Source organism: Triturus cristatus, chromosome 4_2 (genome assembly GCF_964204655.1).
Source record: "Triturus cristatus chromosome 4_2, aTriCri1.1, whole genome shotgun sequence".
Taxonomy (NCBI): domain Eukaryota; kingdom Metazoa; phylum Chordata; class Amphibia; order Caudata; family Salamandridae; genus Triturus; species Triturus cristatus.
In genome coordinates, this window is record NC_140586.1 from 959,892,565 (window position 1) to 960,014,460 (window position 121,896).

Sequence of the window (121,896 nt, forward strand, 5' to 3'; positions counted from 1 at the left end):
GAAAGACATCCATCCTCCTGGGAGTGGGACACTGCTGTCAGTGATGTGTTGTTATAGCACTATCATCATAGTCCAAAGTTAGGGATGCCTCCATACCACCATGTAGGTGTGGTCATCTGATAATGATGTATACCCCCCCATATGTCTTACCACTGCTGGGAGTCCTCTGCACCCACCCCTCATATTGCAGGCCACTGCTGGGAGTCCTCTGCACCCACCCCTCATATGTCGGGACACTGCTGGGAGTCCTCTGCACCCACCCCTCATATTGCAGGCCAATGCTGGGAGTCATATGCACCCACCCCTATATGTGTGGCCAATGCTGGTATTGATCTGCAGCCACCCCCATATGGCTGGCCACTGCTGGGAATCCTCTGCACCCACACACGCACCCCCTTGGAGCAGTACACTGCTGGCCTGGACCTACACACACCAATATGAAGGTAACATGCAGGGCCAGTCCGTAAGCCCACATTACTGGCATGTGTACGCCTCGTATCCCAAATGTACGCATTCATTGCGTGTGTACGCTACGTTTCACTGTTGTACTGGTGCCGTAGGGGTACATGTGAAACGCACCGTACACCCGCAATCATTGCGTGTGTACGCTTCATTTCACTGTTGTACTGGTGCCGAAGGGGTACGTGTGAAACGCACCGTACAACTAGTGCCGTAGGGGTACATGTGAAACGCACCGTACCCACGCATTCATTGCGTGTGTACGGTCCGTATCACAGTTCTAATGGTGCCGTTGGGGTACGTGTGAAACGCACCGTACCCACGCATTCAATGCGTGTGTACGATCTGTATCACTGTTCTACTGGTGCCGTAGGGGTACGTGTGGAATGCACCGTACCCATGCATTCATTGCGTGTGTACGGTCCGTATCACTGTTCTACTGGTGTCGTAGGGGTACGTGTGGAACGCACCGTACCCACGCATTCATTGCGTGTGCACGGTCCGTATCACAGTTCTACTGGTGCCGTAGGGGTACGAGCGGAACGCACCGTACCCACGCATTCATTGTGTGTGTACGGTCCGTATCACAGTTCTACTGGTGTCCTACCTGTACGTGTGAAACGCACCATACCCCCCCATTCATTGCGTGTGTATCACAGTTCTACTGGTGCCTACGGGTACGTGTGCAACGCACCGTACACGTCCACTTCCGTTGTTGCGGTACGCAGGGGTTGCTGGACACGCCCCCCCCAAGTGACCAGACCCTGGTGGTAATGTATGGCCTCCATATTATAGGTTTGGCTTTGGGTATGGGGTATGTTTCCTGCCCCTCAGCCCCCACCCTGGCCCCTGGGTGTTGTTCTCACCTTCTGCGGCATGTGCGTCGGGTCCGGTGCACCAGGTCGTAGGCCAAGAGGACCGGGATGACACGTACGACGGGGTTCATGGCGTGTACGTCGCGTACCGGGGCTCCGTTTGTAGGATTCTGCTTTCACGGCTGTTTTTCACTCCCATAAACAAAGAGACGTACATAGTGCCGTAGGGACGAATCGTACTTGCTGGGCCGTAAATCGCTGCTTAAATACGTCCGGACGTCGCGTACAAGCTGTTCCGGATCAGAATCGTTGTTTTTTTTTTTGCCATATGGTCTTTTGTACGGTTCGTACGGAAAAAGGCTTTCTGTGCGAATCGTACTTCCTAGGTTGTAAGAACAGTTTACTGGGTACGAGTCGTATGGAGAAACCGCTCCGTACAACGATTCGTACAGCCTTTTTTCAGGATCTGAATCGGCCCCTATATGTGAGCAACTTAAACACCTATATTACTCTTAACACAATTTGGAAAATAGATTCAATGTATCTCAAAATCTCAGTTCACATCACAGAGATAGTGTTTTTAATACTCTGACAGCACTGCTCAAATGAATAACATTATAAGCATTTGCGGCGTCTAAAACCTTCAATTGCCAATAAGGATGTTGCATTTGTTTCAATGCATTCAAGATGAATCCAACGACCGCATTCATCACAAAAAGGCTGTTGGAAAAGGAAATAAATAAATAAATGTTACTTCCTTTAAATTGTATGCTGGTCAATATCTTATAGCTATGCTAACCTTTGGAAAATTTTGGAGTTTGTAAACAATATCCTGGGAACCGGACCAAACTTTAAAAGGAAACCAACATTTTTTTAATGATATGTGATGCAACTTTCTCTGATAATCACTAGGTTCATCAAAACAAGTTCCACAGTGGTATTGTGGTTTCCTAAAAACATGGTCAATGCATGCTTTGTTTCACATTGACGCTGCACCTCTCCAAGTTTCCATTAAGTAGAAAACCTGGTTCTGAGAGCATTGGTATTAAGAAGGGTCCCTTTTAACAACAGCTTGCATTGTGCCACTATAATGGTAGTCTGGAATCAACTCACACGAACTCCCAATAGCGGAGGCATAAAATGATGCAAGCAAAATTAAAGATTTAAAAGGATCAGGAAAAATACCTTCTTTACTCTGTGCACAAATACTGCACGGAAATATTGTTAAATCAGCCGTACAACATGCCTTATATCACATAAGGCAGGGATCATTACAGTCCAGTGCATAACATATTAACATTTGCAGATCTGACAATGCACTGTACAGTTAAATTACTGACAGTACAAGTGAACATTGAAATAGTACTGGCACTATTAACTTTCCCAGGGTCATGATGCTTTCACAGAAACCTATGATGTTTGGTCCTAAACAGCTTGTATTGATTAATCCATGCAGACACCTGTATTGTATTCAATCATATTTTCACACAGACTGCATGGTAAAGGTGTACCCTGATAACCTTGTAATTAACAGTGTGTTGACTGTTCAGTCTTGATCAGACTGTCACCACAGACAAGTTTGACACCCGCCGCTTGTGAGAACCTGCTCTCACTCAAGGCAGACACTAAACATGCTCAGGCCAGAGATGATTGTTACCTGTTCAAAACATGATGGGTACACAATCGGCTTATTAAAGCTAGGGGCTATGAAAGGCTCCCAGTGGAGATTTTCTCTCACTCTAATAGTACACCCACACATCCCTAATACACTGAAGTCTGTCTGGGAGGTGGTAACACCTCCATGTAACATGAAACCTATTGTCAGGCCTTCCTCTGCTCGAGCTTGGCTCAGCAGCAGGAGAGCAAACTCGTGTCTGGGGCTAGCGGCATGCAATTTGTGATGCCCATGTTCGAGAAAGCTGGTACCGGGTATACCGGTGTTTCAGATAAGTCACTTGAGGAGGGTGGAATCATACCTCCCCTGCCAGATACTGGTGGGGATGTATGATTCCAAGTTGATTGACATCAAAAATGACATGTTTCTGAACAACGGTTTTTAAATAAGCTTTTACCGCAAGGTTACTATACAGTAACATATATTGGGTTAGCTGCATCTCAGACAACCACGTAAAATAGCTTTTCAAAGATATAGCCTCTCACACAAAACACAGCAACCCTGCCATCAACACTGATAAGGCCTGCATTAGGGGTGGCTGATCGGATTATATGTGGACTTATTTCGAATATATATAGTAAACATATATATAATACAGGGATGCATGCACAACCTTACACAGGCTGCAGTAGCAGACCTGTGGTGTCATTTTGGATGGCTTTCCAGGGGTGGCATAATACATGCTTCACCCCCTGTGAGCCCTCTGGGGTACCTATGCCCTGGGTACATGGGGTACCATATACTAGGGACTGATAAGGGTACCCCAGAATCCAATCTCGAGTGTAAATAAAGTACATGCAATCCTTTTAGAGGAGAAAGCAGATAGACTGGGGTCCTGAATACCAGGATCGCAGTCAGTTTAAGTCGAAAGCAGTGATACATAATCAAAAAGTGGGCTTAACTAAAACAAGAAGATCCGACTCTCCTACATTAATATGTTTAAGTACCTTGGTGTGGATGTATTCCACTCGCTCGATGACTTAAAGGGGGGAAATCTGGGCAGAGCGCTGCGTTAGTCGCGTGTCCACTTTTGGCGTATGTTGAAATTGCCCATGATGTCCCAGGTCTCCCTGATTAAAATTGTCATGCTCCTGTGCTTATTGTACTTCTCTGTCAACCAATCTGTACTCATGCCCAGCAGTAGGTTTCGCTCACTCAACAACTTGCAACGGGACATCAAGTGTGGGGAGACGTCTGCCCTAGGGTGTCTTTTATAACGTTGCTACGCCCCCCATCTGAAGGAGTCCGGGGAGTCCCAAATTTTTAAGAATATATATTGACTGTTCGAATTGCAATAGCTGGCACAATGTATAGAGTGTGAACAAGGATGGCAAGTTTTTGTAATATCTGAATTTTATCACTAAATTAATAGTGATAAAATTGATGATGCCAGCAACACCCACCCATTAATGCTCCTTGCTACAGTGCACTGCTTCCATGCCTGGATGCGATTCCAAGGCAGCGGCCGGCATCAAGATAAGTACACACCTATGTTGCCCCTTGTGGGTTTGCCACAAGTTGCTCCACATTCAGTTTTTAAGACTGAGCAACTGTCCCACTGGACATAGGCTGTGCTTGCTAACGTAGGGGACTGCTTTCTTGATTAATCCATAGTCACCATTGACGTGCTTCGAGAAGACTGGGTTTTAACCCCGGGTCAGTCCCTGTTTCACGAGGCTTTGGCGCATACATTCCTTTCTTTTGTAAAGGGAGTGGAGCAAGTCTATGGTTGTGATGCTGAGATCAGAATGTGGAAGTTCAAACAGAAAAATATGAGCTTTGATGAAGAAAACACGGTGAGGTACATTCGAGCATCAATATAAAATTTCCATTTATTTTCTTTCCAAGCGATGTGAATGTGAGGATCACTGTGTACACTCACTAGACTATTTGAAAATTAAGCGTTGAAACAGGTTATAGTAATCTTTTAGTCAGAAGCGAAGAAACTTGAAACTCTGCTATACAGTGGGAGTGGATGGGGTGCACCAGACTCATTCTGCATTGGCGAAACAGAGAATTACGCGTCTGCAGTTGTATGTACTCTACAAATACTAATTCTATACTATCTTTCAGATCACCAAACTTGAGGGACGCACTATCTCCCGGCACATGGTTGGAGACACACCCGTGGCACAAAGGTGAGCTGTGAAGATTTTCTCCAGTCTCAACACTCCCTCTCCATCTCTTCCTTTCTCTCTCTCACGCTTTCTCTTTTTCTCTTCTCATTCTTTATTTCTCTTTTCCTCTCTCTCACTTTTCATCTCTCTCTCTTCCTCTCTCTCACACTGTTTCTCTCTTTATCTCTCTCTTCCTTTCTCTTGTTCCAGCGGACCTTTCCAACAACCTTCAATACTCATCCCACTTAGACCAGGAGCAACTTACTTTTACTCATCGGTGGGGCCCATAACACCGCGAGTCACACATACACACTCACACTTTCACACTACTCCTGAAATGAGGGGAAAAATGAAGGCAAGCTGCTGGATTTTAGCGGGGTACCTATCTTCTACACTATATACATTATATACATTCAAAATTTCAGTAACATGTTATTCTGTCAATGGGAAACAATACATCAAGGTACTCCGCTATTTGGTCAATGGACCAGCTAGTAGAAGTCAGTTGATAGAGATTAAGTCCAGCTCAATCACAAATGCTCCCGTAGCTTTAACATTCGTTTGTCATGACATTTATTACCCTTAAAGATAAAACAGACTCGAGTTTACATTTTGAATAATTTATAAGTTTCATTTGAGAAAGGAAAATTAGTAAAATTCTATTTAGGTAAGTACAAATCTTAGCATTTAGTTTAGTACATGTTAAAGAGAAATGAAAATTAGAAAAGCCTATTACCCATCGGTCATAAGCGAATGACAGACTCGCACAGGTTCCCAACGGTCTGTCTACTCTCCTCAATGCCTCCCTTCTAGCATAAAAACTCTGCAATCGATCATCGTCTCTGCTCCATCAAAAGTTAAAGTCCAAAAATATTTTAAAGTCTCTAGCACCATAAAATTGTCAAAACTGGCAGCATGTCGTGGTGCTAAAATGATTGGAGCCAGCGTGCCTTTTTGTCCCCCTCAAGCAGGGACTTTATATGCCCTTTTTACTAACTATCTAAATTAAAATTGAATCTTTTAGGGTCCATAGTTCTCTTTGATTGGTCCATTTAGAGGGGTGGTCATGATCACCTCATCTGTCCATTGTTCAATCCGGTTTACATTTTCGCACTGTCATCCACCACTTTCCCATCGCATTTAATTTTGATTCTTACTTTGTCTACGTTCCTTTGCAACATTGTCCAATGTTAATTTCCTCGTTTCCTTTCTCACGGTTTTAGATGCAGGCATCCTTTGGCAGTCGTTCCAGTCCTAGGCCAAGCTGACCTTGACATCTCTCACTCTGTGCACAGACCATTCTTTCGCATCTCTGACTCAATACGCATGCGTGGAGGCCATCTTTTCCAAGTGCTGCCAATGATGCAATGAACAGCTGTTCCCTGACCAGGCCGCGCAGGCCTCGATGGGAACTAATGCAAAGATAAACATAACAGAAATTAGTTCAAGAATTTTAGCCCTTCTGTTTTACCTCCCACCATTCTAATTTTCCCAGTTAGTTGTTACCTAGTGAAGCAAAAAAAAGCATCCCTTACTTACCCATTTCTTATGTTATTTGCCACAAAAGATTTTCTACTTAAGCACAGATACACACGTTTTTCATTAAATGCATGTTATTATAGCTATATATTAGTAAGACTTGTTTACATTCGTTAGTATATTATTTTTGCAAATAGCAATTAGTTTCCCACGTGTAGTGTAAAACCTAAGGTGCACTTTTGTTAGTGTTTCATGCTTCACTCAGTTAATATGATTAAAGTTATGAGAGATTAACTTTACGAGGGGTACACAAAAAATTTCGTCTCTTCCTCGCTCCATCACTCTCACACTGTTTCTCATGTTGTATTCTTCTATCTCTTCCTCTCTCAATCTCCCTCTCTCTTCCTCTCTTTCACTCTCTCTCCCACTCTCTCTCTCTCTTCCTCTCTCTCTCTCTTCCTCTCACTCTTTCGCTCTTCCTCTCTCACTCTTTCTCTCTCTCTCTTCCACTCTCTCTTTCTCTCTTCCTCTCTCACACGATTCTCTCTTTCTCTCTTCCTTGTATCTCACTCTTTCTCTCTCTTTCCCTGTCTTCCTCTCTCTCACACTGTTTCTCTCTTCCTTGTACCTCACTCTTTCTCTCTTCCTCTCTCTCACTCTTTCTCTCTCTGTCTTCCTCTCTCTCACACGGTTTCTCTTTCTCGCTTCCTTGTATCTTACTCTTTCTCTCTCTCACTCTTTCTCTCTTTATCTTTCAGATCAGTAAACTTGAGGGCTGCACTATCTCCCGGCACATGGTTGGAGACACACCGGTGGCACAAAAGTGAGCTGCAAAGATTTTCTCCAGTCTCAACACTCCCTCTCCATCTCTTCCTTTCTCTCTCTCACACTTTCTCTTTATCTCTCTCTTACTGTCTCTCACACTGTTTCTCTCGTTATCTTCTCTGTCTCACTCTTTCTCTGGCTGGCTTCCTCTCTCTCACTCTTTCTCTCTTCCTCTCGCACTCTTTCTCTCTTCCTCTCTCTCGTTCTCTCTTCCTCTCTCTCTTTCTCTCCCTCTCTTCCTCTCTCTCACTCTCTTCTTCTCTCACATGGATTCTCTCTTTCTCGTATCCCACTCTTTCTCTCTCTTTCCCTGTCTTCCTCTCTCTCACACTGTTTCTCTCTTCCTTGTAGCTCACTGTTTCTCCCTTCCTCTCTCTCACTCTTTCTCTCTGTCTTCCTCTCTCACACTGTTTCTCTTCCTCTCTTCCTTGTATCTTACGCTTTCCCTCTCTCACTCTTTCTCTCTCTCTTATTCTCTCTCTCTCTTTTTCTCTTTCTCTCTTCCTCTCTCAATCATTTTCTCTCTCTTCCTCTCTCTCACTCTTTCCCTCTTCCTCTCTCACACTGATTCTCTCTTTCTCGTATGTCACTCTTTCTCTCTCTTTCCCTGTCTTCTTTCACACTATTTCTCTCGTTAACTTCTTCTCTGTCTCACTCTTTCTCTCTTTGGCTGGCTTCCTCTCTCTCACTCTTTCTCTCTTCCTCTCTCACTCTCTCTCTCTTCCTCTCTCTTCCTCTCTCTCTCTCTCTTCCTCTCTCTCTCTCTCTTCCTCTCTCTCTCTTCCTCTCTCACTCTTTCTCTTCCTCTCTCACTCTTTCTCTTCCTCTCTCTCTCTTCCCCTCTCTCACTCTTTCTCTCTCTTCCTCTCTCACACTGATTCTCTCTTTCTCTCTTCCTCGTATCTCACTTTTTCTCTCTCTTTCCCTGTCTTCCTCTCTTTCACACTGTTTCTCTCTTCCTTGTACCTCACTGTTTCTCTCTTCCTCTCTCTCACTCTCTCTCTCTCTCTCTCTTCCTCTCTCTCACTCTTTCTCTCTCTCTTCCTCTCTCTCACTCTTTCCCTCTCTCTTCCTCTCTCACTTTCTCTCTCACACTGATTCTCTCTTTCTCTCTTCCTCTCATCTCACTCTTTCTCTCCCTTTCCCTGTCTTCCTCTCTCTCACACTGTTTCTCTCTTCCTTGTAGCTCACTCTGCTGCAGCGTGAGACCGGGAAGGATGGGGAATAACAGGTACCAATACCCTCCCTGCGTCGCAGATCCGACGTTACACTAGCTCATTCACACACGCATTCATTGGTGGGGCCCATAACACCAACCCTCACACGTCTCTCTCACTGAGTCTGCACACACAGGAGGGATGAGAAATTCACGCGCTGGACATGTGGGGGGTACCTTATTACCTATAGGAAAATATTTACATTAAATACATTATTTGCATCTGCATCTGTAGAATCCTAGCTTTAACATCAAGGCACTCCACCCACTTGGTCGATGGACCAATTAGTTGGATTGGTTGATGGTGATTGTCAAGACCAGCTTAACCTCACTACAACAATATATTGAATTGCATAATTAATTGACTCTAAAAAGAATCACGAACACCTGAAATCGTTTAAAAGATTTTATGTAATTACTTTGCATAAAGGAAATTATCATTTATTTTCTCACTATTAATTTTCACTTGAGCATTGACATTTATTCAGGACATAAATCAAGAAACTGTTTAATAAAAGTCCTGAAGAGAAAATGTAGGTTTGCATTCATTTCGTTATTCTCAAAATGGTTAAAAATCAATCCTTGGTCATGTAACTGACAGAGGGTTCCAAAATGAAGGATCAGTGAACCATAGTTAAAAACATGCATTTCATTCTAAAGATTTACTACACTAAAACCTTCCTACCCAGCACTAAAACCCCAACTTACTTAATTAACCCTTGACCTCCTCGACGACTTCTCTGACCCAGGCTAGTGTCCCGCAACAATCTCGAACCTATAGGGGTCATCAGTGCACAGTCTGGCATAATTCCAAGCTCCCAGCATCTCTCCAAAGCAGCTTTCTCCTCCGCCTTCTCTGAATACTATACCCCAATTTTGAGCTGATATTTATACTGTGTTTGCTGGCTCTCTACCCTCAAATGTTTCAACTCATGCTGTTTCTCTTGCTCTGATTGGTCATGACAATGCAGTTCTCAGCTCTCGGATGTCCGTGAATAACAATGTAGTTCTCCGCTCCCAGGATGTCCGTGAATAACTTTATGTTTGACAAGCTGATAGATACAAATTCGACTATCCCACAGTTCAGTAGCATGCATTCAAAGGTTCATTGGCAGGGATTGAACTGTTCAGTGTCAGGGATTCAGCTGTTTCCACGTGGTCATTCTTTGGCAGGCATTCAACTGTTTCTCTTTGGCAGGCGTTCAGCTGTTCTCGTGCTATCATTCTGGCTCTCAGCCACTACCATAGTCAGCTGGAGTTTCAAAGTTCAGTGGAGCACAGTGCATGCACGAGGTTCCTCCAGCCAGATGATGCAAGCATTCTCTATTGCGCAGAACCGGGAAAAACGAAGCCATCTTGAAACTGGCCACCAGCCAAACTAAGATAAACACACACAAAGAAATTGTGAATACACAGAAAATAAGTGTTTCTGTCCCCCCACCCACCAGGGCTAATATTTATCCCCTAAAAACTGTTACCTAGCGGAAAAGCATCACTCTGCAAGCCATTAAAATGAAGCAAAAGCAGCATGCAATGCACAATGTACACTACAACATAGACATGCACCATCACACTACTTAAATGTGCAAAATAGATTAAACATGCCTAAAGACGCTATTGACATCTTCAGCGACCAGGTAATAGAGGATTTGAAAGAGTTGAATCGATCTATTACCTTCAAGAACAAGCATAGAAGCTATGCTGAGAGGCAGTACTCAAATCTTAACCGTAAAATCAGTGATCATGGGAACATAATAGTGAACAAGGCTGACAAAGGGAGAAACGTAGTATTATGGCCTAGAGATGTTTACATAAAAGAGGCGGAGAGGCATCTAAATGACCCCTTATGTTACAGGAAAGCTTCCTTCCAAGAAATTAATCGAGTGAAAGATCTGATTCATAAGGAGTTGGGACAATGGAAGAGGGAGGGGTTGATCAGCAAAAATGAATATAGTTTTTTTTTTTTAAAAGGATCATCCCAACCTTCTACTTCATACCGAAAGTGCACAAATGTATATCACCTGTACCGGGGCGTCCCATCATCTCCGCCCAGAATGGACTTCTTGAATCGATGTCTAAATATGTTGACTTTTTTCTTCGTGAATATGTGGAAGTCCTTCCATCCTACATCAAAGACACCGGTCATTTCCTAACTAAGTTGAGAGAAGTTCCTTGGAACTCTGAGTACGATTTTATTGTAATGGACATTTCCTCCCTATACACATCTATAAACCACCATGATGGATTGAATGCAATACAACACTTTTTATCTGACAGGAGTGTGAGGTTCAATCAACATAACAAAATGTTACTGAAAATGACTGAGATGTGCTTGTGCAATAATTTTTTCCTTTTCAATAATGATGTGTATCAGCAATTGAGGGGTGTGGCTATGGGGGCATGCTTCTCCCCCAGCTATGCGTGTTTACACGTAGGCTGGTGGGAGAGGCATGTCCTCTGTCACACCCATGGGGAAGGAGCTGCTACAGGTGTCATCCAGTGGTGGCGTTTCTTAGACGATGTTTTTATAATATGGCATGGGTCTAGGGAAACTGCTCAGAAGTTTGTTGATGACATTAATGTGAACACACTTAATCTGGAATTTACTGCAACCATCAGTAATGAAAGAGTCGAGTTTCTTGATGTTGAAATTTATGTTAAAGAGAATACTATACATACTAAACTACAAAGGAAAGGGACGGCTGGAAACTCGATTTTACATGCCTCCAGTGCCCATCCCCGTCACCTCATTAAAAGCATCCCCTTTGGGGAGTTTTTAAGGATTCAGAGAATTTGCAGCAGCGAAAGTGATCTAAAGGAATGTTTAGACGTATCTGTACAAAGATTTTTGACCCGTGGTTACAAACTGATTGATTTACAGACTGCCATGACTAAAATGCAGAATACAGTAAAGGAACTAACCCAGACAACTAACATTGTAAGTGTAAAATCAGTGGGAACTAGTCTCCCTACTAAAGAGGACACTGCAGTCAGGTTAATTACCACTTACAGTTGTCAACAGAAACAAGTTAGAAACATTCTTAATAAAAACTGGCCAATTTTAAGAACAGACATCACGCTAGCTCCAATATTAAGTGAATTGCCAGCTATCACTTTTAGAAGGGCACCCTCTATGAGGGATGCCCTTGTGAGGACCAGTCCAGAAATAGTGAAATCTTCTAATTGGCTCTCTAATAGATCTGGTTTCTATAAATGCAGTTCCTGCAGGGCCTGTAAGCTTGGAATAAATACTCAAGAATACCCTGACGCATTCTCTCAAACATTATGTAAAATTAAGGGGCTGTTTACATGCACAACTGACCATGCTGTTTATGTATTACAATGCACATGTCATCTACAGTATGTTGGGAGCACTAAGCTCCAGGTTTTTAATCGCATTTTGCAGCATCTTCGTGCTATAGTGAATTTAGATTCTAGCTACCCCGTAGCGCGTCATTTCAAATTAGTACATGACAACAATTGGAAAGATGTTAGCTACTACGTGATAGACGCAGTCCCCTGGTCAAAAAGAGGAGGTGACAGGGAAAGAAAGTTACGGCAGCTAGAGAGTCAATACATCCTACTATTAGACACGAAGATTCCCAATGGCCTCAATATGGGAGAGGATCTATACAATTTTTTATAGGATCATCTCTTCCCTAAATCAGTTTGTTGGGGTGTTGGTTGACCATTCGATGTATGATTAACATTCACATACATGTATGACACAGAGATTTGGAACCAACAGATGTATGAGTTGAAGCCCGCGCTTCGTTTAATTAGGCCCCCAGGTGGGTCAGGTTCGGGGGCATGCAGAAATAAAATTGCGGGGGCCCAGGGGGACCCCCGCAGCCCCGGGGACTGCCACCCCCGGGGCTTTGATAAAATATTTGTGGGGGGCACATGGCCCCCCGCAGCCCCGGGGACCGCCACCCACCGGGGCTTGTTTTTTAAAGGTTTGGGGGGTCTGTAAGGCCACCCGCAATCCCGGGGACCGCCACCCCCGGGGCTTTCATTAATTATTTGTGGGGGGGGCACACTGCCCCCCCCGCAGCCCCGGGGACTGCCACCCCCGGGGCTTCTTTCTTTTAAAATAAATATACCTGCGTGGGGGGGCTAGAGCTTCCCCACGCGCCCCAGGGACCGCCACCTCCCCGGGGCACTATAATGCAAATTTGGGGGTCAGTTACAGACCCCCGAGCCCCGGCGCACCACCACCTCCCCGGAGCTGTGCATTGGTTGGGAGGGGGGCCGCGTGGCCCCCCTCCTGGAGCCCTTCATGGCCCTGGGGACCGCCACCCCCCAGGGCCGGCTCCGGCAGTGTCCCCGGGAAACCTGCTCTCTCTTCCAAAATCCAAACCAGATTGCTTTTCCACACGGGGAGCTGCATGTGAGTAGCTCCCCATGTGGAAAAGCAATGCCAGCTCCCGCAGGAGGTGGGGAGCCGGTAGGGACCGTGGGGGGCATTGGGGCTCCCCCCACGGTCCCCAACGAAGTGGCCAGGCCCCGGGGGATGGGGTCACCAGGGCCAGAAGTGGCCCGGGAGGGGGGCCACGTGGCCACCCTCCCCATAATAAAAATATTTGAAAAAACAAAGGCAGGCCCCGGAGGATGGGGTTCCCGGGCCATAAATGGCCTAAGGAGGGGGGCCACGCAGCCCCCCTCCAAAGAAATAATAAAAAAACAAAAAAACTGGCCATGCCCCGGGGGATGGGGTCCCCGGGGCCGAATATGGCCTCGGGAGGGGGCCACACGCCCCCTTCCATTTAAAAAAAAAAAATAGGGGTCAGGTTCTGGATGATGGGGTCCCCAGGGCCCATAAAATAGGTAAGGAAGAGGGGCCACACAGCCCCCCCTTCTTAAAAAAATTAAAAAGACGCAATCGTGCCGGAGGCCCCGCCCCCTCCAGAAACACTCTGCAAACGCGCCCTGTGGCGCGTTTTAAGTTGGGGAATTAATTCCCCTTCAATACTGGGGGTCCCTGGGGGCCAACTAGCCCACCAGGTACCTTCTGTGCCACAGGGCTTTGCAGAGAGGTGGTCCAGGCCACGCCCCTTTTTACACCTCACTGCATCGCAGCTCTGTGGCGTTTACTGGAGGTACCTAGTGGGCTAGTTGGACCCCAGGGACCCTCAGGATTCAAGGGGACTTAATCTCCCAACTTAAAATGAGCCACAGGGCGCGTTTGCACAGTGGTGAAGGGAGGGGGCGGGGCCTGAGGTGACATGTGTGCAAACACGCCCTGTTGGGCATTTAAAGTTGGGGAATTAATTCCCTTTCAATCCTGAGGATCCCTGGGGGCCAACTAGCCCACCAGGTGCTTCCAGTAAGCTCCACTGCGCTGCGTTGCAGAGAGGTGGTCCAGGCCACAGCCCTTTTTTACACCTTTCTGCAAAGCAGCTCTGTGGGCTAGTTGGACCCCAGGGACCCTCAGGATTGAAGGGAACTTAATCCCCCAACCTAAAATGTGCCACGGGGCACATTTGCACAGTGGTGAAGGGAGGGGGGGGGGCCCATGTGCAAACACACCCTGTGGCACATTTTAACTTGGGTAATTAATTCCTCTTCAATCCTGAGGGTCCCTGGGGGCCAGCTAGCCCACCAGGTACCTCCAGTAAGCGCCACTGCGCTGCGTTGCAGAGGTGGGCCAGGCCACGCCCCTTTTTACACCTCTCTGCAACGCATCTCTGTGGCGCTTACAGGAGGTACCTGGTGGGCTAGTTTGACCCTAGGGACCCTCAGGATTCAAGGGGACTTTATCCCCAAACTTAAAACACTCCAGGGGGCGCGTTTGCAGCGTGGTGGAGAGAGGGGGCATGGCCTTTGTCTACCTCTCACGATTCCCACTGCGTGGGGCTTTCTGGAGGTAAAAGGTAGGCTAGTTGGCCCTTAAAGGACCCCCAGCAGTGAAGGGGATTTCAATCCCCATCCAAGAGCGAGCCATGGAGCGCGTTTGTAGAGTGGTGGGTAAAGTGGGTGTGACCTGGTACGAGTACTTACCAGTGCTGCTGTGTGGGACTGACTGGAGGTAATAGTTTGGGAAATTGGCCCCCAAGGATGTCCTTGGGGGCCAACCACCCCTCTTGTTTCTTCCAGTAAGTCCCACAGAGTGGGATTGCTAAGACGTCTTCGGAGGCCATGGCCCCCTTTCCTACCACTCTTCAAACGTGCCTCGTGGCAGACTACGAGATGGGGGATGAAGTCCAGTTTAGTCCTGAGGGAGTTTGGAGGCCAAGAATCCCTCCTGGTACCTCCTGTAAGTCCTACGCAGCGGAATTCCTGAGCGTTGGTTGGACGCCCAGCACCCTTTCTCCACCACTCTGCAAACATGACTACTAGTTAAAGTAGCATACTTCAACTTAGAGGTAGTTTTAATCCCCCTGCCCTATTATGTACTAGGGCCTTACAGAGGAGGTCATGTTAATCACAGGGGTACCCGACCGCATAGTGTTCCCTAGTGTATGTAGGTGTTTTCACTGTATTCTAAGTGTCTTTTAGCATAACACTGGCTCTAGGCCTGGTTAGTCAGAGTCAGTTACCACCAGTACCCATCTGAAAAAGTTGAGGGTACAGGATGATTTTGCAACAAGGCCTCTTTCTGCTCCTCTGTTGATTCTTTCTGCACGTCTTTCTTCCTGCAATTTTCTTCATCTTTGTGGACTTCTGTTGCTTCTTCTTTCTTCACATGTCCTATCTCTGTAGGCATAGTTAGAAACTAGCATTTAAAAAACCTTTGAAATTCACTTAAAAAAACATAGGTTTCAGGCACGTTATAGTTGGAAATTAGCATTTAAAAAACCTTAGAAATTCACAGAAAAAACCATAGGTTTCAGGGGTGTTATAGTTAGTTGGACATTTCACTCGTACAAAACCATAGAAATTCCCCCGTTATAGTTAGTTCAGCTAACTATAACTTGCGCCCCCGCAATGCACTGCTGATGACGTCACATATTACATCACTTGTGACATCACTGATGACATCTCATATGACATCACTGACAACATCACTGATGACATCATCCATTTGATAATTTGATGCATCTTCTCACACCCTAATATAACCTTATATACACCAACTCTAAATTACAGGCTGCCATTCTCAAAACCATAGACACTCCAACATCAATAACTACATACCCACTCACTGATTCTAAAGTTTACACACACATCCACTCACTCATCCATACAGTCACTCATTCTTATGGTCACTCAGTACAGGACTATCATATGCACTCATACACCTATATAGACACTCACACACCGCCACTCATCCATAGAGGTACTCACACCTAGTCAGTCATTCAAATAATTAATCACACTGATATTTACTCACCTATACAGTTATACAAACACCAGCTCAACTACTCATGCAAATACTAGCACATTCTTACGCTCTTATACAATCACTGATACAAGCACACACTCATCCATACAGCCACTCTCACAATCACACACTCTCACTTATAGCCATTTAAATACTCCAACACACATATATACTGCCTTTCACATATGTAGTTACTCACACATGTACCACTGAGATTTACATTCACTCATTAACACACCCATACACACACTCACCCATCCATACAGTCCATCACAGATGCATTCTTGAAACCATGCACCCAGTGAATCACCCACTCACACATCTATGCACAGTCACGCACACCCCACCCACAAAAACACTCAGGCACCCATACAGATACTCAGACAACCAATCAATAACCCAAATAGACACTCATGTAGCTATTCGCAAACCCATGCAGCCGCTTACACACCAACAGACAGACGGTTACAGACATTCACACAGTTTAGTCACTAACCCATGCATTCAGTAGGATACGTTTAATCACTCACTTATAGAGTCAGTTACGCACCTACTAAATCATCCATTCAGACACTTATACACCCACTCATTCTTCAATACGCCTTTCCCTATATATATTAAACATATTTAAACTTTACAGAAACACACAGTCACTGGATGATGTCATCAGTGATGTCATTTGAGATGTCATCAGTGATGTCATCAGTGATGTCACTGACCATGTCATGAGTGATGTAATATGTGACGTCATCAGCAGTGCATTGCGGGGGCGCGAGTTATAGTTAGCTGAACTAACTAGAACGGGGGAATTTCGATGGTTTTGTACGAGTGAAATGTCCAACTAACTATAACCTTCCCTAAAACCTATGGTTTTTTCAGTGAATTTCTAAGGTCTTTTAAATGCTAATTTCTAACTATATCGTGCCTGAAACCTATGGTTTTTTAGGTGAATATATATATATATACTCCTACTATGCTTGCCCTAACCTGAGTGTCTAGGGTGCATGTATGTGTCCTGCCAAGAATATTACATGATCCAAATCCATTACCTAAAGGGAAAGAATCCAGGCCCCCGTCGTGGTCATTAATTCGACATCCCTCAGTGCGAGAACTGCAAAAAGCTGAGCTGAGAAGTCAGCATGTAATAACATCACACTGACTGCAAAGTGCTCCTCTCGGCCATTAGGGAAATGCAGGTTTATTTATAACAGAAAGCATCCTTGCCCGTTCCAAGGCACAATGATAGGGTTATTGCGAAGTTGGTTTGTAAGCAAGTATAGTTTCATGGACGCTAATCCACTTTGTCATGTACATAAATGTGTGTCAAAAGTCATTGTGTGAAAATGGAGGCAATTTTTCAAACAGACCTCATGACTGTGTAAAATGGAAGTGTTTTCCTCTAGCCCTAACCAGGACACATGACAATAGCATCATTAAATGTATAATGCCCTATCTGAGTTTGGTGAACAGGATACTCACAGACGTGGCTGATGTCCTGTCCCCTGTATTACAAGTCCATTATAGTCTATAGCACTTGTCATGCAGTGGAAACCAAATTTGACAGGCTAGCTAAACTCTAAATAAGGCCTTTGGTTTTTTATGACCAATCCTTTGAAATTTAGTGCTCCAAATACATTTGGAGATAAAAGGTCAACCTTGTTTTCATAAAAGGGGGATGGAAATTGCAAGTGTAACACAGGCATAGTGGTTGTGGTACATTAACACTTTACCTGTTGAACTGTCCTCCACCACTGTAGAAAGAGGGACGACCTCCTATCAATATTTTGTATATTTGGCAATACAACTGAGATTCATTGTGTATTCAATTGTATTGTGAAGATGATGGTTAAATATTTCAGTTGAGGCGGATGCCATATTAAATCGATGCCCTTTAACATGTGTGCAGTAAAATACATATTCGGATAAAACAATTTCGTTTTTATTAAGTGTGAAGGCACAAACTGAAACTCTGGCATACAAAACAATGAGTTTCAAGACGTTCGGAATTACAGTGATAATATTAATAATAAGCAATAAAAATGTCATCAGTGTCTCATTCAATAACCCCAATGATTATACCTTAATTAACATAAGATTTATGGATGCAACAATGAAAGACTTAAGCGGCTAGTGAGGATGCAAGAGGGGCCAATAGACAACATCACTTAGTAACCCTGAAGAAATTTAGCGTCAGTAGAACATCCATTCATCTTGCTGTAGGTGCAATACAGCACATTAACAGTAGTTGGAAAAGCTGTGTCAAGCTGAAACAAATTGCTTTACAAAAATGCATAATTAAAATTTTCTACATCCAGTGGCAAAATACTTCTAGATGACGAAGAGGAACCAGTCCAGACTTATATGTGACAAATGGGTCTAGTGCAGTGTTTCTAAAACTGTGGCTCAGGTTGTGGAGTCTGAACCGATTCTTGGGTGTTGCGAAAGTTCTAGTCTATATGTAAGTCATATTTAAAATGATTAGCCCAGGTTGTACACTAATGTGAAAGGGCAGAACAATGTCCCTAAGTAAAGTTTTTAAACAAACCTTACAATAATTCCCAAGCAAAACTCTGGGTGAACCTTCCAGTATTTGTTGCTGCAGTTTTTTTTTATAACTTTGTGGAAATATGGATTTTCCTGGTCAGTTATGTCCCCTATCTTGGACCCCAACGGTTCTATGTGCATGTCGCAAGTACATGTATGCTCCCTCCAGTTCCAGTTTTTATGACGCAAACACATGTGCGTCCACCGTCAACATGTCCTCTGTCAGATCCGCCATAAGTGGGCTGGATATTCCATTCCTAAATATGAAAGGCCACCGGCTTTATATGGTTCACTTATGCCATTTTACAGTCCAGGCAAGTAGGCCCTGATCCTGCCATCGAAACTCCTTTTGCCTTCTGCCTCTGAAAGCTCCAGTCTGAGCCTGCATCTGTGACCATGAACTTTGTCTCATTCTCTGCGCAGCTCACGAAGCCTGACATCAGCCTATTCTCTGCCAAGAGCTGTATTTCACCTTCGAATTATCTGCTTCCCCCTCAGCCGATGCATTCCTGCCTAGTAGCTTAAGTAAACATTCCTCCAGTTACCAAGCAAAAAGGCCCATCTTCTCTGCCCTCATGCAAGTAATTCATAGCCCTGTCACCATGGAATATTCCTACCCCCTCGCATTCAGTGTAGACACCCAGACGCTTGTACACGCACGCACAGTCAGTATAGAATAGATTCTGTCCGAGAGTCCTTCTTTTGTGGATAACATAGTTCTTTAAACATAGGATGTAGATATGATTTGGGATTAGGTTGACTTGACCCCCCAGACTTCTTGTCTCCACACGTAGAGCTAAATGTCAAGTCCTCGTCACCCCCTAGTTATACGTCAATTACACGTCAGACTGCTGCGCGCGCATCAATGCCAAGTATTATCTTATAGATCCACCTATGTATTACATCATAGCCAATCACGTTCCTTTTTACTCATTATTACACCCATTTTTGGCAACGCACACTAAACGTCAATGTCCTTATCAATTGTTACGCCTACTGTATTCACTTCATTATGATGTATGTATTATAAAAGTCACTGCTTGTCAATAAAGTATGTACTTCACTTCCTGAACTCCCGTGGTGATGGAACTTGAAGCATCCGATTATAATCGCTTATTGGAATAAAGCCCATTCTGAAACTCTAATATCACGGATTCTGCCTCTCATTTCATTGAGCTATTTTACTATGTTCCTGTATCAAATTCAGTCCCGGTAAAGGAGAAATATTTACCACATGATGGCGCCCGAACAGGGACACTTTCTCATCTCACGCGCCGGCGGTGCGTTGCAGGCCCGGTCTCCTGCCACAGCTGGACGGACAATAACGCGTACCAGCAGGATTTCCTGTATCTCCCTCCGGTCAAGCGGGGGCGACTGAGACTGCAATCAACACCCAGACGAGGCGGTGAGAAGTGCGAAGTATCCCGACCAGAGCCTAGCTGAGAGAGCAAGATCCGAGGTATACAGAGACCCACCAGTCCGACGTCAAGCCCAGTGTCCGACGAGTCGAGTCGAGTCCAGTCCAATCCGAGTCAAGTTCAAGTTACTGAGGCCTTCCGTTTCCGAAGCTACCCGGTGAGTACCATTGCTGGGGAGGCATTTCTGACGTGCACATAGGTTGTGCCGGTCAAGACGGGTTTGGGTACACAAATCCGGTCTGCACTGTTTTAGCAGTGTATCTGTACTGTTTAGCAGTATATCAAGAATTCCGAAGTGTCTAGTTATTGTCTAGTTATTGTCGAGAATTAAGCTTGGTGATTAGTCATGCAGACGATCATCATTGTTGTTCCAGTTAAAGGTTTAATGTTAAATGTTTGAAGTGTTTAAGTATATCGTGGTATGAATGACTGTTCATTATCGTGTTTATTGTATTGAGTCTGTTCAAATTCAAGTATCAGGTCAAAATCAAGTATAAGGTCAGTCCTCAAATATGCCGCTCTTTTCGAAATTAAGACAGATCACTACCAGAAAAGGGGTTCTCGAAGAAGCCGTCCCTATTCCTCCTAGGGACACTCCAGGGCATTTTATGTATCATAAACATGGATTAGACGCCATATTATTTCTTGATCTGTGGGTAGACTATACCAAAGGATTACCAGAAAGTCAGAGGTGGCCCACAGCGGGGACCTGGGATGCAGAGTGCATCATGAAAGTCGAGGAAGAGTTATGGAAAAGGAAAGTCAGACAGTCACAGAAAGACGCCGTTGAATTATGGCGTAAAGAATCACATAGACGAACAGAAAAAGCACGTAGACAGGAGGAGAAGAGTAAAGAGAGTTCCAATAAAATTCGAGAGAATCTATTAATTGAGGAAGGTATCCGAGTGAAATCAGAACAAGTAGACAGACAAAGAAATACCCTTATGAATGGTATGTATCCCCTTCTGGCCGAAGGATTACCTAAGGCTACTCCGGAAACGCCAAAAGACTTGCCAACCCCATTGTTCCCAATAAAGGTACATCCTAAGGGGCATCCTAGAACCGCAGAAGATGTTTTTCTTTCCTCTTATTTAGATGACGCAGCTCCCGAGTATGCCAATTCCGCCCCACGTAGACCGCCCACCAGGGAGGTTCAACGCCAAGATCCAGTACCCGTATCCCTGCAGCAACAAATCGAGTCACAAGTTTCGGCAAGCACATCTGTTTCTGTATCCGTTCCTACAGCTACTTCTATGGCTGTGTCCACACCTGTAGTTGCTGTGTCACGTTCAACGAATCCTTTTACACCCGACGCCCCAGATGGAGCCGCGGGAGGAGCTACCAATGTCTTTTCTACACCACCCAGAATAAATAAGCTTACTTTTCAAGAGTCAGCGCATTCACGTACACCCAAACTCCTTAGTGCCCGTGCGCTTAAGGAACTCCTTATAGATTGTAGATATGACCCGGTGCCTGGAAAAGAGGACGAAATGACCCTAGCATCATTGCGTATCAGACGAGCCGCAGTGTATTTAGCGAAGTTACCAGGAATGACTGCGCATCTAGATAATCTATATCATTTTGTCCAAACAGGACGAGATCCAGAATGTATTTACAGAGCTATGGAATACCAGAAAGTAGAGATACAGGGGGAACTGTTACGTTTCCTCATAAATTGTGTGATCAGAAATCAAGACCGACCGGGGGTAGACCCGGAAGCCATGAGAATTCTTACAAGATGGAGCCAGAATATATCAGAAGGGAGACATGATAAACAAAATTGTATAATAGCCATGTGCCGAAAGATCCGTAAAGAAATAGAACGCCTACACGAAGAGAGATTAGAGACAGACGAGTTCGAACAAAACGAGGAAGAAGGGCCAGGACTGCTCACAGGACAGTCAGACACCATAGCCTATGTAGGAAGAGGAAGATCCTGTAATAGGAATCAGACTAGATATCATACTGACTCAATACATTCGACGTGTCCAGATAATAGCAGGAATTTCCAAATACCTATAATTAATATAAGGTCTAACGAGCATGCGTTCCAAACCGCCGACAAACTACTCCAAGAACGAAGGGGTTATCATTTCCTCGATTCTATGGATGAACAAGATTTAGCCAGGGCAGCTGTCCATTGGGCGGACAGTCCCGGAAAATATAGTGATGATACAGTAGTACGCGCATTTTTGAATCTTACCCCAGATGAACAAAGGTTAGCTGGGATTTATATGATCCAACAACTCATTATACTATATCGGAGTCAGCATTCGGACCCTGGTCCCTTGCCTGACATACTGACTGACTTACTTATGAATAAATGGAGAGGTCCAGGTACTGAATTAATTAAAGAAATTCTAGAATCAAGAAAGCAGTGTATTCTTTTCGTATGTTCAGAACATGTTCCATTGTCCGCCAAGGAAAGAACTACGTACCACATAGATAGACAGAATCCCTTACGAGAAGTGCACCCAATAAAGGGTGAGGACAATGAGTTTAAACGCGTATTTGTATATACGCCTATATCGAAAATAGAATTATTAGAAATGAAGAAAGTAGTACCCAGTCATGACAAGGACCCGGCGGGGTTTCACCGAGAAATTAAAGATATGTTACTCATGGGAGAGTATACCTACCCCGACATTATGACAATATTAAAGGTGTTGATGCCTGCTGGCATTTATGAGAAACTCAAAGAAAAAGAGTGGGAGGTAGGTGATCAAAAGATAGAATGGTCAGCATTAGAAGCAGAAGAAAGAGCCCGAGGTCCAGGTTCGGGGCTTGGGGACAAAACTAAGGCATTACCAGGACTACTAGTACAGGTACTGCCACGATTATTAACTACGAAAAAGGAAGATTGGGGTACAATTTCAGCCTGTAAACAGAAGCAAGATGAAGACACTAGTGATTACTATGCCCGTTTTGAAAAATGTTTTGGTATAAATAGTGGCATAAAAGCAAGTAGCGAATCATACCCACATCTGTTTGTAACAAAATTAGTAGAAAATGCCCTGCCTCCAGTAAAGAATAGAGTATTAAAATTCGAGAGTACCTGGCAAGGTAACACTCCAACACAAATGTTACAAATGTTACAGTACCACCACAATAGAATTAAAGAGGAACAAGAACATGAACACAGACGCATGAAAGACACAAAACTGAAAATGCTAGTTTCCCAGACAGTCCCAGCCGAAGGACATAAAAAGGGTATGACACATTCCGATTCAGCAGGACCTGTAAAAGGGACATGCAATTATTGTAAAAAGCCAGGCCATTACGTACACGATTGTCCAGTTCTAAAACATAATATCGCCATAGGTAAAACACAAGAAAGATCACGGCCACTAAGACAAGACCAGAGTGAACAAGGAGCTATACAGCATGTCCAGGCAATGCCAGCCGCACAACAGCCAATACAGTTTGTGCCAGCTGCACCCCCATTGCCTGTTGCTGCCACACAGACAACAACACGACAAATGTATCAGACCGCACAGTATGAATATCCCGAGTATCAGCGTTACGCATGAACTAGCCTAGGGAGGGAAGTTGACTTACCCCTTATCGAGATTCCTGTAGATCAAGAAGGACCTTATGTACATAGTAAATTATTAGGTCAAGATAGAAAATTTTTACTCGATACAGGGGCAAGTCGAACAACTATAAAACGTAGTGAAGTTCCAGGGGCACCCCTCTCAGGCTCACAGAATATTTCCCTGGGTTTTTCAGGCAAACCTATTGTTAATGAAGTGTCACAGCCTCTGCCACTCACGATAGGACCTCTGACCCGAACTACAGATTTACTGCTTACTAAATCATGTCCAGAAAACCTATTAGGAATAAAAACGTTAAAAGCCCTAGGAGCTATAATATGTTGTTCTCCGGAAGGAGTAAGATTGTTTTTACGTGATTTTAAAGGTCACTATGTATCTAGAGACATGGATCCCCGATTACAGACTTTACCTACACGTCTATGGGCACAAGGCCCTACTGATGTTGGTTGCATGAATATTACACCATATCGAGTCACACTAAAGGCAGGAGTGGTGCTACCACGAATGCGACAATACAAGTTACCACCAGATGCTGTAGTGGCTTTACTACAAATCATTGACGAGCTCATTGCCCAAGGAGTAGTTGTGGAAACAGACTCCAATATATGTAATTCACCGATAATACCGATTCTTAAACGAACAGATCCGAAGGCCCCGCCAGTATATCGATTGGTTATTGACCTGCGCGAATTAAACAAATGCATTGTGCCACAATTCCCTGTGGTCCCAGATATCTCGTCATTACTGACAGCTATTGATTCCGAAGCGACATTCTTTACTGTAATCGATCTCAAGAATGCCTTTTTCAGCGTCCCAATAGATCCGGAAAGCCAATATTTGTTCGGATTTAGTTTAAATGGACGTAGCTTTAAATTCTCACGCGCACCTCAAGGATTTACAGAAAGCCCCAGCATCTATAGCCAAGCATTGAAACGAGAACTTGACAGTATCCACATGCCAGTTAACACGGCTCTGTTTCAATACGTCGATGATCTGCTGATCACCGCAAGAAGTGAACCTGAATGTGAGAAAGCATCACTGACAGTTTTACAATTTCTAGCCGAAAAAGGGCACAAGGTGTCCCCCTCTAAGCTGCAATTCTGTGCCCAGCGAGTTGTTTATCTTGGACACTCGCTGGACAAGGAGGGAAGGCAGCTTACACCCGACCGTATTCAGTTGATAGCTAACATGCCAATACCTAAGACACAAAAGGAGGTGCGGGCTTTCATAGGCCTCACTTCATATTGTAGACAGTGGATCCCGCAATATGCATTCCTAGCAAAACCACTCATTCAGTTGACAACCCAGGAGGCAGCCACATCGACTGTTCTCCCTTGGACTCAGGAACATACACAAGCTTTTGAAAGCCTAAAGAAAGCTTTATGTCAAGCACCAGTTTTAGCAACGCCATGTTACAGAAAACAGTTTACACTCTTTGTTACAGAACGCGAAGGTACTGCCTTGTCAGTACTCACACAGGAACAAGCAGGAGCACACAAACCATGTGCTTATTTTTCTAGTACATTAGATCCAGTAGCTCAGGCTTTGCCTGCGTGCCTGAAATCAGTAGCAGCGACAGCTTTAGCAATCAGACAAAGCGATGCCATAGTGTTAGGACATCCATTGACAGTTCAAGTACCACACGCAGTAGAGGTTCTTGTAAATAGAACACAAACACAACACTTGACCGTAGCACGACTTACAGGGTATGAACTTACATTGTTTCAGCCACATATAGAAATAAGACGCTGTAACACATTGAATCCTGCCACACTTTTGCCAGTAATCGGAACAGACCCACTAATCCATGACTGTATTGAAGTCATTACTGTAACGACAAAACCCAGACAAGACTTGACCGATGTTCCATTGTCAGATCCAGACCTGACATTTTATGTCGATGGTTCATGCATGAGAACAAGTATAGGAGAGTTAGTAGCCGCTTATGCAGTCACAACCGATACTGAAGTTATTGAAACTAATCGTATAAATACTTTGTCAGCTCAAGCCGCAGAGCTCATCGCTCTGACACAAGCCTGTATTCAAGCCACGGATAAAAAAGTCAACATATACACTGATTCACGTTATGCATTCGGAGTTGTACATGACTTCGGCGTGCTGTGGCGAGAGAGAGGTTATTTAACTTCCCACGGTGCCCACATTCAGCACGGACCCCTCATTCATGCATTATTAGATGCAATACATCTACCCACTGCAATATCAATTATGAAATGTAAAGCCCATACAAAAGTTACTGATACCATTTCCCAAGGCAATGATCTAGCCGACAGAACAGCTAAACTGACTGCTCAAACTCAAACCCCCGATATGACAAAGACAATAGTCCCGACACCGACACATTGTATGACAGTTAAAGATCCTACTCTTGACGTAATTGACATACAGACACATGCTACACCAGACGAAATAAAGGAATGGACTGAATTAGGAGGGATCCAAACGGACCAAGGATGGATGATGAAGGAAAAGTCTGTATGGTTCCTTCCTGATTCAATGGTCCAAGCCATAATTAACACTATACATAGTCCAGCACATCTAGGAGAGAAAGCTATGCTAGACAGCATTCAACACATTTGGTTCAATAAGCATTTACGAGCAGCAGCCAAACAAAAGGTCCGTACCTGTATGATCTGTTGCCAGTTCAACCCAGGAAAAAGTGTTCCCGTAGAACAGGGTGGATTTCAGCCTCCTGATCACCCTTTTGAAGTCCTACAGATGGATTATATCCAGATGGAACGATGTCGAGGATTCAAATATGTTCTCGTAGTTGTTTGCGCTCTGTCCCGTTGGACAGAGGCGTACCCGGTTTCAGATTACACTGCCCCGACTACTGCCAAACAGTTGGTTCGAGAATTCTTCCCACGATACGGTTTACCACGTGTTGTCTACTCAGATAACGGCCAGCCGTTCTCATCCGAATTAATGAAACACGTTTCACTTCTGTTAGGTTATCAGTGGAAATTCCACTGTGTCCGACACCCCGAGGCAGCAGGTCTCGTAGAAAGACATAACCAGACACTGAAAATCAGACTGTCCAAAATATGCAGAGAGAAAGGTGTCGACTGGATAGTAGCATTACCAGTTGCACTCTTTTACATGAGAATGGTAGCACACTCTAGAACAGGGCTATCCCCGTATGAAGTGATCTTCGGTAGACCACCGAATATGTGGGGGACGCCCATACCACGCAAAATAACTGATATTGACTGTAATATGCTGACAGATTACTTGGCTTCCTTGATGTCTGCACTACAATCTTCTCGTTCACAGGTAGCTGCAGCTTTTCCCGACAACACTGAGGCGAAACCCCATGACGTTGTTCCGGGTAATCTTGTCTTTGTGAGAAATTTCGACAGGAAAAATCAACTGGAGCCCAGGTGGAAAGCACCCAAGTTGGTCCTGTTGACCACAAGAACAGCCGTGAAGATCGAGGGACGCAAAGGTTGGATTCATTCAAGTCACATAAAAAAATTTCATGGACTACCTTCAGATATAGACACTGTGCCCTGCACTCCCTCACAGACTGATTCAAAACTTCCTTTGGTGGAAAAAACTGAAAGCGAACTTTACAAAGTTAAGTTAAGGCCTAGGACGTCGAGCAATTTGATTGTTTAAGTCCTCTCCAAGGTGAAGCGGTTGAATTGTCTCTGACATGTATCCCCTGGACCTAAGTAGAGGAAATACCGGAAAAATGTTGAAACGACAGGCGTATTGTAAATCACTGCGTAGCCACTGCATAGTGACATTATTAATCTTGTTTTTATTGAGTCTTTTAATAACTATTACAAGTATGTTGTTGCACATATATTACCCTATTTCTAGACATGTTTATAATGTTACTGCTGAACATTCTTTTAGTGACTTACCTCCGCATGAATTGTCTTATAGACTTGCGCTGCGCAATAACACTTTCATTAGTATGTTACACCATTCCCATCAGACTAGTAACGCCACCAATTGTTGGGTGTGTGGCCGACTCCCTCCCTATCAGAATTATGAAGGAGTCCTGCCATTCTTTCCGCATCCATTTACACATAATGGCTCTTGTGGAGCATGGTTTAGTTTGATTAATTCCCTAGATTCGAATTCCGCAGTTTATCAAGACAATTGGGTATGGGGAAACCTGAACCTAGTTTTACTCAAAGTCTGCCACCCTGACAAGGAGGGTCGCCCCAAAAGAACAGGAACTGATCTAGAAAATGAAGTATATGGATTAGGTAATTTTACACCTAATCTCATGATTTTAAATGTCGTATCCGAAGTTGAGCTAGTCTTACCCACCATGTCAGTATTCCCAGCGAAGGGTGAACTGTGTGTAAGAAAGGTTGGTTCTATACATATGGGCCATAGTAAATGCACTACTACTGTAGAATTCAGTGATCAAGGCAAATCTTCATTCAGAACTTCCCGCCACTCCTACTTTATATGTGGTCAGACTGCATATATGCGTCTACCTCTAGATTGGGATGGTACCTGCTACATAGCATTCCTTTTGCCACCTGTTTTCCTAGCTCCTCCTGATTATTACAGAAATATTCATGTAGTACACAACAGAGAACGAAGAGATCTCCCCATTGTCGATTACACTGAGACGGCATGGGACAAGTATGTAGATTTCAATAAAGGCATCTTTCCCTATATAGGTACTGTTACCAATAGTAAGCTGATACGTAGATTAACCAGAACCCTTGAAGCAGTAGTGAATTAAACTATTTCCGCCTTAGGCAATTTAACAGAAGAACAGTCTGCTATGCGGATTGTTGTGCTTCAAAATCGTCTTGTCCTTGACGTCATCCTGGCTGATAGAGGCGGAGCTTGTAGGGTCATCGGATCAAGCTGCTGCATATTCATACCAGAAAATTCGCCATCCGTATATAAAGCCATCACTCGCCTTCATAAGATAGTAAGCCAGATACACCAGAACCCAGGCACTTGGACTTGGTCCAGTTGGTTTTGGAATACGGTATCAGCCTGGGGATGGAGAGTTCTATCCTTCCTAGGTATAAGCCTTCTCATACTATTCAGTTGCTGTCTATGTCTGCAATGTGGACCAGCAATTTGTGGTCTGTGTGCCACATCGTGCATTCCACATCAAGATTTTCATTCAAGATCACGGAAGAAGAAAGAAGAACAAATGATGCTATATGAACAGATCAATGGATTGATGAAGATTGATATCTCGTGAAGGGCAAGAAGGGGACAAGGAGGGAATGTGGAAATATGGATTTTCCTGGTCAGTTATGTCCCCTATCTTGGACCCCAACGGTTCTATGTGCATGTCGCAAGTACATGTATGCTCCCTCCAGTTCCAGTTTTTATGACGCAAACACATGTGCGTCCACCGTCAACATGTCCTCTGTCAGATCCGCCATAAGTGGGCTGGATATTCCATTCCTAAATATGAAAGGCCACCGGCTTTATATGGTTCACTTATGCCATTTTACAGTCCAGGCAAGTAGGCCCTGATCCTGCCATCGAAACTCCTTTTGCCTTCTGCCTCTGAAAGCTCCAGTCTGAGCCTGCATCTGTGACCATGAACTTTGTCTCATTCTCTGCGCAGCTCACGAAGCCTGACATCAGCCTATTCTCTGCCAAGAGCTGTATTTCACCTTCGAATTATCTGCTTCCCCCTCAGCCGATGCATTCCTGCCTAGTAGCTTAAGTAAACATTCCTCCAGTTACCAAGCAAAAAGGCCCATCTTCTCTGCCCTCATGCAAGTAATTCATAGCCCTGTCACCATGGAATATTCCTACCCCCTCGCATTCAGTGTAGACACCCAGACGCTTGTACACGCACGCACAGTCAGTATAGAATAGATTCTGTCCGAGAGTCCTTCTTTTGTGGATAACATAGTTCTTTAAACATAGGATGTAGATATGATTTGGGATTAGGTTGACTTGACCCCCCAGACTTCTTGTCTCCACACGTAGAGCTAAATGTCAAGTCCTCGTCACCCCCTAGTTATACGTCAATTACACGTCAGACTGCTGCGCGCGCATCAATGCCAAGTATTATCTTATAGATCCACCTATGTATTACATCATAGCCAATCACGTTCCTTTTTACTCATTATTACACCCATTTTTGGCAACGCACACTAAACGTCAATGTCCTTATCAATTGTTACGCCTACTGTATTCACTTCATTATGATGTATGTATTATAAAAGTCACTGCTTGTCAATAAAGTATGTACTTCACTTCCTGAACTCCCGTGGTGATGGAACTTGAAGCATCCGATTATAATCGCTTATTGGAATAAAGCCCATTCTGAAACTCTAATATCACGGATTCTGCCTCTCATTTCATTGAGCTATTTTACTATGTTCCTGTATCAAATTCAGTCCCGGTAAAGGAGAAATATTTACCACAACTTCACAAAGCCATTTCAACAGAGAATCTGATCACTATACATGCTAGACAACTATACCACTTGTGCATGACTTCCACACATAAATTTATTAATATATATGTGGCCCAACAACCAGAGCTGCCAATTTTGGATCTGGGGAACCAGGCTAAATGTACTTTGATTCTGGGCAAATTACTTAATCTACAGTGTTTATAACAATACTAATCTGACCTACTGTAATGTAATCTGGTGCTCATGTAAAGTGTTCACACTTGGGCCGTGTTCACACTAGACAAAAAAATATAAAATGTACACATATATATGGAGTCACTGCATCACTAAGCCAAATGAGGTCCTACCCCATACTCTGCTGCCAAAGGGGTATCTCATATCTCCTAAAACCATTGGTTTCAACCCCAAGATGATCAGAAGCCTTGCGATTTTAGTGAACGGATGCCACAGGCCAGCACCCTACTTGTAAAAGTGCCCCAGCTTCAGACTCCAGAGCGGTTCACCATCTGCCACTTCTATGGGCAGATCATTTTCTTGGCCACAGTCCGATATTGAAGGGCGTGGTCAAGGTCATGACGTTTACAAACAATCCATTAAAGCTAGGTGGGTCGCAAACGTTTGTGGTATAAAAACGTTTGGGAAACACTGGTGTTACTGGATTATAATCTATTCTCCAAATATAGATCATAAGGAAAAACTGGCTCAAATCACTTTTAAAAGTGTATGGGCCCAATGTACTAAAAGACAGTTCACAAACAGAGGTTGCAATTTGCAAACCAACATTTTGCAACCCATTTCTGATCTTGCATGTAACGATAACTCTTCTGTATGGAAAATGCACTGGGGCCCAAGGGGACAACTTTGTGAATCTGTAATCACCTCCATTGAGATTTGTGCAACTGATCAATGGCTTGCAACTAAAAAGGGCAGTCATAAACTATGATATATATCAGTTTGATTCAGAATGGATTGCAAAACCTATTTTGAGAGTCAGAAAAACAATTCCAACTCGCAAAATGGGCTTAAATATTGCACAAAACACTGGTGTTCGCAAACTGTGTTACTTTGTGATTACCGGATCTGCACCCATATTTGGTACACTGGGCCCCTATTTGGTAAGAATGTTGTAAATATTGGATAATTAATGAATAAGGTTGAAATGACTTGCACGTTTAAGGTCTTTATCCAGTTTAGCTAGGACAATAATTAGTGCTTCAACAAATGAACCCAAAATAGTATCAATCTATTAGCATTGAACAAACAATTGTCGTAAACATGCCACAGTGTGTGAAATACCATCAGGCCCACAAGATGGCCACTAGCCAAGAACACCAAGATGAAACTATCTGTTGTCAGCAGGTTAGCACTTAGAGAAGTTTAGTTTTGTGAACATAAAAAACATTCGCTTTCTGATTTACTTGTTTTTTTCTATGAGCACAGTAACCATTTTATGTTCACACCACTATCTTGGGCATTATTAGTTCAAGATGTGACAGTTTACTGCATAGCCATTCAGTTGTCTATTTGTCAGCATAGGATTGATTACTTCAAGCGTCCCTGCTCTCTGAATGTTTATTATGGGAATGCGCTGTTTTTTTTGTCAATAAACTTGCTGAGTTTCAATAAACTCCTAGTGTCTGCACTATGAGGCTGCAAGACAAAACAAAATTGGGCAGACTTTATTACTCTGAGCTATGGTTTTCACTTTCACTCGGAGTAGCTACTAAATAGCTCCAAGAGTTTGATGTACCTTCCACTATATTCTTGTGGTCTCTTACAGGCGTTTGTCTCTGGTCCCGTTTTCTTTCAGGTTGCTTTTACTGTGTTGTTTCTTCTTTTTCTCCTTGGATTGAAGGGTAGTTGTTCATCCTTTGCATTTTGTAACATGCCTCTGCAAGTGTAGAGCTAGAGTTTCGTCTCTGCCAGTGATACTGCAAAACCTTCTGCATCTTTGGATACTTTTACGTTGTTGGGTCGGTTTATAGGCTTACTGTTAATCTAGGTATGTTCTGGGTTTCGAAAATTAACTAATAGGGTTACCTAACATTCCTTGCATCCAAATTACAAAGCTGGACAGCATAACAGGCACAGTGAAGCTATTTATTGTTTGTATTTTGTAATGAACGGGTAATGAGCGCTTCCCAATTTGTTATACTATTCTGTAGTATTCATTGTGTTTTTCGGACATTCAGACTGATAAGGTTTTTCTTTAATGTGGGATTTTGTATTCTCTGAGATGGGGTACATGACTGGAACATTAATGAGAGTCAGAGCACTAATACGGTTTGAGACCAGTGTGGGGTTTATCGTGGGTAAGTAGAATTTATCACTAAAGCTTTCTAGGTACTCAAAGCACTGATGAGGTTTTTGTTCAGTATATGTATGCTCTTTCGACGAGAGTGTAGCTTTTTCACAGAAGCATTTCCATTGTTCAGAACACTGATAAGGTACTTCCCTCTTGTTGGTTCTTTCATTTACAGTCAGATTCTTTATATGACTGAAGCTTTTGTGGCAATCAGAACAGTGGCACGATTTATGCCCAGTGTGGCTTCTCTCATGCATATTTAGAATGGATTGACAACCGAAGCTTTTTGGCCATTCGAGGCAGTCCGACGGTGTCTGCCCAGTGTGCTTTCTCTCATGTTGAGTGAGATTGCCTTTCTGACGGAAGGTTTTCTGGCATTCAGAGCACTTATAAGGTTTTTCCTCAGTGTGAGTTCTCTCATGTCGAGTAAGGCTATCTTTAACACTGAAGCTCCTCTGGCATTCTGAGCACTGGTATGGTTTCTCCCCAGTGTGAGTTCTCTCATGTCGAGTGAGATTGTCTTTAAGCCTGAAGCTTTTCTGGCATTCAGGGCACTGATAAGGTTTCTGCACACTGTGTTGTCTCTCATGTCGAGTGAGACTGCCTTTCTGACTGAAGCTTTTCTGGCATTCAGAGCAATTAAAAGGTTTTTCCCCAGTGTGGATTCTTTCATGGTGTATGAGACTAGTTTTCTGGCTGAAGCTTTTCTGGCATTCAGAGCACTTATAAGGTTTTTCCCCAGTGTGGATTCTTTCATGGTGTATGAGACTAGTTTTCTGACTGAAGCCTTTGTGGCATTCAGAGCACCAATAGGGTTTCTTCCCACTGTGAGTCATCTCATGGTATGCGAGATACATTTTCTTACTGAAGCTTTTTGGGCATTCAGAGCACCAATAGGGTTTCTTCCCACTGTGAGTTATTTCATGGTATGTGAGATACATTTTCTTACTGAAGCTTTTTGGGCATTCAGAGCACGGATAAGGTTTTCCCCCAGTGTGAGTTCTCTCATGGCGAGCAAGGCTACCTTTCAAACTGAAGCTCCTTTGGCATTCAGAGCACTGGTATGGTTTTTCTCCAGTGTGGGTTCTCTCATGTTCAATAAGACAGACTTTAAGCCGGAAGCTTTTCTGGCATTCAGAGCACAGATAAGGTTTCTGCCCGGTGTGTTTTCTCTCATGTTCAGTGAGATGGCTTTTCTGGCTGAAGCTTTTCTGGCATTCAGAGCAATTAAAAGGTTTTTCCCCAGTGTGGATTCTCTCATGTCGAACAAAGCTACTTTTAGCGCTGAAGCTCCTCTGGCATTCAGCGCACTGGTATGGTTTTTCCCCAGTGTGGGTTCTCTCATGTTCAATAAGACAGACTTTAAGCCGGAAGCTTTTCTGGCATTCAGAACACTTATAAGGTTTCTTCCCAGAATGAAGTCTCTCATGGTAAGTCAGTTTGAGTTTTTTAATAAAACTTTTCGGGCACTGTGTGCACTGATACGGTTTTTCCCCAGTATGGATTCTCTCATGCTGTTTGAGACTGGCTTTATGACTAAAGCTTTTGTGGCATTCAGAGCACCAATAGGGTTTCATCCCAGTGTGGGTTCTCTCGTGTTCAGTGAGATACACTTTTTTACTGAAGCTTTTTGGGCATTCAGAGCACAGATAAGGTTTTTCGCCAGTGTGGATTCTCTCATGGTGTATGAGATTGGTTTTCTGACTGAAGCTCTTCTGGCATTCAGAGCACTTATAAGGTTTTTCCCCAGTGTGGATTCTCTCATGGTAAATGAGACTCTCTTTTGTACTGAAGCTTTTCTGGCATTCAGAGCAGTTATAAGGTTTCTCCCCAGTGTGGATTCTCTCATGGCGAATAAAACTGGTTTTGTGGCTGAAGCTTTTGTGGCATTCAGAGCACTCATAGGGTTTCTTCCCAGTGTGAGTTCTCTCATGGTATGCAAGATACCGTTGCTTAGTGAAGCTTTTTGGGCATTCAGAGCACGGATAAGGTTTTTCCCCAGTGTGGATCCTCTCATGGTATATGAGACTGGCTTTCTGACTGAAGCTTTTCTGGCATTCAGAGCACCAATAGGGTTTTGTCCCTGTGTCGGCTGTCTCGTTTTCAGTGAGACTGTAATTATGCCTGAAATGTTTCTTGCATTCAGAGCACTGGAAAGATTTTGGCACCTCATTTGTTCTCTCATGCTGGGTGAGAGAATTCATGACAAAATATTTTCTGGTAATTTGAGCACTGAAATGGTCCCTACCACCCTATTTTTGTTCTTGTAAGTTAAGAAAATATTTTAGAAATAAAGCTTTTTTGACATTCAGATCAAAGGGTTTTAATCAGTCTTTATTCTTCTTAGTGAGATAAGATTTCCATCGAAAGAGTTTCTGACATTTAGAGTAGTTTTAAGGTTTTTCCTCGTGTACATTATCTTGGTGAGATGGAATTGATAACTAATGCTGTCCTCATATTTTGGCCAATTAAAAGATTTATTTCTTGAGTTATTGTCTCCAGGTGTGTTTTTTCTTGAGTACACAGCAGATTAAGACTTTACTTGATTCCAAAGTTCAGATGTGTTTAGATCATTTTCAGCACTAACCTCTCAAATGGGCTTCACTGTTATTCTTAACACTTGCATTGAGCCTATTAAAAATTTTGTTTGGACTTGTAGTGTCGAGACCTCTTTAAGCAATTTAAGCTATTTCACTCAACCTTTCCAAATGTCTCTCATGGAGTTATGGGCTCCGTTATGTCTATATGAAGTCTGTCCGGCAGAGTTAGGTTCACTTTGTGACTGAAGCTTTATTAACATTTATTTAGCAGGTTATAAAACACTGACAAATGTATGGTCTTGACTTAGTGTAGGCTACACATGTGCAATGGCAGGAAGATTATTTTACACATTTATCAGTTTCAGAATATTGGTTCATCTCAGTGCCCAATGTGGGGTCTCCACGGCTGTGGCAAAGACCTGAGCACTGGTGGCGTCACTTTTCATAATCGAGCATGGTTGAAACAAACTTTGATAAACTCCAGTGTTTTTGATAAAAATTGGAAAGGACCTTTTACAATGACTTTCTTTTGTGCCAGGTGTGTTCTTTCCCACTTCAGCAGATCAGTCTTCCGACTAAAGTGTCTTCACTCACATTGAGGTGATAGGTCTTTCTGACAAAAATTCTCACGTTCGGTGCATGGATATGTTTTTTTTTCCAAGGCTCTCCTTATGTAGACTGAATTTACAAAAGAGGTTATTTTCAGGCGATTTACTCATTTTTATTTCTGAAGCTGTGTAGCCCTAATAACCCACTTGTTAGAATGTTTGTGATAATTTTATTTAGTTGTTCAGCAATGTATAATGAATGACAGAATTAGCTACATCAATTTCACTTGAAATAGGGTTCTTTACCCCAGTTTCCTCCTCGACTTGTTGGTACTGTTTACTTATAGGTGGTCTGAGACATTGTCACCTCTTCAACATAAACCTCTTCAGTGTGGCGATTTTTGCTGCATTTTATTAAATGATGCTTTTCTCTTTTTTTATCCATGCTTCAGTGACCTGCAGAATGAAAATGGGAGTTTGTTACTGAATATAAACGAGCAAACATATCCAATATTTATGAGCTTATTCAATGCAAAACTATAGCCTTTAGAGACATGAGGTGGGGAGTCAGACTCTGAGTTGAATGTCTGGTTTGGCTGTCAGGACCGTGCATCACACTGAAGAGAAGGAGCTCAAGGACGCTCAGACACAAGCTTTACAAAGAATTACTCCTAAAGTTGTGGGTTTTGGATGCAGAAACTAAATGTACATATACGTTGGCAATAAATACTACAAGCTTCCAGAGGCAGTCAGTGTTCTCAAGATATCATACATACTGTCGGGTCCTTAATCTTAGGACTTGCATAGTGATGTAGGCGGGTTCTAATTCATTGGAAGGTGTATGTCTGAATTGACTAAGCAGTTGCTGATTCACTCGAACACTGCTGATTGCATACATGAATGCTCATTAAAGTAATTCAAGTTTACCTTGTGTGGACAGCATCCTTTCATATACCAACCAGCATATATGTAAAATCTCAAATGGCTCATTTTTTAGACAACTGATCTGCAATGTCCTTGAAGTAAACACATCACCAACAGATCGATAAACTGGGTTCCACCCTTGGCCAGACATTGACTCTGCCCTGATCTCCAAGGTGGATGGTCTGACAACCACAGTTCTTCTATTGGGCTTATTTTCCATTTTAGGCACATTTCACCATGATCTCTTACCTCACTGACCGTGTGAGCATTGCCTGGCTTTCTTTATTCATGTCAGCATCATGTCATCATCAAAGCAGAAATCATACCTCAAAGATCAATCATTGCTCCATTTCTCTCAAGGCCTACCTCAGCCCATGGGCAGACCTCAAACATTACAACCGGGCATGCTGCAGCCACGCAGATGACACACCAATCCCTCTGAAACTGGAGAGTCTGAGCAGTCTGAATAGCTCAAGTCTAGATGACTATGTTCAAGGCATCGACCAATGGATGTGACTAGTGAAGTTAAACTCAATTCATCCAAAACAGAGATCCTCACATGCAGACACTGGGAGAACTACCATCCTCTACTGTGCTCCGACCCCAGGAAGTTAGAGTAACTCCTAAAAGATTGTGGATTTCCCAGGCTCAAATGACGAGAAGCACTTTTGATCCTATGTGACCCATAAGACTAATCTACCCTCAGCTAGGATCCCCACAGAAGGTCCAGGTGACCACCGGTCATCCTTTCACGTCCTGATTTTGATAACGGACTCTACTATGGAGCTTCACTCTCCCTACCAAGAATGCTACAAAAAACTCAAAACAAAGCGGCTGCACAACTGCTACCGGCACATCTATGTGACCACATTTCACCGGCCAGAAAATCCCTTAGGGAGTGACCTTTGATGATTATCTGCCTAAAGGACAGAGCCATCTGTGACAAAGAATCACCCGCCTTACAAGCTCAAAAGATGTGCACAGAGCACTAGACTCATGAAATTCACATGAAGATGGGGTGAAGTCCGTACACCTGCTCTGGAGCAAGCAGTCGTGAGACCCACGCCATCAAATGTGCTGATTTCTTTGAACGGTATTCTGAACAGTCTGTAACTAGATGAACCCCACCTTTGGGAAAAGAAGAACTGCTGGTGTCTCCATGAACTTGACCACAGGGTAAATTTGTAATTACAGTTGTAATTATTGTACTGTTCTAGAGCTCTGTTGAAATGTAATTAAACTGCTTGGAAGAACCTGACCACTCATAAATGATAAAATTATGTGGTGCAGTTAATCAAAATAATAATTTGAGAATAAAGTTAGGCTCAGCTTCACAAGGAACCCTTACAGAATGATTACAAATGTTATGGGTGGCAGTAGACCCAGGATTTATTCAACAATGTAGTCATAATGTCATTTTCGCTGCTACTCTGCAATTAATACCTGCAAATAATAATCCACATTTGTAAAGTGCGAACAATCACCCGTAAGGGTCTCTAGGCGCTGGGGGCCGTTGGGAAGATTAAGCAAGCTATTGCCCAGAGTCACATGGTGCTGGGCTAATCTGCTGCCGGTGCCGGGGATCAAACCGTGATCCCCAGATTCCGGAGGCAGTTGCCCTGGCCGCGGCGCCACACCTCTTCCTTAAAGTAACAAGCATTTGTAATGCAATAGGTCTCGCATTCACGCGAGTTTGAGCTATTGGCATTGTAAATGACAATTAGTTTTATTTATGTTTTGGTTTTTAAAACATATATAAAAGGCCTTGTCATTTACAATGTCAATAGCTCTCAATCTCGCAATTGCAAGACCTATTGCATTGCAAATGCGTGTTACAAAATGTGACGTTTACTGCACACATTTTAAACATTCTGCCTCTACCAAATGACGCTGCAGGACGCCCGGGATAAAACGTATGCTGTCTGCAGAGACAAAGACATGTGGTTTGTGTGATATGTAACCCAACGCAAGCCTAGCTGAATACAGTGTGGTTTATCAGAGCCATATATTTTAGCGTGCGCGGTTCTGCTGCAGTCCGTAATGTTGAGGGATGTGCCACTCAAAAATGAATGCAGATGGAAACAAACGTATACACTGCCGAAGAGCGACACAGACAAAATCGCAAACACTCTGGTACTATGTAAAGCTGAAACCAAAGGCATGCGCCTCGCCACAAAGAGAATGCCCATATGCCGTTCACGGCAAAACTACAAAGAATGCAGAACCCCAGGCTCGACAAGCGGCTCACATCTCCTCGCCTATGCAAAAAAAAAAAAGTAAATAAAAACCACAGAAAAAAGAGCAAGTTGGGCGCGAAGAGACTTACTCAAGTTCGGCAGAAAGGATCGGCGATAAGTTTGATGATGTCTCAAAATTAAAAGACTGCATGTCAAGGCTAAATACGTGTTTTTGTTTTTTTAAATCTTAATTTATACTTGTTTTCCATCCAATATAAATATGCCAAAGCTGGTTTAAGATAGTGAGTCGATATCATAGGCTTCAATTTAAGAAACAAATATTTTATTAAAGTGATAACACCCTACTATACATAGATACTAGTAGCCACTGGGGAATACAAGTCCCTGCAGTTGTTTAACAAAGGGGGATTTCTTTTTCAGCGGCTGTGTTGTGAAAAGCTATATGCAGTCTCTCAAAATGAAGGTATCCAATGTCTGGAGCTGGACGACCCAATATCTTGTACTGTGTGGAGGGAGCATCATTATTTTTTGGAAAAAGCAAAGACCAGCAAGACAGCTAAAGCTATCTTTAGGCCAGATATAAAAAAGCAAAAATAAGAGTGAACAGTTATTTTCTCTTTTAGCCTGCAATTGTACTTTCGTTGATGACATTTCTAGAAAAAAACACTCACTTCATTCCACAGTGTGTTTTGCCATTCTATGAGAAACAAAATACAGTTTTTGCTTTTTTCTCAGACAGCCATCAAATGAGAAATATTCTGTATTTTTAAAAGAGCAACAATTTGGTCCCAGGGTGACAGGTGTGGTAAGATGAAGGCAAACTCTTTACGCTTTCTCTGAGTTTTAAGTAGATTTCGTATTTCACAACTAACTCAAGCCACATCTAGGAGTGTTTTTGGGCTAAAAGATGCTGATGGATTTACCCCCTTATCCCTAACAGAAGACATCCTGGTGAGTCTAAAACCCGGACCAGCTCGTCTGTAAGCAGATATTGCTTCTAGGTGAAATAGTCCAACCATATGTCCTCATTTTCCAAAGTAGTTTTTTATTGTAGCGTATCACTCTTGCTTTATCTTTCTAAAACGGGTGAGGAGTTGGCCTAACGGCTAGGGCGGTCGACCTCAAATCGGGGAACCGAGTTCGAGTCTCGGCAATGACGCTGAACATCCTGTGATTTTGGGCAAATCACTTAATCTCTCTGTGCCAAACAAAAATGAATGTGTCCCCATGTAACGCAACTGGTGCTATGTAAAGCGCTCTGATACCAGATACCGGGTCAAGTTCGCGCTATATAAAAGTACTAAAAAGTTATCTTTTCAAGAGTTTGCAAGATGTTGTGCTGTTGTGTTTACATCTATGCCAACGTTGTTTTGTAGAGTTAAACATTGTTCGTTACTAAGTTATATGTTGTCTTGTGATATTGAGTGGCGAAGAGGCTTGCAGGGCCTTGCTGATGCTCCGATACTTTCTGAAATCGAAAATATCCTGGTGAGGATGCAACATGCAACAAGGCGCTATCTATCTCGAAGGCAACCTGGAATCTGTATTTTAGTTGCTTGTTCTCTTCCCTGGAAAGGCTGGCTCCCCTTTGACCCTGGTGACCTATCGCGTCCTTAGTGTCTGTAGGGGCTTATCTGATCCCCTACCCCCTTGTACAGATGGAGGGAGGGGGGCCGGTAGAGCAGGTGGTGCGGGGAAAGCAGAAACACACAATGGAGAAGAGGGTGCTAAATAAGACGGAGAGAGAGAGGTGGACAGTGAGACAGAGACAGCACATAGAAGAGAGAACAATATACACAGAAGAAGAAATATGTGCAGACAGACAGCTGGGGAGGAAATGGAAAGAATGAGTAAAAGAAAAAAAGAAGTAGAATTAATAGACAGTGGTTGGGAGAAACAGAGAGATGGAGACAGAAAGATTGAGAGAGAAAGAAATGGAGGGAAATATGAAAAAAAAGCTGCGAGAGATAGAGAGGCCAGAGAACGAGGCAGGGGAGAGCGAATGGTACAAACAAACAGAAAGTGGAACGAGAGGAAGAGGGCAATGCATGTAATGGAATACGTGGCAGGAGGGAGAGAATGGGAGAGGATGTGGTCCGTCGGCTGTGCTGCCGCCTCCTGAATGTGTAATGTAAATACGGTGCTATGTAAAGCGCTCCAATACCTTCGGGTCGAGTTGGCGCTATATAAATATGCAACAAAAAAAACAAGACAAGCCCGGCGGAGCGTGGCGCGCGCGCTTGGCGGGGGCGGGGGAGCACATTCCAGGCGGGGGAGCGGACCCTTTGAAGTTAGATTGCCAAACGGATTGCATGGCGGCACGATGCGCGTGATTGTGCGCGTGCTCGCCATGCGCTTTTTGGAGCACTTTTAAATGCCCCTTACTATAGTCTCGCTTTGCGATCGCTTACGCGATAGCAAGGCAAGACCTAAAAATTGTGTCTTCAATAGGTCCAATATTTACCAACATGAACATTGGGGCAATAAAGGATGCAGTAAGGCGAAAGAGCAGGTGAAGGGTACGGTGGTTAGACATTAAATCACAAATGTCCTCCATGTCTCTCACTATAATCTGACACAATTGCAGTGAAAAGCGGAATTAGACCATGCCTCGGGAAACATATTTGTAGTACATGCATTCAAGGGAAAATACAAATATTTATGGTGGCCATTCATAAATTTTGCTGTAATGACAAGTGTAGGAACCTGGGGTCACCAGGCCCTATAGGCGGTAGCGTGGCGCGAGCCGGTCGGGCAACCAGAGGGCTATGTGTTAAGCAACCATACACCACACGCTTCTCATGGACTAGAGTCACACACAATAAGGGACGCCACACCGTTTAAATTATGCAAATACTTCAAGTTTATCCAAGTATAGCTGGTCAGATGCAGTTCAGGAAATAACAAGGTAATACATGAATCATAATACCATCGTGACATTACATTCGACACTCTGGGTGATATCTATGCAGTGCCTAACCTCATTCTAGCGCTGTGCGCGCTTACGTAAAGTCTTTCCCTGAACCGGCTAACTAAGCGTAATACTTGAAAGGAGAAACATTGGGTTCACTAACATGGCGCCTGTAGAACTGAGCGCTCCTCGTGATCAATGGCCCCTAGTACTGTGAAGCAAGGCATATAAACATAGCGCTATGCGCAATCAGTTGCATGTGGATACGTTTGCGTAGAACATTTAATACAACGCGTGACTCGTAATCAGTCGCATATCATTACCTTTGAGCAGAGCATATAACACAGTGCGCTACTCGCATTCCTGGGCATGTAATTACGTTCGAGCAGAGCATATAACACAATGCGCTACTCGCATTCCTTGGCATGTAATTACTTTCGAGCAGAGCATATAACACAGTGCGCTACTCGCATTCCCTGGCATATAATTACTTTCGAGCAGAGCATATAACACAATGCGCTACTCGCATTCCTTGGCATGTAATTACTGTCGAGCAGAGAATATAACACAATGCGCTACTCGCATTCCCTGGCATGTAATTACTTTCGAGCAGAGCATATAACACAATGCGCTACTCGCACTCCTTGGCATGTAATTTCTTTCGAGCATTGCATATAACACATGGGGTTACTCGCCGTCCCGGTCTCTCTGGCTGAGGAAGCAGAGTCGGTGGCGTGAAGCGCCACACGAGAGTAATGTCAGTCAGTACTTTGAACGGCTTCCAGCGGGGAGGATTACTGGACTTGAGGAGCGAGTCCCTATGCTCCGGTGCAGTTCACAGAGCACCGCGCTCAGGATTACAAAAGGGGGGACACGGACAGGATCCCTCGGCGGGGTCTCTCCGTCGCGCAGGCAGGGGAGGGGATTCCCACGGAGGGGACAACCCGGGCCAGGTGCGGTGTGGTTTCCGGACCAGCAGGGGGCGCACCAGGGGGGATCTCGGCCTCCGGGCTTACCTCCGTCTCGGCGTCAGCAGGCGTCCGTCCTCACGACGTTGGGGGAACTCGGCCCCGACCTTGCGCACCTCCTCACACAGCTGCGACGGCAGCGACGGGGCCCCGGGCTTCTCCTGGGCCTCGTGATACAGCAGGGCACTTCTCCAGGCCTCCAGGCCGCGGCGGTGAGTGTGCTGGCTTCGTCGTCGCGGGGGGGGGCTCAAATTAAGGATGGGGATATGGTGCTCAGCGGAGCACGCTGCCGGGGGTCCCAGACCAGGGCAGGGAGCGCGGGGGTCACAGCGCTAGCACCTGGTCGATCCCCGGTGGCTTGGCAATCGGCTTAGCATTTAGTTTGATAGGCCAGCTTGGACACGCAGTCTCAGCTCTGGCATTCAAGGCTTACAGCTCGCTCTGGTCATGCAGTCTCAGTTCTTACAGTTAGGTTTCAGTTCTCAGTTGACAGATGAAGTCTTGTGGCGCAGATGTATCTGGCGCCCTTAAGGGGTTCTGTTACAGGGGTAGGGATGGAGAGGGCGACTAGGTCCTTCCTAGTCAGGTTGGCAGAGAGTCTCTGGGTCCTCCTACTACTGGGCAAGATCAGTGGGATTCACAGGGCACCTCACTCACTTAAGAGGCAGTACCTAAATCCTGTCACTCTCAGAGGCATAAGTCCCTGGCTAGGCCCTACCGCCTACACTCCTGGTGGATTCTTCCAGCTCTGCTTCACTCCAATGGCCAACTCACCACAAAAGTTTCCCTCCCACTCTTAAGTAGCCCTAGGTCAGGTGACCTCTAGCCAAGGCGGCAAAAGTAAAACCCCACCTCCCTTCTAGAAGGTTCCAGCTTCTTCCAGGAGCTTCCCCACTCTAACTATGGGACAAAAAGGCGGGCTGGTATCGCAACATTGTTGTGGGTCCCAGCCAGGTCCTGGCAGCTAGGGTGCTACTATGAAAAACGACCACCCTGCAGTAGCAGGGGTCTGTGGCAGCCATCTTGGGGAGAAGGGAGCACCTGCACCTTAACACTGCAAAAACGAAAAAAATGAGGGAAAAAGGGCCAAGTCCAACATAACCCCCTTCCAGCCAAAAGCCAGGGTAGACCGATCAATGCCTTGATGGTCTTCCCTGCTTGGGGCGAGAAAAGGTGGACGCAGGCCCGCAACGGTAGGAGCACCCGCAGGTTCTCCTCCGCTCTGGAACCCGATGGTTCCCTAACAAACCTTCCTGGACCAACGAAACCACCCCACGGGGGCTCCCTAGCTAGTTGTGGCCAGGACCGGCCCCTGGGCCGTCCAGATGTCTCTGGCCCGGGTGATCTCGCGGAGTGGGGGGCAGTAGCCCCAGGCCTGTAGTGCCCGTTGACCACTCCGGTCCTCCTCCTTGCAGTCCTAAACTGCCTCTGGTCCTTCCTCCTGGGGTTCACACCCTTAGGCTGACCAGCCTTCAGGGGCGAGGCTCTCCTCCCCCTAACTCTCCTTCTGGGGTTCCTCACCCTACCCTGCGAGGCACCCTCAGACCACCACTGTCTCCTCAGTACAGGGCCTTGACCCTTCAACTGATTCCTCAACCTAGGGTCTAAACCCTTAGGCTGCACCGGTGCCAGGGGTGAGACCTCCCTCCCCCTGCACCCCCTTCTAGATTTCAGCACCCTCCTAACGGGAAAAGTACCCCTGGAAGTCAATTTCGGGGGGACCCTGTTAACAGAGGCCCCACCCGCCAGGTCAGGCAACCCCTGAGCCTGGCATCCCAGCACAGGATCTAAACCCTGCGACTGGGCCAACCCCAGAACCTCAGGCGCGCTGGTTACAGTCGCCCTGGGTCCTCCTGACACTAGGGGCTCCCCTGCACTGGATGGCACATCGGGACAGCCTAGGCTCCCAACCTGGGGCTCCCTTGCGGAACTCTCCAGGCCCTGAGACTTCGGTTGGGGCACCTCGGGACACCTCCCCGTCTCACGCCGTCCTATAGATAGGTCGTGAGGCCCTACAACCCTCTCTCCCTGGGACCTAGCTGGGCTATCTGCCACTTCTCCCACCTCGCTGGGTTGGGAGATCCCTGCACCACCTCCTTCAGGTTCACACCCCAATGCTTCCTCAGACACCCTGGTGATGTCATCCTGGGATAAATAAACTTCTAGCTCCTGTGGAGCTTCCGGTATGCTGCCACCAGTGTCCTCACTGGACACACTCATCTGGAGGGCACGCGGCTCCAACTTCTTCATCCGAAGCTCGTGCGCCATCCTCCTCTCCTCCATTGCCCATTTCTGGTCTTCTCTTTCCCTTTCTTTTTCATGCTCCAACTTGGCTAGTTCCCATCTTAATTGCCTCTCTTCCCTTCTGTCCTCATACTCCTTTGGAGACGCGCTCCTACTAGACCCTGTCCTACTACTGGCCCCAGAACGTCTCCCTGGGGGCACATTTTCAGACTCCTCTATGTTTACAATGTCTAGGACTTCTTGGGTGCTCTCCTCCTGAGGTGCATCTGGCGCCCCCTGTCCCTCATCCCCTCTCCCTTCTGGGTGGGCTTCTACCCATGCCCTAATGGCGGTACGGAGTTCCGGCGCTTTGGCCCTCCGCATCCCAGGCACCCCCAACTCCTGCGCGAACTCCCTTAGTTGCTTCACTGTGTACCCCTCGAGGTCAGCTAACCGGGATTCCATTCTGGCAGGTGGGGACCTAGACACCAAGGAGAAAATTCCTAGGGTGTAGGCAACAGTTAGTGGTTAACCAGGTTTCTTGCACTCTCTACCTGGACAGTGGAACTAATGAGCCAGCAACAATGGTTTCTGAGCTGAGGAACAAAAAAATGTAGGATAGGCGTTTAATTGTGGCGCCCTTCGCCTCACGGAAGGGTGCTGTATGGTCACAAGTCCCAAGGATCCCACCGCTGCCACCAATGTAGGAACCTGGGGTCACCAGGCCCTATAGGCGGTAGCGTGGCGCGAGCCGGTCGGGCAACCAGAGGGCTATGTGTTAAGCAACCATACACCACACGCTTCTCATGGACTAGAGTCACACACAATAAGGGACGCCACACCGTTTAAATTATGCAAATACTTCAAGTTTATCCAAGTATAGCTGGTCAGATGCAGTTCAGGAAATAACAAGGTAATACATGAATCATAATACCATCGTGACATTACATTCGACACTCTGGGTGATATCTATGCAGTGCCTAACCTCATTCTAGCGCTGTGCGCGCTTACGTAAAGTCTTTCCCTGAATCGGCCGTCTAACTAAGCGTAATACTTGAAAGGAGAAACATTGGGTTCACTAACATGGCGCCTGTAGAACTGAGCGCTCCTCGTGATCAATGGCCCCTAGTATTGTGAAGCAAGGCATATAAACATAGCGCTACGCGCAATCAGTTGCATGTGGATACGTTTGCGTAGAACATTTAATACAACGCGTGACTCGTAATCAGTCGCATATCATTACCTTTGAGCAGAGCATATAACACAGTGCGCTACTCGCATTCCTGGGCATGTAATTACGTTCGAGCAGAGCATATAACACAATGCGCTACTCGCATTCCTTGGCATGTAATTACTTTCGAGCAGAGCATATAACACAGTGCGCTACTCGCATTCCCTGGCATATAATTACTTTCGAGCAGAGCATATAACACAATGCGCTACTCGCATTCCTTGGCATGTAATTACTGTCGAGCAGAGAATATAACACAATGCGCTACTCGCATTCCCTGGCATGTAATTACTTTCGAGCAGAGCATATAACACAATGCGCTACTCGCACTCCTTGGCATGTAATTTCTTTCGAGCAGTGCATATAACACATGGGGTTACTCGCCGTCCCGGTCTCTCCGGCTGAGGAAGCAGAGTCGGTGGCGTGAAGTGCCACACGAGAGTAATGTCAGTCAGTACTTTGAACGGCTTCCAGCGGGGAGGATTACTGGACTTGAGGAGCGAGTCCCTATGCTCCGGTGCAGTTCACAGAGCACCGCGCTCAGGATTACAAAAGGGGGGACACGGACAGGATCCCTCGGCGGGGTCTCTCCGTCGCGCAGGCAGGGGAGGGGATTCCCACGGAGGGGACAACCCGGGCCAGGTGCGGTGTGGTTTCCGGACCAGCAGGGGGCGCACCAGGGGGGATCTCGGCCTCCGGGCTTACCTCCGTCTCGGCGTCAGCAGGCGTCCGTCCTCACGACGTTGGGGGAACTCGGCCCCGACCTTGCGCACCTCCTCACACAGCTGCGACGGCAGCGACGGGGCCCCGGGCTTCTCCTGGGCCTCGTGATACAGCAGGGCACTTCTCCAGGCCTCCAGGCCGCGGCGGTGAGTGCGCTGGCTTCGTCGTCGCAGGGGGGGGCTCAAATTAAGGATGGGGATATGGTGCTCAGCGGAGCACGCTGCCGGGGGTCCCAGACCAGGGCAGGGAGCGCGGGGGTCACAGCGCTAGCACCTGGTCGATCCCCGGTGGCTTGGCAATCGGCTTAGCATTTAGTTTGATAGGCCAGCTTGGACACGCAGTCTCAGCTCTGGCATTCAAGGCTTACAGCTCGCTCTGGTCATGCAGTCTCAGTTCTTACAGTTAGGTTTCAGTTCTCAGTTGACAGATGAAGTCTTGTGGCGCAGATGTATCTGGCGCCCTTAGGGTTCTGTTACAGGGGTAGGGATGGAGAGGGCGACTAGGTCCTTCCTAGTCAGGTTGGCAGAGAGTCTCTGGGTCCTCCTACTACTGGGCAAGATCAGTGGGATTCACAGGGCACCTCACTCACTTAAGAGGCAGTACCTAAATCCTGTCACTCTCAGAGGCATAAGTCCCTGGCTAGGCCCTACCGCCTACACTCCTGGTGGATTCTTCCAGCTCTGCTTCACCCCAATGGCCAACTCACCACAAAAGTTTCCCTCCCACTCTTAAGTAGCCCTAGGTCAGGTGACCTCTAGCCAAGGCGGCAAAAGTAAAACCCCACCTCCCTTCTAGAAGGTTCCAGCTTCTTCCAGGAGCTTCCCCACTCTAACTATGGGACAAAAAGGCGGGCTGGTATCGCAACATTGTTGTGGGTCCCAGCCAGGTCCTGGCAGCTAGGGTGCTACTATGAAAAACGACCACCCTGCAGTAGCAGGGGGCTGTGGCAGCCATCTTGGGAGAAGGGAGCACCTGCACCTTAACACTGCAAAAACGAAAAAAATGAGGGAAAAAGGGCCAAGTCCAACAACAAGTCTCACATGTTACACAAACATTTTTGATTCATTCTCGCTTTACCGCAAGGTTGGATTGAGCCGGATGAAAAAAACTGTGATTTTTCAGTGCTGGCACTACACTCTCAGCCAATGTGAAGAGAGATAACTGCTAATCGATAGTCCCCCAGCGAGTATCTGGATCTCACTGGTACGGTCAGATCATTTGGCCGATTCCCATCTGTTATGGATTGCTCGACATGGCAACAATCTGCTTTGTTGAAGTTTACCGCATGAAACCTGATTATGCTTGCAGCTTTTTAGAAGAGGAGGTAACAATTCTACTGAACATCAGGTTCCTCTGAATCTGCTCTGTTCCATCAAGAACTACCAATCTCATATGAGCAAATGGACCCGGAGCCAGTGAGACAGGTGGCAAATGTGTACATGGCTTAGTATTTGAGACACACCGATAGTCATGTCTGTGCCAGACTTTGTAGATGCTCATGGAGAAGAGACATTTTTGGTGCGATTCCGACTGAGGGCCCTCGCCCTGTGGTAACCAGTCAGAAATCCTTACCTACTGAAAACAATCTTTGGCACTATGAACTAGTGAGTCAGCAACTGAGAAGTTGTGAGTCAGCAATCCTTAGCATCTGAAGGCTTGAGAGTCAGCGATCCTTCACACAGTAGAACATATGTGAAAAAAGAAAACCCAAATCATTTCAGTGATTCTTTTTTGTCTCATTTCCACTTTCACATTGGGTGCTACTTACCTTGCTTGGAATCCTGAAATGATACATCAGCTGACACTTCCAAAATCAGGCATACCAATCTGCAGGAGAACAATAACAGATACTTTAGCCTGCCCTCACATATGGGTGACATTGAATTAACCGATGAACCGAAAAACAGCAAGAGGTAATCAATATAGTTTTGTGACTTTAACAGAATTAAGAAAGAACAAACTAAAGTTACTTCATCATGTCTGCAGCAACAAACTAAAGTTGCATCATACAATGTAAGATAGACAGGTAGCAAGGTCATAGGAATGTGCAAAAACATGTGTACCCAATTTATCTGAAAGAACTAATTCGTAGAGGTGCTCCAAGGAGAAGTGGATACTATACACTCCAATAGGGAGCCAACGCTTCCAACACTAAAATATAAGATCCCCCGAGCACCAAAATTAAGAGTTATTCAATATCCAATACTCCAGTGTAATCAGTAGTGCTTTATTTAGTATTTGCGCATGCATCCAGCAGTATTTCTTTCAGCATTATTTTTATTGATGACAAAACAGGGTATGTCTGTAATATTACAGTACCTTTGCAATGGAGGGATGGCATTCAGAGACTTAATATATTTCACAATTACAACAATATGCATTGTTATGTTAACTTTCCTTCCCTCTAACATAGAGAGCTATTCATTCCTCGTTATGGGCTGGGTGTCGAGCACTGGCGGGGTACATATATCTGCCCTAAATGGGTTCCATTTACCCCATATCTGCACCTACTTCTTCAGGCAGCCACGGCTTTCACATATTGTCTTTTGTGATAGCATACACCAGTCCATGTCCTCCATCCATGCACGGAGTGTTGGCGTTCCAGGAGCACCCCATGATTTCGCTATGTTACGTTTGGCTATTGTCATTCCCAGCGTAACCCAGGCCCTTTCTTAACTGTTCAAATCTGTAGCACCCACACATTCAGGAGGCACCATTTAGTCTTTGGCTCCATTCTCAACCCTGGTGTCTCTCCAATACAGCATACGACTGATCCCCAATATTCCTTTAAATACGTGCAGTCCCAAGTACGTAGTATAATGCCCCCTCTTGACTACAGTGCCTCCTACAGTTGGGATCTACCCTGAGACCTATCTGAACTAGAGTACGGCATGTGAAGCACACTCCAAGTAGTATCTTGAGTTGTATTAATTTGAATCTTGAGGTAGTAGCCACCTCCCAGTGGGATGCCAGTACTTACCGCCATTATTTGTCCTCCAGTTCCGCAATATCTTGTGTCCAATGCTCTCGGAGTTGAAGGAGGTGGTCAGGAGAGTTGTTAATTAATTTTTTTTAGGTCAGGGAGATCGCTTTACAATCCATGTAGTCCGTAAGGATTCTGTCTTCCAGTGGAGAGGACTCAGGGAGTTCCCCTTCCCCAGGGATGGCCGCTTGGGAGAATGTCTGATTTGTATGTATCAAAACAACTCCATATCTGTAAGACCATATTCTCCCTGTAATGTTTCGAAGGGAACCACCCCTACTTGTGCCCATAAGTCTCCCACTCCGGAGATACCTATGAGGTCCCCGCTTTCAAAACCCTTGACGTTTCTCAGGGTTCCCAGCTGTTCAATATCCCATAATGGGGTGGCCTGTGTAACTTTCTTTGCCCATCCCAGGCTTTTATTTACTAAATGCCAGAGCCGAACTGTGTGTCTGATGGGGCCCATTAGCTGTAACCGTGCTGGCGTGGTATAAAGTGCCCTTTCGCATCTACCGCCTGGTAAAACCATCTTATCCATTCTGTAAGCTAGTTCGTCATGTGGTCTATGTAGCCACTAATTGACCAACATTAGTTGTGCTGCCCAGTAATATTTCCGTATATCCAGGAGCCCAATACCTCCATTGTACCACCCCATAAGTAATTTCTGTGTAGCTATTCGAGGGTGGTTTGTCATGTACATGTACTCTGTTCACTCTCTATGGCTTTAAAATAGGTGGTCGGGACTGGGCAAGGTGCATTTTGTAATATTTATAAAAATCTAGGGAGTACCATCATCTTAAATAGGGCCGCACATCCCAGCAAGGAGAGTGGAAGGGATCTCTAGTGTCATACATCTCCCCGTTGTAGTGGGGTTAAAAGGTTTCGGTCATAGAATGGGGCAGGATTTGTTATGATATATATATGCCTAGGTATCGGAACCCCTCCATGGCCACCTTTGCCTCGCATCCCCTGGGTAGGGAGGGGAGTGTCCCGTTTAGTATGTAAATGATAGACTTGCCCAGTTGATCATGTAGTCCGAATATTTCCTAAAGTTTATAAATATGTTCAAAACTCTATTGAGGGAGGATGTGGGCGATACTTGGTATAAAAGTACGTCATCAGCATAAAGGGAAATCCGGTACTCTCACTCTTCTGTCCAGCACAAGCCTCTGATCAGTGGATCACTACGGATCCATGTTGTCAGAGGTTCGAGCACAAGGACAAAGGCGACAGGGGGCAGCCCTGCCTCATTCCTCTCCCAAGAGGGAAAGGTGAGGAGGTTTTATCATTTACAATCACCTGTGCTAGTGGGTCGCTGTAAAGGAGTTTTACCAAGGCCACAAAGTTGGCTCTGAATCCCATCTTCTCCAGCACTGCGAATAAATAGTACCATTAAATGGCATTGAATGCCATTTTGCATCTAGAGACATTACCACTGCATCTTCTCTAAGTGTGTCTACTCACCCCAGAACTCCGTGAAGCCTGTGTAGATTTAGTGCAGTGTTCCTTCCTGGCATAAAGCCTGACTGTTCAGAGTGTACACATTTTGAGATAATCTGCATTAGGCGTGAAGCCAGCAATTTGGCAAGGATTTTGACTTCTGCATTAAGCAGAGAAATGGGGAGATAGGAAGAGCAGCACTAGCGTGGTTTACCTTCTTTATGAATGACAACAATTGTGGTCAGTCGTTGGTCTGCAGGGTGTTTCCCCATTTTCCTACTCTCCATATACATGTTTTTAAGGTAGGGGGTGATCTTGTTAGTCACCATCTTGTGTAGCTGTATAGGAAGGCCACTGGGTCCTATCGCATTCCTGGATCTAAATCTGCGGATTGCCTGAGCTATTTCTTCTTCAGTTATTTTGGATTCCAGTAGAGATAAATCTACAGTATTAAGGGTGGGAATGGGCATGTCCATGTCCACTAGCAGTTCTCTAGATTCTTCCCCAGTGGATGCATTATTCGAAGGGTAGATCTGTTTGTAGTGGGCGGCAAACTCGTACGCTATCATTTGTGGGTTATGAAGCGTCACCCTGTGAGCAAGCAGAGGCTGTTATGGCGAACGGTCCAGAGATATCCAATATGGCGGCTGCATTACCCTACACCGGAAGGGAGGGTAGCATTCCATTGCATCCGGCAGAATCAGGAGAACAATCACTAGCGACCGGAATGGAAGAGGGCGGAGCTGGGACTCATAAGAGGATGCCGCCAACGAAAACAGAGAACGAGGAGACGGAGAAAGGAGAATACGCTAGTATCCTGAGGGTCGACAGACTACGAGGAGAAACTGACGAGTCGGAGGACGACGGTGCTTTTCCCAGCAAGGAGGACAAGGACTACGCTGGAAATCACTCAAGGAGCACCGCCCTCGAGTCCAGTACTCCCACAAGGGAAGAGGAGGCTGCGACTCTCCTTCCCACGGCCCTGGAGGGTCGTGGGTCCAGGCAAGTGCACCGCACACTCTTATCTTCATCAAAGGGCTGGTGGGCGGGTTTACGGGCCGCACCTTCTAGAAAACACTGATTTATTCCCTCACTAAAGCACCACACCGAACAGGGCACTGGTGGAGGACAAGCACAAACCCCTCCCTTTTTTTTGTATGTTTACACAAGGACCATATCTTGATCCTGTCCTTTGTTTTCTTTGCTGGTTCTGACCCCCCCCCCGGTTGTGGAGGATTACCCAGACGCCGCAACAACAGAAGCAAGGTACGATCGTGGCAGCTACCTACTAGGCCTTTTCCCATAGAAGATCAGGGACAATGACTACAGTGTCTTCATTGGACTTTGCCCTGAAAACAACCTCTCTTTTTCTTTTCTTCCCCCCTTTTTTTCCCACGAAGTATTGGAACTTTAAATAAAATCAGCAATACAAAGCCCTGTTCTTGACCCCAGCGTCTGGTGTAATTGAAGAAGGAAGGGGGTCTAAAGACTTCCAGCTCGCCCACGCCATTACACACACCCTTCGTCTGTCAGACGTTTGGTCACAAATCTGTTCACTCGCTCACGCTTATCAAGCCAGGCAAGTAATTTTCCTGCCTTGTCTCCCATCTTATAGATTTTAGCTTGTGTGGCTCTGTCTCTTGTCTTAGCAGCATCATTCACTAGGTCTTTATAATCTTTCTTTTTAATACTCAACCTATGCTTGAAATTTCCTGCAGTTCTCTCGAACTGTAAAATGTCATTTTCTAATTTCTCTACTATGGCACGTTTCTCTTTCTTAACCCCGGCTATCAAGGCCATTGCCTCTCCCCTTGCTACTGCCGTAAAGGCTTTCAAGATGGTCAGTGCGGAGATCATCGATCATTCATTTTCTTAAAAATAGCACTCTATTTCCTTCTTTATACCTTCCCTCACTTGTGGCAATTTAAGATCCCACGGATTAAACTGTGACATCTTACTGCGTTGTCACGTGTCTGATGCATAGACGGCCCATACTGGGGAGAGGTCAGAGATACCCCTCGCCAAATGGCGTATTTCCATAAATCATACTACCTGATCAGCCAAAGTAAGTATGTAGTCTATTCTAGAGAGGCTATTATGGGCTCCCAAGTGAAAAGTGAAACGTGCCCTTTCTGAGTTATGGGTTCGCAACATATCAGCGAGTCCCTTAACTATGAGGAACTCAAAGAAACACGACGGCTTGTGATGTGAGTCATGGGGGATAGCGATGCAGAAATCCAGACAGAATGGCATTAAAGTCTCCACCTATAATTAACTTCCCTGGTGGGAAGTTCAGAAGTAAGTCCCCCAGATCTTGGAAAGCAGTGTAGTGGAGTGTAGGAGGAACGTAGATTGCCACTATTGTAATAGGTTGGCCCTCCCAGATTTCTGCTCCTGTGGCGTATCTACCTTGTGAGTTAAAGTTGCGTTACATGAGTTTTACTATGCCTCTTGAAGTGGTGGAGAATCCATAGTGTGCCACTAATATATAACGTTTTAGGGCTTTACATGAGTTGCCTACCAAATGTGTCCCTTGTAGTAGGACAACATCCGGGGAGTGTTGTTTTATATACTGAAGCACTATCCCCTGCTTGAGTTTATCAGCCCGTTAACATTCCAGGAGAAGAGTTTGTCCCTTTTCTGTTATTGTGTCTATTTTGGCTAGTGTGAAGCTTGCACGGTGATTCCACCCACATCTCCCACATCAGGGGTGGGGCTGGTATGTCAGTCGAAGCCCTAAGTTCTAGCTATAAGTCCCTATTCTGCCCCCAATGCACCAAAATTATCATTGCAAGGTCTTTTTTGCATACCTCCAGATGCGAGGTTCGTCTCCTGCTCATATTGCCACTTGTACCCTCTCCGTCATCTAAATTGTAAACAGTTGCAAAATAAAACATGAATCCCCCTCCCTGCAATCTGGGTTTAGGACTACCCGATCCTCCAACCATGCAGAGTGCCTGTCGCCCTATCCCCAACTAGTATACCAGAAGAAAAAAAGGGGGGGTGCCCGATGTGTTACATCACTCAACACCGCCCTCCCAATTTATTATCACAGTATCTGCATAATTGTTCTACTCATAAAGGATATTGTCCAGATGTCGCCTGGCCCTTCAGCTTGTGTTCTATTGGTCCCGTCTCCCCTGGACACTGCTGGAATTTAGACGGAACAGCCATAAGGTCCAAATGAGAGGGTCAGTTATCTTTATTCTCATGAGTAACAGTTTTAAAATTGGCTGTTCTGCAATCACCATATTCATTGGCTTTTTGTGGGGCTTCTCTCGTCTTGGTCTGGGGCTGCTACCCCCTACAGTTCTCCAACCATCAAGCCACTCCTGTGCCATCTCTGGGCTCTCGAAGAAACATGTCTGCCCTTTGGTCTCAACCCATAGTTTTTCTGGAAATAACATGGAGTATTTCACTCCTTTGTCGCGTAGCATCTTTTTAATCTCCTTTTTTTCTGAACCTTGGCTGTAAAGTCAGGAAAAATGGTTATAGTGCAATTTTTGTATACAACCGACCGGGCACTCCGTGCCGTCTGTAATGTGGCATCTCAATCACGGAGGTTGAACAGCTTGCCCAACAAGGTCCTATGAGGAGACCCAGGTCTCGGACCGCCCCCGGGACTCAGTGATCCCTTTCGTCCGAGAAAAAGTTAGAGTCCCCTTGGTGTGCGATAACTTGTCACCAGATCTTCCTCAAAAAGGTCTGCCAAGGATCCCTCAGCATGTTCGGGAACTCCCAAGATTCTAACATTATAACAGCAAGACCTGCGCTCATAATCTTCTAGTCTCATTTCCATTGAGAGGTTGGTGGCTTGTAGTTTCTTTATGTGCCGTTTTAGGGTTTCCAAGTCGGACTGGAGCTCCGCGGTGATGGTTTCCATGGCTTAGACTTTGTCACTCATTTTTTGAGTGAGGTACGTACTCAACTTATTGCTTCCATAATGTCTTTCAGTGTGGGATCTCCGCATTTTGCGATTGGTTCTATCCAAAACCGTCGCCTCCATTTCTGGGGCCTTTAGCATTGTTTATTTGTCAAGCTTCATATGGAGAGTCTCCTTTTGCCCCTTGGCCCGGACATCTAGTTCATTGCGGGAAAGGAATTCCCCACTGGCTCCAGTACAATGTCCTCTCGGGTAATAGCCGCAACCTGACCATGAGGCAGACTTACCCACTCGGCCTGTCGGGTTTCCCCGGGGTTTAGGAATCCTCTTCCCTGTGAATCTGCAGAGCCCCACTCCAGTTGTTTATCAGCAAGTAGCAGCCCGTTACATCTGAAGTCTATCAATTTTAAGGGGTCCCAGTGTCTTTGTCAATTCAAAGAATTCCAAAAGCCCTCAGAGTGGCTGGTGGTGCCCTGCCCAAGGAGCCAGGTGTTTTAGTGGTGAGAGTAGTCTGTCCCTCCCAAGGGCATTGGAGGTCACTCAGTAATTACCTGGACAGGGTAGCTGATTATCTACGAGACCAGGGGGTATTTCACTTCCAAACAGGATGCAACCACAGGGCAATTTCAATCGGGGGCCAACACGTCAAGTCTCCACAGTTTGTTACACCCTGCAGTCACTGCCCTGGGGGGAGATCGAGCAGATATTCCCCTGGTGACCAACCGCTCACCTCTCTGCCCAGCACGAGGGGTGTATAGCTCACCAGGGTACCACAATTTTCAGGTTCTTAATGTGCTCCGGAACAAGCACACCACAAGGCGGGTGATGCAGGGTTGCGCTGCCTCCTCAGTGCTTTAGGCCACTTACCTAGTCTATCAAAATGCGTCTCTGCCCGATGTTAGCTGTTGCTCCCCGGGCAGGTCCCGACCACTGCCACTACTGCACTGGTCTTTACTCCGGCCGTCCAGGAGTCTCAGAGTCTCTCAGCGGTCCAATTGGGATACGGGGTGGGCGATACGGGCTGCACAGCCTCCCCGGCGCTTCAGGCCCCTTACCTGGTCTTTCACAGTATGTCACAGCGCTGTCGCTAGTGCTGCACCCTAATGCCTTATCCCCAGCAGGATGATGAACCCTCTTTCTACTATAGAAGTAGGGGCCCTCCTTCGCTCATACGAGTTTCCGCCGCTGCCACTGACCAACCGGCTCCCAGTTATCTTACCCACAGAATCCCAAATTCAATCTATCCCTATCAACACTCACAGAGCCACCAGACATAACTCCAGAGGCATAGTTGAAAATAACCTCACTAGAATCCCCATCACAATCGAACACAACTCAGTACCCAACAGGATGGGGCTAAATTGTATTCTCCTAAACTGATCTGCAGCCAGACATGCAGCGGAGATAGCTGACCTACTAATATCTAACGAACCTGACATTCAGATCCTGACGGAAACTTGGTTAAATGATACATCTACACCCATCATGGACATCTTGCTACCCCCCAACTATGACATTACCAGACTCGACAGAACGAATAGGCCAGGAGGTTGGTATGACCTGCATACATCAGAGCAGCCTAACAGTGTCCAACTCCAATGCCCCTGCTTTTTCTTCCTGTGAATACCTCTGCATAAACATCGCCAGTAATAACAATCAACTCTGCTCTTTTCACACCTTCTACCACACTCCCGGACATAACCTCACATTCATAGAACAATTCATGGATATCCTTGTGTCAAATTACAGCCATCAAAACAATCACATTTTCCTGGGGGACTTCAACCTCTACTGGGATGACCTGAACGACCCTGGGGTAAACAGCCTCAAAGCCTTCCTCGCAGACCTTAATCTCATCCAAATATGTAACAGCCCTACACACGACAAAGGTGCGATTCTCGACCTAGTAATCTCAAATGTGGACTCCACACACCTCAACTCTATCCTCCCATGTGATTGGTCTGACCATCACATTATCTCTTTCCAAGTCTTGGAAGAGGTCAAACATCTCCCAACACAACCCCTGAGATCTAAGATCTGGAAGAAAAACCTGAAAAACATTGGCTCTATCCCTTTAACATCTACTAACCCTAACCCTCTTTTTTCCCCGGAGGACCTAAACGATGTACAGGGGCTGAGCAATCACTACTTTCACTCCATGAACAACCTTCTTGATAACATAGCACCGCTTCAACTGAAAAGAGCTTCCTCAAAAAACTCAAAACCTTGGTACGATGGGAGGCTAAATGAAGATAGACGCTCTCTCAGATTAATTGAACGGCATTGGAGAGCTGCACCCTCAGCTGACCACCTCAAGCGCCTAAGACACTCCAGAAACTCCTATTTTAGGAAAATCAGGAAATCTAAAACCGACTTCTTCAGGACTCAACTAGATCAAGCCAAAAACCTCCCCAAAAAGCTCTTCGATCTTATCAATACCCAAACCAAGAACACACCCAGTCTCCCGAACACCATCCCTTCCACTCTACCCACCTGTGAAGAATTTGCCTCCTTCTTCGCTTCTAAAACAGAATCCATAAAATCAGATCTACTCAAGGACCTATTATCCATCTCTGACTTGGACAAGAACTCATCTGTGCCACTGGCTGGCGCACAAACTAACATCCTCCCAAAATTCAACCTCAAAAACAAGGCCACTTGGTCCCTCTTCAACACTTACAGTGAAAACACCATATTAAAGGTGCCAACCTCACTGAAACCCTCCAATCATTTCACAGACCCGCTCCCGGACAATTATTTAAAAGACTTCATTCCCCTGTTATTACCTCTCTGGACCAAGATCATAAATATGTCCCTCCTTCAAGGTCTCATTCCAGACAGCCTGAAAACAGGTCAGGTGTCGCCTATCCTAAAGAAAACAACAGCTGACACCTCGGACCCTAATAACTATCGTCCGATTTCTAACATACCTGTGCTAGCCAAACTCCTGGAAAAATGTGTTTACTTGCAGCTTAACAGGCACATTGATCAATTCAACCTGTTTAACCAATTTCAATCAGGCTTCCGAGCAGGCCACAGTACCGGATCAGCCATGACACATGTAATTGACGACGCTCTAAAAATCATGGACCAAAACGAGGCCTGCTTACTTATCCTTCTCGACCTATCGTCAGTATTTGACACAGTCAAACACGACAACATGCTTGAATTCCTTAAACACAGAATGGGCCTGTCTGGTACTGTATTTAACTGGTTCGCCTCTTTCCTTCATAACAGATCCCAAAGATTTAAGGTTAACCAATCACTGTCCAACCCCATACCAGTCACCTTAGGAGTTCCACAAGGCTCCTCTCTCTCACCAACCCTCTTCAACCTTTTTATGGAACCTCTTACCGATCTTCTCAGCCACGCCAAGATTCACTTCCATATGTATGCAGACGACACGCAAATCTACATCAAAATCCAATCACTTGATGACATCAAATCTCTCAACTCCACCCTTCTAAAAACCCAAACATAGCTGGCCGAAAACCATTTGAAACTTAACGCCCTAAAAACGGAATTCCTCTTAATCGCTCCCCCTAACAAAACTCCCACTATCCTGGACTGGCTGAAGCACTTAACAGCTCTCAAAGGACAACCTCTCATCATTGACTCAGCGAAATCACTAGGGATAACGCTAGACAGCAACTTAAAGATGCAGAAACATATCAGCGCGTCCACAAAAGGAGCCAACTTCCACCTGAAGACCCTACGAAAACTGAAACCCTTTCTGCCAGCTGTCGATTTCAAACAAGCAGTGCAAGCCCTAGTTATACCTAGAGTGGAATACGGGGCGGTAACCCTATGCGGCCTCCCAAGGTCATCGACAGCCCCTCTGAGAGCCACTATCAACTCAGCTGCGACACTCGTCACTGGTTCAAAGAGAAACTCTCACATATCCCCTGACCTGAGAGCCCTCAACTGGCTACCATTTGAAGCTAGAATTAATCTTAAAATCGCCTGTATGACGCACAAAGCCCTACACCACAATTCCCCGCTCTACCTAGCTCAGAAACTTGAGCTCTCTTCAGGCAGCAGAGCCTCCAGGCGTGCCAAGACACTTCTTCTAAAACCACGATTTGTCAAGAAAAAAACATATATCCGTTCATTCTCTGGTATGGCCCCAAGGATTTGGAACGCTCTGCCCACTGAAACAAGAACGAACCCGTCATCGGCCTACTTCAGGAAAGAAGTGAAAGCGATCCTCATGGCCAAATTCACGTGAACTCTAGCCTATTGCTTGCCTTATTGTACATTATATCTATCTATGTCTGTGTGCTCAATAGCTGTCATTTTGGTCTTATATATGCTTTTCATAGCTGTTCACCAATATCTTTGTTTGCTACACCTTTGTTCTCCCCATTTGACTGTAAAGCGCTCTGTTACCAGCAAGGGTCTTGTTCGCGCTATATAAAACCCTCAAAAATAAAGTTGCTCCCTGGGTCAGTTCGAGCACCACCACGTCTCAACAGGTCTTTGCTCAGGACGTTCAGGAGTCTCCGTGCTTCTCAGCACTCGGGTCTCGACTACGGGCCTCTGCCACCTCTGCCTGATTTCTTTGCTGTGCTAGGCAGCCGTTCCCCTCTCTCACCTCCAGAAGTCACAGGGATGAATGGGCGGTGAGAGGAGGAGAGAAGCGAGGCAGTTTGCCGGGGATTGGGGCTTGCTCGTCCACGGCCTCACAGCCAGTCACCGTCCCAAGCAGCTGCGCTCCGCCCCCTCAGTGGGGCCCAGGCTCCAGTGCCACAATCGAGGCCGATGCGGAGGGCAGTCTACCGTGACCAACTCAAACAGCCTGTCTCGCTGGGGGCGGGTGAATTATTCTCTGGCCCAGACTACCCAGCGAGGATGCGGCGGCTTACCGCAGGGGCTCCGATTTTCGGATTTTAGACAGATTAATGGCTATGGAAGGCAGTGGAATGCCGGAGCCTCTTTAGCTTGTGGCCATCTTTGTTGGTGCTTGGCAACGCCTCCTCGCATCCAGCAGTCTTGATAACCTTTGTAGCCAACACGTGTTTTGCCAATATCATTTATTCACATTTACTTCATCAGGGCTACAAGTAAACAGAGTAAAACCATACATGACTACATAATCTCATTCTTATGTAGTAATCAACCACCGTATTCCTGGTGCACAATCTTTAAGGTAACCCTGTAGTCCGAAAGACAATTTCTTGAAATTAAAATTATAATTAAGAACAGTGCAACCACACACAAGATAAAGCGTCCAAGGAAAGAGATGAGTAGTGTGTCCTCCATACCAAAGAGAATACACCTAGCGACCACTCAAAAGAACACCCGTATTAGGAGAACAGTTGTCCAGAAACAGATTGTAAAAAGAAAACCAGGTGAATTCTTAAATCAAATAGGAAAGGGAAGCCACACAATCAATCAGTCATATTACCCAAAATAGTGAATAATATTCTGTCTATATCTCTTACCTAAGAGGAAGAAGCAGCTCATTCCAAGGCAGACCTCCTGCGCCTACAGTTTCACAAGAATTCAGACATAGAATATCTGAAATGAAGACCACAATTTCAATTCCTATGATGTGTCTAATAAACTCACACTGTGCTCATATCACAAAGAGACAAGGCTTTCTGTAAAGAATAAGAACACCTTCTGTTCCTTATCTAAATGTGGGATATTCTACTTATCCCTTTTGTTTTTCAACGAGGCAAACTGAATTACATACAAAACAATATAGCACTAAAAAGTGTGGTAAAAAAACTGTATCCTTACATAAGAAACAAATATGCAGTACGCAAACTTTCACATGACCATACCTGAAAAATCTAATGCTTCCAATTGTACAAAATATTGCCACATAGGTTTGCCGTTCCATCGAAGGCCTAAAAAAATCTACTCGCCCACTCGCAATTGCGAGGTATTTTTAGCACCTACAAGAACCATCTGGGGAGTAAACTTGGGCTGGAAAGGAACAGGTGTTCTTTTCATTCAGAAAGCGAATGAGCAATAAAGATGCCATTAAATCTCGTTTTTATCTTGACACATTTGCAGTCTGTTCAAGGAAAGAGGTGAATGGCAGTTTGTCTTTCAAATAATTGCTGCTCGGAAAATTTGGTTTATTTCTCTCTCTCTAACTAGTTTGAGGTTTTTGTCAAGTGAGCTGTCTGAAGATATCAGTTATTTTTCTCTAGCACATAACATTTACATAAATAGCCTGTCAATTATTATTACAAATATTTCAAAATTTCGGGAATTACAAAAGGACATTTGTTTGTAATTAAGAAGTGTGATGCAAACAAAGAGTGTATCAGGAGCAAAACAAACCAGAACACTTTACTTGGTGATTTGCAAGTGACACTTATTTGCAGACACTTTATTTTCAAACATTCTTGTTTGTACACTATATTGCATTGTATAGTATTGTATTGTAATTCCATTTATATAGCGCTTACTACCCCTGACGAAGCGTCGAAGCGCTTTTTCGGCAAGCAGCACGCTACTCCGGGACCCATAGAGGATTAGTGTTGAATTAGTATAGTGAAACATGCAAGTACATTTTAAGTGGTGGATAGGTTAGTCAGTTATTTGGATTTGGAATGATAGCGGAGGAAAAAAGGTTTGTATTTATATAGCGCTTGTTTCCCCTGATGGGGTGTTGAAGCGCGCTACTTCGGAAGCCCATAAAGGTTTAGTGGTGAATTAGTACGGTGAAATATGAAAGTAATTTCAGTGGTGGATATTAGTCAGTTATTTGGAGTGAGAAGGATAGCGGAGGGATAAAAGAGGAAGAAAGGTTTGCATTCGTATAGCACTTGTTACCCCTGATGGGTGTTGAAACGCTTTCTGGCACGCTACTCCGGAACCCATAAAGGATTAGTGTTGAAAATTAGTACAGTGAAATATGAAGTGATTTGAGTAGTAGATATGTTATTCAGTTATTTGGGTAGAGAAGGGTAGGTGGCAATATAGAAGAGGGAAAGAGCTTTGTATTTATATAGCGCTTGCTACCCCTGATGGGGTTTTGAAAGCGCAAGTAGCACGCTACTCTAGAACCCATAAGGATTATTGTTGAATTAGTTTGGTGAAACATGAAAGTAATTTTAGTGGTGGATATGTTAGTCAGTTATTTGGATTGAGAAGGGTTGGGGTGTGGTAGAAAAGGGAAATGGTTTGCATTTATATAGCGCTTGTAACCCTGATGGGGTGTTGAGACGCTTTATTGGCGAGTAGCACGCTACTCTGGAACCCATAAAGGATTAGTGGTGAATTAGTATAGTGGAATATGGAATTTGAGAAGTGAACATGTTAGTCTGTTATTTTTATTGAAAAGTATAGTGGAGGGATAATAGAGTAAAGGATTTTTATTTTATTTTTTTGAGGTCATAGCAGTAGGAGGAGGCTTTTGGATGTGTAAAAGGAATTTTAGAGGGGAGGAGTATATAGTTGTACCAGTAAAAGTGCACATCAGTGGGAAGGTTTGTGCCCATTTCAACGTAAAATCTGCTGATTACAAATTACAGTGTGCTACCACTTCATGCTTTAGTTATGTATTTATTCAAAGTGATTGTTTTAGGTCTCGCTGAGCCAGCGCATTCGCTACTCTGTGAGACATTTAGTGTGCGGGTTTTTAAAGTGCTGCCACAGGCTTTTGGTGGCCTGAAGTTTGTGTGCACGCGCACAGCCGCCATCTGTCTGCCTCTCTGTTTTGCTTGCGCAAACTCCCTCCCCCTCCCTCATCACGGAGCGCGTCTTTTCACTTTCAGCCCGGCCGCGCTCCAACTCCCTCCCCCTCCCTCACCACAGAGCGCGTCTTTGACCAGGGTAACTGTCCCTAGCTGTTTCGCCAATTAGGATTATAAATATACTAAGCATCCTGCCTTTAAAATTACGACCCCACTCCTTTACAGTTCCTGCAGTTATACACAGCACATTTCCCCCACTTGCAATAAAATTGAGTTCACCTAACGCCAAAGTTTACCACAAATGTAATCACGGCCTGGGGCACTCCAACTAACATAAATTAACAAGATGCTGTGACAAAGCTTCACAGGAACCACACCAGCGACGCCATATGAACAGCAGGCAGCCACAACACGTCTACCCCAACTTTGCGAGGAGGGACGCGGTTACGACTGCAGTGTGCGTTCCTTCGCCGCCATGCTTATAGGGCAACTTTTCTGGGCGCACAGGGCCCATATGTTATTAAAAATTGCTTTAAATTCAACTGAAAACTTCCACCAGGGTCGTAATGTCATCGCGTTCAGGGGCCTTACATGTTATCACGTGCTGTGGCATTATATTAAGCTACTGTTGAAGACTGGATTCTCCTGCGTATCAACTTTGTGAGGGTCACAGTGTTAGAGTTTGCATTATCGGGCCGGTTAAACAGGAGGAGGGCATGTTCTCCACTGTTAAAGTAAATTCTCGTGGGGCTCACATTTGATCTTAAATGTGGTGCACAAAGAACAGTCCGTACTTTTAAATGCGAGTGAGATTAACCGTAGGGAGAAACCACATCTACATTTGAATCGAGCAGCCAGGTGTGTGCATGCCTACTTTCATTTTCTGCTTCTGAAATCTGGTACTCAATGTCACCAGGAGGGATCCGAGATTCTGAAAACTGAGCTATACAATTTAATACCTCTGTGCGTTACTTATGTTCATTCAAAAAAGTGTGGTTTGTATTTGGGTTTTGTTGGTTAACAAAAGGAGATACATTAAAATTTATACCTGTCATTATTTCGGTGCCTTTTTTTATTCTTAGGAACATTGCAAACAGATCCACTCAAAACACTTTCAATCAGTGACATTTATAGAGCGCGCTACATACCCGTAGGGTCTCAAGGCGCTGGGGGGGGGGTGCCGCTACTGCTCGAACAGCCAGGTCTTCAGCTTCTTCCTGAAGGAGAGGTGGTCTTGGGTCAGGCGCAGGTCGGTCGGGAGGGAGTTCCAGGTCTTGGCGGCCAGGTAGGAGAAGGACCTTCCTCCTGTAGTCGCTCTTCGGATGCGGGGGACGGCGGCGAGGGCGTGGTTGGCTGATCGGAGGTGGCGTTTGGGAGCGTAGAAGTTGATCCGGCTGTTGAGGTAGCTCGGGCCTTGGTCGTGTAGGGCTTTGTGTGCGTGGGTGAGGAGGCGGAAGGTGATTCTTTTGTTCACGGGGAGCCAGTGAAGGTCTCTCAGGTGTCCGGTGATGTGGCTGGTTCGTGGGATGTCGAGGATGAGTCTGGCCGAGGCGTTCTGGATCCGCTGGAGTCTCTTCTGGAGCTTGGCGGTGGTGCCGGCGTAGAGGGCGTTGCCGTAGTCCAGTCGGCTGGTGACGAGGGCCTGGGTGACGGTCTTCCTGGTCTCGGTGGGGATCCACCGGAAGATCTTCCGTAGCATGCGTAGGATGTTGAAGCACGCCGAGGAGACGTTGTTGACTTGCCTGGTCATGGAGAGGGAGGAGTCCAGGATGAAGCCCAGGTTGCGTGCATGGTCTGTTGGTTTGGGTGCGGTGCCCAGGGCTGGAGGCCACCAGGAGTCGTCCCAGGCGGAGGGGGAAGAGCCCAGGATGAGGACCTCCGTCTTGTCAGAGTTCAGTTTCAGGCGGCTGGTCGTCATCCACTCGGCTACCTCTTTCATCCCTTCGTGCAGGTTGGCTCTGGCGGAGGCGGGGTCGTTGGTCAGGGAGAGGATCAGCTGGGTGTCGTCGGCGTAGGAGATGATGCTGAGGTTGTGTTTGCGTACGATGGCCGCGAGGGGGCTCATGTAGACGTTGAAGAGGGTGGGGCTCAGAGATGATCCTTGAGGGACGCCGCAGATGACTTCGGAGGCTTCTGATTTGTATGGTGGTAGGCGGACTCTCTGTGTCCTTCCGTCGAGGAAGGAGATGATCCATTCCAGCGCCTTGTCCTGGATTCCGATGTTACTGAGGCGCTGTACTAGGGTGCGGTGGCAGACCGTGTCGAATGCCGCGGAGAGGTCTAGGAGGATGAGGGCCGCTGTTTCTCCATTGTCCATCAGGGCTCGGATGTCATCGGTGGCGGCGATGAGGGCGGTCTCGGTGCTGTGATTGGCTCGGAAGCCGGACTGTGAGGGGTCGAGGGATCCGTTCGTCTCGAGGAAGGCGGCCATCTGCTTGTTGACGGTCTTCTCGATGACTTTGGCTGGAAACGGGAGGAGCGAGATGGGGCGGTAGTTCTTGAGTTCGGTGGGGTCCGCTGTTGGTTTCTTGAGTAATGCGCTGAGTTCGGCGTGTTTCCAGCTCTCAGGGAAGGTGGCGGTGTTGAATGATGTGTTGATGATGTCTCGCAGGTGGGGTGCGATGATAGCGTCGGCCTTGTTGAAAACGTGGTGAGGGCAGGGGTCGGTCGGTGATCCGGAGTGGATGGAGTTCATCGTGCGGATGGTGTCTTCGGTGCTGATCGGGGTCCAGGCGTGGAGGGTGGTGGTGGGGGGTGATTGTTCGGTCATGGTGTGCGTTGGTTGGTTGTTGAAGCTGTTGTGTATGCCCGTGATCTTGTTGTGGAAGTATGAAGCGAGGGAGTTGCAGAGGTCTTGTGATGGGGTGATGTCGTTGTTTCCTGCGCTGGGGTTGGAGAGCTCTTTCACGATGTTGAAGAGTTCCTTGCAGTTGTGTGCGTTGTTGTCCAACCGTTCCTTGAATGCTGTTTTCTTGGCGGCGCGGATAAGCTGGTGGTGCTTCCGGGTGGCAAGCTTGAAGGAGGTCCTGTTGTCCGGTGTAGGTTCCCTTCTCCAGACTTTCTCGAGGGCTCGGCAGTTCTTCTTGGAGCTCTTGAGTTCGTCCGTGAACCATGGGGCTTTCTTGCTTCCGGGTCTGCTGGGCGGGGTCCTCAGCGGGGCGAGCTCGTCCGCGCAGATGCTGATCCACTTCGTGAGGTTGACGGCGGCCTGGCTGGGGTTCGCTGAGCTGGCAGGAGGGTGCTGGCTCAGGGAGGTGGCGAGCTGGTCTGCTGTGATCTTGTTCCAGCTTCTGCGGGCGGCCTGTTGCTGGTGGTGGTGGGTCGTCGTTCTCTTGAAGGTGAAGTGGATGCAGCTGTGGTCCGTCCATTGGAGCTCTGTGGCGTGGCTGAAGTCGATGTCTGTGCTGGAAGAGAAGACTGCGTCGAGTGTGTGTCCGGCGAGGTGGGTGGGGGTGGACACCAGTTGCTTGAGTCCCAGGTTGGCGAGGTTGTCCAGCAGGGTGCTGGTGTTGCGGTCGTTGTTGTTCTCCAGGTGGAAGTTGAGGTCCCCCAGGAGGATGTAGTCAGCGGAGGGGAGGGCATGCGGGCTGACGAAGTCGGCGATGTCCTCGCTGAATTGCGTGCGTGGTCCAGGGGGTCGGTAGATCAGGGTGCCTCTGAGGGTGGTGTTCGGGTTGGTGTGGATCTGGAAATGCAGGTGTTCGGCAGTGGTCAGGGTGTTCTCGGTGCTGGTCGTGAGACGGATGGTGTTCTTGTGGATGATGGCGATGCCTCCTCCCATCTGGTTGGCGTTGCGGTCCCTCCGGACGATCTTGTAGCCCTCTGGGATAGCGATGGCGATGTCGGGAGCTGAAGAGGCGTTCATCCAGGTCTCTGTGAGGAAGGCAACGTCAGGGGCTGTGGCGTCTAGGAGGTTCCAGAGTTCGATGGCGTGTCTGTGGACGGAGCGGGTGTTGAGCAGGATGCACTTGAGGTGGGTGCTGCTGGTGTTCGACTTGGCGGGGGCTGGTGTGCGGCAGGTCCGGATGCAGGTGAATTTGCAGGCGTGGCAGCTGAAAGGTCCGTGGGTGCGTCATGGTGAGGCTTGATGGCATTCTGGGAGTCGGCCAGAGTTGAGAGCGATGAGGGTGGCGGCGGAGTACGTCAGGCGGGTCGGTCGGCGGCATCGGGGGCCAGGGGTCCTGGCGCTGGTCGCGATCCGGTCGCGGACGGGCGCAGACGGGCTTACCTTTGGCGCGCCTTCGGCGCACAATCGGCGCGCCCGCTGCGCGTGACCGCTGCGCGTTCGCACGGTCGCCATATAAAGGCGAAGTGCGCGGGTGGGCGGAGCAGCTGGGAGGCGGGAGCGGGGCGGGAACAGAATGAAAAAAGGGGCGGGGCTTGCGGTGGTGGCGGGAAGCGGGGAGCGGGGAGGGAAGGCGGCGATGTAGGCGGGCTAACAGGAAGGACACAAGCTGGACAGATAAACAGGCAAATAAACTTTATTAAGCACAAATGGCGAACAAAACAAGGGAAAAAGAAACTCAAACACGGGCAGGGAATACAGATGACAAGCACAAATGGCGAGAGAAACAAAGGCAAAACAAACGGCAACGGAGTCAGCCGGCGGCGAGGCAGGCAGCGCGGCAGGGACAAGGCTGAGGGGCACACGCAGCAGCTGGTGGCCGTGCGGCGCGGGGGTGTCCCACAAGTGGGGTTAAAAGACCTTTGACCCCCTCACTAAAGTAAATGAGCTAACTTTAACACAGAACTGTCAGTAGCATGCTTTAATGGGGCTGTAAAGAGAAAGCCCGGCCATTTGCTATTCTTGAGCTGACAGTGGTATTTTCCCAAGGTCGCACTGTGTGTCAGCAATACAGTGGTTAAAGTAAGAAGTAGTACTGAAGGTGCACCGCACTTTGTGTATGCAAGAAACCCCTCAGACTCTCCACATACAGAGGCCACATAATCTTCCATGCACTGAACAGGGCACAGATTCCCGACTAACAGTGAAGCCAACCTTCAGCACAGCACGGCATAGTAACTGCACATGCGCACAGCACAGCATAGTAACTGTACATGTGCTTTCTTAAGTGCATTTCTACAGCATATTGCCAGCATCAAAACTTGGCTTTCTTGTTTTCGCTCATGTCTCTCCCTATCTCTCTACCTGCAGTGAAAACCCTAGCTCATACTTTCAAACCACACACAAAAGGGTGGCTAGGACGAGGCTGTGCAATGACCCCATGCATTTTCTTCGCATTTGGGTTATTTCATATCCTCCACCTCCACTCCCCCCTCTCCACCTCCGCTCCCACCACCACCTCCGGTCCTATCACCACTTCCGCCCCCACCACCACCTCCACTCCCACCACCACCTCCACTCCCACCTCCACCTCCACTCCCTCCTCCCTCCATACACCTCCTCTCCCCCTCCATCCACTTTGACTCCCACCTCCACTTCCTCCTCTCTCTAACCCCTCCACCTCCACTCCACTCCCCTTTCCATTCCCTACACCCCCTCCACCTCCACTCTTCCACCTTCACTCCCCCCCCACTCCCTCCACCTCCCTCACTCACCCCCTCCCTCCCTCCTCCCCCCACCCTGCACCTGCACTCCCCCTCCTCCCATCCCCTCCCTCCCTGCACCTCCACTCCACTCCTCCCCTCCCCCACCCCTCCCTCCCTACACCTCCACTCCCCCTACCTCCACTCCCCTCCTCCCTCAATGCCCCCTTACTTGCATAAACAACAAAACTAGAACACATTTTTGGTGTTAATTCTGGTTTTTATTAGGATACTTCAATTGTATATAATGTTTTCTAGGTTATATATAAAGTGACAAATGGTTATAACACTTTCTTAATTATAATTTACAACTTTTAAACATGCTGCACAACATTCACAATGCTCTGCAACACATATTAAAAATGTTAACAACGCCAATAGCTCTCTCTAAACACTTATAAGGGCCCAAAGGCGAGACCTATTGCCATATTAAAAATGTTAGCAAAGCCAATAGTTCTCTCTAAACACTTATAAGGGCCCAAAGGCTAGACCTATTGGCTATGCCAATGCTTGTTAAACATGATTTGAGAAACATTCCTGCCCAACCCTGATGAAAATGCTGTTAATGAATTAAGAGGCAAGTCAAGGGTCATGTGTATCCTATATGTGGCTAGATTTGCATTATAAATGGAAAGAAAGTTTAATCTATTAAATCAAACAAAAGAGTTTTTTGTACAGCAAACATGCTGAACACGCACATTTGGAGGTGCCCTCATATGTGATAATGAAGAGAATGGCAGCTCAATGAATTAAATGATATGCACACGATCACATCATTTGAAACCAGTGTATGTGTCAAGAGCATTACAAATGTGTTGAGTAGATTATTTAAGTCACTAGACCTACAGGTCTAGTAAAAATGTTATGGTTTTTCGAGGCTAGCTTCGGTATACTGACGTTCAATATCCAGTGCCTCGAAGTCACAGTGCAAATATGACACAGTGAATACCAAAATATCCCCAGTACTCTCAAAATCCCTCTGGCATATCCGATTGATATATCATACTGTGTTTATATCGCAAATTTACACTGTGCGGGATCGAAGAGTACATCGACATCCACGTAATAACAGTGCAATTATAACATATAGTAAACACAAATGGCTCTCAGTACTCTCAGAGGTCCACTAACATATCAAATCGTTACACCATATCAGTTTCCTTAGGTCTATGACGCATCGGAGAGTACCCCAACATTCACGTCTATTATGCGTGTGTGTATAATAAGTGAAATTTTTAGAAGTCTTTTTATACTCTCCCCTCGGTAATAGAAAAAATGACAGACTACAACTGACACCGCGTGCCAAAATTAAAAAGTCGTACGTAATCATGGGGTCCATATTGGAGCTGCTGCCAGCAAAGGTGTCGGAAGCAATTAAAGCATTATTCTGTTGTCCATATTTTTAATGAGCTACTTAAATCGTATATAACCTCAAGAATATGCCTATCCATACGTAGAATATATTCATATTCTCATTAAGTGTTGCCATCTATAAAATGCAAAAAAAACAATTGATGGACAGAATGCAGAACAATGTCATACATTCACCCAGTACAGAGATCTGGGCCTAAATCCATCGTTTTTTGCTCACCATGCCATTCCAGTTTAAACCCAGCCATATGCAAATCAGTCTTAACCCTGTGCCCAATGGGAACAGTCCAGCCCAAACTGCCAGGCCAGGTCCTCTCCGGACTGGAACCAAGCATCCTAGGACCGGTTTCGGGGTTTCACCCCTCATCAGCCAGGATAACTTGACTCCAGTGGCATGCAGAGCACGGGACCCACGTCTGGGCATACCTGTCCCACTCGGGGTGACAAATGCAAAAAGAACAATTGATGGACAGAATGCAGACCAATGTCATACATCCACCCCAGTACAGAGAGATCTGGGCCTAAATCCATCGTTTTTTTTGCTCACCATGCCATTCCAGTTTGTACCCAGTCATAGGCATATCAGCCTTGCCCTGTGCACAATGGGAACAGCCCTGCCCGAACTGCCAGGCCAGGTCCTCTTGTAGTGAGGGCTGCAATTTATATACGTACATTGCTAAGTTAGCATAACCGCGGTAGATGTTAGAAAGCCATCTTGTCACTTTTGATGCTTTTGCACACAACACTGCAGTTACATGTTATTATTTGAGAAATGCTTGCTCGCCTTTTCTTCACATGAGAACTGTCTGTTGTTCACATCCCTAGCTGTGAGCTGCGACCTTGGTCTGAACATTGTATAAAGAAACAGTCTGGGTCACCAGACAATGCATGTTTTTGGGTTCAGGTTGATCGGCCCACTATTTAGCTATAACACGCACACAGCTGCAAATACTGCAAATACCTGAGAGTCGAGCGCTTTTAATATTGCAGGCTGCATGCTTATTTCATTCATTCGGAAGAAGAGCTTTCCCAGGAGCAGAGTATACCTGATCCTGTGATGTGATTCCACTAAGCTGATCTTTACGGTATGGGGTTCCCCATTCAAGCCTAGAGACCTTCTATTACTCTAATAATAATATTAGTTTACTAGCGAAAGGCAGGTGGCTGTATTCCACTGTCATTATATTCTGATTTCTCCTTTCATTTTCTATGGTATTATAACTATGCTGATGGTTTTGATTTTAATCATTTGTCTGCTTATGTTAGCCAAAGTACTGCATCTTAGGACACAAGGTTTATAAATAAACTCTTTAAACCTTACCGTGTCTCTGTTTACTCTTGTTGTGGACTGATATGAGAATAATAACGAACAGGTATTTCTGATTCCCACCATTCCTGAGAATACACTAAGTCGCTTGTTCTGGGTTGTCTATACATTGGGACCGCCGAGATAAATACGGATAACGAATGGGACACTGATGCTGGTCGGATAGGGGTTCTGGGTTCTGAGGTGAGTTTTTGGTACACCATAATTCACTGAGGTCCTGGTTTCCTGCGCATAGTTCTGTGCATGAGCAGAATCCCTGCAACACTCTCTGGACTGGAACCAAGCATTCTAGGACCGGTTTTGGGGTTTCACCCCTCATCAGCCAGGATAGCTTGATTCCAGTCGCATGGAGAGCACGGGACCCACATCTGGGCATACCTGTCCCACTCGAAGTGACAAATGCAAAAAGAACAATTGAGGGACAGAGTACAGAACAATGTCATACATTCAGCCCGGTACAGAGATCTGGGCCTAAATTCATTGTTTTGTTGCTCACCATGCCATTCCAGTTTGAACCCAGCCATATGCAAATCAGTCTTGACACTGTGCACAATGGGAACAGTCCAGCCTGAACTGCCAGGCCAGGTCCTCTCTGGACTGGAACCAAGCATCCTAGGACCTGTTTTGGGGTTTCACCCCTCATCAGCCAAGATAGCTTCGCTCCATTGGCATGGATCTTTATAACGTCATAACTATCAATAAACAACAGACTATGTATGCTGCATATATAACCTCATAACCGTCAATAAACAACAGACTATGTCTGACTTGGCTCGTCAAGTTAAAGAAGGCATCTTAACAAGATGTGAACGTATGCATACTATTGCATATATTGGACTAACATTCATAATACTTGCTTGTCAAAGTAAACACTAACTCACGGACTATGCCCAACAGGACTCGTCAAGATGGGGGAAGTCAACACATCTAGAATGTAAAGGTAACAGCCATTTTAGAGCTGCTGGCACTGTTTAATATTGTCATCCTTCTACAGCATTGTTCTGCTATATAAAATAGTGTCCAACAGGTTGATCATTCAACATTAGAAAAACGTACAATGTACATTATCCAACATAGCTGGCCCCTTATGCCCCGGCTATGCCCCTGGAGGGTTCCCCTTGCGGCCGGGACACACTTGGGGCCGCGGAGCTGAGGGACTGGCATGCGGTGGATATCCACACATTGGAGGATCTCTACCGTGAGGGAGAATTGTTGTCATTCGCGACCCTTGCGGAGGAGACGGGACTAGCACAGGGCCAGTTCCTCCGCCATCGGGCCCTGGTAGAGACGCTCACGGGGCACTGGGGAGACCTACGGGAGGAGCCGGAACAACACTTGGTGATGCAGTACCTCCATGTCTTGGGCCGCGGGGGACACCTGATCAGGTGGTTTGCTGCGGCACTGCGCGCGCATGCTGTGCCGAGTCTGGGTGCACTACGCGAGAAATGGGAGGGAGACCTCGCCCGCCCCATGACAGACAAGGAATGGGACAGGGTGTTGCAGGGGCCGAGGAGGGTACCTCGAAATATGAGATTTCGTCAAATACAGTTCTTCGTCTTGCATAGGGCCTACCTAACGCCTGCCGCCATTAATAGGTATTTCCACCGTGTGGATGCCAGCTGCCCCCGTTGTGCGGAAGCGGATGCTGATCTGCTTCACATGCTGTGGGGCTGCCCGGAACTGAGTACATACTGGCAGGCGATACACGGGATGCTCCGTCGGTGTACGGGACGGGAGATCCCTCCTGAGTGGCCTACTTACCTGTTGCACCTCTTTCATAGGTCGCCCCCGGTCAAGGTAGCATCTCGTTTTATAGACCTGGGGATTATAGTGGCAAAGCGACTCATCACTAAACGCTGGAAAGCAGACGCTGCGCCACACGTGCGGGCGTGGTGCGGCTCTTTTCTAGTCTGGGCCAAGGCGGAGGAGGTGGCACTTCGGAGAGAGGAGACGCTGGGTCTCCGGATGACACCGATCGCATCCCAATGGGGAGAGATGCTGCAGGTCCTGCTACAATCTGATGGGGTGACTCTGGCTGGGGTCGAGGGTGAGCTGCAGGACCCGGGTTAGCTGCGGGGAGGTGGTCCGATCTGACGGGGTGCCGCAGCGCTGGGGCTGATTTGCTTGGATTCTGGCATTCCTGCGCGTCGCAGCCCGGATGTTCCTACACATGACGTTCCTGGGGTGGGAGCCGGGGGGGGACTCGACGGGAGGGGGGGTTTGAGGGAGAAGGACGCCTAGAATTGAGACAGGAGAGCTGCTGTTAGATGTTGTTTTCGTTGTTCTGTGGCAAGCAGGCCAGTTCCCCAGTTGCAGTATGGGTGCGCAAGGCTGTTTGATTATTGATCTGGGGGTACACTGGGCAGCACGCGTCTATAGTGAATAAGGCGGTGACTTGCTACCCTCAACTGACACAGTGACTGCAACAACACGCGTGATGGTAGTGGTCATTACAGACTCACGGGTCACAACTTTAGTCCATACTGAATGCTCCTCAATTGGCGTAAAGTGTTATGCTTCTATGTGGCATGCTATGAGTCCTTACTGTGTATCAGCTGTAATTATGCTCTTTGCCATTCTGCACTGCATTGTATAATCTTCTTGCTGCAAACTTTAAAATTCAATAAACAGATTTCTAAATAAATTATCCAACATAGCTGGCTCGTAAAGATAAAGAAGTCATCACATCAAAAACCGTAAACGTGTGCCTCCCAGCACATAAATTACATTTGTATTCATGTTAATAGATATAGACCAATATCAACATAATAAAGGTTTCCATCTTTAAATATCCATTTATTGTCTCATCTTTATGACATTCATTAAAACACAGACTACATCTGACCAGGCTCGTCAAGATCAGGAAGTACTTGCATCTGAAATGTACATGTAACAGCTATTGTAACCTTGTTAACAACGTTTCATGTTGTCAACATTTCCCAGCACAGTCTGCTATCCAAGATTGTAACCAACAAATTAATCATACCACATACAAAGTCTGATCAATACACACTATCTAACCTATCCGAACATATATTTACTTTTAAGGTGAAATAGAGGTAAGCGACTAATAGTATAGCCCAAATAGTTAGTCGGGTACGAGGATATTTGAGAGGGTAATTTCTAGAGCAAGTACAAGATCACTGCAGTTGAAACAAACCGATACACTTTTGGATACCAAACCTTACACTACGAAACAAAGATCTTTGGTTAGACTGGTTACTAATTTCCGTATTCGCGTATGGTTATCAAGACTGCTGGATGCACATGGATATACAAAATAAAACACTACTGAATACACTGGACTAATGTTACCTCTGGATGATTAGGCGGTGTGAGGAAGGAGCACGGATATTTTACGGCTCCAGAACTCACCACTGGGCTCTTATCAAGGAGGCACTCTTTGTCCTCGGACCCGCCATTTGACACGTGACTGCTACTACAGCGACATTTGGTTATTTCCTAACAGGAGATTCAACCAACACGGAACCCTTTGGAGTCAATATTCATTATTACACACGCCCTGCCGAAGTTCATTCTGCTGCACGAAACACGCTGGCTAAGACTCTTTCACAATTTTGTTGGAATATCAGAATAAAGAACATTTTCTCACTAAAGGAAATCGACTATTTCGTGTTACTTAAAAAGAAGACCAGGGTAGTGCACCGCACCATTCTTTCTCAGTTTCACGTGTACTATGTTGTATTGTATCCGTTAAAATCTAGCACCGATCTATACTCTGCACACAACTGTGTGCATTTTAAGCCAGCCTTTGGGGCTAATGGGCTCATCGCTTATGTGCTGTCAGGCATCTTCTACCCGCAACAGCGCTAGTCATCTATCTGCATGCAGGGCAAGATACAAGTGTGCTATGAATCTACATCTACAGCCATGGATAGCCTAGTCACCAACATCTGTGTGGACCATGAACCTAAGGGAACAGCGGCAATAGCTGGTGAGCCGTGACCGCAATTTTGGGTTAATGGAGGAGCTGTCCCCGACCCAAACCAAATGTCTCATTCCCATCTTGCACAGTGATGAAGCAGCCCTTGGGTAACAATCTAACAACTTAATACAACCTCCCGCCTGTAACCTGTTGATTTCCATTGACTGTGCTAGCTGCACAAATTGGCGTACAATCCACAGATCTACGCCTGAAGCAAACGGTGCACGCGGCATCACTCGCTGCATCGCTCTCTCCCACAGGTGGCCCAGTAGTCGAATCATGTGAGAGAGAGTGTCAAATAACCCTTCCCCCCATTAACAATGTCCCCAGCCGACGGCCACCATGTGTACACTAGCAGTGACCATTCCCAATTGTCCTTCCCATCCAGCCAGTGTATCGCATGTTGCAGGTGAGCCACCAGATGGTAGAATTCTAAATCAAGGACCTCTATCCTAAGCTTTTCCCATTCCCTCTTAAAGGTTTACGCCCAATTCTGCCTCTTTTGACTGTCCACAGGAATTCCACCAATAGCCTATCCAGTTACTGGAATACCCATCGGGAAACCTCATACAGGGCTCCCTGTAGAACGTACAAGCATCTGGGAAGTACACCATTTTAATGAGTGGTGCTATTTTTCCCATTGGGACAGTTTCAGCATGTTATTGAAGGGTGCAGGTTGCAGATCACACACTCCAGCTTTAGATCGTAGGTCTGCTGCTAACCATGGGTGACTGAGGGATTTGACAAGATCCACCTTCCATGGTATGTCCGACTCTGGCAGTCGGCCCACAGACAGACCCTTCAGCTGTCCCAGTGGGAACAGGGCCAACTTGGCGATGTTAACACGAAGCCCCGATAATTCTCAAAATTCTCGAATAACATCGAGCAGGACTGGGGATGACATGTCAGGCTGGAGCATATAAATCATGGCATTGTCCGTATATAGCGGGACCACATGCACTGTGTGACCAACTTGTATGCCCCACTTATGTAGGCTCTGCCGCAGACGACATGCCTGAGGCTCCATCATGAGAACGAAGATATTGGGGGGGGGGGGGTAGTAGGCATCCCTGCCGCGTGCCCCTCCGCAATAGGATCTCAGTAAATACCTACTGTCCGGTTCACACACTCACTATCAGGCTCTCATAGAGCTATTTAATCCATTTAATATCATTTTGGCCCAGTCCCATCCTAACACTTGCCACATATATTCCCACCTCACAGTTTTGATGGCTTGTTCAATATCCAGGAAGGCAAGGGCGTAATCGTCGTTTACTAAGTCAGGCACATGGAGGACATGTGTCAAATGGTGAAGGTTACGTAATGTGCTCCAAGGTGGGGTAGATCCCGACGGATCTGTATGGATCAGGCGTGGAGGATGGGGCAGCAGTCCCACTGCCAATGCGTAGCTAAGAATGTTTCGATCTACATTCAGCATGGAGAGCGGACAATAGGAGCTTGCCTCCATGGGGTCTTTACCAGGTTTCAGTATTACTACTATAAGGCCCTCTCTCGTTGAATCCCCCCCTCACCCCCCCCCAGGGGAGGCGCAGCAGGGGCAACACTGCCAATAATTGGAAAGCGAGTGCATGTCTATACACCTTGGCGCAGCATACACCCCTGCAGATGATTGGCAAAGACTTTATTGATCACCTGCTGATCAATTTATTGATCACCTGTGTGTCCCCGGCGGTCCCTTACCGCCATTATAGGCTGCACCCAGGTTTCGGATCTGATCAGGCCTGTCAGAGGGCGCCTCACCCTATCGCCTTCCATATACCATGGTCTCCGACCAGTATGGTGAATGTGCTTTTGTCATTGTTCCCACAGCGCACACACAGTGTGACCCTGCCTATCCCAATCCCGTAAGACCTCTATATTCGTGGTCAGTGCTCTCTCTCGTGCCTTCAACGCTGCCTCTACAGCTATGTGCGGCAAGATACGTTGCGGGAATTGCCAACAATGCGCAAACTGCGCCTGTGTACACAAATAATACAATCTCATGTCCGGCGCTTCAAATTCACCCCTCTCATATGGCTGTTCCAGAATATCCCAGCTGCAGCGCAGCTGCTTACCTGCCGACGTTAGGGTCAGCAAACATGTCTGTAAGGATTTAACCCCTTGTGTGCCCTTGACGGAACCACGCCGCCATGAGCCACGGGCGGCGTGTGCTCATGACGGCGTGGTTCCATCATGGAGCGGCCGCTCCTCCCACGCGGCTCGAATTCCCCGCCTGTGCGGGCGAATTAGAGAGTGGGCGGAGTCGTGACGGAACCACGCCGTCATGAGCACAGCTCGCCCGTGACTCATGACGGCGCGGTTCCGTCATGAGCACCGCGCCACCGTGCTGCCCCCAAACCCCCCCCAGCGCTGCGGCGGAATTCGCGCCGCAGCGAAGGGGTTAAAGAACGATTTGTTTAGTTCTATGGGAATGTTTACAAACAGATACAGGAATTTAGGGAATACCATCACTTTTTTCACTGCAATTCGATCCGCTAAAGAAAGTGGCAGGTGTATCCACCCAGCCACCCACCCGTTCAGATAGTTCCGCAATTGCTCAGCCATAGTTCATTCGTACAACTACCTTTAGGTCCCTGTGTACCCAGACCCTAAGATACTTAACGGGATCCTGGGCCCAAGTCAAGGGAAACTCCAGCTCGTGTACCATAGTGCTCTGTGTGAGAGGCAGTATCACCGACTTTTCCCAATTTATATTCAAACCAGAGAACCCCCTAAATTTGACATACTCCCTAAGTAAAGGTTCAAGTTTCAACTCTGGCTCTCGAACATACAGCAGTATATCATCCGCATATAAGGATATGGCTATCGGCCGCTGTCGTGTGATAGTGGGTTATTAATAACCCACTTCCACAAATTGGCGCCCTACGTTGGGCGCCAATTTGTGGAAGTGGATTATTAATAACCCACTGGTGCAGGGTCACCACTTCGTCCACGGGTTCTTAACAAGTGAGGAGGAATCGAAACTGGAGCGAAGTACAAACCATAGGTCATTTAGTAACATTCATGAATGGGGGCCTCGTCCGACAAGCACCATAGAGATACTCGAGGAGAGAGCACACTGAACGATGGTTACATGGGTTTTTATAGCAAAAGATTACAAACAAGGGATGCCCAGAGGTAAATAGAGCTTTGGAAAAAACACACAAATGAGGTACTGGTAAGAATCGACAGCCTTGGTGCCTTGTGCAATTGTCGCGTCCTGAAGCTGTACAACAAGATATGCTATCTGAGCAAACTTTACTTGAGGCTTTACCACGGTCTGGAAAACCCTGTGCAGACACCAGCTGTTCTTTTGCACTGAATCTGCATGTATACACATCCTACAATGCCCCAATCTAGATTCTTTACTCATGTTTATACAGATGCAGTGTCAAGGATAGAGCCAGGCTGAAAGCAGAGCAGGGGTGAAAAATGGATAAGGCATAGCTTAATCAAAAAACTAGAGAATCAGATTTTACATTTTAACAGTCGGAACCATAGTGCTGCGTATCTATGCTGCTATCCAATATTCCACGCTAGCGGCTCTAGCACAAGGGAGAATAGCATTGGTGACAGTGGGCCTGGGTCCCCTGCCAATCTGAATCGGGTCCGACACCCAGCTGTTTACTTTAACCCTTGCCATCGGTGCAGAATAGAGCAATCTTATCAACTGAACAAAAGCAGAAGGGAGTCCCAACCGACTCAACACCGTGAACATATATCCCCACTGTATGGAGTCGAAAGCCTTAGTGGCATCCAGTAGTACTGTCACTGCCTTCATTTCAGGGTTCAGGTGGTGCAATATTGCAAACAGAGTTCGTAGATTATGTACTGTAGATCGCTCCTGCACAAATCCAGATTGATCTGGCAACACCAGAGCTGGCAACAGGGGCTGAAGTTTCATCGCATTTATTTTAGCCATAATTTTCACATGTATATTCATTAATGATAGTGACTGGTGCAATTCACACTTTTTTGGGTCTTTTAGGGTTTTAATAACATACCTATCAATGCCTCACGCAAAGTGGGAGGCAATGCACCGTTATTATATGCCTCCGCATAAACTTCTGCCAATATTGGGGCCAGTTGGTCCATGTAAGTTTTATAGAACTCGCTAGGCACACCATCAGCCCCCGCTGCCTTTCCAGTGGGTAGTTTTTATATATCCTCCTTCACATCGTCTACAGTTTGTGACTGAAGAACTCCCTCTGACCTGTGGACAACCAGCCCAACGCCACATCCTCCAAAAAGTCAGCTATCTCATCATTCGTGGCCCTCACTCGTTGCGCATATAATGCAGCACAGAACTCAGTAAACACTGGTAAGATCTCTGATGTAGTATATTGTGGGGTTGAGTTTCTGTCCAATATTTCAACTATGTGGCCCTGCTCTTTGTGCCCAGATATTTTGCAGCCAGTGTACGTCCAGCTCTGCCCCCCTCCCCATAGGCTCTGGCTATCCAACGCCGGGACCTAAAACTCACCTCTTGTTCTGCTATCTCACCATGTTCAGCAATTAGTTCCCTAAGCTTTGCTAAGTGCTTGGATGCCAGTCGTAGCTCGTATTGCATCTCAAGGTTCTGCAGTTTACTTCCAATATCTTGCATTTTATTACGGAGTGACCTCAAGACCTCATAATGTATCCCCATACATTCTCCTCTTATTGTGACTTTAAAAGCCTCTCACAATGTTCCTGCGTCTTTGACCGACCCTTCGTTATCCCGGAACAATGGCTGCACCTATTGTGGTGCAAATGACTTGATCCAGCAATGCCTTAGGCTGTAATCGCCACTGGAAAGGGGGCCTAGTGTACGTTGGTACAGCCAGCTCCGGCATCACTGGCGTGTGGTCCGATAACGTTCTAGCTAGATGCACCACCCTCTCCAGCCATGAGCCTACTTCGTTAGATATCAATCAATAGTCCAACCTGGACCATGAATCATGCACAGAGGATATCTAAGTACCCTCTTTCGTGCCTGGATTTCTCACACTCCATTCATCCATTATTCCCTCCGCATTCATGATCTCCCTGACAGTGTTTGCAGCTTGTTTACCATGCCAATCTGTAGTGGCAGATCTATCCTTTACCGGATCCAGATATATATTCAAGTCCCCTCCCCAAATGATCTGGGATAGGCTAATTAACCTCAAACGCCTCCAGATGTCGCTGTAGAAGGCGGGATCATCCACATTTGGTCCATAACTATTCACCAAAACAACCATTGATCCCCCCAAGGAGCCTTGTACTAGTACAAACCTGCCCTGATCATCGATTTCAGTGTGTAGAACTTTCAATGGGGTTCCTTCTTTGACTAGTAGCATAACCCCCCTAGAGTATGCAGAATATGACGAGGCCACTGCTACATCTGCCCATTTTTTCTCTTATGTTTTGTTCCATGTGTTTGGTCAAGTGGGTTTCCTGTAGCATAGCGATTTTAACATCATGCCTATCTAAATATGCAAATATCTGCCTAATCCTTTTAGGGTTGTTTAGACCCAGTACATTCCAAGTCTCATTTTAATTACTCCTCCCTTAGACGTCATTCGTAGGAATAGGTCTCAAATTTAAGCATGATGTCACTTCCTCCCAACCGGGCAGCCCACCGAAAACATGAAGCCATTGCATGTACTGTAATCACAACGTAAATAATCTCTAACCCACCACCCCCCACCCACTTCAGCCTCCCCAACTGGCCAAAGCCATTCCCTAACATCAGAACCCCAATATGCAACTGCGGTACACCCCTTGGGGGGGGGGGGTCGCAGGCTCTTGAAAATACTTCCCGATGAGATGGGAGGTGGCGGAGTAACCCACATAAATCTGAATCTTTCCCATATATGTGCACTTGCTGGTCTCTTTGTTCAATAACCCATGAACTTATCCCATGCCAATGCAGTCTGTTTTTCATGTCCACTCTACCGGGCCACCCATCAGCCCCCCACCCGAACCGCTTACATTATTCCTGTTGATATATGCAATGCCGACAGGTGGGGCGTTTGCCTATGTAGAATCTGTATAGACCTTGTATCAAACCTCTAATGCTGACTACATCTCTCCTCTTGTCTTACCAACCCAAATGTCTTGTGTTGATTCATTCATCGTCCGTCATTGGATCAACAGGCGCTTTACGATTTTTCTGCAATATTTTTACAAAGTCCATTGCACTTTTACGGTTTACAAAAATCTTCTGCTTGTCCCCCACCTCTATTCTCAGCCTAGCAGGGTACAGCATTGCATAAAGGATCTTCCTGGCCTGCAGTTTTTTTTTGACTGGGAGGAATTTCCGTCTTGCCGCCTGCACAGTAGCGGTGAAGTCTGGGTAAAACTCAATTGCATTGCCATCATATACAATTTTTTGTTTCTTCCTCGCTAGACGTAATACCGTGTCCCTGTCACAATAATTGAGGAGCCGTGCAAACACCGGACGCGGCGGAGCCCCTAGAACCAGGTGCGCCACTAGTGACCGGTGCGCCCGTTCCACCAGCATCACCATAGAGAGATTCTCTGGCCCAAACACCTCCTTGTGCATCGTTTCTATGTAGACTTCCATACCTCCTGTGTTGGTGGATTCTGGTAGCCCAAGAATGTGGAGATTATTGTGGTGGGACCGCGCCTCCAAATCCTCATTTTTGGCTTGTATCCCCGCCAAGACCTTCTCCATATCTAGGCTCTTGGATGCAACTGTCTGGAGGTTGTCTTCCATGGTTGATACTCGCTGTTCTACTTCTCCTAAGCGTGCTCCCTGCTTATCCAGCCTGGTGGCAAAATGATCCATTCGCATATTTAAAGCATCAATCTTCACATCTATTGATTGCAAGCTGTTCTGCATTGCTATTAGTGTCACCTCCAGGGCTGAGGGTCTTTTCTCTCAGCTCCTGTTCAAAGTCCGATAAAGCATGTTGTTGGGATCTAGAGGGCTTTCGGAACTCGAAAGTGAGGCGCACCTGCTGTTTATAGGTTTTCCACATTATGGAATGAGGTATTTCCTCCCCACTGTTACCTCACTAAGAAATTCGCGATCCTTATACCAGCGGGGAGCTGTGATGCAGACATGAGCCACACATGAGTTCTGGTCCCCACCAACCCAGTACTCTCAGCAGTCAGTCCTGTCCAATTTTGACTTTGCACTTTCGCTTATGCAATACCCTGCAGTGACCAAATTATGCAGCGACAATCCTAGCCGTGTTATCGCTCACCGCAGTTCATCTTATCTCAGGCCCAAGCAGCCACCAGTTCCAACCGGGCGACCACGCCGACACTAGCCATGACCACCAGCCTCATTCATGCAGGCCCACTGAGACAGGCCTCTCACCTTTACTTGCGTGTCTGTGCAGCAAATCAGCCATTGCAGGCGCGACCCCCCTATGTAAATGTCCGCCCAGAAGCCCGGCACCCAACACCAAGCGTCTGATGCAGCCATCCCACTGCCTGTTGTGGGTATCGCCGGGTCCCTGAGAATCCCCCAGCAGCCCGGGCCTCACCATCTCTGGCCATTAAGTGCCACGAGTCCCGCCTCCGTCAGCTCTGTCGTCGCCACATCTCACTGGAGGCTGCAATCTTGCAGCTGCATCGGGTTACTTGGCGCCCAACTCCTACGGCCTAATGCAGAGGCCTCACTGCCTGTTGTGAGTGTCGACAGGTCTCGAGTGATCACTCCGCGTACCTCTTTCAAAATCCGCAGTTAATATCCACAGATGTGCAGAATTTACGAGGATCTTGCTAGGATTATGGCACTCAACCGGCAGAGATGCTCTAGGGAGCAGCCATCTTGCCGCCGGCTCACTAGCGCCCCACCTACAGTGCTTAGCAATCTGAGGAGGTCAAGCTCACCCAGTCAAGAAGTAAAAAACACATACAAGATCATCGCCCATTATTATAACTGCACATTGCAACAGAAAGTGGGCATTGTGATTTCCTGCTACAGTTATCCGTCCCATCTCCATTGTTGACTGTACCTTACGTCCTGCACAAACCTCTGCTGATCATCTGGCATAGAATAGGGGAGAGGAGTTGGCCTAACGGCTACGGCGCTCGACCTCAAATCTGGGGAACTGGGTTTGAGTCTCGGCAATGACGCTGAACATCCTGTGATTCACGGCAAATCACTTAATCTCCCATTGCCTAACAAAAAATTCATGTGTGTCCTCATGTAACCTAACTGGTGCTGTGTAAAGCGCTCTGATACCCGATTCGGGTCAAGTTCGCGTTATATAAAACTCTGCAAAAAAACAATTGTCTACCCCGTTTCAGTACTGTCACTCAAGGTATCCTGGACCCAGAGCAATTGTGAAAAGAAGTTCTGTGTCTCTAGAAGCATGAGTGAAAATTGCAGGGTGTTGTCTGAGCAGACTTGAATAAGTTCTTCTCTCTCCCCTTCAGAGGATCTGGCCAGCTGCATTGACATCATTCTATTCCAAGCCGAACGGCGTACCCCACGGTGTCTTGGTGCTCGCCATTCAGTAATCCTGTGTTCATGGTTCAAGCCCAGAGACTCCAATCAGTCTGTGACTTCTTGTGGCGACTTGTAAATGGGACCCCTACTGTCTTATTGTATGTGGATCTTAGCCAGGAACATCAAGCTGTATCTGATGCTGTGCTCCCGCAGCTGTTTCTTGATTGACAAAGTTATTTTGAAGATCTGGGACCCCCGCGTGTAGTCAAGAAATATTAGTATTGGTTCGTCCTCAGAGCCTGGGGGGCTATGTGTGCACATGTGTTGGAGAATTGCCTCACGGTTTCTGTAGTTGTTTATCCAGTCTATTAGTGCTCTGGGTGGTGCACCAGGGTGAGGCGCCGCTGATGGTGCCCTGTGCGCATGTTCAATTGAGAAGCATTTTGAGAGTTGTTTAGGCCTTGGTACTTCTACAATCCATTTTTCCAGGAAGAGGTCGGTGGAGGGGCCTTCAGCATGCTCCAGAAACCTAATGAAGTGTAGATCGATTCTTGAGTGCCCTTCAGTATCCTACACATGCGCCTCCATTTGGGTTGCAATACACTTGAGGCCGGCCACTGTGCCCTGGAGCACCTTCATTTCCCTTTTGAGGGTGGTGACATCCTCCTGTGTACTTGCGACTCCAACTGCCACTTTGCGATGGTCCCGCCTGAGGTGGTTTATGTCCATGGCCATCGTGTCCATTTTTGGCCCCAGCACAACTCTAGACCCTTGTATAGCGGCCAGGATCTACGCTGTGGCCGTCGCTCAGGACTAGTCTGCCCTCCTGGTCCCGGTTCCTGTGGGGGCGGTCTGGGTCCAGTATACTGATCAATTTTGCTTGCTTGTGCTGTTTTCACACCCTTTTCTATCCCCATTGTGGAGCCAAAGTAGGCGTCCCCGGCGTCTTTCTCTGTGGGGGGATAGGACGGCAGAGACCCCCACTTAGAGCCTATATTACTGTCTCTCATTGTTTACAGGTAACGAACTCTTCTGTCTGCAGTGTTGCTCAAACCCACTAGTACATACGGTGACCTGAAATTGTCCAGGCCGTCAACCACAGCCCAAGCCACACAGGTAAGCGGCCAGGAAACCAGTAGTTAACGCGCAGCCCTGGCTGAGCATCCCCGCTTATAACAGGTTGGGTTTCAGCTCGCCATGTCCATCTTCTTATACAGGTCCCCGGGGTCGCATCTCTCACTTCTTTCAATGTCGATCAGGGCACAATGTCACACTGATTCTGGGGCTCTTTACCCAGCTTACCAGGATCTCCCCCACAGACGTGGGCCTTTCTGCATGAGCTCAGAGGAGGAGTGCATAGTAGGCAGCTCGTGTGCCAAAGGATCACCACCTTTACCCAGCCCCGCCGGACATCCAACACTCCGAGTTGCTCACGGTCCCCAGACTCCGCAACGCTGCTGGCCTCTGTTTTTAGCCTCAGCTCATGTAGTATGGGGCCATGGGCGCCTTTGCCGCCTGCCTCAGCCAGCGCAGTACCTCAGCTCCAGAGAGCATCCCCTATTAGCCTGCTCAGCCATGCCACAGCACCTCGTGTTGTACACCTATGTGTCAGTCCGGGCTTGCCACTCATCTTTCAGCATTTCCCAGCACCAAGGATTTCAGTTCTGTTTCCAGTTTATCGGGGTGGACACCGCTATCCTAACTCCGTGGGTGCTGCAAGCTGGCCCCTGAAACTGGCGTCACCATCTTGGCATCTCACACGGAGTCTGGACCGCTGGACCAGATCCTCCTGGGGCGGCTCCGCGTCATAAGAGAGCAGGCGAGACCATTAGGTCAGGCGTCAGCAGCGTCTCCAACAATATCCTGCCGTCAGATCTCAGCTGGCACAGCACCTGGGTCATGCATTACCCTGGGATCATCGCGCCACAGAAGGCTGCTCCGCTGCCACACCGCTGCAGGAGCTTGTTTTTGGCCCAAATAATTTCTCTGAGATACAAGGGTGAATATGCCCCCCTTAGTAAGTTCACAATACTTTAGATCTCACAGGATGCAGCGGCATTATGCCTTCCTTGGTGGGAGCAGCAGCAAGGCACATCCAGTCAGCCATCTTAGCTGGCCACGCCCCCCTCAAAGGAAAACTTAACACTTTGTCGTAAGTTCACTACCTTTCGGTATTCACAAACTATGCGCTGAGTATTATGACTATCGACTCTCTATGCTTATGTGTGTGGAGTTCTCTGCACCCAGAGACTCTGGACTCAGAGCCCATGCAAAAAGGTGAGGTAGGAGGACCCCTGACTTAGGAAGAAAAGTAACAAAAAGAATTATTCCGCTGCTGTGGAAAAGCAGAACATTTTATCCATCAATAACAGACCAAGGCCAAATCCAAGGCTCCACAGAAAGCAGCCATGGTTACTCATGAAATATAGAAAAACGAAAGAGCTTGAAGTGGTCAGAACTGCACTGATGCGAAGGCCATATAAATCTCCCATGACCATGTCAATATAACTTGTCACCACAAAACCCACTTGACACTTCCAGTAGTTGTGCAGAGCTCATCTTCACAGCTCATCTATGTTCACATACCCACTGATTCAGGGAGGACTGTAAACTTTACGGATGTGACTTATGTTATCCTTAAACCTTGTATCCAGGAACTTTTCAGAATGTGTCACCAATGGCAGTTGGTAGTTCTTACCCCCCCCCCCCTCCCATACAGTGCATTATAAACCAGGCACCTTGCCTTAAACTCTGGTCGCTGCCTAACTGGAAGCCAATGAATATTTCTAATGGCACCAGAGATGTGATTAAATTTACAGAGTACGTGCTGCTGCAGTCTGTAAAGATTGCAGTTCGGATAGCTGAAGTTTATCAAAGCCTAAATACAAGGCGCTACAGCGGTCAAGGCGGGAAGAATAAGAGCCGCCACAACCGCTTTCCGCAGCTCCCGAGGTAGAAATGGTAGAATTTTACGTAGCACTTTTAAAAGGAAATAGCAAGCTGACCTCACCTGGTTGATCTGCCCTGAGAAATTGAGCTGGACAGCACATAAGAAACCTAGGTTTCTCATTTTGGCTACAGGGCTGGACAGACTCCTGCCACTGCTGACCAACGCGATTGGTTCCAAATGGGAGGAACATTTCCAAATTCCATGACCGTGGTCTTGTCTGTATTTAGTTTAAAATAGTTCTGATGCATCCATTTCATGGTGTGGCCCAGACAACTGTGGAATCTATCCACCACAGACCCTGCCATTGAAGAGATGGAAATAATAATAGGAGTATCGTCGGCATACGACACTAACGAGAAGCCTTGGTCCCTGATTAGTTTGGCCAGTGGAGTCACGTAAATGTTAAACAAATCCCATTACGAGATTATATGTTCCAGGCCTCGAAAAATCGCAATTGCGAGTGAACTTTTAGCAGGTCAAGCTATTTTTAGCACTTATTCGACCCTGCTGGCGAGTAAACTTAAGCTGGAAGCTGTGCCTTCAGAAAGTGAATGAGCAATTAAAATGCCTTTGAATCTTGTTTTATCTTGACACATTTGCCATCTTCTCAAGGACAGAGGTCGAATGTCAGTTCGTCTTTTCACTAATTGTTGCTCATGTGTTCCTGGAAAATGGCGTTTACTTTTCTTTCTCTTTTTACAGTTAATGCTTTTTGGCAAGTGAGCTATTTGACAATAATTGTGAAACAAAATGCAGTAAAATGTCAGTGTTTTCGCCTCTAAAACAATATTTGAACAGCTTGTAAATGAATAGTACACCAAGATCAGAAATTATGAAAGAACTTTTTTTTTGTAATTCAGAAGTGTGATGCAAACAAAGATTTAAATTGGAGGAAAACGAATCAGAACTCTTTACTTGGTGATGTGCAAATGACAAATATTTGCAGAAACTTTATTTCCAAACATTGTGCCTTATATAGTTTTAAAACCACATCAGTGACACATTCGGTGGCCATTTCAATGTAAAATCTGCTGATTGCACATAACAGTGGGCTGCTACTTTATATTTTAGTTGTGTATGAATTAAAAATGATAACTTTTAAACAGGATGTGAGAGATATTCCTGGCCAATGCATGCATTTAATAATCTAAGAGGCAGTCAAGTGTATCATACAAGTGGCTAGATTGGCACTCTATATGGAGCTTATGTTTTGTCTATTAAATCAATCAAACAAAAGCGTTTTCTGTATAGCAGACATGCTGAACGTGCATATTTGAAGGTCCTCTCATATGTGATAAAGAAGAAAATGGCATCTCAGTGAATTAAAATACTTGCCCAGGATCACATAATTTGAAACCAGTTAATGGGTCAAGCGCAGGTCGAGTAGATTACTGAAGTCACTAGACTGCAGGTCTAGTAACATGTTTTTGATTTTTCGAGCCCTGTAATCTGTGGCTAGATTTGTATTATATATGGAAAAAAGGTTTCGTCAATTAAATCAAACAAAAGAGTTTTGTACAGCAGACGTGCTGAACTTGCGTATTTAAAGGTGCTCTCATATGCGATAATGAAGAAAATGGCAGCTCAAAGAATAAAAATAGTTGCCCAGTTTCACATAATTTGAAACTGGTTTATGGGTCAAGAGCATTACAAAGAGATCAAGTAGATTATTTAAGTCACTTGACCTGCAGGTCTAGTAACATTTTAATGATTTTTTTTTTTTTTTAATAAATATTTTTATTGAATATTTCAAACACAAAGCAACGTACATTGGCATTGAGTCCAGCAGTATAACAACCAATCGGTGTGCAGCGAGATTCTGAAAGCATCATTTAGAAAGCACTGGTACATTTGCGGCGTCAGATAGCAATAAAGCTCCCAGTCTGCAGACAAGCGACAGCAATAAACCTGCTAATCTTGGTCACTTAATTCGGATTCTGAGGTTTCATGCGGGGGTGCACATATGTTTCCTCTATACGCATTCCACCCTCCCCAAACCTGGGTCCATTTTTTGGGGCAGCCTCTGTGAATGTACACCGTTTTTTCGACAATCATTATGGAGTCCATATCTCGGGACCATTGGGCGAGGGTAGGTGTATGCCTAGAACCCCATCCCTGGGCGATATTACGCTTTGCCAACATGAGTCCCAGTGTCACCCAAAGTCATGCCACTCTACTAAGGTCTGTAGGCTCCCAGACGATGAGGAGACATCTCCTTGGTTCCGGAAGTGTCGAAATTTTTGTCACCTGGGAGAGTGTGCGCAGTATTGCATTCCAGTATTGAGCTATTGCAGGGCATTCCCAGAGGGTGTGAAAAAAGGTACCATCCATACCACACTGCCTGAGACATAGTGGGGAGTCAGCCCGTTTGAGTTTAAATAAGAGTGTGTGGGTGTAGTACGTGCGGTGTAAGATTTTTAGTTGCACCAGACGCAGTTTGGACGATATTCCCACCTCCTTAGGAGAGGAAAGTGCCGTCTGCCAGTCCGTCTCATCAAATTCCCCCAGTTCTGTTTCCCATCTAGCCTTAAGGGCCGAGAATGGGTCTGGCTGGTTGTTTATCATCTTCCGGTATGTCAGGGACGTCGCACTTTTAGTCAGATGTTCCGTGAGGAGTCGGTCTTCCAATGGCGACGACTCCGCAAGCCGGGTCCCAGGCGGGATCGCCGCCCGGAGTGCGTGTCGGATTTGTAGGTATCGGGACCGTTCTGTGTCGGCCAGTTCGTAGTCCGCTTGTAATTGGGCAAACGTAACCAGTTCCCCTTTTTGCCAGAGGTCTCCGACCCTTGAAATGCCAATCAGATCCCATTGTTGGAACTCCTTAGTGGTGCGCAGCACCCCTAACTGTTTTGCTTCCCACAAAGGTGTAGCCTGGGTTATCTTCCCAGCCCAAGCAAGAGCCCTCTGCGCCGCAAACCATATCTGGAGAGTATGCGCCGTGGGTCCCGCGGGGCAGCGGCCCCTCGTATGGTTGTAGAGCGCTCCCATGACCCCCCCGGCCCCCAGCAGCTGTCGATCCATACGGTACGCCGGGTCATCCCCATGCACGTGAAGCCACTGGTTTATTACCATAAGCTGGGATGCCCAATAGTACAACTTTATATCGGGGAGGGTGATGCCCCCGTCGTACCAACCTCTGGTCAGCATATGAAGCGCTATCCGCGGCGCCTTGTCGTCCCATAATAGGCTGGTCACCTCTGCGTTTATGGCGGTGAAGTATGTAGGCGCGACCGGGAAGGGCGTATTTTGAAGTAGATATAGAAATCTAGGGAGAGCCATCATTTTAAAGAGGGCAGGCCGTCCCAGTAGTGTCAGGGGTAGAGAACGCCAGTGTTTGACGTCGCTGCGAAACCTATTCAGGGGCTTCGCCAGATTTTCGGCAACAAATTTCTCCCTGTCCGTGGTCACATAAATTCCTAAGTATTTAAACCCGTCCTCCACCACCCGAACCTCACACCCCCTCGGGAGCCGAGGCGGGGAGCCTCGAAGCATATACACAATAGACTTCTCCCAGTTTATCTTATAGCCGGACACCCTCCCGTACGACGCACAGATGTCCAGGAGACAAATAATCGAGCGCGCTGGCGAGGCTAGGTATAGCAGGACGTCATCAGCATACAGGGAGATGCGGTCCTCCCATCCCATCGTCCACTTTAGGCCCCGGATCACTGGGTCCTGCCGCACCCAGGCCGCGAGCGGCTCCAAAGCCAGCGCAAATAGGGCCGGGGAAAGGGGGCAGCCCTGTCGCGTCCCCCGTCCCAACGGAAAGGGGTCCGAGATATGCCCATTTACAACCACCTGTGCCAGCGGCTCGGTATACAGAAGCTGGATCCAGGCGCACATCTTGGGACCAAAGCCCACGTGACGGAGAACGGCAAAGAGGAACGGCCACTCCACCCGGTCAAACGCCATCCGAGTGTCCAGCGAGAGGATGGCTGCGTCCTCCTCTATCGATGAGCAGCGCGCGAGAACCCCGTGCAGCTGCCGTATATTCAGGGCGGTATTGCGGTTAGGCATAAACCCCGACAGGTCCGGGTGTATCAAGGCCGCGAGGTAGGGCTGCAGCCTTGTCGCCAACACCTTCGCCAGAATCTTTGCCTTGGCGTTCAGCAATGAGATTGGGCGATAGGAGGCGCAGTCGTGCGATGGTTTGTTAGGCTTGGGAATAGCCACTATGGTAGCCATTCTCTGGTCCTGGGGTAGAATCCTTAAAACAATTGACTCAATAGAAGACCCTACTTGCATTGACTTACTCATAACCCTTGACGTAGAGGCCCTCTACACGAATATTCCTCAGGGTGACACCCTTACAGTAGTAGAAACGGCCTTGAACTCATTGGAATGGTCTTCCCCTACTCCGATCACATTCATAATGAATTTGGCGTCCATAGCACTGACTGAGAACTTTTTTGAATATCAGGGGCAACTATACCATCAATGCCAAGGAACTTCGATGGGGAGCACATTTGCTCCCAGTCTGGCCTGCCTGTATATGGCAGCCTTTGAGGAACAAATCATCAACACTGACCGCAACCCGTTTCAACAACATCTGGTCCTTTGGAAACGGTTCATTGACGACATCTTAATCTTCTGGAAAGGTTCCACCGATACATGTAACACCTTTGTACAGTGGATCAACCAACAGAACCCTTTCCTTAAGTTCTCTCACACTATCTCAGACACCATAGTTGCTTTTCTGGATCTGAACATCAAACTAGCAGAGGGACAGCTCTCAACTAGCTTATTTAAAAAACCCACAGACCGCAACAGTCTTCTTCTATACCAAAGCCACCATCCCAAAGCCCTTCGAGATAATCTTCCCGTTGGCCAATTCTTACGTATTAGACGTGACTGTACCTCAACTAAAGATTACAAAGTAGAAGCAACCACTTTGGCCACTAACCTCAAGACTAGAGGTTATCCTCACAAGGTGATCAAAGACTCCATGAAGAGGGCACTCAATAATCCCAGAGAGGCCCTTTTAGAGGTGCACCATATACCACCTGAAGACATCATGACATGTGTAACCTCGTTCACACCCAATTCAGTCTTGACTAAGAAAATCATTTTGAAACACTGGGGGATTCTCAATACAGGAGACCTCACAATACCAAGACCCAGATTTGCATACACAAGAACAAGTAGCCTGCGAGACATGTTGATTCACACTAGACCAAAGAAAAAGGTTATCCCTTCACAGACCACACTTTGGGGCTTACCATCAGTCCAAGGTCATTTTCCCTGTGGTACGTGTACTGTCTGTCAATTTACCACAACCACCAAGGAAGTCATGCTACTTGCCAATTTCAAATGGAGTATTAAGAAACATACTAACTGTAACACCAAACAATGTATCTATTTAATCACGTGCCCCTGTGGGCTACAATACATAGGTATGACTATGCGGCCAGTCAAAACCCGCATAATAGAACACAGGAGCAACATACGTTGCCAACGCACCACAACCAGACTCTATAGGCATTTTCTGGAGGCACATCATTCCCCTGATTCGTTACATTGGGTTATACTAGAATCCCACACTCAGATTTCCAAAACTTCTCTGTTTAGAGTAGAACAGAGATGGGTACATAGACTCTCATGTGACACTATTGGACTTAATGATGATATTCCGTGGAGTGCCCTTCCATAAATTGGATGCTCCCTCTTATGGTCTGAGACATCTCAATTTACATCTATGCTGAACCATGGCCAGTTATTTCTAACATCATTAATCATCTAATATCAATGTACTAGTACCCAGGTGTAACCTCTACCGAGCGAGTAATCCACATGATACCTGGCTTTTAACTCTTAGGTCCTGACTTATATTGAATCAAATACACCAATTTTACAATATTGGTCGCGCATCGCCAACAAGCGATTCAGGCAATTGTGATCCACTACACGACCAGACATCAGTCATGACGACAGCACTGCATTGTAGATGTGGGTTATTGGTTATCACAGTATTATTGCCCACACCAGGGCAGTTTATAACACTACTGTAGTTAATCTATTTACACACAACCAGGCCTCCCCAACTGCCTTCTTGTTTTGCATAACATTGGTCTATATCCAATACCTAGTTGATTGTGGCAATTATAACTCACATCAGACTTGATGCCGGACATCGTGCACCACCTTAATTTAATGGGTTAACGGACCCTGTGAGAATCTCTGATCCCGCTCTCCCACCAAAATACTGGATCGTGACGCATTTGTTCACGTTCCTTAGTAACCAGTTATGTCGAACTTGACGACGCCGTGGAGACGCATACTCCTTTACGCCCCGGCGTCCGGATTCATCTCCCTAGCAACCAGAAACGTCAGCACGTAACGCGACGACACGTGACAGTACGCCACGCTTACTTTCACTTTGGGTATATCTAGCCATGGCGGCAGATGTTCCTTACCACCCCGGACTCTGACGGCTTGGTTAGGTCTTAAGGAGAAGCGTTCGTTGACGCTGGTGAGTACTCATACAGGCAGTACTGCCGATATTCTGTTACTCATTATTGACTTTAGTCTGGCGGGCTATTCTCCCCCGTAATTGACTAAGCCGTCAGAATTACGGCATACTTTGGGTCCCGACTTTAGTCTGGTGGGCTTCTCCAACCTGGTAACAATTCTTCCCCGTATGTGACTAAGCCGTTTACCGCGATTAACGGCATACTATGGGTCCTTAGCTCCCACCGGACTCACTCTGAATTGAATCAGTATAATTCAAAGGTCAGACAGAATCATTGTATAATAATTTTTACTAGAGATAACTACTTCAGTACTAAGCTTTGTCGACATCACTGTCTCTTTCAATTTGTCTTGATTGTCAGTGTTTATTTGTTCCTATACCCCCCTTACTCCAGGACCCAATCGGTGTCCTATATAGCCGCCAGCTCCGTTGCTAGCTCATCTAGTAAACGCATTAGGTGAGTGAACCCCCTCTGTCCTTGCGAACATCATTAGTGTATTAGTAGATCTAATACCACCCCCCCCCCCTTTTTCACGTTCACTGATCCTTTGAAATAGTGCACCTTGAACTAGTGTGTTACACTCACGTTGTGCACGGTGATTCTTGAAACACCATTGTTGACATATCATGTACTTATTGAAGAGATGTAATTGGTTTTATTCTTGATGTTGTTATTTTATCTCCACAGGCCAGCAGCCTCGGACGTGGTATGTAGAGCACACATTACCACTTTTTATGTAGACAGTCCCTGATCCTGATGAATTGCCCTGATCCTCCTGACACACATGGCAAGAAACATGTCGATCATTCTAGAGTAGAGCTTTATGTCTAGACACTTAATTTCTAGGACTTAGCCACTCTACACCATTTTAACAGGGTAGTCTACCTTTTGAATAAAACACTGTTAGGACTGACTAACCCTTTTTACTTCCATTTTCTGCTACATTCATTCCACCAGGCCCCTCACACCCAAGCATATATCGGCAGGAACAAAAGATCCCCGACAAAGAGCCCCGGTCTCGGGAGCCCGTCAAGGATTGCAGCGCCGACTTGACGAGGGGCAATGCTCATATGATGAAGCATGACACCTAGCTTGCTGGGTGTGTGAGAGCATTAGTTCCACCAAGGGAAATTCCCTGGCCTCCCATTGATTACTTTCTAACAATTCATTGTTGGCTAAATCTTCCAATTACCTTCCTCATCTCTTCTCTCCTGTACTTGAGGAACTCTGTACCCCGTTTTGGATATAGACTTTTGGGGCATGTGCATTGGACCTCCTTAAATAAAGCCCCCTGTCCCCCTTTTGGATTACTTGTAGAATCCCTGTCGACAGACTGTCCATATACATGGCCAAAAGGTGCGGGACGATGTGAGTAACATTTTTCTTATAAAATTCCACCGGGATTCCATTGGGTCCCAGCGCCTTCCCAGCGCGGAGGGCTACTATTGCGAGCGTAAGTTCGTCCGTAGTCAGGTCTGCCTCTAGGGCGGCCACCCCAGACTGGGACAACCTCGGCATTGCGATGTCCTTAAGGAAGGCCATATTGTCCGCAACAGTGGACGAGGCCTCCGGTGTGTATATCTTTTTGTAGTGGGCCGCTAGGGCCTCCGCGATTTGCCGCGGCTCCGACGTGAAATCTCCCGAGTCCCGTCGGATCCGCGCCACCCACCGCGCCGCACGCTCCCCCTTCTCGAGCCAGGCCAGTAGTCTACCTGCCTTATCCCCTAGTTCATAAATCATATGCTGAGTTGTAGCCTGTCTAGCTCGTGCCGCCTCCCACAGATAGGACTTATATTCCTGCTGCGCCATGAGTACTCTGTGTGTGGTGTCGTCATCTGTATGTGTGGCGTGGTCGACCTCTGCCTCAGTCACCCCCTGTTCAAGCTGGAGTATTACTAGCCGTTGGGTTTCCTTGTGGTCTGCTACCATCGAAATCGCCTGTCCGCGGAGGACTGTTTTGTACGCCTCCCACAATGTCGTCGGGCTTGTCACCGAGCCCTTATTTTCTGCGAAATACTGCTTGGTTGTCACCTGAAGGGCTTTACTAATTTTAGGGACTTTAAGGTAGCCTGGGTGAATTGGGAATACCCTACGTCTTCGTGGGGCGAAGGTTGCAAATGTAATGAGTACTGGAGAGTGGTCCGAAATGCCCCTGGGCAGGTGCGAGACTTCCGTCATTCCCCTGAACCGCGTGGTTGGTGCAAAGATGTAGTCTATGCGAGAGAGATTGTTGTGGGCCCCCGAGTGAAATGTGTACTGCCACTCCGCCGGACAGCGCGTTCTCCAAGTGTCTATGAGGCCGAACGCCTCCGTAAATTCACGCAATTTGGGAGTGGCGCTGCCGTGGTCTCCGGAGGATGACCTGTCCATCGACAGATCCATAGTCGCATTAAAGTCCCCTCCCACAATCAGTTCCCCTTGTGGTAACGACAGCAGGAACTCACCCAGTGCCCGAAATGTATCCTGGTGGAGTGTTGGGGGGATGTACACCGACACTAAGTTATATAGTTTCGCTTCCCATTGGCAGGTCAATGCCGCAAAGCGACCCTGGTCCTCTCTACGGGAATCAACAATGATCAGGGGGAAGCGCTTATTAACTAGTATACCCACCCCGCGGGAACCAGAAGTAAATTCAGAGTGTATCGCCATTTTAAATCCCCATCTGTCCAGTGCCCTCGTAGTCGTGCCTACCAGATGCGTTTCCTGCAAGAGTGCCACCGCCGGACCCCTGCGCTTGAGATATTGTAGGACCAGCCCCCGTTTAATTTTATCTCCCAAACCATTCACATTCCAGGACAGAATGCTGAACAAGGGGTTGGATTGTTGCGCATTTCCCTCAGTCAAGCTAGTGGTGGCCTCCGAGGCGGATTTGCGCGTTTCCCCGGTCATTTAGAGTAGTTGAAACTTGATCGAACCTGTACACTCCTCCCTCGGTCTATGACAGGTCTAACTTGCAGAAACCGCCAATGTGTAGTTGCAAAACTTATAACATAAAACAAACCAACTTTACCTTGATGACCCCATCCCCCCACCCCCCTCCCTGCCTCCCTGCCCAGCGGATTTGAAACTACCCGCCACCCCAACTTAGCCGAGTGCTTAGATCCCATAACTTGGTACTTGCGTATGGGGGAGGAGCTGCTCTCTGTCCCTCGCCCGCTCCCTGCACCATGTGTCTGTATATGCGAAAAACCAGTTATTGCGGACAGCAAAGTTCAAGAACACAGCGCCCTTTCAGTGTCCGGGCCGCCTGTGGCCGCCGGGGCCCACGCGGCACCCCACGCCGCCCTGCCATCCGAAGTAAGGTTGCTCCCTCTCTTCTTCAGTCCCATCTCCCGAACCAGTTTCCTCCAGAGTCTCAGGGTATACAGAATGGTTTCGACGAGTCCGTCCCGCGCGGCCCGCCTCCCTCGCCGGGCGCCATCCCTCCAGCCACTCCGTGGCCTCTGTCGGTGTGGTGAAGAACCAAGTGCGCCCCTCAGCTTCCACCCGTAGTTTTGCCGGATAGAGCATTGCGTACTTGAGTTCACGAGCGCGCAGCTCCCTCTTGACCGCAAGGAAGTCGTGGCGTTGCTTCATCACTGCTGTGGTGTAGTTCGGATAGAGGGTTACCGTGCAGTTGTCTACCTTCAACGGGGGGGTGGTACGCGCCGCCTGCAGGATTGCGTCTCTGTCCCGGAAGTTGAAAATGCGGGCCAGGATCGGGCGCGGGGGGGCCCCGGGCTTCGGCCGTCCTCCGGGGACCTGATGCGCCCTCTCCACTGAGAAAAAGTTCGACAGCCCACGTGATAAGTTTTTCAACGAAGGGGTCCAACGCCGGCCCCCGTTCGCTCTCCGGCACCCCCACGAAGCGTGCATTGTTCCTTCTGGACCTGCCTTCCTGATCATCAAGCTTGACCAGTAGCTGCTTTTGGACCAGTTCCAGCGTCTGTATCCTTTGCTTACTCTCTGCCGCTTCGCTTTGAAGGGTCGCCGTGGTCGATTCAACCTCCGACAGTCTCGTGTTTATTTTGGCGACATCGGCTCTCAGCAACGTTACGTCTGTGGAGATCGTGCCTATTGAGACCTGCATCTGGGTCAGCGTGGCCATGACGTCCCCCAGGGTGAACTCCTTAGGTTTGTCGGGGGGGGGGGAGCCAGCCCGATCCTTCTGGAACGCATATTTCTCAAGCTTGGCCTGTCCCCCCACGGTGCCACTTGCCTCCCATAGTGGCCGCCGCGGGTGGACTCCGCTCCCCGCCGCCCCCAGGCAGTCTATTTAATGATTTTTTGAGGCCTGTGTTCCTGTTGATGGGGAGGGAGTGTTTTTTCCAATATTAAATTGTATAGTGACATCTCTAGAGCACGACAAGCTAGACATTATCACAGAATATAGCAATCTTACAGGGAAAGGTGTGGTACAGCGGCCAGAGCGGCGGACTCCGGAGCGCAGGGTTATCGGTTCGATCCCAGGCAGCAGATCAGCATTATGTGACTTTGGGCAATAGCTCACTTAAGCTCCCAGACGGCTCCAGACAATACAGAACGCACCCGCCAGGTTTATCCTCGACCTCCCGAGGTGGACCCACGTGGCTCCCCACCTCACAGGAGTACACTGGCTCCCCATCAGCAAACGTTGCCATTTCAAACTGCTCATACTTACAAAGCCCTCAACAATGAGGGGCCAGCCTACCTCAACCAGAGAGTGAACCTCCACCAGCCCACAAGACAGCTTCGCTCCCTCTCCCTCCACCTCGCCCCCTTCCCTCCACCTCGCCACCTACCCTCGAATCATCAGAAGCGGTGGCGGATCCTTCTACCACATTGAAAATAAACTCTGGAACAATCTCTCCCTTCCTCTTCGATCAGCACCAACACTACTGGAGATCAGAAACAGACTGAAAACCTGGCTCTTCAAAAAAAAGCTAAATAGCTTGATGCAGCAAACCTCCCCCCCCCCCCCCCCCCCCCAAGTGCCTGGAAACCCTCACTGGTCATAAGTGCTGTTCTATAAAACCAGTTTGACTGATCTGTATTAGGAACAGTGAGCAGTTCAGACAAACACTAGGGGCCATATGTACAAAGCTATTTTTCGGTCGCCATCGGCGTGATTCACAGAATCGGGCAGTGTACGAACGAAAAAATGCATTTTGCCATGTACCTAATACCGACTCACAGTGGTATGTGTGAAGGTTTTGCGACCAAAATGCGGTTGCAAAAAATCACATTTTACCAACTCTGAGTTGGTGGTAGCGGACTCACAAATGGGAAGGAGTCACCAAGGGACTCCTTCTCGTCTGTCAATGTAGGTGAAAACATTTTTTGGTTTAAATTTCTTTTATTGATTTTCAAGACAAAAGATTCAACAAACAAGCCAGCATGCTCTTTGTTCATCGGAATGCAATCCGGCAGTGGAAGTATTCCATTTGGCAAATTATGTGGCAACAATAAGGGAAAAAAAAGAAAGCCCCTCCCTCCCTCCCCACCCTCCTCCTCCCGTGCAATGAGGGTACCTCTATGAGCTGGAAATGGCGATCAAACTGGAGCGTACCTACATAAGTGAGTACACTAGGTAGCAAGAGCGTTCAGGGTTAGTTGCTTAGGGGGGGGTCTGCAAGTCGCAGGAGTCTCAGGTATTTGGGGCAAGTGAGCTCTGTGAACTCTGACGTCAGTCGAGTGAGGAAGGGCTCCCACAGATCGTGAAAGGAGAACCCCGGATGCGTCAGAGAAAGTGAGATCTTCTCCATCCCCAATATGCCCCACAATCTGTGAAGGCACCCCAGTCGAGTTGGGACCGTCTTAGTACCCCAGTGAGCAAGTATGTTTTGAACCGCTGCCCCCAGGGCTAATGCCATCTGTTTACTCCTCCGGGATTTAAGGGAGAAAGTAATAGCGTTGGGAAGGTCCAGGAGGACATATACCGGAAAGCGGGGAATCTGGGTGTCAATGTGGGAGTCTACATCATCGAGGATCTGTTGCCAATATGCCCCTAGGGAAGGACAGTCCCATAGCAAATGGGTAAGGGTACCCAGCGAGTCGCATTCTCTCCAACATTGCGGACTGCGGGAAGGGTTACCCCTATGGAGTCGGACAGGGGTTGGGTACCAATAGGTGGCCACTTTAGTGGCAGTCTCGATGGAGGCTACATTACGGGCTGTCCGCCGGGCTCTATAGTAAATATCGTTCCATTCTTTCTGCGTCATGGCTCTACCTAGCTCCCCTTTACATCGTAGCTGGCCCGGAGTCTTCCCAGCATCAGGGGTGCGTTTGGTAAACTTATATAAGTCTGAGGTCAAACGTGAGTCGTTGTAACGTGTGAGCAGCCACTACTCGAATGAAGTTAGGTGTCTTTCCGAGCCCCCCCGCATGTCACCAAACAGAACCCAATGTCGAACCTGTAGGTAGCGAGAACGCTCCGTATCCAGAATGTCCTGATCCCTGAAAAAATCGGTAAAGGACCGGGCCTAGAAAGATCAAAAAGGTGACCTATAGAACGGCATGCTTCCTTAGTCTACTGGTGGAACCTCTCTGAGTCCAGGCCTGGAGTAAAGTCGGGATTATGAACTATAGGCGTGATCGGGGACAGAAAAGTCGTGAGTCCTCTAGAGGCAGCGACCCTGTCCCAGGCCAACAGGGTAGGATGAGTTACTTTGGAAAGGTACAGGTTCCGAGGTCTCCCTGCGCGCATGAGAAAGGGAACCCCCCACAGAGGCTGACCAGCGAGAGACCTATCCATAAATAGCCAATGCTTCTCAGACTACGGACAGGACCACTCCACCAGTGCTCTTATTTGGGCCGCCCTCTAGTAAGCCTGTAGGTCAGGGACCCCCAAGACCCCCTTGACAGGGTCTCTGTAGGTAAGCTCCCTACATAGCGGAGCCCTTTGGTCCCGCCAGATAAAACATTCTATGTCCCTCTGCATTGAACTTATAACTCCTGTCGGAAGCACTGGTGGGAGTGTATGGAACAGGTAGAGAATTTGGGGTAGTATCACCATTTACACAGCTGCTATGCGGCCCAGCCAGGATAGCGAATGTGGTCTCCATTTCCGGAGGCAGTCGCAGACCCGCCGTAGTATCGCCGCACAGTTTGTCTCATTATATAGTATAGTAGCGGAGATTTGCAAACCTAAATAGGGAATTGAGTCACAGGCCCACTGTACCGGATAGGATCGCTGTAGTAGCCCCAGCATTCCAGGCTCCAAGGAGAGATCTAGGGCTTGTGACTTTTGCACATTGATCTTAAAGAACGATACCAAGGCGAACCGGACGAGCTCAGACAGCAGTGCACGTCATCTGCATATGAGCAAAGTTTGTGTTCCGCCCCCCCCCCCCCCCCGAAACGCGCCCTCTTGATGCCAGGGTCGTCTCGAACTCTTTGGGCCATGGGTTCCATATACAGGGCAAACAGGAGAGGTGATAGAGGGCAACCCTGCCTCGTCCCCCTGCATATGGGACAGGCCGCAGAAGCGGTCCCATTCACCCGCACCGTGGCAGTGGGATTCGCGTAGCCACCAAAAAGCAAGTCTATGAAAGCGGCTGGGAAGGACAAAGTGAATCAGTGTCGCCTTGAAGTACGGACAATGGACCCTGTCAAACGCTTTCTCATCGTCAACAGAGAAAATAATTTGTTCCGCCGGGAAACGCTCAGATCTGTCCACCAGGTGTAGGAGCCGTTTGGTATTATCAGAACACTCACGTCCTGGGACAAACCCGGATTGGTCTGGGTCTATTAACCCGGGCAAGTGGCAAGAGAGCCTACGTGCCAGGATCCCAGTAAAGATCTTTAAATCCACATTAAGGCGTGATACAGGGCGAAAGGAAGCACACAGACGCCTATCCTTACCCGGCTTGGGTATTACCGTAATCAGCGCCTCCAGCATAGAGGGTGGGAGAGAGGCGGCGGGAGCAGCCCCAATCGAGTTAAAGACACGCACAAAGAGTGGTGCAAGAACTGCGCAAAAAGTTTTATAGAAGACGGAGGAGAATCCGTCTGGGCCAGGTGATTTATGGGGTTTAAAGCGAGAAATAGCAGAGATTACCTCTTCCAGCCTAATGGGGGCGTCAAGCTCCTCAGCCTGACTCTGTAAAAGTTTAGCCGTAGAGACCCCCTGCAGGCAGTGGGCCGGGCCATCTTCAGGTACAGTCCGGCCCGCGTACAGAGTCTCATAGAATTGCCGCAACGTCTCCACAATCTAGTTATCAGTGTCATATTCCCGTCCCTGTGGGTCCAAGATCCCAGCAATGCGAGACGTCTGTCGCTGTGCGCGTACTCTATGAGCGAGGAACCTCCCGTACTGATCCCCACCCACATAGAATGCATGCTTCAGGCGAAGAGCTGCGTATTCAGCCCTATCTATATCGAATCCCGCCAACTGTGCCCTGGCTCCCTTAAGCTGCCTCCAGGCTCTGGGCGCCCCTGACCGCTGATGGATTCGCTCCAATTCAGCAACCTCCCCAGAAAGTCGCTCCCTTTTCTCCCTCCTATCTTTATTTTCTGCTGCCGCGATGCCCAAAAATTCCCCCCTGACCACCGCTTTCAGTGCATCCCAGAGGGTTGTCATAGAGATGGTTGGGGAGTCATTAAGGTCCAAGTAATCAGTAATACATTGTTGGATTTGCTGTATCACCGAGGGGCATTGTAACATTGTCTCCTGTAGGCGCCAGAACCTGCAAGAGGACCGACGGTGGTGCAAAGACAGGGATAGCCCAACCGCCGAATGATCAGAGAGGGGGCATGGAGGGATTTCCACCTCCCGTGTCTACTGCGTCAGTGTGTCAGAGGTGAGTACATAGTCAATCCTGGCATATGTCTTATGGGGATGCGAGTAAACGGTGTATTCCCTGGACCCTGGGTGTCGCAGTCCCCAGACGTCTGTGAGCCCAGCCTCCGCCAATAGGCGTCTCCCATCCTCGGAAAGGGCCCCAGCCTGCCCCCATCGCTGCCCTGATCGATCCACTGCGCCATCAAGGACCAAATTAAAGTCCCCGCCTAAAAGCAAAGGTCTATCTGGAAGGCAAGTTAGCTCATGTACCACTTCCTGAATGAACCCCTCTTGTCCTTCATTGGGGGCATATACAGTAGCTATCGTGAGGGTGTGTGTGCCCAGGGTGAAGGTGTGCGCCAGAAGTCTACCCGTAATCTCGGCCTGTTGGCTGCCTACTTGGCCCGGAAACTTAGCAGAGACTAGAATCGCCACCCCGCCGTCTTAGAGATTTGAGAAGAGAATAGTTGGTAAGGATAGGCCCTGGACCTCAGTCTATGTGTGTCAGTTGGCAGAAGGTGCGTCTCCTGAAACAGGCAGATATTAGCGTCCGAGTTCTCAAGAAAGAACAAGACCGCCCGTCTTTTGGTAGGGTTATCAAGCCCCTTAACGTTAAGGGAGAGGATATTAATGTCGGCTGGCATGAGAGGAAACCCCAAGATGTACTGAAAACAGTTGCCTCCAAACCTGCAAAAACAAATATAAGGCACAGATTGCAAATACCATCAACCCGTCGTATCTGGAGGAAGGAGGACTTAACCCGGAAACCCTAAACAAAGAACATTCAACTAAAAACATCAATCTGCCCCATGGAGAGTCGTGAGATGGATAGCAGGAGCCGCCCACCTCCCCCACCCCGCACAGGGCCCCGGCAGTAAAATCAATATGGATCCCATTAGAATTGCAGCCAGCGTCACCAGAGCTGGTATGCTTCAGTGTGCGGCAGTTGAGTCTTCTGACAGAGAATTCAGCACAGCCGTACATTCTTTAGCCATTGCCTCCGGGTCTGGGCGAAGACGCAAAGGAGATTTCCCCACTCGTTGCCATCTTGCTGAATTGTTGCGACGCCAAGCAGGGGCTTCCTTCTCCGGAGTGTCATGGTCGTCCTCCGGCAGGTGAAGGAGTGATGAAGCCTCTCGAAGGGAACGGATCTGGCGTAGCAGTCCCTCCCATTTGAAAATGATTGGGAACCGATGACCCCAGGAGTAGGAGATGTCTTTGGAGCGCAGAAACGTCGTGACGGGCCGAAACTCCCGCCGCTTCTGCAAGGTAGATGCCGCCAGATCTTGGAACAGAAGAGGCCTGCAGGAACGAAAGTATATAGGGTGTTTGGCCCGCGCATCCAATAGGATTCATTCTTTAAGCTGGAAGTCGTGAATACATGTTAGGCTATCGGGAGGGGGGGCAGTCGCCGGTCTCTTGGACCCCACGCGGTGGGTCCGATCCAGTTTGATCCGTTGTTCCGGGGAATCCCCTAAGATATGACGAAACAGTTCCACAACGAAGGTCTCAATGTCTTGCCTCTCTCATCCCTGAGGAACCACCCGAATTCTCAAGGTCCTCCGCGTGGGCTTGGAGATCAAAGTGCTGGTCCTGGAGACGCAGAACATCTTGCTGAAGCTGTGCCACTTCTTTGTCTCGTGCGGTCGTTTGTGTCTCTAGCTCGTCGACTCTCTCTCCCACCAAATTTATGTCTCTGCGCATCTCCCGAATCTCTGCGGTCAGGTCCTTCTTCATGGTATGGAATCTCTCGTGAGGGCAGCAAAGAGAGATTCAAGGACACCACGCGTGACCAGCCCCTCTGGATCGTCCTGACCTTGTCCCGCCGGGGGGCCACTCTGTGCCGTCGGGGCTTCGGCCCCTCCAGCCCTAGCCTTGAGGAGAAGGTCCCTCACCGACCGATCTTTCCTGGACTTGGTGGTGGCCATCGCGAAGCGGCTAGCTCTCGTTTACTTGCGATGAGGAAGCGATGCTATATATGATAAGAGAGTTCAGAGCACTAGGGGCTAGGTAGGCTCCTCTCCAGGTTACTCAGACCATCACCACTGCCAGCTGTGCTCCCAGGTGTCTGCTGAATGTCGGTGCTGCGGCATGCAGGGGCCAGCACGCCGATGCCCCGGCCTGTCCCCTACTCTAAGCCACTCCGCATCTCAGCCGCGTCACTCCCCCTCCGGACGCTCACCGGAAGCCGCAAGAGTCGCCCCGTAGAGTCCTTCTTGAGCTCCAGGCTCCACAGTTGGAGCTATACCACAGGTTACGCCGATCAGCTCCGCAACCCGGCCAGGTCAGACACCTCGCTGCCTCCTCATCTGAAGGGGGGGTCTCACGCCCCTCCCGGTGTTACTGGTCAAGGGCCGCGTGGGTCGTGGCGCACTGTTCTGCAGGGCATTCGGCAGATACACCCCCACGGGCCAGAGTGGAGAGAGTATCCTCCAAGGAATCAGGCGCGCGACCTGGTCGCAGCCGCCGCAGGGTTGTTGTCGGGTGTGCATGGGCCCGAATCCAGGTCTCCCGGCCCCCGCACCTCCCAAGCGCTACAGGGGGGTGAAGGACACAACATCCCGAAGACTCCCGGGGCTCCGCAGCTGCCAGGCACAGGCTCACCCATTGACAGCGTGATCCCCTCCAGAGGCCCCCGGAGGAGGGCTGCGCTGCTTCTGTCCTCCACACCGCTCAGTCTCGCGGCGCGCGGCCTCCCAAGCGTACTCCTCACCTCGGCCGCGGAATGCTCAGCGCCGATCAGAGCATTGCTCGGCGAGGTAATGCGCCGGCACCGCACCGCTTTCAGGGTCCAAGCTCTGTGGACACGCACCAGACCGGAGTGAGGTCTGGGGCACCTTCAAGGGATCCGCTGCGGCTGCTTTACGGCTTGGGCCCAGGCCTGGGGTCGGAGCGACGGGTAGGCACGTCCTACACAGTCGCCATCTTGGCCACGCCCACTAAAAAGATTAGTGACCCCTGCCTACTCTTCAGAAATGAAAAGAAATCTTTTCTTTTTTCTTTTTGAAAAGCACCCCATCCTGCATTTAAAAAAAAAAGATTGCTTTATTGAAAAGCTATCACAGACATGGAGGCCTGTTGACTTCAGCAGGCCACCATCTCGGTGATTTTAGCAATTCACAATGGGTCGCAAACCAAAACCTACCTTATGAATATTAATGACACAGTTCTATGTGCGACCCACTGGAAATCACAAAATGTGTCAAAGACACATTAGAACATGGGTGTTTGTGCTTACCAAATAGCGAATCGCAAAACTTTGCAACATAGAAATCGCAAAGCCAAACCTATGTACATCTGGCCCCAGATCGCTTGCAAAGACCTAGAGGTGGAAGACCACCCGCAATAATTACAGATTCCCAGTCAATGTGCATCTGTCCGTGCTGTGCGGATTGCAATTCACTCCTGGCATGCTGGCGTGCAGTGTATCCACTGAGCATGTGCAGTTTCAGTTGAAATGGTCGCTGCTCACCTTGATGACCTCCACCCTTTCCTTTGCTGGAGACATACCAACATGAAACAACTTTATATCATATCTGCAAATTACCAGGTTTCGATCCAGAGTATGACGCTTAATGGCTTTAAACGTGTATAGATTTTGGAGCAGATTGGCAAGTGATGTGTGATACTAGTGGCCAAGCTATAGTACAGTGTCTGGGGAGTGTCACCTGCTGTCTGAGTGGAGTGTTTACAGTGTCTGGGCAGTGCTATCTGTCGTCTGAGGGGAGTGTTTACAGTGTCTGGGTGATGCTATCTGTCGTCTGAGCGGAGTGTTTACACTGTCTAGGCAGTGCTATCTGTTGTCTGAGGGTGGTGTTTACAGTGTCTTGGCGATGCTATCCGTTGTCTCAGGGGAGTGTTTACAGTGTCTGGGCGATGCTATCTGTCGTCTGAGGGAAGTGTTTACAAAATCTGGGCAGGGCTATCTGTTGTCTGAGGGTGGCGTTTACAGTGTCTGGACGATGCTATCCGTTGTCTGAGGGGAGTGTTTACAGTGTCTGGGCGATGCTATCCGTTGTCTGAGGGGAGTGTTTACAGTGTCTGGGCAATGCTATCCGTTGTCTGAGGGGAGTGTTTACCGTGTCAGGGCAATGCTATCTGTCATCTGAGGGGAGTGTTTACAGCATGGGTACTCACAAACTTTCTCTTGGAAGCCAAATTTACAGTGTGGTTTGTGGCCGAGGGCCGCACCGGTGGGGGCGGGGGGGCTAAAGCAAAAAACAATTGTGACCATGAGGTTGAACACAGGTCCCTGCAGCAGACGCCTTCGTCCACTGAGCCACAAGACCCGGCATATACACACACATATCCATATCTCTCTCTCTCTCTCTCTCTCTCTCTTCTCTCTCTCTCTTCTCTCTCTCTCTTCTCTCTCTCTCTTCTCTCTCTCCTCTCTCTCTCCTCTCTCCCTCTCTCTCTCTCTCTCTCTCTCTCTCCCTCTCTCTCTCTCTCCCTCTCTCTCTCCCTCCCTCTCTCTCTCTCTCTCTCTCTCTCTCTCTCTCTCCCCCAGTCTCTCTCCCCCAGTCTCTCTCCCCCAGTCTCTCTCTCCCTCCATCGCCCTCCCTCCATCGCCCTCCCTCCGTCGCCCTCCTCCCTCTGTCTCCCTCCCTCCGTCTCCCTCCCTCCCTCAGTCTCCCTCCCTCTGTCTCCCTCCCTCCCTCCGTTTCCCTCCCTCTGTCTCCCTCTCTCTGTCTTCCTCCCTCCCTCTGTCTCCCTCGATCTCCCTTTCCCTCCCTCTCCCTCCATCTCTCTCCCTCCGTCTCCCTCTCCCTCCCCCTCCATCTCTCTCCCTCCGTCTCTCTCCCTCCGTCTCTCTACCTCCGTCTCTCTACCTCCGTCTGTCTCCCTCCGTCTGTTTGCCTCCCTCTGTCTCCCTCCCTCCCCCTCCGTCTCTCTCCCTCTGTCTCCCTCTCCCTCCCTCCGTCTCCCTCCTTGTCTCTCTCCCTCCCTCTGTCTCCCTCCATCTCTCTCCCTCCGTCTCTCTCTCTCCATTTATCTCTCTCCGTCTGTCTCCCTCTCCCTCCCTCCCTACGTCTCCCTCCCTCTCCCTCTCTCTCCCTCTCCGTCTCCCTCCCTCCGTCTCCCTCCCTCCCTGTCTCCCTCCCTCTGTCTCCCTCCCTATATCTCTCACTGTCTCTCTCCCTCCGTCTCCCTCAGTCTCCCTCCCTCCCTGTCTCCCTCCCTCCGTCTCCCTCCCTCTGTCGCCCTCCCTCTGTCTCCCTCCCTCCGTCACCCTCCCTCCGTCACCCTCCCTCTGTCGCCCTCCCTCTATCGCCCATCTTCTGTTGCCCTCCTCCCTCTGTCTCCCTCCCTCTGTCTCCCTCCCTCCGTCTCCCTCTCTCCGTCTTCCTCCCTCCCTCTGTCTCCCTCTATCTCCCTCACCCTCCCTCTCCCTCCGTCTCTCTCTCCCTCCCTCCGTCTCCCTCTCCCTCCCTCCGTCTCCCTCCTTGTCTCTCTCCCTCCCTCTGTCTCCCTCCCTCCCTGTCTCCCTCCATCTCTCTCCCTCTGTCTCTCTCTCTCCCTTTATCTCTCTCCGTCTGTCTCCCTCTCCCTCCCTCCTTACGTCTCCCTCCCTCTCCCTCTCTCTCCCTCTCCGTCTCCCTCCCTCCGTCTCCCTCCCTCCCTGTCTCCCTCCCTCCGTCTCCCTCCCTATATCTCTCACTGTCTCTCTCCCTCCGTCTCCCTCCCTCCCTGTCTCCCTCCCTCCGTCGCCCTCCCTCTGTCTCCCTCCCTCCGTCACCCTCCCTCCGTCGCCCTCCCTCTATCGCCCTCCCTCTATCGCCCTCCCTCTATCGCCCATCTTCTGTTGCCCTCCTCCCTCTGTCTCCCTCCCTCTGTCTCCCTCCCTCCGTCTCCCTCCCTCCGTCTCCCTCCCTCCGTCTCCCTCTCTCAGTCTTCCTCCCTCCCTCTGTCTCCCTCTATCTCCCTCACCCTCCCTCTCCCTCCGTCTCTCTCCCTCCGTCTCCCTCTCCCTCCCCCTCCATCTCTCTCCCTCCGTCTCCCTCCCTCCGTCTCTCTCCCTTCGTCTGTCTCCCTCCCTCTGTCTCCCTCCCTCCCTCTGTCTCCCTCCCTCCCCCTGTCTCCCTCTCCCTCCCTCTCTCTCCCTCCCTCCGTCTCCCTCCTTGTCTCTCTCCCTCCCTCTGTCTCCCTCCCTCTCTCTCCCTCTCCCTACCTCTCCCTCCCTGTCTCCCTCCGTCTCTCTCCCTCTGTCTCTCTCCCGCTGTCTCTCTCCGTCTGTTTCCCTCTCCGTCTCCCTCCCTCCCTATATCTCCATCCCTCCCTACATCTCCCTCCCTCCCTCTCCCTCTCCCTCCCTCTCCCTCCCTCTCTCTCCCCCTCCCCCTCCCTCCCTCCGTCTCCCTCCCTCCGTCTCCCTCCCTCAATCAATCAATCAATCAATCAGATCATTTGTATAGCGCGCTACTCACCCGGAGGGTCTCAAGGCGCTTGGGGGAGGGGGGTCCGCTACTGCTCGAACAGCCAGGTCTTGAGTTGCTTCCTGAAGGAGAGGTGGTCTTGGGTCAGGCGGCGGTGGATGGGGAGGGAGTTCCACGTCTTGGCCGCAAGGTAGGAGAAGGATCTTCCTCCCGTTGTGGCTCTTCGGATGCGGGGGACGGCAGCGAGGGCGTGGCTGGTTGATCGTAGCTGGCGGGTGGGAGTGTAGAAGGTCAGGCGGTCGTTGAGGTATCTTGGGCCTTGGTTGTGGAGAGCTTTGTGTGCGTGGGTGAGGAGTCGGAACGTGATTCTCTTGCTGATGGGGAGCCAGTGCAGGTGTCTCAGGTGTTCGGAGATGTGGCTGTGTCGGGGAATGTCCAGGATGAGGCGTTCTGGATGCGCTGGAGTCTTTTGAGTAGTTTGGCTGTGGTTCTGGCGTAGAGGGAGTTGCCGTAGTCCAGTCGGCTGGTGACAAGGGCCTGGGTGACCATCTTCCTGGTATCGGTGGGGATCCACCGGAAGATCTTACGTAGCATGCGTAGGATGTTGAAGCACGACGAGGAGACGGCGTTGACTTGTCTGGTCATGGAGAGGGAGGAGTCCAGGATGAAGCCCAGGTTGCGTGCGTGGTCTGTAGGTTTGGGTGCGCTGCCCAGGGCAGGGGGCCACCAGGAGTCGTCCCAGGCGGAGGGCGAGGATCCCAGGATGAGGACTTCCGTCTTATCTGAGTTCAGTTTCAGGCGGCTGTTCATCATCCACTCGGCTACGTCTTTCATCCCTTCATGTAGGTTGGTTCTGGCGGTGGCGGGATCGTTGGTGAGGGAGAGGATCAGCTGGGTGTCGTCAGTGTAGGAGACGATGTTGAGATTGTGTTGGCGTGCGATGGCCGCAAGGGGGCTCATGTAGATGTTGAACAGCATGGGGCTGAGTGATGATCCTTGTGGTACGCCGCAGATGACTTCAGTGGCCTCGGATCTGAACGGGGGGAGGCGGACTCTCTGTGTTCTTCCGGCGAGGAAGGAGATGATCCACTCCAGAGCCTTCTCCTGGATTCCAATGTTGTTGAGGCGCTGCACTAGGGTGCGGTGGCAGACCGTGTCGAACGCCGCGGAGAGGTCCAGGAGGATGAGGGCCGCTGTTTCCCCGTTGTCGAGCAGGGCTCGGATGTCGTCGGTGGCTGCGATGAGGGCGGTCTCCGTCTCCCTCCCTCTGTCTCCCTCCCTCCGTCTCTCTCTGTCTCCCTCCCTATATCTCTCACTGTCTTTCTCCCTCCCTCTGTCTCTCTCCCTCTGTCTCTCTCTCTCTGTCTCCCTCCCTGTCGCCCTCCCTGTCTCCCTCCCTCTCCCTCTGTCTCCCTCCGTCTCCCTCCCTCTCTCTCCCTACCTCCCCCTCCCTCCATCTCCCTCCATCTCCCTCCCTCCGTCTCCCTCCCTCCATCTCCCTCCCTCTATCTCTCCCTGTCTCTCTCCCTCCCTCTGTCTCCCTCCCTCTCCCTCTGTCTCTCTCCCTCTGTCTCTCTCCGTCTCTCTCTCCCTCCCTGTCACCTTCCGTCTCCCTCCCTCCGTTTCCCTCCCTCTGTCTCCCTCCCTCTGTCTCCCTCTCTGTCGCCCTCTCTCTGTCGCCCTCTCTCTGTCTCTCTCCCTCTCCCTCCCTCTGTCTCCCCTAGACTGCGCCTGTCTCCCTCTCTCTGTCACCCTCTGTCACCCTCTGTCTCCCTCTCCCTCCCTCCGCCACCCTCTGTCATCTCACCCCGTGTGTGTGTGTCAGCCCTCAGCCCGGACTGAGACAGCTTCCCAGCGCGCACACACACCCGAGCACTTCACAGGTCTTTAAAAGACCATTTACATGTTAATAAAGCGTTGTTGTATTTCACCTCTTAGACCCCTGCATCTCCACATTGACAATCACTGGAATCCCCCGGCCCCCACAGAGCAGAGTCTCAGAGTCTGGGCTGCTGCAACCGGCAGTGTTTGCTAACACTATTTTTTTTTTTTAAACACAGGTAGGATGTCTGCAAGGTTCGCGGGTCGCCAAGGAAGGCTGCCGGGCCGCTGGCGGCCCGCGGGCCGTACTATGCGTAACCGTGGTTTACAGTGTCTGGGCAGTGCTAGCTGTTGTCTGAGGGTGGTGTTTACAGTGTCCGGGCAGTGCTATCTGTTGTCTGAGAATAGTGTTTACAGTGTCTGGGCAGTGTTGTCTGTTGTCTGAGGGAAGTGTTTCCAGTATCCAGGCAGTGATGTCTGTTATCTGAGAGGACTGTTTACAGAGTCTGGGCAGTGTTACCTCAGAGAGTAGTGTTTTCAGTGTCTGGGAAGTGCTGCCTTTTGTCTGAGAGTAGTGTTCAAAGTGCCTGGGCAATGCTATCAGTTGTCTGAGGAGAGTGTATACAGTGTCTGGGCGGGGCTGCCTGTTATCTGTGGGTAGTGTTAACACTGTCTGGGCAGTGCTGCCTGTTGTCTGAGGATAGTGTTTACAGTGTCCAGGCAGTGTTACCTGCTGTCTGAGTGGAGTGTTTACAGTGTCTGGGCAGTACTGCCTTTTATCTGTGGGTACTGTTTACAGGGTCTAGGCAGTGCTGCCTGTTATCTGTGGGTACTGCTTACAGTGTCTGGGCAGTGCTGCCTGTAGTCCAAGGGTAGTGTTTACAGTGTCTGGGCAGTGCTGCCTGTTATATGTGGGCAGTGTTTACAGTCTCTGGGCCGTGCTGCCTGTTGCCTGAGGGTATCGTTTACATAATGCCCGCAAAATTTTATGGTTGAAATATATCGAGAATTTTATGCAGGACATTGGTCACCCTGAGTATTTTAATTTGCCCGACAGTATGAACCTTATCAATCGGAAGGAGTTTAAAAAAGTCTGTATGACCCACCTAGAAGGAAACAGGTTGAAGCTTGAGATGAATAAACGAATGGTGGCCAGACATCAATTAATTAATACAACGTGCAATATTCAACCTGATTTGTTATACGGTCTGGGTGGATATGACAGATACCTCCTGACAAGATTTAGGTTCGTGTCTTTCCACCACTTAATTACTTACCCAACTATCAATGACTGGTCAGGAGATCCATGTCTATGCCCCTGTGATAATGCTTCAGCCCAAAGCACAATGCACGTGGTCTTTTTTTTATAAGTTTTATGCTAACGAGAGGCATAGATGGTTAATACCACTTTTAAAACAGGGAGGTTGGAGGCAATGACGCCATGCTTTAATGTATTTACAACTGTTGGATAATTGTTTTTGTACTGGATCTATGGTGGGCTTCTTAAAGAGTGTATTGAGGACCAGGAAAAATCAAATCAATTGAATTGTGAGAAACGTGCTGGGCTGGAATAAAGTAGTACGAGGTGGATCATTCGGGAAGTTATAGAATGTTCATATGCTTATTTCTTTTTTTTTTTTATAGGATTTTACCTACGAAAGTTGAGGACTGATCAATTGTAATATTTAACAGCTGACGATGTATTCTCTTTTTAAAATGTTTGCTTTTATGATTTGAATGTTTAAAATCGAATAAAGCTTGTTTTGATTTGATCCTGAGCAACACACATTCCCTTTTGCTTAGCTAAGACACTCGTGGCCTTAAGCCTCTCGAGATTCTCATCAAGCTCTCTCATTCTCAGCTAATGCACCACATCAAGCTCTCTCATACTTGCCTCATAAGCCAGAATCATTTCCTTTTCTTTTATCTTCCATTGACGAATTTCTAGATCCCTGCCCCTCTGCCTGTCCGCCAGCTCCTCTGGGGACATTCTTCTAGAGGATACATTGCTACCAGGCCTGAAAGTCCTTACCCTCACAGGCAGATCCTGAGCTACCAAACCCCCTGACAGGTTTTCCTCTCCCAGTTCCTCGTCATCATCCTCCACCCTCTGGTTTTTAGCTGTCCACCAGGCAAACAAGGCCTCCAGGCGGAACTTCTCACATTACAATCAAGGTCCTGACAGTACTGCTTTAGGTCACTCAACGTCTAATAATACAACTTGTTAATGTTAAACGCACTTTCTGCCACAACAACTGCTGGATCACCCAGGTGAGACAACTGACTTTCAAGGGGTGTCGCAAAAAATAGAAGAACAAAAAAAACACTATGTAGTCACTCACTGGTCTAAGAACAGAGTTTGTAGTGCAACCATGAGTCAATGTGGTTCTGCGCAAATGCAAGTCCTATCCTCACTGCTAGAAATTGGGTTTCTGGTTGGCGAGGGTATGCACCTAATCCAGGCAGAACCCACCACTCCAGTCAGGGTAAGGGAGTTAAACACACAAGATAACCCGGCTCACCCCCTTGGTGGCTTGGCAAAGTAGTCAGGCTTGTCCCAGAAGCAATGTGTAAAACGTTTGAGCAACACATATGCACATTGGCGACACAGTAAGCACACTACACAAAAGAGACTCCACACAAGGTTATATAAAAATATCCTTTGTATTATAAAACGCATAGACCACAGTTACATAAATCACTTTTCCAACAGGCAATAGTCACAACGTAACATGTATCATAATAACTCCCTTTGTGTCATATGTAAAGCACATTAGACCACAGCTCACATAAAGCAACGTTCACCTTGCCACTAGGGAATGGTCATGACAATACATAGCTCCTAAATCACTTTGCCAATTTGGTCTTTGTCATAATATCAGTAGTGCACTAAAGTCAATACTCATAACTGGCACATGTCATACATCACTTGGTATTATACATGAACACATTCTTATTAGCTAGTTTCTTACAAATGACACAATCACTTCCCTCATAACATTAGGGCATGCAAATTTAGCAGTTTGAGTAGGGAGGGAAACAGAGATTACCAGGCTTCACCATAATTAATTGTCAAACCTAACTCCCCACATTTCATCATCAACTTCCAGGCCACAGTGCCTCGGCGCACCTCGTTCGGTCAATACGGTATTCAGAATGGTTTCCCTGAAATCCATTCCCGGCCGACTCCTCTGTGGAGAAGTCACTGCGCCTTGTTGTGCCCCTGAGTAAGTGTATGGAACGCAGCGGGGAGGGAACACATCCTGCCCTCCTCGACGGTGGGGAGACTTCACTCAGTCTAAACTGCCTGGGAGATGGCTGGGGCAGCTGTTCACAGACCCGTGGTGCAGTTGCAAAATGTGAATGTGGCAGAGTACAAAAAGAATGTCCCCAAACTGTGCCTCAAGAGAATGGGCCCAAACAAGGCCGCTGGCCACGAAAGTGCAGTGCCGCGGCGGCTCCCCTGCACTCTCCCGCACTGTTGTGCAACGCGTCCGGAGCCCTCCAAGGACTTCCGGACAGGACCGCTACTAAACATCCGGCCTGCCCCTTCACACGAGGGTGGCCAATTCCTAGGTTCTCCCCTGGGGTAGGCCATGCTCTTCTCGCGAGTATCCACGCCTCAGTACCCAGGGAAGAGCACGCTACCTTCCAGCCCTCCAGCGTTTCCCGGCTGGTAGACAGGCCCTGCCCACTGGTACAGCCACGTCCACGCTCCCCAGTTGCCTCGCAACACGTCTGGAAGACCGGCGTGGAGCATCCAGCTGGCGCAGACGACCTTGGTGCTTCTTTCGCCAGTCTCCCCGGAGGCTTCCTTTGTCGTCTTTGCCAAGCGGGCACCCATATCAGCAGCGAAGGAGGGGGAAGAGTACTTCATCCCCCACATGCTCTCCCTCCTTCTGCTCCAACCCACGAGGTAGCACTGCACGCATGAAAATAGCCAGTACCGGGTTTCTTTTTTAAAACAGTGCACAACATGCGCTGATCAGGTAGCAGAACATGGTGCGCATCTCACACGCTTTTACATAAAGTGCTTCACACATGCTTATTTATGGCAAGAATTAATGAAGGAGGGAGCGCTCTCCAGCAAACAACCACTCACCCCCTCAGCTTGGGGTGAAAGTAAAGCGCTCCAATAGCTCTTCAACATGAAACGGGTGAAGAACAGTCCAGTCCTTCTCCTGCTCCAGACAGGAGCAGCCACTGCAGGCCGTCCTACCCCACACACATTAGGGGCAGCGCTTCTCACACATATTCACCAGCTGTGCTCCCAGGCAGGTTCCTTTTAGACCCAGCAAGAATCTTTCCTGAATTCTTTGATTTTCCTAAGACTTCCAACAGGAGGCAAGTACACACAAGCCCTTGGAGATTCTTCACAAGAAGCATACCACAGCAGGGCAAAAAGAGTCAGCACTTTTCCTCCACCACAGAGAGAAGCAGCAACTGCAGGGCAACCCACCCCTCACTCAGAGAAGGCAGCGCTCCTCACACAGTCCTATCGCTCTTCTTCTTGGCGGGGTCCTCTTGTTCCTTGAAGTAATCTAAAATTCTGGGGTTTTAGGTGTAATACTTATACCCCGTTTTTGTCATTGTTCTCTTTGCTGTAAGAGTCTCTGAACCCAGTCAAACCAGTCCTGTCATCCCTGGTCCAGCATGACCAGTGAGTGGAAACAGCATTGTGAAAAAGGAGACACAGCCTATTCAGGTGCAAGCGAAACTACTCCCACCACTCTAAATGCAGACCAGGTCTATTCAGCCCAGCAATGAGTCATCCAGGCAAGGAGGGCACAGCTCAACCCCCCTAGTGACTGTCTAGAGTGAAAGCACATCCCAGCTCCAGTCACTCAAAACACCAGACACTGAATACACACTTAGCCAGAGGCACACAGAATGGTAAAGTAAGAAAATGGGCACTTTCTAAAAGGGACATTTTCAAACACAGAATTTAAAAAACACCTTTACAAAAAGGTGCGTTAATAAATTCTGAGTTCAGTGAGGCTAAACTTCCTTTTTCTATCTTGTCCCTATTGAAAGTTACACGTTTAGAAATGTTACAGAGCAATCCCAATGATAAGCCTATGGACAGACAGCCTTTCAATAGTGAGAATCAAAATGCACAGTATTTCACTATCAGAACATGTCACACACCAGTGCAAGTCCTACCTGTCACATACACTGCATCCTGCCCATGGGAGTACCATGGGCCTACCTTAGTGGTGCCTTACATGTAAGGAAAGGGAAGATTTGGGCCTGGCAAGTGGGTGCACTTGCCAGGACAACATGGCAGTTTACAACTGTGGAAGCAGTCACTGCAGTGATAGATCTGGGACACAATTACAGGGCTACTGATGTGGGTAGCACAACCAGTGCTGCAAGCCCTCTATCAGCATTTGATTTACAAACACTGTGCACTTTACTAAGGACTTACCAGTAAATCAAATATGCCAGTCGTGATAACAAATCATTGTCATAATTTATACAGAGAGCATTCACACTTTAGCACTGATCAGCAGTGGTAAATTGCCCATAATCCTATAGCCAAACGATACCAGGTTTAGAAAAATAGAAGGCAAAAAGTTGGTGGATAAACTTGTCAAATGGGACAGGTCTAACAATTCCCGCACAAAGCACCTGTGCATTTCAAGTCTCAGCTGTTCATCAGAGGCCTATTCTTGGTAGTAGATTCTCTCAGTACCTGGATAAAGAAATCATGAATCTGGACAAACAATACATGGTGTCTAGTTAGCAGGACACGTGCTCACATCCAGAGAAACATCATTGGTTGCCCCCCCCCCGAGAGGGAGAGCTGCTACAACTCACTAAACAAAAAAAAATCCTAAAGTGGAATTTCCACTATTGTACAAAATATGTAGTCTTTAGTCTATATATTTATCTGTAACCACTATCCTATATTTTCTTTGTGTGTCAATCCCATGCCTACTTTTACCCTTTGTACCTTGAGTGTGACTTCTATCCTGGCTTTCTCTTATTTGCCGAACGCTCCCAAACCGACCCCTCCTTTCCTTCATTTCCTTGGTTCTCCTTTCTTCCTTCCATCACCTTTTCCACCTCTTCTTCACACTTCTGCTCACGTGATTTCCTCCTGAATGTCCCCTCACTCCTGTATCCCTCACTTGTGTTAGTTAACCCATCGCCCTTGCTCAGTTTCCTTTTTTCTCTCCTTGAGCACCTGTCAGTTTGGTGATTTCGCACCTCTTCCTTCAGTGCCCGCACCATTGTAGAGCCTAGTTTGAAGGGATCCCTATCCGTTGCTGGATGAAGGCACACTGACCTCTAGCTCGGTTAGAGCTGTAGTAGGATGACCGTCTACCTCCAGGTTATTACGGACACTGTGTGCAGCCTGAAGGATGCATTGTAGTCCTACTTTGCTTTAATTCAAGATTTTTTATAAAAATCATTCTTTTAATGCAGTTTTTATCGGACTAAAAAGAGGAGGTGCCCGTGGGTGCATGCACCGCGGAGAGTATAGATAAGTAATTATTGATATCGGGAGGGGGCCAGTCACACTACATTGATTTTGTAAAGACAAAACTGTGGTCGAAGATTAACAGCAGCAACCAGCAGGACCCAAACTACCATGTGCAGACGTCGTGCATCAAGGTGTCAGCAGGACAGGCTCCAATTTGAATATTCTCATGCTTATATCAGTGTGTATGAGCTCTGAGGCTGTGCCAACATCACAGTGTGCGATCTCTAGGGCTGTGCTGACATCACAGTGTTTAAGCTCTGAGACTGTGCCGACATCACAGTGTGTGATCTCAGGGGCTGTGCTAACATCAGAGTGTGTAAACTCTAGGGCTGTGCTGATGTCACAGTGCTTGATCTCTGAGGCTGTGCTGATGTCACAGTGTGAGCTTTTAGGCTGCGCTGACTGCCCGCTGTGAGCTCCGAGGATGTACTGATGTTACAGTGTGAGCTCTGAGGCTGTGCTGATGTCCCAGTGTGAGCTCTGGGGCTATGTGAAGTCACAGTGTGTGAGCTCTGAGGCTGGGCTTACATCAGTGTGAGCTCTGAGGCTGTGTTAACGTAAGTCTGAGCTCTGGGGCTGTGCTGACGTCACAGTTTGTTCACTCTTAGGCTGTGCTAATGTCACAGTGTGAGTTCTGAAGCTATGCTTCAGTTCAAGTGTGTGAGCTCTGATGCTGTACTGACATTGCAGTGTGTGAGCCCCTGAGCTGCGAGGAGTCATCAACTGCTCCTTCGAGACCACCTCCTTCCCCGGAGACTGGAAACACGCAGAAATAAACCCTCTCCTGAAAAACCCTCAGCGGACCCCACTGGCCTAAAGAAATTCAGACCTATATCCTTACTCTCATTCCTGGCAAAAGTCACGGAAAAAGCCATCAACTCGCCCCCTTCCAAGAAGAAAACAGCATCCTTGACTCCTCCCAATCAGGCTTCAGGAAGAACCACTGCACCGAAACCGCCCTACTCGCTGCGACAGATGAAATCCGCTACCTACTCGACAGAGGAGAGACTGTAGCCATCATCTTCCTGGACCTCTCCGCTGCCTTCGACTGAGTCTCACATTGTACCCTAGCCCACAGACTCCACGACGCAGGAATCCGGAACAAGGCCCTCGACTGGATCCACTCATTCCTCTCCAGGCAGACGCAGCGGGTCGGACTCCCCCCTTTGCTCTTGGAACCCACACTGGCCACCTGCGGAGTCCCCTTAGGATCCTCCATCAGCCCCACCCTGTTCAACGTCTACATAGCCCTGCTCGCATCCACACGGGCTCAACATCATATTGCACGCAGACAGCACCCAACTCATCCTCTCCAATGAACCCATCATCTCCAAACACAACTTTCAAGGAGGAATGGAAGCAGTCGCCATGTGGATGACGAACAGCTGCCTACAACTCAACATGGACAAAACCGAAGTAGTCAACATGGGCCCACACTCCGACGCCTCGGACAACAACTGGTGGCCTCCTGCCCTTGGGAACCCTCCCTCCCCCACTGACCATGCACACAACCTCGGAATCATCCTGGACTTCGAACTCAAATTGGACCGCCAGATCAACGCTGTGATCCCTTCCTGCTACCACACCCTTCGCCTACTCCGCAAGACTTTCAACTGGATTCCCCTTGATCACAGGAAAATCGTCACCCACGCCCTCATCAGCAGCAAACTGGACTACGGCAACTATGCCGGGATGAACAAGAACCTCATTCGCAAACTCCAGAACGCCGCTGCCAGAATAGTCATCAACCTACCGCGACACTGCCACATCAGCCAACATCTACAAACACTACACTGGCTCCCCGTCAAGAAGAGAATCACCTTCAAGCTTCTCACCCATGCCCACAAGGCCCTACACAACACAAGACCCGGCTACATGAACCACCGCCTCTCGTTCCACACACCCCAAAAGATCCCTCCGCTCAGCCCAGCTCCCACTTGCAACAGTACCATGCCACAAGAAGACCAGAACAGGAGGACGCTCCTTCTCCTTCCTCGCGACCAAGGCATGAAACTCCCTCCCTCTCCACCTAAGACAGACACCAACACTCACTAAGTTCTTGAAGAACCTCAAGACCTGGCTCTTCGACAAAACACCGTGAACTCCCAGGAGGTGTGCACCCCACTTCCACCCTCAGTGCCTTGAGACCCTTTGGGTGTATAGTAGTGCGCTTTACAAACCCCCTGACTGATTATGGATTGAGCTCTGAGGCTGTGCTGACATCACAGTGTAAGCTGCGAGGTTGTGCTGACGTCACAGTGTGGGAGCTCTGGGGCTGTGCTGACATCACAGTGTGTGAGTTCTGAGGATGTGCTGACATCACAGTGTGTGAGTTCTGAGGCTGTGCTGACATCACAGTGTGAGAGCTCTGAGGCTATGCTGACGTCACAGTGTGAGAGCTCTGAGGCTGTGCTACCTCATACCTCAATGTGTGTGAGTTCTGAGGCTGTGCTGACGTCAGTGTGTATGAACTCTGAGGCTGTGCTGACATCACAGTGTGTGAGCTCTGAGGCTGAGCTGACATCACAGTGTGTGAGCTCTGAGGCTGAGCTGACATCACAGTGTGTGAGCTCTGAGGCTGTGCTGACATCACAGTGTGTGAGCTCTGAGGCTGTGCTGACATCACAGTGTGTGAGCTCTGAGGCTGAGCTGACATCACAGTGTGTGAGCTCTGAGGTTATGTTAACATCACAGTGCGTGATCTCTGAGGCTGTGCTGCCGTCATAGCGGGTGAGCTGAGGCTGTGCTGACATCACAGTGTATGATCTCTGAGGTTGTTCTGACGTCATGTATGAGCTCCAAGTCTGAAACTGACGTCACAACATGGCTGATCAGGGGGCAGTGGATGGGGCATATGGGCTGGTCGGGGGCTGTGTGGATAATCAAGGTCAGGACTCACCTCCTCGGATCCCTACTGGGACACTCCTCTCCAGGGAGGCTGGATCCCTTCCTCTCGGGTGATCTCTTGCGGGGAAACGTCCGATTCTGAGCCGATCCCGAGAGCGGAGAGGAGACCGCGGCAACAATAAACTCCGGAGAGACACGTGAGGATCTGTTACTCATGTACTGCGCATGCCCGCAGCACGGTTTACTAATCACCAATGATTGTACTGCGCATGTACATAGCACGATATCTAATCACCGATAGTTGTACTGCGCATGCCCACAGCACGGTATACTATCTACTTACCACTGTACTGCACAAGTCCGCAACCCGGCATACTAAGCACTTCACTTACGGTTGTACAGCGCATGTTCAGAACACGGTATACTAATTACTCACGGTTGTACTGCACATTTCAAACCTATTGTACTGCGCATGCCCAGTTTAAAGGGTAGGTTCTCGTTGTACTGCGCATGCACTCATCGCAGAAGGATGTGCGCATGCCCATATCTCAGATACCTCTCTACAGTTGTACTGCGCATGCCTAAGCACGAGACACTATTTCGTTCAGTGGAAGTGTGCTCGTTTAAGAAACATCATAGCTATTTCTTTATTTTTATTTCTGCATTGCGCTGACATTGCCCAAAGGCGATAGAGCGCTTTACTAGAGAAATATTTTCTTACATTGAAGTTTCAACTGTTTTAAGATAGACATTACAGCTGCAGCAGTGCTTTACATGGGAATAAAATAGTGCAGGTACTCATTTAAATGTGGAGTGGGCGGGGCTAGGGGCGGGGCTAAAGGCAAGACATGGGAAGCTTACTGACTTATACACTAGTTGCAGCACATACCAAAACACGCGAAATGTGTTTCTATAAACAAAACGGGTGAATTTGTTATACAAAAAGAAAGTTAAACACAGTGATAATTTAACATTTCCTTGTGTACTAATATTTTTCCCCTTTTTCTCACACACAAGCAGGCAAACAGACAAACATAGGCAGGCTCGCACACAAAAGAATCAGCTGGGATTAAAGCCCCTTTAACCTCCTTACCCCCCATGGATTTCCTCATTGTGCTGTCACTGGGCTACCTCGATTCCTTACACAGCATGAGGGCGAACACCCGGATTTCATGCAAATGAGCCCACGCTGAGTAGTTCAGCGGGGGCTCAGCTCAGGGCTATACAAGTGCATTGGCTGTCAAAGAGAGAGGCAACCACCACTAGCGGCCAATGCGCCTACCCTTCATGAGTACCGGTACTCTCCACGGCAGTAGAGAAGTGCCGGTACTCAGAGTGATAAAAAATAGAAGTGCCGGTACTCAGTACCTGTGAGTACCGGCCCATTTAAAGCACTGAGCTGTAGGTAATTTGCAAAGATAAAACTGCCAAGTTTTTAGTCTGCTGATGAGTGACATTTTCAGGGTTGGGGTGTACCTATGTGTGACATTTGCATGCCTTAAGTGTGACACTTTGTTGGGAGCAGGAAAAAGATATAGGAGTCTAAAATCTTAGCCTTGGCTGAACATCCTGTGCAGTGGTGCGTCGCTCCAAACGGGGGTGGTGAGGCGGGGGTTGGTGGTGTGGTGGATCAAAAATTAGCTAGCGTTTGCGCCAAGAATTTTCAATTCTATTAAGGACACGGAGGCGAGGATTATGCTATCTCCTTCGTTACTGCGTAAATCACAGCAGCCAGTAAAACATACAATTTAGTAAAACAAACTACATTGTCCATGGTACTTTGCGTCAGCCACGCCTCCTTAGCCCTCCATAAGAGCCTTGGTTACTGTCCCAGCATCCTCTTTCTTTGCTCGAACTGTATAGAAGTCCACTAAATCTATAATTCTTCACGAACATCCTTCAACATGGAAGTTAACAGGAAACCAAATTCCACCGAAAGGCTTCAACTTGAAGACATCTCTTATTCAGACTTCTTGTCTGCACCTAGGAAAAACCAAACATGAACAACCCATAATTATTGCATGGGACCATAATTCAGTACAATATCAACGGGTGGGTAAGCACGAAAAATCATATTGTAACATAGCCGGGTGGGATAATCCTCGCCTCCGTGTCCTTAATAGAATTGAAAATTCTTGGCGCGAATGCTAGCTAATTTTTGATTCTATTACAGGACCGGAGGCTTCGGATTATGCTAGTTTAACGCTTATTAAAAACAACAGAGGTTATATCTCCCACCGGCTTGTAATAAAATTGCTTGAAAGTTGATTCAGATGACCAATCAGCACAACGCATAATGTCCTGCATTCTAGAACCCAACATAAATGATTTTGATGCCATGGTACAAGGCACAGAATGTGCACCAAACATTTGGATATGAACGCCAGCTTCCTTCATGATGTAACAAAGCCATCTGGCTATGATTGCAGCAGACACTGGTTTAAAAGGTTTTTGCAAAGCAATCAAAAGTTGAGTAGAACCCTCAGGCCTCAATGATCGAGTACAATCCTCATAAGTTTTCAAGCATTGGACAACACACAATTTCTCATTGCTAGGAAAAGCATTATACTCTATATGTCTGGAAAGTGTCTTGGTACGGCCTGTAATGGTAAAAGAAACTCCTTCCGGTGTAAATACTCTACCTGTAATTTCCAGTGCCAGCACATCCGATGAACGTCTTCAAGCTGACAAACAGAGAAGCATTGCCAACTTTGCAAACAACTGTTTTCTTGATAACAAAGTATTCACCGGCCAACTATTGAAGAGGGAAATGACTAAAGAAACATCCCATAATCCTGAGTACTTGGGTTTGGGGGGATTCGCTATTCTTATGCCTTTAAGAAGCTTACAAATCATAGGGTGCATACCAACCGGTTTCCCATCCACCGGGTTATGCCCCGCCGAGATGGCTGATCTAAAGTTATTTACAGATCGATAAGCCAAACCGCTTGCTGCCTTCTCTGAAAGAAAATTTACAATATCGGGTAATCCTGCCCCCACGGGATCCAGGTGCCGTTCCACGCACCAACCCATCCAGCCTGTCCAGGCTAAAGGTATTGCTTCCTGGTGGAAGGCGCCCAAGCTTGCCTGATGAAATCCAAAGCTGTCTCCGAAAATCCCGGCATTTCCCATTGCTGCCGGAAATTCGCCATGCCATCAACGACAACCGCTCCGATAGAATCAGAGGGTGCCGTTCCCCGTGAGGTCCCAGGAGAAGAGCCTCCGACCATGGAAGCCTCCTGGGAAGATCGCAGCTCAACTCCAACAATATCGGG

The 121,896-nt window shown here is 47.7% G+C and overlaps 1 protein-coding gene across 5 annotated transcripts; it reads right to left on the reverse strand.

Annotated features, from left to right (window-relative positions):
• Positions 1 to 5,670: 5,670 nt before the first annotated feature.
• LOC146839122 (uncharacterized) lies at positions 5,671 to 118,857 on the reverse strand. Of its 5 annotated transcripts, none has more exons than XR_014960786.1 (6): positions 118,674 to 118,857; positions 60,133 to 60,208; positions 48,151 to 48,209; positions 35,511 to 35,660; positions 9,295 to 9,964; positions 5,671 to 6,478 (listed from the first exon to the last, which is right to left on the reverse strand). XR_014960786.1 is itself a non-coding variant. In XM_085603133.1 (6 exons), the coding sequence occupies exon 4, from the start codon at positions 34,318 to 34,320 to the stop codon at positions 31,966 to 31,968; it is 2,355 nt and encodes a 784-aa protein (XP_085459259.1). In that variant the 5' UTR covers positions 34,321 to 35,660; positions 48,151 to 48,209; positions 60,133 to 60,208; positions 118,674 to 118,857; the 3' UTR covers positions 5,740 to 6,478; positions 9,295 to 9,964; positions 31,562 to 31,965. The 5 variants fall into 5 exon arrangements, 2 of the variants coding, with proteins under 2 accessions (XP_085459259.1, XP_085459260.1); XM_085603133.1 differs by having other exon boundaries at positions 5,740 to 6,478; positions 31,562 to 35,660; XR_014960784.1 differs by lacking the exon at positions 5,671 to 6,478 and adding an exon at positions 10,608 to 10,710 and having other exon boundaries at positions 8,979 to 9,964.
• Between the last annotated feature and the right edge of the window lie 3,039 nt (positions 118,858 to 121,896).

Coding starts and splice junctions, on each gene's coding strand:
- LOC146839122 (XM_085603133.1), bottom strand. CDS start 34,320: ATGAATTCTCTCACCCAGCATGAGAGAACAAATGAGGTGCCAAAATCT.